Source organism: Odocoileus virginianus, chromosome 23, assembly GCF_023699985.2.
Source record: "Odocoileus virginianus isolate 20LAN1187 ecotype Illinois chromosome 23, Ovbor_1.2, whole genome shotgun sequence".
Lineage (NCBI taxonomy): Eukaryota > Metazoa > Chordata > Mammalia > Artiodactyla > Cervidae > Odocoileus > Odocoileus virginianus.
Genome location: NC_069696.1, coordinates 1782531 through 1926709, shown reverse-complemented (window position 1 = coordinate 1926709; position 144179 = coordinate 1782531). Strand labels below are relative to the sequence as shown.

The 144179-nt window shown below is 47.2% G+C and overlaps 1 protein-coding gene and 1 non-coding gene across 2 annotated transcripts; one reads left to right on the top strand and one right to left on the bottom strand.

Annotated features, from left to right (window-relative positions):
- Positions 1 to 64049: 64049 nt before the first annotated feature.
- On the top strand, positions 64050 to 138153 carry NTF3 (neurotrophin 3). The gene is made up of 2 exons (XM_020882662.2): positions 64050 to 64328; positions 137055 to 138153. The coding sequence occupies exons 1-2, from the start codon at positions 64311 to 64313 to the stop codon at positions 137832 to 137834; spliced, it is 798 nt and encodes a 265-aa protein (XP_020738321.1). The 5' UTR covers positions 64050 to 64310; the 3' UTR covers positions 137835 to 138153.
- Positions 135446 to 135518, bottom strand: TRNAR-CCU (transfer RNA arginine (anticodon CCU)). Its single transcript has one exon. It is a non-coding gene; the product is annotated as a tRNA-Arg (tRNA).
- Positions 138154 to 144179: the final 6026 nt, after the last annotated feature.

Sequence of the window (144179 nt, the reverse complement as noted above, 5' to 3'; positions counted from 1 at the left end):
TGAAAGCCACAACTACTGAAGTCTGAATGCCCTAGAGCCAGTGCTCCACAACAAGAGAAGCCATAACACGGCAGCTAGAGGATAGACCTTGCTCACCCCAGCTAGGAAAAAGCCACATAGCAACGAAGGAGCAGCATAGCCAAAAATAAATACACACAATTATATTTAAAAAGAAGATAATGATTGCTTTTGACTTAAGGAATCACCCCACTCCCAGAGAGGTATTTGTAGCCTTACAAAGCTATCATGCCAAACGAGGGTTCTAGGCGGGTAGAACTTCTGCCTCTAGAATAGGTGAATGACATGATGGTTTGGATAAGGCTTGTGGTGCTCTTGGGCTTCCCTGGTGTTTCAGACAGTAAAGAATTCACCTGCAATGTAGGAGACCCAGGTTTGATCCCTGGGTTGGGAAGATCTGTTGGAGAAGGGAATGGCTACCCACTCCAGTATTCTTGCCTGGGAAATCCCATGGACAGAGGAGCCTGGCAGACTACAGTCCATGGGGTCACAAAGAGTTGGACATGACTGGGCGACTAACACTTTGTGGTGCTCTTACAGGTCAGACCCGATGGGTGAACACAGAGCATTCTGTGTTATTCTAACCCTGATCCACCTAACAAGGAATGGCATCTGGTCATTTACCAGTAGGGCCAAGTAGGTGTGTCAAGCATAGGTTATGCTTATCTCTTTGAAGTGATAAAGTGAGGTCCCTGAAGTGGTTCCAGCTCTTCCACTGAGCCCATAGATAGAGAAGAGACTGAGAGAAAGAGAGATGTAGGAAATTAATGGTATGTGGCTGCTAAATCCTTAGCTGTGGGAACAGTCCAGTAGGGAGAATTGGGAAACAGGCTTTGCCCGGGACCTGAGCATCTCACGTGGCTCAGACTCAAAGACACGTGATGTGTCTTTGTCAGAGATGCTCCAACCTGAATTGGTCTGAGACACACCCATGATATTGTCATGATCTTGGGACACACCTATGCCTCTTGACCAAAACACAAACCAGCTACACTCAGACCCATTGCTTCTCCTCTGCTCTACCCAGTCCCAAGCAGAACTGAGCAGGGGAGGATGTCTTGAGCGATGCACTGAGGGATAATAACTATAATAGCTATCACTTAGCAAGTCCTTGGGCTCCCCAGGTGACTCTGCGGTAAAGAATCTGTCTGTCAATGAAAGAGACACAGGTTGATCCCTGGGTCAGGATGATCCCCTGGAGAAGGCAATGGTAACCCACTCCAGTATTCTTGCCTGGAAAATCCCATGGACAGAGGAGCCTGGTGAGTTACAGTTCATGGGATGGCAAAGAATTGGACATGACTTAATGACTAAACAGCAAGCAACCAAGTCCTGACTCTTCCCAGCTGTTGTGCACAAGGCTTCATGTATATGTGGTCTCATCTCATCCTTGCAACCACCCATTCAGATTAGCTTTTGTTATTATTCTCATTTTAAAGATGAGGAAAACTGAGACTCAGACTAACTGATTTGCCCAAGGGCACACACCTGACAAATGGCCCAGTGAGGGCAGAACCCAATACGCTGTACATCTAAAGCAGCCTGGTTTTCCCTTAAACTCCACTCCCTGGGAGCTCCTGCTTCTCCATCTTGGCTGAGCTGGGCCACCACTAATGCTCCCAGGTGCTCCCACCAGTGCTCCCGGGGTCTACATGTCCACAGGGATCTGCAACCAGGTTCACAGTGGCGTCAAAGAGTTCTCAAATCCAGAAGAGCAATAAAGACCAGCAGATAATATTGATCGGTTTTATCATAAGGTTCCAGATGTTTTCAATTCTAGAGGCAAATGCATTTAATTTCTGGGTGGCTTCTCACCAAGACGTTTGATTTGCAAAGGAGAGAATACCATCAGGATAGATGTGATGGGGGCAATCTCAGTACTTTCTACATGGCTTCAAAGGGGAGGTCCTTCTGGATACTAATGTTCTATACTAATTCTCTTAAGAGTTCCTTGGACTGCCAGATCAAACCAGTCAATCCTAAAATAAATCAACCCTGAATATTCATTGGAAGGACTGGCGGAGCTGAAGCTCCAATACTTTTGCCACCTGATGCGAAGAGCCAACTCACTGGAGAAGACCCTGATGCTGGGAAAGATTGAAGTCAAAAGGAGAAGAGGGCAGCAGAGGATGAGATGTTTAGATGGCATCACCAACTCAATGGACATGAAGTTGAGCAAACTCCAGGAGATAGTGGAGAACAGGAGCCTGGCGTGCTGCAGTCCATGGAGTGTCAAAGAGTCGGACACGACTTAGTGACTGAATAACAACAACAGTTCTGTACCACTTGCCCTACTCATTCAAGACTTGGTATCTTCATGAGGCGATGTCAATAGGCAGTGGGAGAAACAGGGGTCCTTCCTTCCAATTTTCATGTAAATGTTCACTTTCTTCCTGACTTCTTATTGAGTGCACCTAATTTGTACTCAAGGTCTGGATTCTAGAACTGGGATTAGTTACTACCTAGAGCAGAGCTGAGATGGGTGTCACCACCACAGAAAGAGAAGCACAGTCCAGGGGGCCTGTGTCTCCAACTCCTCTTTCACCTACCTACCACCTAATGTCAATACTCAGCAAAGCCTTGGTATGAAGAATTAAGAATGCAAGAAACAGCAGCTCTCATAAGGCTAGAGCCAGAAATGATACTCAGATTCCACCTGATCCATTTATTTATTCTAAGAACTTAAAATTTGACTTTCTGCATTGAGTCCTGGGTGAATGCCAAAGCATTCTGGACATAAGCCTTATTCTCAAGGCACTACTCTCCTCTTGCAAAGATAAAAATGTTAAATGACCTAGACATTGTTAAGACCAGGCTATTAAAACATACAAGAGGGATGAGAGTATTGCAGGAATTCAGAGTTCTAGTGTTAGGAGGGGTTTAGTGGAAGAGCAGAGATAGAACATGACCAAAGAGGAGGGAGATGAGAAAGGTGGTCTTCAACCAAGTTTACTTCCTCATGCCAAGGGGGCTACTTTCATCGTTTTGGGCTTACACTGAAGCCTCTCCTAACGTACTTTCTCCGTCCTGCCTTCCTTCCCTCTTTTCTATCTCTTTTTATCTTCCTATCATGAGAGGTAATGAAATCTTTTTCATACTTCCATACATCATCTCAGGTTCAAACTTGTTCTTGAAGCCTTTCCCAGCAATTCCAGACTGTGCTGACTTTTCCTTCACTGATTTCTTGTAATGGGTAGATCCATACCACGCCTTGGGAAAATTAATCCTTAATTGTTTGCTTCTTATGGGCAGGATTGTGTATGGTGTTTCTTGTTGCTAGATGTGTAACAGGTGTTCAAAAGAGGTGTTGAGTGTCTCACCATCCAGGGTCATGGGTTTCTCGTCTCATTTGAAGTTCCCAGGGGGAGTAGCTGCAGACTGTTCAGCTATTTGATGACCTAAGGAGTAACATTCATGTCCTCCTTCCAGAATTCCTTCTGTTTCAGTTAAAGCAACTGCTCCATAAAATCATTCTTGTCTTCACAAATACCACTAGCCCTCACGTCTCTCTGCTTAACCAATTTGGATTCCCTTGCCCATTCTTTATGGCCCTGGGGCAACTTAAAACCTCATTGTTGTTGTATGTCAGAAACCAAAACAACATTGCAAAAATATTTAAATTTTTAAAAAAAAGGAAAAAAAGAGAAAAGGATAAAGTTTTACAAAAGGAAAATAAATGAAAAACACTTTAAAAAGCTCATTGTTTCTTCAATGACCTAGTATAGCTTCAGATAAATGATTGAACCTCTGCTGGCCTCAGTATCCAATTTTATTCAGCTCATTAGCATCAGTTTGGCTCTGGTTTTAGATTACCTAGGATTGGAAGGACTGTTGCATGGGAAAAAACCAAACACATAGATCTGCATAAGCAAAAAATAAATTAAAAAGAAAAAAGAACAAAGAAACAAAATAGAGCTACAATCAGTGCTCCGTATCCACTGATTCCCCATCCACAGAGTCAACCAACTGAGAATCAAAAATACCAAAAAAAAAATCCAAAAAGCAAAATTGAATTTGTTGCATGCTGCCAACTAGGGAGACCCGTGTTTGATCCCTGGGTTGGAAATATCCCCTGAAGAAGGGAATGGATACCCACTCCAGTATTCTTGCCTGGAGATTTCCATGGACAGAGGAACCTAGCAGGTTACATGGGGTTGCAAAGAGTCAGTCATGACTGAGAGATTAACACTTTCACTTTGCATTGTATTTACAACTATTTACATAACATTTATGTATTAGGAGTTCTTAGTAATCTAGAGATGATTTAAAGTACAAGGAAGGATATGCAGCTTTACTGAGATAATAACTCACACACCATAAGATGCACATGAAAGTGTAGCATTCAGTGACTTAGTACATCCAGAGTCCTGCAGTCATCACCTTTGCTAATTCCAGAACATCTTTATCACCTCAAAAGGAAACCCGTATCCATGAGCAGTCACTTCCCTTTGCCCTATTCCTCCCAGCCAGGGGCAACCACTAATCTACTTTGGTCTTTGGATTTGCCTATTCTGGACATTTCATACAAATGGAAATATTTATACAAGATATGGGGCTTTCCAGGTGGCGCTAGTTGTAAAGAATCTGCCAGTCAATGCAGAAGACACAAGAGATTCAGATTCAATTGCTGGGTCAGGAAGATCTCCTGGAGTAGGAAATGGCAACCCACTCCAGTATTCTTGCCTAGAAAATCCCCTGGACAGAGGAGCCTGGAGAGTTGCCGTCCATGAGGTTGCAAAGAGTTGGACATGACTGAGCATGCGTGAGCGCGCGCACGCGCGCACACACACACACACACACATTCAAGATAGTCTTTTGTGACAAGCTCACCTAGATGAATGCTTTTACGTTTCACCTATGTTATAGCATGTGTTAGTACTGAATTCCTTTTTATGACCAAATAATATTCCATTGTATGCTTATATGATGCTATGCTTGATTTATCCATTCATCGATAGATGGACATTTGAGTCATGCCCACTTTATGTTTATTATGCATGATAAATGGCATACACCATTTAAAATACTCTCAGTCATGTGTGAAAGTTCACATCCTCGCCAAGGCTTGTTATTTTCTTTTTGACTATAGCCATCTTAGTGGGTGTGAAGTGGTTCTCTTTGTGGTTTTGATTACATTTCCCTGCAGGCTAAGGATATTGAGCCTCTTCTCATGTGCTATTGACCATTTGTATATCTCCTTTGGAGAGCCGTTTAATCAAATCCTTTGCTCACTTCTTAACTGGGTTGTCTTTTTATTCAGTGTTTTTAAAATCAAACTCCATTGACCAAAAGCCTTTAGGGGGACGGATTCATTGGGACAACACCAGTCTCAGATCCAGGCACGTCTGGATTGTGAAAAGGATGATGCTTAGGGACACTTTAGTCTTGCCTGGAGATGGGAGAATAGACTGTAGGTAAGATCATTACTATCTTTTCAGTCCAAGGGGACAAAAATATTTATTTGGCTTTGGAGACAAGAAAGTGTTTATGGTGGCTCAGACAGTAAATAATCTTCCTGCAATGCAGGAGACCCAGGTTCGACCCCTGGGTGGGGAAGATCCCCTGGAGAAGGGAATGGCTACCCACTTCAGTATTCTTGCGTGAAGAATTCCATGGACAGAGGAGACTGGCGGGCTACAAGTCCATGGGGCCACAAAGAGTCAGACAGGACTGAGTGATTAATACACATGTTGAAAGCATTAGAACACCTGAGAACACTGTCTAGATGGTAGGACACTGAGGTGGGAGTGGGCATGGCTTATAATAGGCTCTAAGATACTATAATCCTACAGCAGTTCCCCAGACAGCCATGGGACCATAATGCATTCATGCTCAATCACTAAGTCCCATCCGACTCTTTGTGACCCCATGGACTATACCCTGCCAGGCTCCTCTGTCCATGGGATTTTCCAGGCAAGAATACTGGAATGGGTTGCCATTTCCTCCTCCAGGGGATCTTCCCGACCCAGGGATTGAACCCACACCTCCTGTGTCTTCTGCATTGGCAGGTGGTTTCTTTACCACTGGGCCACATGGGGACCAGCAGTCCATTAGCAGAAGAAGGAATGAGACCTTGTAGCCACAGATGCCAATACACTTCCCTGGCCACCCTCTCACAGGGCCACCCAGCTCTCGTTTACTCATTCATTCATTCCTTTAACAAATATTTAGGAAGCACTAACATACTGCGAGGCATTGGAGGGCTTTTCTTACTAACTTCACTCTCTCCTAGGATTAAATATCAATCCCTTTCTCTTCTCAGGGTCAGAATATAGAGAGCGTGCTAGGAAAATACAACAAAAGCAGAGTGGAACGGGCCCTTTGTGCATGCCTTAAGGAGTTCACCTGTCACTTGTCCTCAGCTTTTAATTTGGAGAATGTTTGGGGAGCAAATGCTGTACCAGTTTCTAGCTTTGGTTTCACCACCAATGACCTTTACTAGAATCCAGCATGCCATTTTATAAAAGGCAGACTTCACTGTCAACTCCATGGTGTCTAATGATAAGGGTGCTGAGGCATTTGAAAATGAGGAATAAAGTGCAACCAGCAATAAATGAATCAACACATGGATTCTATGGGAGGATAGGGTCCTTTCCTTAGGTAGGAAGACATGCAGAGAGCACGTCTGTTAATTAAAACATGGTGAAGGGGCTGCAAAAACATAAGGAAGGAATTGAGAAGAAGGAAATTACTGTGGTCAGAGGTGATTAGAAAAATATTCATAAAACCTGGGCTTGAGGGTGAGCAGGATTTTTCCAAAGTGAGTGGAGAAGATGAAAGGATGGGAATAACATGTGTGGATGAGAAAGCCCACGACAAGTGCAAAGGACTAGAGAGGGAATACGGACTCAGAGAACAAGAGAGGGTTGGAGAAGAGCACTGGGGCCAGAGTTCCACTTTTAGACGTTTGAGTATTAGCATTAGACCCAGGAAAATGCTACGTATCATATCTGAGGTTTCTCTTAGGCAAAGTTGGGCCACCGCCTTCTGCTCTTTCATTGTCAACCCCATCAGGCTCCACTCAAGGGCTTTTCATTCCAGCATCTCCTGTGCTAACAAAAGCAACAGCAACCCTTGTAATTGTAGGTTAGTGTTGTTGTTAGGTCACTACATCATGCCGAACTCTTTGGAACTCCATGGGCTGTAGCCCACCAGGCTTCTCTGTCCTTGGGATTTCCCAGACAAGAATGCTGGAGTGGGTTGTCATTTCCTTTTCCAGGGGATTTTCCCAACCCAAGGATGGAACCCGCATGTCTTGCATTGGCAGGTAGATTCTTTACCACTGAGACACCAGGAAAGCCTTTGTAATTGTTTGTTTCATTTTAGTTACTGAGTCGTGTCTGACTCTTTGTGACCCCATGGACTATAGCCTGCCAGAATCCTCTGTCCATGGAACTCTCCAGGCAAGAATACTGGAGAGTGTTGCTGAGTCCTTCACCAGGGGATCTTCCGACCCAGGAATCGAACCTCGATCTCTTGCACTGGCATGTGGACTATCTGCTTCTGGGTCATGAGGGAAGCCCTTGTAATTGTACAGACCTCGGCAAAGTGCTATAGTTGAAAATTCACAAAGGTAGGGGCTTTTGCTGTCTCCATTCATCTCCTCGAACCTGACACAGTGCTCACCACATAGGAGACACTCAGTAAACTTTAGCCAATTGATGAAAAAAGAAGAGAAGCAACTATACTATCTAATTTGAGCCTCTTAATAACTTTCTGGGGCAGGGAAACCCAGTATTCTCACCCTGATTTCACAGGTGAGAGAACTGAAGCCCAGAGTACTATATGGTTTGCCCCAGTTCCCTTAAATGCTTTGTTACAGACTTTGTATTCAATACTGCAGTGAGCTGATAAGACCAGGAGCCAATGAGCTAGAAGCCTGGCTTTGTCATTTAATTTCTCTGGACCCTAGTTTTCTTGCCTGTTAAATAGGTGTGGAACTAAATTTCAGTGATTCTGATAGCACATGGAACACTGCTCAATGTTATGTGGCAGCCTGGATGAGAGGGGAGTTTGGGGGAGAATCAATACATGTATATGCATGGCTGAGTCCCTTTGCTGGTCACCCGAAACTATTGCAACATTGTCAATTGGCTATACCCCAATACAAAATGTTTTTGGTGCTAAAAAATAAAAGTTAAATTAAAAATAATAAATTTAAATGATTCTGGGACAGCGGTCCCCAACCCTTTTGGCACCAGGGACCAGTTTTGTGGAAGACAATTTTTTATTGGGCTGGAGGGTGTAGAAGGACGGTTTTGGAATGATTCAAGGGCATCACATTTATTGTGCACTTTATTCTTATTCTTATTACATCAGCTCCACCTCAGATCATCAGGCATTAGATCCCAGAAGTTGGGGACTCCTGTTCTAAGATATACACGTACACACATAAACACACACATATTTATTTAATCACATTTAAATGTCTCTGAGGTTGGAATATATCTTATCAACCATAATGTGCCATAGCATTTTTCTTCCTTGGTTTCTAGGAAATTTGGTAACCTCTGACCTGTCCTCCTGCTGAAATGTGAATATAAAAAAGCCTGCAAACTGGGAGCATGTACAAAAGAAGCAGCCACCAGTAAAATAGAGGTTGCCGCTGGCCTCCCTCAGTCCCTGGTCCCAGGGCATCTGAACTGCTCTGGAGAAGCCAGACCCCTGGTGGGTTCTACTTGGGCGGCGGTGGGGTGGGGTGGGGTGGTGGTTCTACTTGGGGTCCCCAAGCAGGCTCTGCAAGACAGGGGATTAAGTGGCATTAAGCCGACAAGTGAATGTCGGCATCTCTAAGACACCTGGTTCAAATCTTCACTATTGGTTAAAGGAATTAGTGGTCTGAGAGTCTATGAATAGACAAAAGGAAAGGAAATGCAATCGTTTTCCACAAGCCCAAACACAGACCAGGCATTCATTGATTTCTTTTTTTCCCTGTTTGTGCATACCTGTGGTTCCATAGTGCTGAATTCCCAGAAGAGCCCCTTTGATGCAGGGACTCTGCTCCAACAGAACCCCCTCCCAGCATAACCTCCTCCCCCTGTCACTCCACACCCTCCTTTGTTTGCGGTAGCCACTAGCCAGGCAGGTGGGCAGGCAATGCAGTAGGGATGGTTAGAGGGTAGGCGATGTTTCCTCAGAACCGCAGCAGGTATTGAGAGCCACTGAACAGCTTCAGTTATTTACATTTGGCCACCATCACCCACATTCGTGAAAAACAAAGAAAAATTTTAAATGTTGGCATTTGAAGATGGGGTGGGGGAGAATGAACTCTGGTTCGATCCCTAGGTTGGGAAGATCCCCTGGAGGAGGGTATGGCAACCTACTCCAGTATGCTTGTCTGGAGAATCCCATGGACAGAGGAGCCTGATGTGCTACGGTCCGTGGACTGCAAAGAATCGGATATGTCTAAGTGACTTAGAACACCCGCACGCACGGGGGAGGATGAAATGAGCTCAGAGTTGAGACTAGGGTAAGTTAAGTGAGATGCTTTGGGAGCAAAATCTCAGGAGGAACTCACTCTCACTGTTGAGCTTGTGAGTAGCCATCTATAAAGGCATTTTATTATTATTATTTATAACTTTTCTTCTCTTACCTGATTTAAAAGACAATTGCAAAAACAATAATTATTAATCTGTGTTGATGGACACCCACTGCATAAAGATGTCATGCCATCATGTCAACATATAAGGAGAGGATGGAAAAAAGAAGCAAAGTCTTTGTGTAATATTAAAATTAGGTTGGGATGTCCCTCGTGGTCCAGTGTTTAGGAATCTGTCTTCCAAAGCAGGGGGTATAAGTTTGATCCCTGGTTGGGAAATTAAGAGCCCACACACCCCAGACCATCCAATTGAGGTGCCCCTTGAGCTCAGGAGTTGTGAAAATAAGCCTTCATGCCAAAACTATATGGGGAACCACATCTAGAGAAGCCCATGCCTCAGCTAAGACCCAGGGCAGCCAAAAATAATTTTTAATTAAAAAGAAATAAAATTAGATTGGCTGAAAAATGCAAAAACATTGCTGAAAGAAACTAAAGAAAACTGAGATAAATAGGAAGACATCTGATGTCCACAGACCAGAAAACTTAATATTGTTAAGATGGCAATATTCCCTCAAGGTGATCTACAATCCCAATCAAAATACCACTGCTTTCTTTTTGCAGAAATTAACAAGCGGATCCTAAAATTCCTATAAAATTCAAGGGAGCTTGAGTAACCAAAACAATCTTAAAACAGAAGAAAATCGAAAAGACTCAGGGTGCTCAATTTAAACACTTACTTCAAAGCAATGGTACTGGTACCAACATAAGAACAGACATATATGTCAATGGAATAGAATTGAAATCCTCAAAATAAACTCACGTATCTATGGTCAACTGATATTCAACAAAAGTGCCAAGATGACTCAATGGGGAAATAAGAGTCTTTTTGACACATGGTGCTAGGATATCTAGCACATGCAAAATAATGTATTTGGATCCCTTCCTTGCATCGTATACAAAAATTAACTTGAAGTGGATCATTGGTATAAATGTAAGAACTGCAACATTAAAACTCTAGAAAGAAAACAATGCAATATATCTTTATGACCTTGAATTAGTCCTTGAATGATATCTTAGTTGTTGCACCAAAAGTACAAGCAACAAAAGGAAAAATAGATATATTAGTCTTCTTCAAAATGAAAAAATTGCCCTTTAAAGGACACTATAAAAAAATGAAAAGATAACCACAGACTGAAAGAAAATATTCTCAAATCATATGTATCCTGGCGACAGACAGATAGATATATAGGTCTTGCAAATCAATAATAAAAGGACAAATAACCTACGTTTTAAACTGACAAAGGATTTGAATACAAAAGAAATACAAATGACCAAAAAGAACATGCAAAAATCAACATCTTTAACCATTACAGAAATGCAAATAACAAGTGCAGTGAGATAGCATTTCACACTCTCTAGAATGGCTATAACAAAAAAGATGTACAATAGCAAGTGTTGATGAGGATGTAAAACTGGAAACCTCATACATTTATGGCACAATGGTAATATGGTACAGCCAGCTTTAAAAATTGTTTGTCAGTTCCTCAAAAAGATAAACACAAATTTACCATATGATCCAAAAATTCCACTCCTGGAGAAATGAAAACATATGCCCACACAAAAACTTGTATACAAATGTTCAAAGCAGTATTACTCATAATCGACAAAAAGTGGAAATGGAGACACTCAAATGTCAATCAATCAAAGAATGGATAAACAAAATGTAATATATCCATACAGTGGAATATTTTTCAGCTAGGAACAGGAATGCAGTACTGATACACAATACATAGCGGAACTTTGAAAGTATGATTCTGAGTGAAAGAGCTAGACACACTACATATTGTATGATTCTGTTTGTCCACAGTGTCTAAAATAGACAGCTTTATAGAACAGAAAGTAGATAATTGATCACCAGGGTCTGGGAGGGGAGGCGAGTGAGGAGTAACTGATAGTGAGCACAGGATTTTGCTTTGGGTTGATGAAAACAGACTAGAACCAGATAGTGGTGATGGTTGCACAACTGTGTACACTCAAAACCCCTTCATTGTACAAATTCACTCTTGAAATATCCTATGTATTTAAAATACCTTCTTTCTATTTTGAAAGAATGTTGTATCAATGAAGTAAGACTCTTGATTACAAGTAACAAAAAAGCCATTAACTTACTTAACCAATAAAAGGTCCATAATTTGTCAGCTCATAGAACAAAGGGCTAGAGCTTCAAGAGTGACTTATCTCGAGTGACTCTGGCAGGCCTTCTGCTCCCGTTGTGCTGGTTTCATTCTTAATCTTTGATAGCAGCAGCCTTGGGTTCAGGTCTCTAGGGAAAATTTCCTTGCCTCTCTCAAAAATCTTAGAAAAGGAACTCCCCTGGCTGTCCAGTGGTCAAGAATTTGCTTTCCAATGCAGAGGACCAATCCCTGGTGGGGTAACCAAGATCCCACATGCCTCAGGGCAAATATGCCTGCATGTCACATTGAAAGATCCCTCATGCCACAACTAAAAACTGACGCAGGCAAAAATAAATAAATAAGATTTTTTAAAAATCCTAGCAAAAATCTCGTATGACTGATTGAGTCACATGTTCATCTCTAATCCAGTCACTTTGGCCAATGAAACATGTGATTGGCCAGTCTGTGTCATGCATGTCACCTGGGTACCAAGGAGGGGGCCCCACTAGGAGTTTCCCAACTGAGGGAGGAAATTCCCAATACCATTAGCAAATGGAAGAAAAGAGATGAAATGGATACCGAAGAGCCACACAATAAGGATCTACTATGAACAGTTAGAAAAAAAGTGCCAAAATAGGAAATCGGTCTGAGGGCAGCTCATAATCTCAGTGGGAAAGATCCCCTGGAGGAGGAAATGGGAACCCACTCCAGTATTCTTGGCTGGGAAAGCTCATGGACAGAGGAGTCTGGCGGGCTATAGTCCATGGGGTCACAAAGAGTATGACATGATTTAGTGACTGAACAACAACAGCAACTATAATTTTCGTAGAGCAAGTACTCCAAAACACATAGCCTCTCTCAGTTTTAGCTCTTTATCCTTAGAATCCAAATCCTGTTTGAGTTACCATCTACATTCAATACTTATATTCACCATTCAAAATCTGAAGATTAATCTTTTACCATAACATTTTATTCGCTCACCCTCGGTGCTGTGGATATTAAATTAAATAAAAACAATAGTCCTATAAATTCTTATTTTAAAATTTTTAAGGTAGAGCACCTGAGTTAAATTTCCTTTGGGTGATTTTAGTTTCTGACAATCCGATTCCCAAACATGTATAGAGTAGATCATAAAAGTATACGATTTTAGCTTTGGAATAAGAATCCTATGTGCTAAGGCTTCAAGTATTTTCTCTCTTTTTTTTTTTTTTTAAAAAAAAAGCTCTCCTTTTTGAAAAAAAGAAAAAAATCAGAGTAATTCCAAGTGACAATGAGATTCAGGATGAGGTCTGGACCTGCAAGGCTGAAGCAGAGTGGACCCAGCGGGTCACGGTTTCTCAGCCCACGTAGTATCTTTAGAAGTCACTGAAGGGCCAAAGAGCGTGTAGCTGCTGCAGAACAAAATTCCTGGGGTCCCAGATCAGGGGCTCCGGGGTCCCGCAGGGAGAAGGGCAGACCAAAGCTGAGGGTTCTTCCAGGAGAGGTATGGGAGACCGTGTCCCAGGACTCTCACCTGGGACTCACCTAGCGCCTCCCTACTCTGCAGTCAAACTGTGGATTCCATCAGAGGAAATCCTCCCCTCTGATCACAAGGCAACAGAAGCATTTTATCTCAACCCACCCCTGTTGAAGGAAAAACATGTTCATTTCCTGAACACTCCCCCCAGAACCATTTCAAGGACTTCTGTGTCCCATTCCAGCAACTGATAGAGCCAGGATTTCAACTCAGATCTCTTTGACTCAAAGATGACTTCCAAGCAGCTGAAAAGATGGGTAACAAGGAAGCATACAACGAGATAGCTTAGGATCCTTCTGGGGATAGGTTCAAAAGCTGGGAGGAGGCTTGTAAGAAAGGACAAACACTGCTTCCAGGAAAATCTCAGAGTTGAAGGCTTGTACAGACAGGCTGAGTGGCCAAGTAATCACCACTTTCTGAGAACTTTCCTTAGGAAACCCAGTGGGGGGAGGGGCCACAATTTCCAAGGTTACAGAATGAATTTGTTAACAAGTCCAAGCTTGCTCTGCTCGCCACTCATCGAGTGACAGGCCAATGATTCCGATAGACCAGGTGTTGAGGCAAGCAATACAACTTTATTCAGAAAGTTGAATGAAAAAACCATTTTGTTGGGGTCTGGATGCCAGGAGCTGTTTTGGATCAGAGATGGGGCTGGGGAGGTGAGGAAACAAAGTAAAAAGACTATTTGCTCTTGCAAGTATCTCCTAGAATGGCAAGCCTCAGGGAGCAGGATGTGTTAATTTCATCCTTCCTGCCATCCTCAGGTGGACAGGGTTCTGAAGGAAGGCACTTGAGCAGTCAGGCAGAGGGGCAGGATTCTCTGAGGCAGGCCATCAAGTGTGATTCCCTGATGGCTCAGCAGTGAAGAAGACACCGGCAACGCTGGAGATGCAGGAGATGCAAGTTCAATCCCTGGCTCAGGAAGATCCCTTAGAGTAGGAAGTGGCAACCCACTCCAGCATGCTTGCCTGGGAAATGCCATGGACAGAGGAGCCTGGCTGGCTACGATCCATGGGGCTGCAAAGAGTCGGACACGACTGAGCACAAGCAGGCAATAATAACAAAAGCAAAGTCAAAGAAACACTTTTAACATGGAGTCAGAATTGACTTTACCATGCAACAATTTCAGTGAAAGAAACAGAAAACTCCTTCTAAAGTAACTATAGTCGGTCAGTCCTGTCTGACCGGAAGGTAACTGGCTAAACATGGGAAGTTTTACCTGTGATCAAGAAAATCGAGAAGACACAGAACCTAGATGGCTCTATCCCACCCAATAGTTGCTCCCAGAGCCCCCCTCTCACTCATCTGTACACAAAAGCACCTGCAAGCGATTGCCTATAGAGCCAAGAGTCCACAGAGACCCAGGCAGAGTTCCTGCCAATGACTTGCAAACCTGTTCTCTTAGGCAGGATCATTTTCAGGAGCCAGAATAAATCCTTCCCATGACAATGAGTAATTTTTATGGTCTTTCTACAGCCATCTAACTAATTGCATATCTCACATTTCATCATTTTGCCTCCCCCATTGGTACAAGAGTAGTAGTTAGCAATGACCTTGGCCCCTTCTTCCTCAGAACCTATTCAAAATTGTTAGAAGGGGGGAAAATGTAGCTGAAGGCTAGAGAGTGCTTTCTCCTGCTTTTTCCCCCTCCTGTGTGGTTTAATCAGCCAGTGTGGGTTAAGACTATGTGCATTCTCTGAGATGGAGAAGGGAACGGCTACCCACTTCACTATTCTTGCTTGGAGAATCCCCACGGACCGAAGAGCCTGGTGGGCTACAGTCCATAAGGTCACAAAGAGGTGGACATAACTGAGATGCCTGGGCTCTATTGGAGGCACAGTTAGCCTTTCCCCACCCTCAACTCTGAGGTTGCCCTTTTCAAAATTCATTTCAGCAAAATTTCATAAGCAGACCAGATTTTTTTAACTTTTTATTTTATAGTGGAGTATAACTGATTAACAATGTTGTGATAGTTTCAGGTGGACAATGATGGGACTCAGCCATACATATACAAGTATCCATTCTCCCCCAAATTCTACTGCCCTCCACATGGCCAAATAAAAGTGAGCAGAGTTCCCTGAGCTATACCGTAGGTCTTTGATGGTTATCCACTGAAATATAGGAGTGTATAAATGTCCATCCCAAGCTCCCTAACTATCCCTTCCACCTGGTGACCATAAGTTCCTTCTCTAAGTCTGTGAGTCTGTTTCTGTTTTGTAAATAAGTTATTTTGTATTCTTTCCTTTTAGATTCTGCATATAAGGGATGTCACACTAAGTGGTCCAGGTTTGAAGGATGTAGAAATTCACAGACTTGGAAGTGAGATGGGAAGACACACTCATAAATAAATGCCTATTGGTGAGATGAATATAACTCAGAGACCATGGAGGCCAGTGGGGACCAAAAAGAGAAGGACGTCTCTACTCTCCAAGTGGTCAAGGGAAATGATTTTGAGTTGAGTAGTGAAATTGAGTAGAAATTCTACAGGGAGAAAAAGCCATGGAAGAGAGTATTTAAAGGTTTCGATGGTTCTGTGAGTTTAGGGGACCACAAACACTGAAAATGGTACTGCTAGTTGACAGGGAGCTGGAATGGGCAGTTAGCAGAGCACAGTTCCTGAAGACCTTATAGTCCATTCAGGGTAGTTAGGAGTTTAACCTGAAGTCAATGGGAAAATTTCAAGGTTTGTTTGCTGGTTTTTGTTTGTTTGTTTGTTTGTTTTTTAATGAGGAAGCTACATGGTATTTTGGAAGACAACTGCCTACAATGTGGAGGAGGGGCAAACCAGAAGGAGGTTGTTTCACAGATAAATGTTGAAAGGATAAAGAAGAGGAACAAATCTCAGAGAAATGCAAGTGTGAGAGTCAACCGAATATAGTGGTTAATTCATTTTCGTGAAGGAGAGAAGAGGATGTGGCATGAGTGCCCGGGTGAAGAGTGGGACCATTCATCAAGAAAAGGAGATCTGAAGGAGATATTAAAAATAAGTTCAGGAAATGTGAAGTGGGAAGTGTTGATAAGACAACCTGCTTATTAAAAAAGTAATTAATTAAAAGAGTTCACCTTCATTCATTGCTTGTAGGAATGGAAAATGGTAGAACTGCTTGGAAGTTTGGCGGTTTCTTACAAAGCTTAACATACTCTTAAGAATGTGCTTCAGTTCATTTGGTGTTTACCCAAATGAGATGAGAACTTAGGTCCACACCGAAAACCACTACTGCTACTGAAACCATCTGCAACTTCCCATGTCCTCATCTTTCAAAGTAAAATGCTGACCCAAGAGGTAATGATCGGGAAAGGTGAAGAGGTAGAAACAAAGAATAGATGTTGGGCTGTGAAACTGGTAACAATTTAGCCTGTAATTCTGCCACCAAGCAGAATCACTGATTGCCCAGTTCCCTGAAAGATATAGATAAAAGCCTGATACACCCCTCCAGATTAAAACTGCTGATTGTAAGAAGGTAGACCCTAGGCTGGCTGAAACCAGATGGCTGATGATGCTTGCAACTTCACCGTGATGTCAACCAATTCGAGAACTGTCCATGAGCAGATACACCCTGTTCCTTGAAAGCTATAAAACTCCTCACTGCCCACTCCAGGGTGGGTCACAAAGTCTTGAGGGCATTAGCCCACTGTGGCCCATTTGCCTGGCAGTGTAATAAAAGCCACTCTTCCACTTCACCCAAAACCCTGTCTCCACATTTCTATTCAGCACTGGTGAACAAAGGCTGAGTTTTGGCAACACTACTAATCAGGGCTTGGTTTATCATATTATTGACTATCTAGACTTAACAAAGTGATGGAGAAAATGTTATTAATGAAAGCTAAATTAGGAGTGTATGGTGTGTATAACCATTATCTTGTGACTCACACACACAGAGATACAAACCCTGAGCATTTGAAAACTGTTTTCCAACTCAGCAAAGAAGCTTCTCATGTCATGGATGAACACGTGAGACTGTGGTGTGTCTTTGTTATTTCACTTTCATTTTATTCATTTAAAGATCAACCAGCATTTGTATCAGAACAGCATGTTCATCAGCTGCAATCATAGGTTGTCTACAGATACAAGAGTCTGGCAAACATCAATGAAAGCATTTCATGATCATCAGCTATGTAGAACTTACAGTAAAGAGTATTATATATTTTATTATTACATGTAAATTGTGTACTACCCACTCTTCATATCAGTAAAAAGTATAATAAGCTCGTGTATGTGGTGAGCATCCTTAGTTCTCACCCTTGGAGATCTTGTTCTAAATGTCTACCATCCTATCACTGGATTCAGAGGAGGGAGACTTTAGAAGAACTGGAATGGGGACTTTCCTGGAGGTCCAGTGGTTAAGAATCTGCCTTGAACTACAGGAAATGCAGGTTCAATCCCTGGTCAGGGAACTAAGAACTCACATGCCGTGGGGCAGCTAAGCCTACACACCATGTACCACACTAGAGAGTCTGTGCACCCCAATGAAAGATCCCACATGTGGCAACTAAGACTCGACGCAGCCAACAAAACAAATAGTTTTATATAAAGAAAGGAAGGACCAGAGTGGTCAGGAAGGGCACATTTATGGAGGAGGTGGGACTTTGATGGGAGGGGAAACAGCATCATATTCCTGTTTTCAGTTAAGACTCTACCCCTGGGCTGCACCTCGTCCCCCCACAATGTAACAGCAGGAGCAGAGGCACAGAAGTAGGGAAGGCTGGGTCTGTGCAGGAAGCAGTGAGGAGGCTGGGCTGCTGGCAGGAGCAAGATGATGCTGGAGCGGCTAGGAAGGACTCAGTTCTGAGAGTCGATGCAAGTGCGGCAGAGAAACCGGCTTTGATTTAGCAGGCAAGAGGGAATCCCCTCCGACTCCTTAGAAGGGGAGGGATGAGAAGGGAGCCGTGATTTAGGAGGACGGATGGGACTGTGGTGCTCAGGACGGATGGGAAGAGGGAAAACCTGGCCCTGTCCCTCTGGAAAGCAGAACAGAGACTGTAAAGGAATTCAGGACCTCAGGGATGAGGTAACGTAGCCCTCAGTCTCCTTCTCCACCTACTTTCTCTCCTCCTTTCTCCCTTGCCGAGCTCAGCCATGTCTCCCTCCCCTGGGCTTCCCCTGCAGACTCCTGTTTTCTCTGGGGCCTATGATTAATTCTGTCTTAAAAGTATCTGGGGGCATTACATAAATTCTACTTCATTATGTGAAGCCTAGTTTAAAAACTTCCTTTTGTCTGGATCAATTATGAAATCATAAAGTCTGACCTGAACCTAAGCCTGCATCTTTTCTTTCTCAGAGAAAAGGGGTCAGCAATGATCAGAAAATCCAAAGGAGAAAATTTGCTCCTGTAGTTACTAGAGCCCAAGAAGTTAAGTAGCTAGATCACAGTGTTGAACGTTCTTCAAGATCAATTGTATGGATTTCTTCTCTATTCCATGTTTGTGTGTTCCACGCTCACGCACATACATAAGATGACACATGCACACAGACTCCTGGTATTTTATCAACATGTCAATTGGCTGTCTAGAGCATTACCATTTCTATAAGCTTGGACTACTGAGAAGAGTGCTCTAAAGTGGTGATAAAACAAAAAAATCAAACATCTACCATATGTAGTCTTCTGCAGGATGTTATTGTTATTGTTCATTCAGTAAGTCATGTCTGACTGTTTGTGAACCATGAACTGCAGCCCACCAGGCTCCCCTGTCTTTCACTATCTCCTGGAATTTGCTCAAATTCACATCCACTGAGTTGGTGATATTGTCTAACCATCTTATTCTCTGCCACCCCCTTCTCCTTTTGCCGTCAGTCTTTCCCAATATCAGGGTCTTTTCCAGTGAGTCAGCTCTTCACATCAGGTGGCCAAAGTATTGGAGCTTCAGTTTCAACATCAGTCTTTCCTATGAAAGATGCTAGTTGGTTTTAAGAACTTGGTGTGATGTCTACAGCATAATCTTGTTCAGAAATCTTATTTGCTCTGCTTGCTTAGATGATCCAATACCATCCATTGTGCCATCTGAGGTAAGAGAAACATTTGGCTAGTAATTCCATGGTGCCATATTGGGCCAAGCTTTAACTGAATGGTCTTTGGATCTTGAGGTTGGAGTGCTGGTGGTGTCAGTGAAGTACCCAAGTCTACTTGGTGGCCTCCTCTCTGAATGCCTGTTGCCTAAGGACGTGGTTAGGCAGGCGCAGAAAAGAAGCTCTGACCACTGAAAAAGAAAAACTGTCCAAAGTGAGTAGAATTCTCATATCTTTTTCCTTTAAAAATATGACTTATTGCAAAAAAAATTATATGCTCCAAGATTTTATTTTCCTTACACATTTTCTTGTCTGGAAGTCACCAGCATAGGCCCTTAAACACATTTTTTTCTGATGCCTACATGTACACACAATATTTCTATCCTCTCTTCAAAATACCAACCCTACAAAGATGTCTACCCAAATTCCTCCAACACTTATAACTTCTGCTTTCATGTCCCATTCCTGCTAGCTCCTGTTGACAACCCAATGGGCTTGTTTCCATAGCATTTCTCCTTACCAAGGACAAAAATAAAAAGTCATAAATGCCAGAAATTTCTAGGGGCTAAGTCAACTCCTTCTCACAAGTGATATTTATGCTGAGTCCTGCCTGCATCTAATAATTGCATGGTACAACATCTAGTGAGTGAAAAATCTGTGAATCCATGGGAGTTGGTAAACCCTTCTCTTTTGCACTGAGCTAGGCACTTGAGAGATTCAAAAGTATGAGGTGTGTTTCTTGCTTTCAAAGGGAAAGGAACTAATGTGCAAAGGCATTCGAGAATCATCCAGTGCTAAACTGGGTGGCCCTGACTGGAGGAGACAGTGCAGTACTGTCAACAAGTGCTAAATTCAGGGTCAGGAATTGGGCTCTTTCCACCATCTCCCTTGTCCCTTCAACACACAGAACCCCAGACACTCTTTCAGAACTCCAGTGCAGCTCACTCCTTGGACCACACTAGAATTTCCTGAATTGGGAATTCAGTAAGATTCAATATTTGGGTGGGAACAAAAGAACGAGGGGCTGATGGCTTGATGGTGGGCATCTTGTTCCCATCCTGAGTTCAATCAGGGCTCACCATCGGGTCAGCTGAAATGTGATGGCTTAACGGATGCCACACCCTTTGTTTACTGACATGGCAGCAGCATTCCTCACTCACAGAGCTCATGTGAGAATGGTCATTCCTAGAATCTTGGTATTTTGGTTTATTCTGTCTATATATTCACGTTGCACTTACTGAGTGCTAGGTGTCACTTCATGACCAGGGGACATAGTCCTACCCCTAGGGAGCCACAGGTCAATTTCTTCAAAACTACACATTACAAAGGAAGAAACTAAAGGCTAGAGGGGATGAGTATTATAACATAACCAAGGCCATGATACTAATTGCTGGCAGAGTTAGAACCAGAGTGACTGTCAACATCTATACTCTGGGGCCCTGAATAGACCATGAACTTGGGTTCATTAGATCTGGGTCCCCCTCCTGGGTGCCCACACACCTCCACCTTCTCAGATCTTGTGCTTTGCGTCTGCCTCCAGGACTGAACCAGGTGAGCCTGCTGCCCCTGTGGACATCTGCTTCATGAGCGCGAGAATATTTCACGGAGATGTTTCCCCTGACAGGTTTATAGTGGGTGTTGGCTCAGTGCCTTGAAAACACTCATCATGTGATGAAACAAGAATGTCATCTTGCCGACTATCGATAAACCCCACCACGCTTCCCCTCCCCCTACCCCACTCCCCCTGCCACATCCCCTCACATCCCCAGATCATCTTGTTAGGAAGTGACGCCCAGCAGGATTCATTGCTCCTGATCAGAAACGTGGCCAGAGCTTGTCTTACTCACGCTGAGGCTTTGTGTTAAAAGCTGGAATTTGCAAATGGTAGGATACATGTCTAAAGGGAAATCTGGGAGCATGTTTGAGTTCAGGCTAGAAAACCCACAGAACGGCCACCAGAGAATTGTAACAGGCCCTAGAACAACAGATCTCCTGTCTTGCCTGAAAACGTATATCATCGACTTGAAAGAGGCCTGGTCTCTGTATTCCAACGTAGGTGACTCATCCTGGGACTTCCCTCTGTGGTGGCAGAGTAGGTTTCCCTGAAGAAACTGCCTGTGGGCTTGAGTTCCTGGGATGCAGAGTGAAGTGGCTGCCCCTGGGCTGAATTCTCACCATAATCCCAAGAGATACTGGACAGGAGCTAAAGATTCCACAGAGGCATCCAGGAGTACTGTTCCAGCCCCTGTATAAACGTGACGTCCACCCCTTCCCACCCACTCACCTATTCCCCTTGTCCAGGACACTGGCCCTTCTAGAGAGGGAGAGAAGTGTAATTCTTGAGGAAGCAGGAAAAGGATAAAGCAGGAAAGTATTAAAATACAGGAAGGATAAAGTACAAAGTGGGAGAAGGGAGTTGAAACAAATTTCCAGTTTAAGTAAGTGATAGGGATGTATGCACAGTATGGTGACTGTATTAACAATACTGTATTATACATTTTTACCTTGTTAAGAGAATAGATTCTAACAGTCCCCAACACAGGAAAAAAAATTTGAGGGAACTACATATGGTGATAGATGTTAACTAGACCTATTGTGGTGATCACTTTGTACATAAAAGCAGTTATTGAATCATTATTGTACATCTGAAACTAATACAATGTTATGTTATATGTCAGTGAAAGTGTTCTTTGCTCAGTCGTGTCCGACTCTTTGTCACCCCATAGACTATAACCCACCAGGCTCCTCTGTCCATTGGATTCTCCAGGCAAGACTACTGGAGGGGGTAGCCTTTACCTCCACCAGGGAATCTTCCCAATCCAGGGACTGAATCCCCGTCTCCTGCACTGCAGGCAGATTCTTTACCATCTGAGCCACCAGCGAAGCCCCATTATGTCAATCGTATCTCAGTAGGGACTTCCCCAGTGGTCCAGTGGTTAAGACTGTGCTCCCAATGCAGGGGACGCAGGTTCCATCCCTGGTCAGGGAACTAGATCCCACATGCCATGACTAAGAGTTCCCATGCCATGACTAAGACCTGGCAAAACAAATACATAAATTAAAATATTTTAAAAATCATACCTCAATAAAAAATGAGACAAAAATTTTAAAAATTAAAAAAATATAAGCATGGAGACCTCTCGGAAAATCATTGTATACAAATATTGCTGTTAAACCACATGCTGTTACATGTGATAATCACTGTGCTTTTATTTTCTCATTATTGGGTAGTTGTAGTAAGAAAGGATACTACTATATACCTACATTTGTCTCTTACCTGTCTGCATTAGAGTTACTAAGTAATCAAATGTATTCCCACCTTCACCTTTTTATCAGCAGAGATGATGTATGATATAAAAGCAAAAAAATTATATTTCTTACAAATAAGAGGATATATAGCACAGGAACCATATTTTATATCTTGTAATAACCTATAATGGAAAAGAATCTTAATATATATAATATATGATATATATTATATAAACAATATATTATATTATTACATTGGGGCTTCCACAATGACTCAGCGAATAAAGAATCCACCTTCAATGCAGAAGATACAGGAGATGTAAGTTTGACCCCTAGGTTGGGAAGATCCCCTGGAGAAGGAAATGACAACTCACCCCAGTATTCTTGCCTGGGAAATCCCATGGATAGAGAAGCTTGGTGAGCTATAGTCCAAAAGGTCACAAAGAGTTGGACATGACTAAGCAACTAAGCACATTATTATATTAATAAGGTATTATTTATGATTACAAATAACTATATTATTTGTAATATAAATATATAACATGTCATAAACTATATAAATATAATAAGATCATATTAATATGCACAATATATACTATATATAATATATATAACTGAACCACTTTGCTGTACATCTGAAATATTGTAAATCAACTCTACTTCAATAAAATAAAAAGACAGTAAAGCAATTCACACCCAGGAGAGAAAAAAAAACAGTATCTGTCAGGAAGGGAGCAGTGAATGTCGTCGAGTGGGTGACAGAGGCTGAAAGAACAATAAAGCCAGGAGACATCGAGATCATGAAACTGCCAATACTGTTCTGAGCTAGTACTCAAGCCACACTCCCTCCTCACGGAGTGAATGAGCATCCCATTCCAAAAAGCCTGACCTAACAGCCACAACAGCAATGGCAGAGTGATATGAAAAAGACTCTGAACTGGAAAATAAAGGAGGAGGTCTGGACGCCCAGCTCCCCACTCTGCTTCCTTGGGCAACTTGCTTGACTTCTCAGGGTGTTAATCTAACACTTGGGGATAACAGTACAACTCCCATGATGAGTATGAAGCAAATGAAATGATAGATTTGGGAGGAGCATCATTCCCTGTAGAACACAGTCCAAGTTGCCATCACTGGTTATTTTCTGCCCTTTTCCATCTATTTGATGCCGTTGCTACAACTGTGGTTATGATCCATCTTCTGTTTAGATTCCACACTCTTTGGTGGAGGGGGCGCTTGCATTTCCCTTTCTCTACTGGGTACTCACTGAAAGTTTCTGAATGAAGGAGTAGCGAATGAGCGATGGGCAGTCACTGATTCCTGTCCCCTGCCTGCCATCACCAGGACCCAGGAGCCTGTGTCAGCTCAGATCTGGCTGACCGATCAGATGGGGTCATGCTGGGCTACAGTCCAGCAGAATGTCTTTGCTCTGACTGTCCATCTGTTCTGTCACCGGAGCCAGCACTAAACTTAGCCGAAGTGACTCATGAACACAGAGCCGTCCCAGGCCCCACAAGTATCTCAACAAGCCACATGACTGCAGTCAGTATCTCTCCCCACCCCCTTATCCCTTCAGCAAGCTTGCTGGGCCAGTCCCTGGGATGCACAGCTGAGAGACAGAGAGCCTGCAGGGGTGGCCCTCCAGGTGGACACTGCCCCCTCCCAATCTATGGTGCCCAAAGCAGGGGCTATTTCAAAACTCATTAAGCAAATGTTCAGTGGCTCCCTTGGAGAGCCATTCCTTAGGCGAATGGCATCCTTAGGGGGATCGCGGTGCTGATTCAGCCACAATGAGATGGAGGAGGCGGGGGAATCTGAAGTACAGTGGAAACCGTTTAATACACATCATCCATTTGTCCGTTCAGTGGTTCAGTCCTGTGATCAGCACATCTTCTCAACGCTCCTCAGTGCCTGTGGGGCTTCAGGGCAAAATCTCAAATAAAGCAAGGCTGTGACTGCTTAAGTGGGCAACCAGAGACGTCCGGGCACATTCATTCTGACTCGATTCATTGTGCAGTGAATCAGAGCTTCAGCACTTCGTATGTTTGCATGAAGCATGCAGAAAGGGCTGGAGGTCGTGGTCTGTCCTGGGTGCAGGCAGTAAGGGGACACACTGCAGGCAGAGGATTTAAAATTAATCATAAAATGGATCAAAAGTCAATCTGCTTTTTATTATCGCCATGAACTAAGCAAACGAAAAAGCTCAGTGATGCACTGTGCTATGTTTAAAATGGGTAACCAGCAAGGACCTACTGCATAGAACAGGGTACTCTGCTCAATATTATGTAACAACCTAAACGGGGAAAGAATTTGAAATAAAATAGATACGAGTATATGCATAACTGAATCACGTTGCTGTTCACCTGAAACCAACACGTCATTAATCAACTATACTCCAGGATAAAATAAAATCAGTAAAAAGAAAAAAGGGGGGTTTCCCTGGCAGTCCAGTGGGTAAGACTCCAGGTTTCCATTGCAGGGAGCACGGGTTCAATTCCTAGTCTGGGAACTAAGATCCCGCATGCTGCGAGGGAGGCCCAGTCAAAAGAGCAAAATAAATGAATAAAAGGAGATTTTAAAAAAAATTCAGTGATAAGACAATCCTTCTTCCTGGAGTGGGTGTCTTCCTCCACACCCCACCTCTCCTCAAGACGTCTCTGAACCACATTCTTCAAGAATTCATCCTTTCATCAGTGCACTCAGCCAGTCAGTGATTAAGACAAACACTTTAGGAGCATCTATAGGAGAAAGACATTGTTGGTTGATGCTGGGGACACAGAAAAGGCTGGGACACAGCGCTGGTTCCTGGTGGGCTCACAGGATGGGCGAGATGGTCAAGGCTATCAATGGCTGTGACAGGAAACATCCACATCCCTGGACCTACCAGCCTTGGAGGGGAGAGTCACTCTTCAGTTCAACATTGAAGTACTGTATTCCATCAATTCTGAGTGACACATTTATTCACACGTTTAAGATGTCTGAAATCAGAATCCACCATACAGTTGAGGTCTCATCACTGTAATCGGTAGCATTTTTCCTTGCTAGCGGTGCACAGAGCTGTGGTCCTCCTGCATTCATTCGGCTTTTTACAATCAAGGTAGGATGGTAACAGGCTTCCCAGGTGGCACAGAGGTAAACAATCTGCCAGTCAGTGCAAGAGATGCAGGTTCAGTTAAACAATCCACCTGTCAATGCAAGAGATGCAGATTTGCTCCTTGGGTTGGGAAGATCCCCTGGAGAAGGAAATGGCAATCCACTCCAGTATTCTTGCCTGGAGAATCCCATGGCCAGAGAAGCCTGCAGAGTTACAGTCCATGGGGTCACAGGACAGAGCATGCATGCACTAGGATGAAAACACAGCCCAGCCCCAGGCTATGTGTCTGTGGGAATCCAGGCTTTGTCAGGTCCTCTTCCTGAGGGTTTCTGGGACGCCCCAGGGATCAGGTGACCAGCTTGCCACCTCTGTCTGGGTTCTCTCTGTTCGTTCCATCCATCAGGGGGCTCAGTGTCGCTTCTCAGGCTGCTCCTCCTCCCTCCCAGCTTTGCCCTCTGTTCCAAGTGAGATCTGACTCGGGGGTTTAACAGACGTGTCCAGAGGGCGGAGCAGAAATGGACAGCCTGACATGGGTAGCAGTGACCACACCCGCTCAAGTGTATCCACCATCCCCTCCAGACCTAGGCTGTGACTTCCCACCTTGGTCACCCCTTCTCTGCCCTCACTCCCCAGCCCAGGACCCCAAACTCCCAGAGAAGCAACATTTCAACAGTATGATCATGTCTGGTCCTCTGGACAATCCATGCTGAACAGTTCAGCTCACGGACATCATTTTTCCATTCCTGAATAGGATCTGACCTATAACCGGAGACGTGTTAAGGAGTTTTTCTTAACACAATCACAGTCTTCCAGGACTTCCCTGGACCACTGTCCCAGGAGCTCTGTTATGGCCTAGAGAGTTGTTGTTGCTGTCTAGTCGCTAAGTTGTGTCCAACTCCCAGGTTCCTCTGTCCATGGGGATTCTCCAGGCAAGAATACTGGACTGGATTTCCACACCCTCCTCCAGGGGATCTTCCTGACCCTGGGATCGAACCTGTGTCTCCTGCATTGGCAGGTGGGTTCTTTACCATTAGTGCCACCCGGGAAGCCTCTTATGACTTCATTTAACTTTAATTGCCTCCTAAATGCCATGTCTCCAAGTACAGCCCCATTGATGATTAAGACTAGGGATTCCTAAAACTTATCCATGACACAGACCCCTCTGGGAGTTTGATGAACCTCTGAACTCAGAAAAAAAACTTTAAACACGTACACTACAGGGGATTTAACATTTTTAAGCTCATGCAACACATGGGTTTTATTGAGATACAGTTGTCAAAATAATTTTTAAAAACCAAATGTGTGATACAATAATAGATGTGCTTTTTTTTTTTTTTAAATAACACATTAAATAACATGATCTACAGCCAGGTCTAAAAATTACTACAATTTTGAAGTAGTGAAGAATATAAAGCATCTTTCCAGATATCTGCAAAATCTGTAATATATATAAAAATATCTTATGGATGGCAATGTCACAGTTACTGCTAATTCTACCTTGGCTTTTTGCCTATTTCATAATTGAAGGAAACGCTAAATTTCAATTAGAGTTTAGTGAAAGCAAAGAATGTCATTTTTTACCAACTCAAGTTCACTGATCCCCTGAATTCCATCAGGGAAGATTATGAACTTCTACCCTAGAGGAGCAGGCACTAAATACTGGAAGCTGGACTTCCCTGGTGACGCAGTGGATAAGAATCTGCCTGCCAATACAGGGTAAACAGGTTTGATCCCTAGTCCAGGAAGACTTCACGTGCAATTAAGCCCATGTGCCACAACTACTGAGCCCCCGCTCTAGAGCCTATGCTCCGCAACAAAAGAAGCCCCTGCTCACCACAACTAGAGAAAGCCTGCGCACAGCAATGAAGACCCAGCACAGCCAAAAGTTGATTAATTAATTTAAAAAAAAAACTGGCAGCTTGAGGATGCCATTTCTCAATGCAAACTGCTACATGTATACGTGCAATGATGGAAGTAAGCATGAGCTGCCTGGCGTGCGAAGGAGCCTCTCTGCCCCTCCAGATCCACTCTCTGCCCTTCGTTGTAGCATCACCTCTACAGCTTCCCGGATGGCGCTAGTGGTAAAGAATCCACCTGCCAATGCAGAAGATGTGGGTTCCCCCTGGGTCGGGAAGATTCCCTGGAGAAGAAAATGGCAATCCATTCCAGTATCCGTGCCAGGAGAATCCCAAGGACAGAGGAGCTGGGTGGATGACAGTCCACGGGGTCGCAAAGAGTCAGACATGACTGAGCGACTAAACCACCACCGTCAGTGGGTACAGATGGCAACTCAGGGGAGGCTGCAGGCCCTTGTGCAGGAGAGGAGCCGAGAGGCCCAGAGAGGGCAGAGCTGTCCGCTCTCCCCTCCTGATCTCTTGAAGCTGCCTGTGTGATTGAGAAACTGAGCCTAGGGATGAACTGTGGTCCCTTCTTCTTGCTGATGGCAGCGACTTGCTTCTGCCCAGTGCTTTAACTGGCTGTTGGAGAACCAGAGGGAAAGCTAGCAGACTGACCCTACTACCTCTGAAACCCTGTCCTGCAGTTGTCCAGGCGAAGTTCCGCTAAACTGTGTGGGGGACCAAGGGAAAACTCCACTGGCTAGCCGCCTTACCGTTGACTTGAAATTCTTGGCAGTGCAGGGAGGGGACAGAGAGATAAGGATGGAGAGACAACATCTCTTGCTACAGGCCCAGGGGTCGGTACCAAACAGAAGCAGCCTGGCCTCCTGAAATAACTTCTAGGTGATTCCCTGCATCTTACACTTCCTCTGGGTCATCCATTCTACCAGTTCAGATGAATCTTCCCTAAAAACCCTTCCAACACACCACTGAATGGTTTAGATGCCTCCTCTTCATCATCCGTGAGAGGAGGCTTCTAATCCAACCTCTTTCCTTTTACAGAGGAAACTGAGGTTGAGAGATGGACAACATTGGTTCAAGGTCGTGTGGTGGTTAGGACAGAGGAAGTCCAGACTCTTCGGCCTAAGATACCAAATCTTTGAACTATTTCTGGCTTTCCATCCACCTCTCACTGTGTTCCAGCACCCTAGGTTCTTTACTGTCCCGCTCACAACACGACATTGTCATCCTATATATCTTCTTTTTTTCGTGTCTTATAGGCTGGTTAGCTAGATTAAAGTACAACTCCCTGGGTAGATATTTCTACAATGGGAACAGAAGAAGCAGTAGAAATTGCCACCCCTGGAAATGGTCTGCACAGGCCCTCAGCAACATGGGACCATCTCACCACATTTTGAATGTGTATGAACGGTGTCTTGGAGGAGTTCAGGATGGCCTCAGGGACGAAAATGTCAAAATATAGGAGCAGAAAATGCATTTGACCAAAGACCATAGGAAGTTGCTTGGTAACAGCCAGCAACAGGTGTAGGAACAAATATTTCCCTTCTAAGTCAAAGAAAAATTTTATGGGGCAACTGGGTTTAATAACAATGGTGTGTTTCAGCCTCCTGATGGGATTTGGGTTTTAGACTTTTTTAATGATCTCCAATTGTTTTACACACACACACATACAGAAGACCAAAACAATAGTTACGATTCAGGGTTAACTCTTGGATAAGGGTCTGCATATCTAGAGTAAGCACAAAATGGAATGTTTTGAATATTGAGCAAATATTCAATATTCTGAATACTCAAGACACTGCTATCTGTGCATTCATTGGCTGCAGCAGGACGGTCAGCAATTGAGGCTTATCAGGCTTCTGTGCAAGCTCAGTCACTCCAGTTGTGTCTGACTCTTTGCCACCCCATGGACTGCAGCCTGCAGGCTCCTTTGTCTATGGGATTCTCCAGGCAAGAATACTGGAATGGGTTGCCATGCCCTCCTCCAGGGGGTCTTCCCGATCCAGGGATCGAACCCACGTCTCCTACATTGGCAGGCGGATTCTTCACAGACTGAGCCACTTGGGAAGCCCTTATAGGGCTTATTGATTGGCAATAGAAGAGAGGAAAATTTTCTGTAGTATAGAGATAAATTCATGCCTACCCTTGAAAAAGTTCATACCTAGGACAGAAGTCAATTGACAGAGTGAATCCTGGATCCTATCTCTCCGGGAAGAATTGGCCTTTGTGCCCCCAAGGAAGCTTGCATCCATGTCATCCTTGCAGCTCTCGACCATGTGTGTTTCTCTGCCCCATCTTCCCCCTTTACAGAGCACACAGGCACTCCTGGAGAGTGGACACTGGTCTCCTGGGCCTTGACCCCATCCTCGATGCTGTGCTTGATATAGTAGAAACTTAGAAACTCCTGAAATATATGAATGAATGAATGGGAATAAACCTCAGTAACTCTTCTGATAAGATGATTATCTGGAATTGTAGTCTTTCTTATCTCAATTTTCTAATCATCTTTGAGATCATTTGCTTATTTATCTGTCTCTTTGTAAGAGGAATAGGAACTGAGAATAACTGTAACCAGTCTGCTTCTATCTGTTCACAGCTCATTGAAGCTACAGGGAGAGGTAAGTGCCCATGGTCATATTGTCTTACAGTGATGAAATTACTGGTGAGTTTTAGGTTTACAACATGCTTCTTCCCTTCCTCCATTTATTTATTATTATTATTATTGGCCTTGCTGTATAGCTTGTGGAATCTTAGTTCCTTGACCGGGGACTGTACCCACGCCACTGCAGGAGAAGCACAGAGTCAACCATTAGACCAACAAGGAAGTCCCCTCTTCCTTTAGTAACAAATAATTATGTTTTCTATTGGGAACTGTCTCACACTGTACACATGACCAGATATTCAAGTAGGTTCATTTTGGTCAAAATTCCATCTAAAATTTCAGATACACAGAATGGTCACAGCCAGGTTTTTGCTTAGTCCTGTGAAATAAGAAGCGACATTCAGAAGAATATCTTTACGGTTATAATAAGGCCTTTAACACTCATTAAATAAACTTTTAACTCTTTTAGTATAATTTTAAGTTTTATTATTTGCTCTCATGGTCCATTAAATAATATAATCTAACTAAAGGAATCCAACACTGTGCCTGACACATGATAATTGCTCAAACAATGATTGTTGAAGCAAATAATGTGGGGTAAATGGCAGCATTTAAAGCTATAGATTAACGGATTTCAAATTAATGAGCATCAGAATCACCTGGAGGGATTATTAAGAAGCCAACTGCTTGTTAATTAATTACAAAGCACTGACGCTGAAGCTGAAGCTCCAATACTTTGGCCACCTGATGGGAAGAGCCAACTCATTGGAAAAGACCTTGATGATGGGAAAGATTGAAGGCAAAAGGAGAAGAGGGTAGCAGAGGATGAGATAGTTATATAGCATCAACGGACCTGAACATGGGCAAACCCTGGGAGATAGTGAAGGGTAGTCAAGGGGAGCTGCAGTCCATGGGTCAAAAAGAGCCGGACACAATTGAGTGACTGAACAACAAAACTATCACCAGGTTTCTGATTTAGTAGGTGGAAGGCAGAGCCCAAGAGCTTGCATTTCCAACAAATTCACAAGTGATGTTGAAGCTACTGGTTTGGTGACCACACTTTTAAATCCACTGCTATTGACTCTTTTGGACTATGTGAAAGACTGTCTACATTTGGCTTCTATGGTAGACACTCCTGCTGATTGCTTATCCAATATCCATTTCCTCTTTGACTTACAAACAGACTCAGATTTTATTCCAGGCAGCAATGCAAATGCTACCTTTCCCAGGTTCACTGCTGCTAAATGCAACCAATAATACGGAAGCAGAAATTGTCTGAATAGACTTGTAGGAGTATATCTAAAAGCACTGCAATGTCTAAAAGCAGTGTCACCTAAAAGATGACACAAGCACTTTTGCCCTTCCCTCTTTAATGCAATGTGGACATGAGAGATGGAGCTCCAGCAGCCATCTTGGACCATGAGGCAAACTTTAACAGGGAAGCCGTGTAATGCAAACATTCATGGAACAGATAATATAAACATTATGGAACAGGGCTTTCCTGATAGCTCAGTTGGTAACAAAATCCACCTGCAATGCAGGAGACCTGGATTTGATCCCTAGGTTGGGAAGATCCCCTGGAGAAGGGAAAGGCTACCCACTCCAGTATTTTGGCCTGGAGAATTCCATGGACTCTATAGTCCATGGGGGATGCAAAGGAGTTGGACACAACTGAGCGACTTTTACTTAAAGCACAGAATGAGCCAGAGTCTTAATGAAAACACAGAGCAGCCACGTCAGCCGATTATTTGTTTAGCTCAGATTTCTCCTCGCTGAAAGAAAAACATCTCTAAAATTTTAAACCATTGTTATTCTGGTTTTCCATTTTATCCAGCAACCTAATCATATCACGTCTGACTCAACTTCCAATGAACTGTAGTGCTCTTTGTCCTCAAGCTTCTCAAATTACCGCCTTTTGTTCCCGCCTCCTCCTCCTTCTCCTCCTCCTTATCTTCTCCAATTTCTCTTCTCTTTAACTTCCTTTTTTTTTTGCCTTTAAACCATAGCTTATCTAAAGATCTGACCTCCCCACTCCTTTCTTTTCTACTCCATTCTTCTCCTCTTCTTTCCCTAGACTTGTTTTTGACAAACTAGCCAGGTTGATTGCTCTAATTAGAATCTCTTCTGAAGACTCTTGGATCTGAAACATCAACCTTGCAATTACAGAAAAAAGAGCTGCTATACATCCCCACTTCCATAGCTCAGTGGGCTGACACAGTCACTATTTCCAAGACTGAACATCTGATCTTCCCTCCAAAATCACTGCTCCATTGCAACCCAGCTGTCCTTCAGGGAGGCACTTGCCTGCTCTGAAATGATCGATGTCTTTCAAAGACTTCAGGATGCTTACTGGAGAGCACACCCCCTCTCAGTTTCACGCAACAGGGAAGGGAGAAGTTAAGCTAGGGTGCAGGAACTGTATGGTCCACAGAGTGGGAGGTCACATCCTCTTCTTCGGCTTCATGGACCAGCGGGCTCCCTAGGCGGCGCAGTGGTAGAGAATTCGCCTGCCAGTGCAGGAGATGCAACAGACGTGGGTACAATCCCTGGGTCGGAAGATCCCCTGGAGGAGGAAATGGCAACCCACTCCAGTATTCTTGCTGGAGAATGCCATGGACAGAGGAGCCCGGTGGGCTACAGCCCATGGAGTCACAAAGAGTTAGCTAGGATTGAGAGACTGAGTACACATTGTTTGGCACCTACTGCCAACCCCCAGAGAACATACAGGTGGATTTCCTCTCTCCTCCCAGGAGCACAGAGACAGTCCTGTATAGGCAGGAACACACACTTACTGTTCTGGATCTAAAATTCTATTTTACCATGTTGCTATTAGTAGAACTTTTGGGTCTCAGTTTCCTTTTCTGAATATAATCTGCATGGAAGACCCTAGTTTACTTTCTCACAGAGAGTGATGCTACCTAAGGACTATTTTATTTATGTTTCTTCCGGTTGGTTCACAGTCTGAGGCAAATACTTCTTGCCACCCAATAATCTGTAAAGAGGGTGTGGTTTATACCTGTTAGATGACCAGAGGATGGGGGTGGGGAGGGGAGGGAGTTCTGGACAATGCTTAAGGCAGAGGGAGAAAAATGAGGGTAAAAGGTGGTTCTCTGCATTCTGACGATTTTTCCCTAGAAACAATTTGAAACTAGTGTGCCGTCCCTTGATGAGAATTAATGTTATTTGCAAGACTCTTGTCCGGTCTCGGTGAGAAATCTGTTTGTTTCATGTTGCTAGCAAGATACCAGTCTTCACCTTCTTTTGAGGAGCCCCTTCCTCAACCTGTGTTTTACTATGTGACTTCAGCATATTCAGTGACAAGGAAGACTGTCTTGCCCAGATCACTTCTCTTGAATGCTCCAGCTCCATCTGTGATCATGGTAGGGGAAGGGGAGACCCTCTTCATCCATCCACATATATACACAGCTCTGGGCTTTAGGTGGTGGATTACAAACCTGTGAAGTAGCCTCCTGCATTGTTAATGAGCTTCCATGTGACATGGAAGAGGCCCACCTCTGGTCGGTGCTCAGAGAGCATGGAGAGAATGAGTTCCTCCACCATCTGATGGGGACCAGAGGCTGGAGGTTCTGCCTGGGCCATTCCAAGTTTCAATAAGCATGTATTTTCCCATGGTTACTATTACAGACTAGACTCTGTTCATACCCAGGGTAGTTTACAGAAAGCTCTTAAGCTGATTGAGCTTCCCTGTGGCTCAGATGGTAAAGAATCTGCCTGCAAAGCAGGAGACCCAGGTTCAATCCCTGGGTCAGAACGATCCCCTGGAAAAAGGAATGGCAACCCACTCCAGTATTCTTGCCTAGAGAAGGTCACAGACAGAGGAACCTGGGGCCTGGTGGGCTACAGTCCATGTGGTCACAAAATTCAGACATGACTGAGTGACTAATACACACACACATTAAACTGATCATCATTCAGACAATTTCCAAGCATCTCCTAAGGACCTGCCATGTGCCAGAATATTTAAAGTGATTTCTAGAGCAGTGTAGGCAGTGAGGGGCGTTCACAATGAGATGGGCAGTGTAGACTAGAGTGTTCAGGAAAGTCTTCCTAACACAGTGGGAATTAAGAGTTTGTCCAGAAGAGAGGTAAACTCCATTTCCCCAAAGTCATCAAGAGCCTGAACACTGAAGGCCCGGGCATATTTATCTTTTGTCACTTTCAGTCCTGAAACACCCTGTTGGATGTTTCTCTGGCTTCAGACTATGAAGGAGAGGCAGCTGGACTATGACGATGACAGTCTGTCCTAGCTGTGGACTCGGCTCTGTCCTGGCCAGCACGTCACTGCTGGGCAGGTGCTTACACTCCTCCAACACACGTGAAGTGTCAAGCCCAGGGCTCCCCTGGTGGCTCACTGGTAAAGGATCTACCTGCCACTGCAGGAGACACGGGTTCCATCCCTGATCCGGGAAGAACCCACATGCTGCGGGGCAACAGCCTGTGTGCCATGACTACTGAGCCTGTGCTCTAGATCCTGGGAGCTGCAACTCCTGAAGCCCAAGTGCCTAGAGAGAAGCCACCGCAAGGAGAAGCCCGCACACAGTAACTAGAGATTAGCCCCTGCTCACCACAACTAGAGAAAGACTAAGCATAGCAATGACAACCCACACAGCCAAAAATGGAATAAATAAATAAATTTTTTTAAAAAGCCAAACCCAAGGACCTATTGATTCCATCCCAAGATTTTATCCTAAGGCGTTTTTCCAGTCACATCACTTTTGACATTTTGGACCAGAAAGCATTAGCTGTGGAAAGATGCCTCATAAGTAGGAAGTTTAGCAGCATCCCTAGCCTCTAGCTGACAGTAACACGCCTCCCAATAACTGATTGTTAAAGTCTTCAGACCTTGCCGAATATCTCACCCCCAGCTGAGAATTACTGTTACTGCAGTGAAAAGGAAAAAAGAGGAATGAGGGATTTTATTTTTCTTTCCTGAGAACAAAGAAAATAACAGTGAGAAAGGCTGATCACTCCTAGCTTTTATGGAAGCCTGGCATGCTGCAGTCCATAGGACTGCAAAGAGTCGGACGAGACTGAACAACTAAACAACACTCAATGAAAGCGTTAGTCGCTCAGTCATGTCCAACTCTTTGCAACCCCATGGACCATAGCCTGACAGGCTCCTCTGTCCCTGGGATTCTCCGGGCAAGAGTACTGGAGTGGGTTGCCATTCCCTTCTCCAGGGGATCTTTCCGACTCAGGGATCCATGGAATCCAGATCTCCTGCACTTCGGGCAGATTCTTTACCATCTGAGCCACCAGGTAAAACATCTTGTAGCCTGTAACTAAGTTTGCTTTTCTGCCCCTAACTCTGCAGGAGCTACATTCTGCGCCTATGATCCTTTGACTCTGTGTTAAGCACCTCCTGTGTCTGGTGCTCACCTTTAATGCACTCTCTTTGCACACCAGCCCTTGTAGCTTTATTCTCTTTTTGCATTACAGAAAGAAGGCCACAGTACAATTCATGGAAGACAGCGGCCCCAACTATGGGCTACCGGACTGCCAGACCCAGTTTACCCGGCTACCTGATGCCAACCTATGACTGTTTTTGAAACAATGTAAGAGGAAGAAGAATACAAGATCCTGACACCTTTGTCCCTCATCACTGACCCCTGATTGAGAGCCTTCATCTTATAGAAGCCCTTAGACTCCTCATGGGAGGGGTCACAGTTCTGGAGGCATTAGCCTACTTTGTTTCTCCCCTCCGTCAGCTGAGGATTAAAGCCACCTTCTATTTCCTCCAAACTGTCTTTGTATTTTTTTATTCAGCTTCAGTGGGCAGAGAAAGCCAAGGTTTTGGCCACAACACTGTCAAAGGACATCAAGTGAAAAACAGTCGCTTGACTAGGGAGGTCTGCAGTGGCATTATTTATAATAGTAAAAAATATTTAAGCCATTTGCATCATCAGTATGAAAATGTTAGGAAATGGTGATACTTTCATTTGATGGCATATTAAGTAGTCATTACAGACAAATAAGTGAAATGGTATGTGTAGCCTATAAAATTACATTAAATATAAAAGCAGAATGTTAAATTATAAGCACATATTGCAGTTGAGTAAAAACCCTCTGAGTTATAAAATCTGAGGATTAGAAAGAACTCTGAACACAGCCAAATGACCCGCTTATGCATTTTTTTTTTTTTGCCCATGGCACTCGACATGTGGGATATTAGTTCCCAGACCAGGGATCGAACCCTTGCCCCCTGCATTGGAAACCTGGAGTCCTAACCACTGGACTACCAGAGAAGTCCATGACCTCCTTTTCTGGTTCTCAGATTCCTTTGGAGACATCCTTACCAGTGCAGCACAACGCACTACTTGAACACCCTGTGTTAGTTTCCTACAGCTGCTGCAAGAAGTCACCACACTCTCAGAAATTTTAAACAGCAGAGATGTATACGCTCACAGCCTGGTGCTAGAAGTCTGAAGTCAAGGTGTTGGCCAGCAGATCCTCTCTCCCTCCGAGGGTATGTCTGTGTGAAGACAGAGGCAGAGATCCCAGGGATGCTGCATGAGCCATGGAATTTCTAGAGCCACAGGAAGCCAGGAGAGGCAAGGAAGATCTCCCCTAGAATCTGCAGAGAGAAAGTGTACTTCTAGCCTCCAGAGCTTCAGTAAGAGAATCTACTGAGTCTGTGGTCATACATATAATGGCCCTTAGGTTCCCTGATGGCTCAGATTGTAAAGAATCTGCCTGCAATGTGGGAAACCTGGGTTCTGTCCATGGGCCGGCAAGATCCCCTGGAAGAAAATGGAAACCTACTGCAGTATTTTTTCTTGGAGAATTAAATGGACAGAGGAGCCTGGAGGGCTACAGTCCCTAGAGTTGCAAAGAGTCAACACCACTGGGACTGACACTCTCACTTTTACTTTCAAGATGCTCACTTAGAAAATCTGGCATGTTGGAGAATTTAAGTCTCACTAAAACCCATCAACATGTTGTCATAGAAAGGCACAGATTTGGGTTTCAGATAGACCCGGATTCGAATCTCACCCCTCCTGCTTTGCACCTGAATGTCTTGGGCAGGTATACAGTCTCTGAAGTCACAAGGTCCTCAGCGGCAGAAAGCAGATGGTAAGACCTCCCCTCGGAGGTGTACATGCATGCATGTTCAGTCACGTCTGACTCCTTGCAACCCTCTGGACTGTAGCCCGCCAGGCTCCTCTGTCCATGGGATTCTCCAGGCATGAATACTGGAATGGGCTGTCATGCCCTCCTCCAAGGAATCTTCCAGGAGCAGCAAGTGAGATCAGGCCCTCGGGCTAGTTTTCTTCACCCTCCCCTTCAGCCACTTTTCTTCCCCTGCTCAGAAAGTACTGGTGGTTCTTTCCGGTGATCGGTAGAATCAAGCCCAAACTCCATGGTGTATGTTGAAGATCCTTCCTATTTTGGCCACTTCTCACCCATCTGCCAAATCAACTTCTCCCTAAAAACTACACTCTTGGCATTAACTTGTCCCTAAACAAGTCATCTTGTAACCAGGCAGGACCCTATGAAGGCTTCTTGGGACAGAACTTCCCCCACATCCTCTGTTTTAACTCCTCTCTGAAGTGTTTGTTGCAAATTTCCTGAGTTGTTCAGCAGATGTGAAAACCCCCCAGCAAATGGATGATGTTAACTACTTGATGACCTAGAGCACACAGCTCCAGGCCTCCTGGAGCCTAAGGACCGATAATGTTTATCCCTGTGACACCACCCGGCTCACTCACCATCAGCCCATCAGAGAACTGTGCAGCAGCTGATCACAGACCCTGCAGACTGCACCCCCTTCACCTGGCTTTTAAAAATGCTTTGCCAAAGCCGTTGGGAAACTTTGAGGCTTTTTGGGGTGTGAACCACCTGTCTCTCTGCACGTTGTTCTTGTCTGGTCACTCAGTCGTGTCCAAACTCTTTTGCAACCCCATGGACTGTAGCCCACCAGGCTCCTCTGTCCATGGGATTTCTCAGGCAAGATTACGGGACTCAGTTGACATTTTCTTCTCCAGGGGATCTTCCCGACCCAGAGAGCGAACCCTCAATCTCCTGTATTACAGGTGGGTTCTTTACCTTTGAGTCACTGGGTAAGGACAGGGAAGCCTGGCTTGCTGCAGTTCATGGGGTCGCAAAGAGTCAGACATGACTTAGCGGCTAAACAACAACACTGGGTAAAACCTCTCTCTGCTCCAAACTCCGAAGTTTTGTTTGCTTGGCCTCGCTGTGTGTCAGGCACACAAACTTTCGTTACCATTTGCCTAGCCCCCCAAATCCTCACATGATCTCCACCATGCCCCCTCAGCTCCACCCACACTCTGTCTTCCTTAAGCATCCTTCCTGCACCCCTTCCTGTGTTTCTAGGGCAGGACACTGAACCCCCCAGATTCAGCCACAGAGCACTAAGCTAGAAGTGATAGAGAAGAGCACAATGGTATTTTTCTGGGTCCTCAATCCTAATTCACTCCTTCTCAGCCTCCTCTCATAGCCCCTACCTTGCTTTCTCCAGGTATGAGTTTCCCCCCTCCCCAACACACCATCTCACAGCTCATTCACACTGAGGTGTCAAACAGTGACCACAGCTTAAATTATTGCCTCCCATGGAGGGACTCAAAATCCTAAACCTAAGTAACGAATTTCATGCATCATCAAACACGGAGATGCAAGATCCAAGGGGAGAGAGGAAGGCCTTTCTTAAATCACACTGCTTGCCTCCGCCCTGGGCCGGACCTGGTGCTGGGGTGTTCCGGCTGCCGCGATGCCCCCCAATCCCACCCCACCTCCATCTCTGCTGCTCCTTGTATTTGCCTTATTCTGAGATCTGAACATCATCAGGGCTTTCTCTCCACGACTCCCTTTCTCCGTCCCCACCCAGGCTTTTCCTTCCTCTTTCTTCCTGCTACTTCAGGTTCTAATTGCTCCCTGGGTGGAGGCGGGAGTAGGGGGGTGGACCATCCATCTTGTTCACAAGGTATTCAATTAGAGCAGACCTCAGCCGCCCATCTCCCTCCCCCATTCCCCACCCCCTCCCTCCCACCCTGCCCGCCCCCAGTGTCACCCTGCAGGAAGCAATATATAACACGCTCCATCCACTACTGGCTCTCCGCCATCTCAGCCTGCGTCCCCATTAACTCCGCCAAGGCAAATGAATAAATAAATCTCTAAGGGGGAAAGGGAGAGGAGGAAGAGCTTGGTTCAGAGCTAATGAAGGTCGTTCCCAGCCAAGTCTCCCACTCCCACTTCTGTGAAAGGAGCCCTGGACTGGGGACGGCCGGGAGCTGCCTGCTCAGACGAGAAGCCGGCGTGTGTGTCTGTCCGTGGTGTACGTTCCCTGGCTCTATTCCAGGAGCTCAGGGTACCATCAGAGCTCTGCTTGTCCCCGTGCACCTTACTCGTGGGCTTCAGACACCTCAAGAGCTTGGGGACAGAAAGGAGCAGTGCCTCCCGTCCAGCTCAGCCGATGAGTGAAACGACCCATGTGTACTTGACACAAAGTTGGCCTCTAAAAATGGGCAGATAGACAGTATTATCATCGTGTGAGGGATGGGAATTGTCTCGCCCAAGACCGGAGATGACAGAGAAGCCAGATCCACTGGTTCCTATTCTGATTTTTATTCATGGACAGTCATATTTCTCAGAATGGGAGACACATACCTCTGAAACTGCCTGGCTGTGTGCCGGGAGGCCCATGAAACCAACTATAAATGACACTTTTTCCTGGATGGTCAATTTCACTTGATTGTGGGTTATTTGAGACATCATTTAATATTAATAATATTAATCTCATTACATATATACATACATGTATATTATACATAAATACAAGTACATATTAATATTATGGAATAAAATAAATGCTCACATTAGCTTTCCTGAGACAACAAAAGACAAAGTAATTTCAAGACTGTTTTCCCTATCGCATCGGCCCCCTGGGATAACCCTATCAATCTCCCGGGACTTAGGGTCGATCCTGACCAGCATAGCTTGAGCAGCTCTGCCCACATCAACTCTGGATTGATCTGGTGAACTGACTTTCATCCCAAAGAGCCCCTCACTGAGGAATTCGCAAGTTGCATGTGTAACCTGCATGCAGCATGCTCACTCAGAGTGGGTCTGACCTCATTTTGTTGCCTTGCACCCACTACCCTTGTTTCAGAATCTTTGCAAAGCCCACTCCGCTAATCACCTTAATTCATCATCTTCACTTGGTCCTTCTCTCTGTCTCAGCAGCATGTACCATCATCCTCCAAATCCTTCAACCAGAAACCTGGGAGAGCCGTTCTTTCTTAAATCAGGACCCCATCCACCCTGCCATCTGCAATCCAGTCTGTCACTCAACCCCAAATGGGTCCCAGTCCACACCTTCCACCCACACTCCCCACTCCCTCATCTAAACCACCATCCTTTCCCACCGGAACCACTGCAAACAGTTTCCTTAAGATTTGTTTTTGGCTGTGCTGAGTCTTGTTGCTGGGTGGACTTTTCTCTAGTTGCTGCGAGTGAAAGGTACTCTTCATTGCTGTGCATGAGCTTCTCATCATAGTGGCTTTTCCTATTGAGGAGGACGGGCTACAGATGCACGGGCTTCAGTAGTTGTGGCTCCTGGGCTCTAGAGCACGGGTTTAGTGGTTTTGCAGCATGTGGGATCTTCCTGGACCAGGAACCAAACCTGTGTCTCCTGCATTGGCAGGTGGATTCTTTACCACTGAGCTACCAGGGAAGGCGTGCAATAACTTTGAAACCTTCTTTCCTTTTTCTCTCTTATCATCCCCCCTCTCTTTTCCAGACACCAGCAATGAGGTCTTAGTAATATATAAGTAGATCATTTCTCTCCTGCCAGTATTATGGGTGAGCAAGGCAAAGCTCCAATCTCCTTAACACAGCCTCCAAGGCTCTCTCTGGCCTGACCTGGGCCATCTAGAACATCCTCATCTCCTATGGGTTTTCCCTACTCGTCAAGCTCCAGCTAAGCTGGTCCCCTCCCCAAGCCTTGAACATGCCAAGTTTCCTCCTGCCTCAAGCCTTTGCCAAGCTGATCCCTCTCCCTGGAGACTGCACAATCTCATCATGTTCCTGCTCATGTTTCATAATGCAGCTAAGATGATGCTTCTTCAGAGAAGTCTTCCCAGAGCACTCAGTCTAAAGTAAGTGCCTCTTACCAATGTTTTGTCTTGTGGCATTTTCTTGATAGTATATACATGTGTGCATGCCTGTTAAGTCACTTCAGTCATGTCCAACTCTTTGGGATGCCTGCCAGACTCCTCTGTCCATGGAGTTCTCCAGGCAAGAATATTGGAATGGGTTGCCATGCCCTCCTCCAGGGAATCTTCCCAACCCAGGGATTGAACTTGTGTCTCTTATGTCTCTTGCATGGGCAGGCAGGTTCTTTACCACTAGTGCCACCTAGGAAGCCTGGCGCTGACAATACACGGTAACATCTCTGTGGCTCTAGCATTCAGGATTTCCTTGATTTTCTAAGCTCTCTGTTGACTGCTGAGTCTTGAAGTTACACATTCAAGCAAGTCAGTTCCCTTTAGCCGCAGGCAAGAGCCAATCAACCAACAGAATCTGCATGTGTGTATATGTGTGTGTATAGGCATAAGATTGAAGTAGGAAAAACTAGGTCATCTCATTCATTCATCCATACAAGCATTTGCGGAACATCTGCAAGCATCAGATGCTAAGTCAGACAGTTCCACCTTGAAACAAAAGCTTTGTGAACTTGGTCAAAATGTATATATACCAACATGTATAAGTTGAAGGCCCTCACAAGACTATGCAAGTGAATGCATTGTGAGGATACAACCACCTCACCAGAGGTGGGAAAGACTGAAGGCAAAAAGAGAAAGGGGCAGCAGAGGATGAGATAGATAGCATCATCAACTCTATGGACATGAAGTTGAGCAAACTCCAGGAGATAGTTGAGAACAGAGGAGCCTGGCATGCTGCAGTCCATGGGGTCGCAAAGAGTCAGCCACCACTTAGTGACTGAATAACGGCGGCAACAACAAAAGGGTGAAACAGGAATATTAACCCCAGAAGACAGTCTGGAAAAGTTGTCATTTGAGGAGGAAGAGAAGGAAAAGGTCAGGCTGGGTATAACTTGGCTCCAGCATCAATTTTCCCTCAAGTAGAAAAGCAGTTGGCTCAGTAAGAAGCAGAGTCCGAAGTCTTCCCCTATAAATGGGCTACGATCTTTCGCCAAAGTGCAATTATGCATCGGACATTCTCTTACTATATTTATATGGGAAAGAAAGAAAGCAGTTCACAGCCTCCCGGGTTCTTTTTCTTGCTGTTCTCCATTTGTCTTTGTTGCTGGCATGTTATTTCACTGAAGAGGAATGTCCTATTTTTAAGAGGTGGAAGGCAATATGTGGGGTGGAGGTTATACTAATAAATTTTGACATGGAGGAAAGAAAGGAGACCTTCTCTTGTTATCTTATGATAAAGGGAAAACCAAGCCAAGAATCTGGCCACTCACCGTCATCCCCAAGGGACAGGAAGGACTTCAGGAGGGAAGTGATGTCTTCAGAGGGTCCCTGAGCACGTGCCTGGCTGGTGATGTGAAGTGATCAGCAGTGCCCTGAACCCATCTCACGTTCCTTATGGCCCTGTGCTCCTGGGAACGCCCCAGTCTCTCTGCAGTTGAATATGCCATCTCCCCTAGAATGTGGGGCTTCCATCCAAGCCCTGCCGGACGATGACAATCGCAGATGCTTTCTGCCCTTTGATATACCTTTACTGATTACCTGCTATGTTCCAAGAAGCTCTGAGTACTCAGAATTTAAAGCATTCCTAGATGAAGAAGAACAATTTGCTTGTTATACGTGTATATTTTTGCTAGGACTCACACTACAAAATGCTACAAACTGGGGGTTTCAAACAACAGACATTTGTTTTCTCACTGTTCTGGAGACTACAAGTCTAAGATCAGGGTGTCAGCAAAGTTGTTTTATGTTTTTTTGGGTTTTTTTTTTACTGAGTCAAGTCTCCTCAGCTTGCAGACTGCTGTCTTTTCGTTGTGTCCTCACGTGGCCTCTCCTCCACATGCATGCTCTCCCAGTATCTGTCTGTGTGTCCAAATTTCCTCTTCTTGTAAGGACACTTGCCTCATTTTTAACTTAACTGTCACTTTAAAGGTCCTATCTTTAAATATAGTCACATTCTGAAGTCTTGGGATTTGGGGCTTCAGTGTATGAATCTGGCTCATAATAGCAATTGTTGTTGTTTAGTTGCTAACTCATGTCCAACTCTTTGCAATCCTGTGGACTGCAGCACTCCAGGCTTTCCTGTCCTACACTATCTCCCAGTTTGTGCAAACTCATGTCCACTGAGTCAGTGATGCCATCCAACCATCTCATCCTCTGCCACCCCCTTCTCCTTTAGTGCCCTTAGTCTTTCCCAGCATCAGGGTCTTTTCCAATGAGTCAGCTCTTCAGATCAAGTGACCAAAGTATTGGAGCTTCAGCTTCAGCATCAGTCTTTCCAATGAATATTCAGGGTTGACCTCCCTTAAGGTTGACTGGTTGGATCTCCTTGCAGTCCAAGAGACTCTCAAGAGTCTTCTCCAGTACCACAGTTCAAATATATATAATGTATATATATATACCTTATCTGAACTGTGAGCTAAGGGGACCACAGAAGAAGAGCCACACCCAAATGATGGCCACCCTCAGGAAGAGCATCCCAAGTTGTTCATGGTGTGATGAGTTACCAGGATGCTGGGGCCAGATATATGGTTCATTGGCCCATATGGGTACTAGGAATTCCTGCATTAATTAATTAATTATTTGGATTAAGGCCTATTTACATCTTAGAATGTTTTTACTCTAATGATATCCTCATATTTCAGCTCAGTCACTTGAAATAACTGTTCATGCAAATGAGATGGAAAGACCTATAACTGAGAGTCCATTAGTCATTCAGACATTTACCAGCCATCACTTACCTCACATATGCTAGATTTGGGTACCACAGGGGGATGCAGAAGCACAGAAGGTGGAGAGAGGGAAGCAAGTAGGGGAGTTCACCTCTGTTGACTGCCAGGCCTTACCCTGGTAATTTGGTGTGTACTCCATTATTTATTTTTGAAACAAAGATGTTATTATTATCTCTGTAGGTCAAAGTATGGGTGACATGAGTTGCTCAAGTTGACACAGACTGCAATGGGCATTGTCATTGTCACTGTCATTCCGAACCAGGAGGGAATTGGGCAGGACACAATCTTTAAAAAAAAAAAATGACAGCCCAAGGACACAGCATAAACTGGTTAGAACCATCTAGGCCCAAGGTGGCGCAGTGTTTGACTTCCAGTGGGCCTTGAGCCTCATCATATGCTCTCATCAGCATAAGCTCAGGGACACATTCACAAGCACCATCACAATTCCAAATGTGTGCGTGCTTAGTCGCTCAGTTGTGGCCAACTTTTTGTGACTCCGTGGACTGTAGCCCACCGGGCTCCTCTGCCCACGGGGGTTCTCCAGGCAAGAATACTGGAGTAGGTTGCCATTTCCTCCTCCAGGGGATCTTCCCAACCCACAGATTGAACCCAGGTCTCCCGCACTGAGGCAGGTTCTTTACCATCTGACCCACCAGGGAAGCCCAAATACAAAGCCAACCATCATATGCCAAAAAGAAGGCAGTGGCCCAGTTCTTGGAAATCTTGGCCTTTACCCCAAAATAGTTGGAATAGTCCTCCCACTGATTAGCCTATGAAACTACCCAGCCCATAAAAATTAACTTCACCATATTTTGAGGCCACTCTAACCTTCTGAGTTGGCCCCCGCTCTGTCTGTGGGGTGTGTATCTCTCTGAATAAATCCACTTCTTAGCTATCACTTTCTCTCTCACTGAATTCTTTCTGTGATGAGCCATCAAGAACCTGAGGTTCATTAAGTCCTGAGACCAGGTGTGATCTCAGTTAAAAGACCATGGATTTTGAGTTCCAATCTGGCTTTTGCTTTTTTTCTTGAGTTCCAACTGCATGGATTCAAGTCTTGATCAGAGGTGCAGTTTCAATTCTAAAGCCCGTGTCCAGTGCATCACTCCTAGGTATTCTAGCAACAGTGCCAGGGGAATATTTCATAAGAAGAGGAAAGGCGAGAGGGAAAAACCCTGGCGTGAAATGAAGCAGCAGCCCGGGTATCCGAGTGGGAGTGGACACTCATTGCAAATCTCATCATGGCCTGATTTTTCCAGTGCAGAGCTCCAAGCACACACAGAAATATGCCTGAACACTGCTGCCTCTGTGGTCTTCCTAGGTCAGTATTACCGGCTGCTGCACACACATATATTTTGCACATGTCTGCCACTCTTTTTCAGAGGGATGTGCATGTTAAGATTATCAGAAATAAACATCCCTTTGAAAGAATGGTGGAATTTATGTCTTTCTGTCATCATGAATATTCTCAGTTAATGGATCCTAGATGAGCAGGCACTGTTCTGTGTAGGGTACGATGACATTTGTGTTTCTTGGCATCAAACCAGGGTCCTCATTTTAGAACAGGTTACGTGCCAAAGAACTAGAGAAATTGTACATTTCCCTCTGGTGAAGATCTATCAGAGTCAGAGATCCTACAAGCTGCCAGACACTATGATAGGAACTCTGTACATTGTCTTACTTGAGCGTCACGGCAGCTCTGTGCCTATGTGCTCAGTCGTGCAGTCATGCCCGACTCTCTGTGATCCCATGGACTGCACCTCAGCAGGCTCCTCTGTCCATGGGATTCTCCAGGCAAGAATATTGGAGTAGGTTGCCATTGCCTGCCTCCAGGGGATCTTTCTGACCCAAGGATTGAAACTGTATCTCCTGTGGCTCCTGCATTGCAGGCAGATTCTTTACCCAGGAGTCATTAGTATTGTCATCCTTGTTTAACATATGAGAATATTAAAGCTTGGAGATTTCCAGGTCACAAATCTGTTAAGTTCTTTTTTAAAGCTTTAACAAAAATTACCTACTTATTTTTGGCTGCACTGAATTTTTTTGCTGCGTGCAGGTGGGCTCTAGAGTGCAGGCTGAGTTGTGCATGGATTTAGTTGCCCCACAGCATGTAGAAGCTCCTCAAATCACGGATCAAACCTGTGTCCCCTGCGTTGGCAGGCAGATTGTTAACCAGTGGACCACCAGAAAGGCCACAGCTGTTAAATTCTTGAACTGTGGTTTGGCTGTTATTGAACTTGACTAGCAGAGCCCAGCCCTTACCCACTGGCCTCTCACTCATATTTGATAAGCCTTCTTTCTTGATGCCATCTCAGTTTCCAGACCAGGACTGCCTGCCGGAATTCAGTGTCATCTCCTAGGTGTGAAATAGACCCTCGAGCATATTCCCTGAGTGATAAAGCACTTTGCCTCTAAAAGCTCTTTTGAGCTGCTGCTAGAATGCTTTTAAACGGAACTATTCAATAAATTGGGAAATTTCAGGGGAGTTTATTTGTCATCCTAATGGGCTGGTGCTCTGGACATAATCATGTACAAGATAAACTATCCAGTGGAGAGAAAAGGAAATTCCTTGCACTCAGAGCCAGAAGGCACTGAGATGAAATGCTGCACAGAGACTCACAGGATGCTTTGCTATCAGCTGTGAGGGACTTTGGGCCCTGAGCATGTCTGCCAATTCCATCTCCTCTCTACCTCCAACTTGTCTGACCAGTTTCCCTGGGACTGTTGTTGTTTAGTCACTAAGTCATGTCCGATTCTTTTGCCCCATGAACTGTAACCAGGCTTCTATGTCCATGGGATTTCCCAGGCAAAAATTCTGGAGTGGGTTTTCATTTTCTTCTCTAAGGGATCTGCCTGACCCAGGGATGGAACCTGTGTCTCCTGTATTGCCAGGTAGATTCTTTACACACTTAGCCACCAGGGAAGCCCTTTCCCTGGGCTTAGCTCCCTTGAAATGGAGCTAAATTCATTTGCTGCAACCCGTGGTTGCATCACCATCTTGGTTCTGTGTTCTGCTGAACTCTTGTCATCTGTGCTCTTATCATCATGAACCACTCACTGTCAAGCCCATCACTAAACTCCTATGCCTTTGCATCAAAATGCAGGACTTAATACTTTGTCCTTTCCCTTCCTTTTAAATTTGATATTGCTAGTTTTCACTCAGCATTAGAGGTCTCAATTTTTTTTAAAATATTATTTCTGCCATTGAAACCATTAACAAATATTTCCAAGACTGGAGTAACCCATAAATTTGGAAAGCTTGAACACTTATCTTCTTCCCAGTCTTTGATGGAAAGTATGAAACAAGGACACAGTCTTCTGTTTATGTCTCATGGGACTTAACTGCAGGTTGATCTCAAGGATTTCCCTAGTGGCTCAGCGGTAAAGAATCTGCCTGCCAATGCCGGAGACATGGGTTTGAACCCCAGGTTGGGAAGATCCCCTGGAGAAGAAAATGGCAACCCACTCCAGTATTCTTGCTGGGAAACCCCTAGGCAGAGGAGCCTGACGTTACAGTCCATGGGGTTGCAAAGAGTCAGACATGACTTTGAGACTAAACAACAACAGCTCAACCCATGGAGAGAGCCTACTTCCTTGACGACCAGCCCAGCTTCCGTGCCACTCTTTCAGTGAATCTTTCTTAGATCCTAGAGACTGTCCCCTTCCAGTCTAAGAACTGGGAGTCATCAATTTAATAATCTTTTCTAGAATGTTCAATTGCATCTATAGAGTCCTGAATCCTCTTTCTCACCTATTTTGAAAATAAAGACATTTGTCCATTTCAGTATCTATGAATACTGAACCTGAAATGTTATAAACAACTAAGATCATAAATGCTCATTCACTTCAAATGTTAATATGTAGTTTAGTGAAGCCAGATTTGAATTCAAAGTGACTGAGTGTCCTCTTTGTGTCCCTTTGTCTCCTCCCCCATGGAGGCTGCAAATAGATTTGGAATATATTTGTTTCCCCTGTACACACACATGAACACCTCTCCTATTATCTGTTTATCAAGGAGAACACAAAACGCTAGTTATTCACCCAAGACCCAAGATGAAAAATGGGAAAGATGTCCCATGAGGTCAGCTGGCCACACCATCAGGTCATGACATGTTCCAAACACATCCATCAACTCAGAGCCTGAATCTGATCAGTAAATTGAAAGGGAAGCTCAGGTCGCTAAGTGGTAAAGAACTTGCCTGCCAATGCAGGAGATGAGGGAGACTTGGGTTTAATTCCTGGGTTGGGAAGATTCCCTGGGGAAGGAAATGGAAACCCGCTCCAGTATTCTTGCGTGGAGAATCCCATGCACAGCGGAACCTGTTGGGCTACAGTCCATGAGGTTGCAAAAAGGGTGGTAAAACTTCAGAACCCAGAGGAAATTTAAGGACTGTCTAACACAGTCCCTCATCTTTCGATAAAAGTGACCTTCACAGTGAGTGGTGTAGATGAGGGAATGGCCTATTGAGTATGTTCCTGGTGAAGATAAGCTTAAAAGTTCTGTCTTCTGACCTCTAATCTGAAGCTCTTTCCATGACATAGGATTACTTGTCTAAATTCTAAGCGGCTTTTCAGAGGAGACAGTTATTAATGGGACAACTGATTTTGGCAAAACAGAAGCGGAACTTTAAGCAAGTTTATGAAAGGACTCTGTGAGTAGGGTACCAGAAATAGAGACAGACACGACTCTTGCAGAAATTCCTTAGAATGGTCTTTACACCTCCTCCCATCATCCTTTAAAACCCCGCCCCCCATCTCCCTTTCATGAAACAGAGGCACAGGAAAAGTTCAAAATTTTTTCTAAACCTGTGAAACAGCTAAGGGATTTGAATATAAGCAGAGCGGCTCTAGAATTAGTGTTCTTAACCATTAGGGAAAGCTCTCTCTCCTACTCACTGATGGTTCTTAGAGGTACACCAACCATGCTGTCCCCCTAAGAGGAGTAAATGTTCCTTTCAGGCAGAAAGTTACCTTCCTTACCAGACCCAGCTCATCTGATGCCCCAATAAGTGCCAATTGCCCAGATGAGCACAAATGGTCCCTCTCAATTTGTACTTTGTAATGGAGATCTCTTGGAGATGATGTCTTTGCATGAACTTGACTCAGCAAATAGTTTTCGAGTATGGGCCCCAGAAGGGAATCTATGAAAGATTTTCTTAGGAGAGTTCAACCTTGCCCTTGCCCTCATCAGCTGGGCATGTGGTGAATAATAATGCCCCATGCCTGAGATGTACAACACAAGATCACTTCCTCCAGCTTCATCCCTGACTGATGCATTGGATGCTGATCGAGGCAGAACCCCTTAATTCTGTGATGACTGCATCCTAGGCTCTGCGCCAGGGGCCTCACATACGTTATCCTGCTTAATTGTCATCACAGATGAGGAAACGCTGGCTTGGAGAAGCAATTACATGTTAATGATCCTGCCCAGGTTCTCCAGCTAGAAAGTGGCAAAAAAAAGCTGGGATTCAAAATAAGTTTGGTTCTAAAATTCTCGCTTTCCTTTTCCTTTTCTTTCCTCTTTTCTTTTTTCCTCTTCCTTCCTTCCTCCCTCTCTTTCTCTTTCCATCCTTTATTCTTTCTTTTCTTCCTCTCTTCCTTCCTTTCTTTCTCCCTTGAATTATCCTATGGTCTCTCACATATATTAGCCCTTTTAGGATGGAGATCATCCAGGATGGACTGATGAAGGGATATCACAGAAGCAGGATGGAGGCACATGTCAAATTCACCAAGCGTTATTGAAATTTGAGCAGAATGAAGGCTGGACTAGCAAGTGGAAATGTTACACAGTTTAAAACATCCCCTGTTGCTTAATACCTCTGTTCATAAAATTAGGGGAATCAGACAAGGTAACCTCTCAAGTGTGATGTGGCCATGAGGGTAGCAAAAGAGTGAGGGGTTAGAGTCAGGACAGTCTGTCTTTTCGTCCTTGGTCTAATCAGGTACCAAAAAAAAAAAAAGGATGAGAAATGCAGACTGTAAGTTGCCATAAGTTCAATATTTCCCAAATGTCTGTCTTCTGCAAGCCACGTAATGATTTTCCCATATATGCATATCACTAAAGCTAATAGAAACTTATTTTTTCTTTAAATAATTAGTGTGTTTTACTTAAAGAGAGGGATTCCCTGATAGTTCAGCTGGTAAAAAGCCTGCCTGCAATGCAGGAAACCCTGGTTTGATTCCTGGGTCAGGAAGATTCGCTGGAGAAGGGATAGGCTACCCACTCCAGTATTCTTGGGTTTCCCTGGTGGCTCAGCTGGTAAAGAAAGCGAAAGTGAAAGTTGCCCAGTTGTGTCTGACTCTTTGCGACCCCATGCACTTTACAGTCCATGGAATTCTCCAGACCAGAATGCTGGAGTGGGTACCTTTCCCTTCTCCAGGGATCTTCCCAACCCAGGGATCGAACCCAGGTCTCCCGAATTGCAAGCGATTCTTTAGAGAAGCTATTAGAGAAGCCAGCTGGTAAAGGGTAAAGGGTCACAAAGAGTCAGACATGACTGAGCAACTTTCACTTCACTTAAACAGAATTTTTTTTTCTTCAAAATAGTACTGAACTATAATGGTCATGCAGGGAGCACCTCGATGATAAATACATGACTTGATAAATTTTTGAAAAGCTCTTCCCTCGTAGTTCAGTAGGTAAAGAATCTGCCTGCAGTGCAGGAGACCCCAGTTTGATTCCTGGGTCAGGAAGATCCCCTAAAGAAGGAAATGGCAACCTACTCAGTATTCTTGCCTGAGAATCCCACGGACAGAGGAGCCTGGCAGGTTACAGTCCATGGGGTCTCAAGAGTCCGATACAATTTAGTGACTATACCACCTAAACCACCACCAAACAGTCATGTAATTTATCATCCAAAGCAAGAGATGATCAGCAATACTCCAGAAACCATCATTCTGCCTCTTTCTAAGCACTGCATTTTTTTTTTCTTCTTAAAGGCAATCACTAACTGCAAAATCCACAAATTAGTCTGGCTTCTTTCAGAAACTTATTGAAGATGAAATTAGATACTATGCAATCTTACAGATATTTTGCTTGTCTGTTTAGCATTTTGGCAGTCAGATTTATCTGTTTGTTGCATGCAGAAGTAATTCATCCAATTTCATTTTCTATAGAGTATTTCATTGTACAAGTACACTACCGTTGGTTTATTCCTACATTTGAGGGGCATTTAGATTGTTTCAAAATACTGCTGCCACATTTTCGCGCATGTATTGGGGGCCATATTGCAACAAGTTTCTGAGGAGTTTATATTTTAGAGTAAAATTGCTGGGCCAAAGATAATTATGTGTTCAACTTCTGTAAATATTTAGATGATAGTTTTCTAAAATGATTATACCTACTTATGTTGCATAGATTTTACTAGTTTTATTTTTGGATATAAATGTTTTTATTCTATTGAAATGGTATTTTTTTAGATTTTATTTTCTAATCATTTGCTGCTAATAAATAAATGGATTTTTTTGTGTGTGTGGCATCCTTGTAACTTCTGATCTTAATAAACCTACTTTTGAATATAAATTATCTAGAGTTTCTTCTGAAATTTATACATGCACAATAATGTGGCCCATGAATAATGACAAGTTTATTTCTTCCTTTTCAACCCTTATATTTTATTTATTTGTTTGTTTACCATCCTGAGTAGGATTTCCAACTAAGCAGACAATGTTGTCCTGTTTCAAAGTAAAAATCTTTCCATTTTTCACCATTAAATATGTTGTTCGCTGTAAGTTTGTAGGGGTGTGTATGTATGTATGTATGTATAGATGCCTTTTTATCTTAGTCAAGAGATTTCCTACTATTCTTAGATTTCCGGACTGTAGTCAGAGAAAATACTCTTGGGTAATTTTAAACCTCACAAACTTTTTGAGACTTACTTTATGAATCAGCATGTTGTTAATGCTGTGTGCTGTGTACACATGTGCTATGCTTGGGAAAAATTGTGGGGTGCAGAGTTTTAATTATTTGTTGTCAATAAGTTTGAGTTTATTTAACATGTTACACAAATCTTTTATAACCTTATTGATTTGTCTATTTGATCTACCAACTATGGAGATAGATGTATTAAAATCTCTCACTATGATTGTGGTTATGTCTATTTCTCCATTGTGTGTTTGCATGTGTGTATGTGTGTGTGTGTGTTATATTGTATATATAATATATCCACGTTACTAAGTGCATGGAAATTTAGATTTTAGTGTATGGAAACTTAATGTTATAAAATGTCCCTCTTTACTTTCAATAGTGAGTCTTGACTTAGTCTTTTTTACCTTGTATTAATACAGTCACATCATTTCATTTTGAAAATATTTTCATGGTCTTACTTTCCCTGTGGCTCAGACAGTAAAGAACCTGCCTGCAATGCCAGAGACCCGAGTTCAACACCTGCCTGGGTCAGGAAGATTCCCCTGCAAACATGAATTGGCTACCCACTTCAATATTCCTGTCTGGAGAATTCCATGGACAGAGGAGTCTAGTGGGCTCCAATCCATGGGGTCACAAAGAGTTGGACACAACTGAACAACTAACACGTTCATGTAATTGCCATGTGATGTTTTTTTTGTTTTTTTTAATATAAAAATTCAGTTGTTCTCCTTTAATAGTGGTAGTTGCTTTATTACAATATATTCATCCATAAATATATAAATATACATATTTGGGTTTAATTCCCTATTGTTGTTTAGTCGCTAAGTCATGTCTGACTCTTTGTGACCCCTTGGGCTGTAGCCCACCAGGCTCCTCTGTACATGGAATTTTCCAGACAAGAATACTGGAATGGGTTACCATTTCATTCTCCAGGGGATTGTCCCCACCCAGAGATCGAACTTGTGTCTCCTGCTTGGCAGGAAAATTCTTTACCACTGAGCCACCTGGGCAGCCCATTGAAAGATAGAATTGGTCTAATTAATCCTGTACGTTCAGAAAGAATTGATCTTAATGTCATCCAAATAGGAAAGTATCCACTTCACTTTTTTTAAGGACTTTTTTTAATGTGAACCATTTTTAAAGTCTTCATTGAATTTGCTACAGTACTGCTTCTGCTTTACGCGTTCATTCCTTGGTCCCAGGGCATGTGGGATCTTAGTTCCCTGACCAGGAAACGAACCTGCACCAACCCCACACCCCCCCCCCCCCTCTGCCCCCCGCCCCAACTCCGCCACCGCTGCATAGGAAATGCGAAGACTTAACCACTGGATCAACAGGGAAGTTCCCTCCATTTCACTTTTGAAGCTGTCCTTTAACCTCTCCATGATTAAAACTCTTTTCCACGTCCTTCTGAAAATTTGCCTTCTGCATGTTAAGTTAATTTTCTCTTGTCTTGCCAATAGTGCACAATGGGAACAAAATTAAGGTAATGAAATATTAGAATAAGTTGAAGTAAATAAAAAAGAAAAGGTTGGGAATTAAAGGGGGAAAATGGGGGGCATTTCCAGAAGGAAAGCAGAAATTGTATCTATTTCCTGGGTGCTGTACAGACAGAGCCGGCAAAGAGCCATGTCCTAGGAGTCAGGAGTGTGGGGTCTACACGCTCACTAACAAGTCTCATTTTCTGTGTGCTGCTTGGCTGGTCCCTTCATTATCCTGAGTCTTAATAACTTTCTCTGTAAAACCAGTGATTTCACTAGAGGAATCTCAGACACCTTCCAACTCTGAAAGAATTTAAGTCAGTCATGCATTGATTCCACATTACAGCCAGTCTGTTTTCCAGTTTGAGATATACAGTGTGGACCAGTGATTTTAAACGTATCAATAAACCTCCTACCAGTAATAGTTCCATTTCCATCTTGACCCTGGACTCCCTGCTAAGCCCTGGGAAGATATACAGGGTTTGGGGTTTATCAATATCCATGTATTGGTTATTTCCAACTTTGTTGTGTATCTCTTTTATTAACCTTATTTTGAAGATGTTCATAAAGTCAGCAGGGTGAGATGGATACAGGTGGAAAGATAATCACTGTCATCATTTGCAAAGTTATTCTTTCTCTCTGCGCCACAGGGGCTAATGTCTAACTTTGGGACTCATTGTTGAAAACTGTTGGCAAGAGACCTTGGAAGCAGTGGGAGAAGGACCGGTGGAATTCTCTTATCCTTGTTTGGAGGCAGAGAGGCTGGACGTGGTGGAACAGTAAAATAGAAATCTGAAGCCTTATGGTGACTATCTTGGCAGCAGCTCCGGATTTGAAAGCTCATTCAAAGGCAGGTTTGGACTGCTGGCTGGCCTGCCGTGTCTGAGTGCTCACTGGCGTTCAAGTCTCAGTCGAAGCTAAAGGAGGAGACATTTGCATGAGTGTACATTTGTGACTGGATGGGATTCAAAAGAAAAGGTAACAATACATCAGTTGTCCACAATGTTCTAAACCAGTGTTCCATGGTTTTGGAGTATGCATTTTACAGACCTAAGACAGTAGAGATTCAAGGCTCAGCTTTTTTCTCTGTATGTCTCGATGCTACCAACACTAGTAGTTTGGATTAGAGGCCATTTTTAAATCTTTGGAGCAAAGCCAATGGCCTGCCCCCTTGGAAGAATTTCTTAGCAACCCAGCACTGCATGGTTTTGTCCTGCCTGCTTGTGGGACTTCTCTTAACCAGGACTGGCATGTTGTTATCTAAGCTGTGTCCTGGCAAAGAGACCTGCTGAGGAGCTGGGAGGGTGCTGAAATCAGTCTTCCTTCCATGTACCATGTCCTTGCTCTGGAAGGAGGGTCCACCATCTACAAAGGCTCTACAGAAGACTTGACCCTACTCTACCCCATCATCCATCTTCTTTCTTCTCTCGTTGCCCTAGAATGACCTTGAGGCCAGGAGAATTGACGCTACGAATATTACAACCCGCTACTGCTGGTCTTAGCCCTGAACCAGAGGCAGGAGACCTCACTCCTGTCTGAGCTCCTCTGGGTGATCTTGAACAATTTGCTTGTCCCCTTCTAGGCCTGCTTCCTCACCTGTAAAAACAGCACCCTCTCAAGGTTGGATGGAGTAGAGCTAATACGTGGTGAGGGTCCAGATCTCTATTTTGCATCTCTTTCACTGCCTAGGTATCCTTGGGAAAGTTATTCTCTACACCTGAACACTTGAAATCAATAAAATGGAGATGATAACCATACCTACCTATACATTATTTAATAGTCAGAAAATCCTACAAGTTGGTGTTATTATCTCTACTTACCAGATTTTTTAAAAAATGAAGACTAGGAACGGATAAATAACTTGCCTAAGGTCACACAGGAGCTCAGACATGAGCCAGGCTTTCTGCATCCAGTTCTGGGAGACGGAGATATATATACATATATATACACACACACACTATAACATATGAATATATGGTAGAACATGTGCACATATGTATATGTACATATATATGTATGTGTGTATGTATCTATCTATGTATACTGATATATACACACATACAAATACACACCCATGGTGCTTAAAAAAGTACCTGGCATATAATGCTAATATTATTAATAATACCTGGCACCCATTAAGCACTCAATAAATGTTATCTATTATTAATATGGGCTTCTGAGGTGGCACTAGTGGTAAAAATTTCACCTGACAATGCAGGAGATGTAAGAGCCACAGGTTCTATGCCTGGGTGGGGAAGGTCCCCTGGAGGAGGAAATAGCAACCCACTCCAATATTCTTGCCTGGGGAATCCCATGGACAAAGGAGCCTGGTGGGCTACAGTCCACAGGGTTGCAGAGAGTCAGATACGACTGGGCGAATAACACACACACACACACACACACACACACACACATTGTTAATATGATTAAGATGAAAATCTGTAAAGAAGTTTCCCACTTGTTGCATTTAGGGTTCTCCAGGACCCCAGTTGGGGTACTCTTTGTGGCTGGAGCATTACTTGCATTCTGAATGGGGTCCTGAGGACAGCTTGCTCTCAGGGTGGGGACAGGGACAGATCTGCCCACGAATGGACTGTAAATATAGCCAAGCTTCAGAGGGCGACCTCAGGAATGCGTCTGTATATATTTGCGTGCTTGGGGAGAGAGGTGGTACCTACCTTAACTTGAACTCAGCTTTCCTTGGCCCCCAGGAACTGCTAACATCTCTTCTGAGTGCTTTGTGGGGAGTTCAAGCACAAGATCTTTAAAGGAAAGAACTTAGTGATTAATTCCCTGTCCTTAGTGTTTTTAGACTGCTGGTGGCCTTCCCAGGTGGCTCAGTGGGTAAAGAATCTGCCGGCAATGCGCGAGACACAGGAGACGCAGGTTCAATCCCTGGGTCAGGAAGATCCCCTGGAGAAGGAGACAGCAACGCACTCCAGTATTCTTGCCTGGAGACTCTCCATGGACAGAGGAGCTTGCTAGGCTACGGTCCATAGGGTTGCAAAGAGTCGGACATGACCCAAGCAACTGAGCATGCACACATGGAGGAAAGAAAATTTTTAAGGAGATGTGGACAATGGGAGGAAACTTCTTGGCTCCGCACCCTACACATTCTGCACAATTAAAGCAGGTCTTTTGGGTGGTGAGTAAGATTGATATTGGGGGCAGAAGAACAAATTAGGTGGTCTTTGTCAGTGCCCTTAGCCTGGAATTCTGAGGAGGACTGTACCAAAGGAGAGTGCTCATGAGACATTTCATTGTGTGTTGCTGTCATACTCACGGCTGGACCGGATGAGGCTCTTCATTAAGAGTAAGGAGACCTGAGATCCTGCCCTATTTTGCCTTAAGTCCCTGGGAAAGCTGCACCTTTGGATTGCTACAGATTCACCTCCTAGGCTTTCCCCGCCCCTGACTACTCAGTAAGGGCAGTGAATGAAGGGAAGGGTGTAGTCAGAGACTTGTCTAATCCTGAATCCATCCCAAGTCCCTAGCCAGAGGTAAATCCCCAAATGACTTCAACAACCCAGTGGAAGGGATTGTGCGATGGAAAAGTTTCTGGTTTTCTAGTTGACTTTTTCGCCAAGAACTTGCATTTTGGGATTTCCCTGGTGGTCCAGCAGTTAAGACTGCAAGCTCCCAGTTCAGTCCCTGGTGGGGGAACTAAGATCCCCATGGTGCAGCCAAAAATGAAAAAAAAAAAAAAAAAAGAAGAATGAAATTGCATCTTGTGCCCTTTCGCCAGCAAGCCACAGAAAGTGCAAGTCAAGCTTCATCCTAAACTATAGCAATGGGTAGGAACTCTCCAGCCATGGGGAGTCAACAACTCACTGAGTTGCACAGAGAAGTCACGTGGCTGTGGCTTGGAAACAGCCTCAGTCTCGCTGTCACTCGAATTCCTGAAGATGGAGGAGAGCAGATGATATAAAACTCCCAAGTGTACCCCAATCAGCGTGTTTCTTTATTTTCTTATTTATATTCCCCAGGATACAAGAAAATGAGGCCAAGTCCCTTTTATATGAGGTAAAACTAAGGAGCTGAAAAGTTCAGTAAATTCTCTGGGCTCACAAAGCCAGTGATGAGGCTGTTTTCTCTCCAGCGTTCCTGTTCTCTGAATCTTCTTCTCACTGGGTTCCTGGATTGCACTGCCTTTTAGGATGACCCAACATTCTTCCAGTAGTCATATACGGATGGTTTTTCCAGTAGTCACGTATGGATGTGAGAGTTGGGCCATAAAGAAGGCTGAGCGCTGAAGAAATGATGCTTTCGAGCTGTGGTGCTAGAGAACTCTTGAAAGTCCCTTGGACTGCAAGGAGATCAAACCAATCAATCCTAAAGGAAATCAGCCCTGAATATTCATTGGAAGAACTGATGCTGAAGCTGAAGCTCCAATACTTTGGCCACCTGAGGCAAAGAGTCAACTCATTGGAAAAGACCCTGATGCTGGGAAAGAGTGAAGGCAAAAGGAGAAGCGGGCAGCAGAGGATGAGATGGTTGGACAGCATCATTGACTCAATGGACATGAGTTTGAACCAACTCTGGGAGACAGTGAGAGACAGAGAGGCCTGGCCTGCTGCAGTCCCTGGGGTCACAAAGAGTTGGACATGACTGAGCGACTGAACAACAATATTCTCAAAGCATAAGTGGAAACCTAAGCTCCTCCTACAACCTTCCATGTCCTCCTAAGCATCTATTGGCTCTTTAGCATCCAGACCCTTCCCCAGATGAAGAAAGCCACAGTGAAAAGACCACTGGACTGGAGATTTGGAAATTGGACACGGACCCTGTCTATTCAACCCCAACCCAGGGAACGTTCCCCTGAGCCTCACAGCCTTGCTCCAACAAGCTCAGTGTCTATACGATTGCATGCATCTGCACCTCTTGAACCACCCAGATGGACAGTTTTCACTCTCAGCATTTGGTGATATCTAAATATCCCTTGGAGGCCTCAAGAAACAGCTGGTTGGTGAGTGGACACAGCTCAGCACATGAACAGTGACTCTCAACATCTGTAACTCTGAGCCTGGACCAAGAGATGCTGGCACACATGATTGGAGACGTGGAGGGTGAGGGGAGCCTAGCAAGTCTTTTATTGTCCAAAGATGGAATTAATGGCGGTGCCACAGCTATGTCGAACCCAGCTAATAAAACTTTATGAGTTCTTACCCATGAAATATTTTGTTTATGTCACATGGGTCTAATCGAATGTTTTTTTTTTCCTCTTTCTTCACTTCCTCACCCCCACCCCCTTCCTTACCCCCTTTGTCTCCTGAGGCCTATGCCCTCTGGAAATGCATTAGTTACCTAGGAAACCTTAATGTCATTTTTTTTTATGAGTGGAGTTTGGTGCAATGTAAAGCTAATTTATAGAGTGGTGAGGAATTCATGTCATGACTGGTGAAATAGGAGACTTTATTATGATTTCTATATCCACCTGTGTGGTAGGAATACATACCTTCCCTCTATTATTCTGGGTATTTTCTTGAAACCTATGCTATTTCACTAAATGAGTTGATTCATCATTGTTCAGTGTAAGTCTATATTGTTCAATGTAAGCTCTAAAACATAATTAGCAACAACAACAAACGGAAAATATACTAGGCAAGTTGCTAAGAGTTAAAGGACACGATGGAATTTCCTTTAAAACAATGAGGTGGTTCTGCCTTAGAGAACAAATGAAAGAATGAATAAGATGAGATTTTGAAATCCTTCAACTATGTCTTCCAGGCTCATCGAGGTCCATATTAGGAAGCTCTAAAGATTCTAAATATGTCCACTACTTCATCCTGCTGATTTCTTTCTGTCTTTGTCCAAAGGGGAAAATAAACCCATGGAGTTACATTAATGAAATGTTTAAGACTGCTTACAAAGAACTGACAGGACAGTCTTTCTAAAAGCTGATCCCCTACCAGTAGGATGGCAGGATTTCACTACAAGTGCCTTTAGATTGGGAGTCAAGGCTTCCATGGTGCCAGGCACTGTGCTCAGTGTTTTAAATAAATAAATTCATTTGATCCTCATAACACTCCTATGGACTTCTTTGGTGGTGCAGTTGGTAAAGAACCCTCCTGCAATGCAGGAAATTGCCTGTAATGCAGGAGACTCAGGTTTGATCCTTGGGTCAGGAACATCCTCTAGAGAGGGGAATGGCAATCCACTCCAGCTTTCTTGCCTGGGAAAGTGTATGGAGTGAGAAGCCTGGTGGGCTACAGTCCATGGGTTCGCAAAGACTCAGACATGAGTGAGCGACTAAACAATCACCACCAACACTCCTATGAGGCTGGCCTTGAGAAGCTCAGAGTCTGTCCAAAGACACATAGCTTCGAAGTGATGAAGGTCGCATGAAACCTGGATTGGGATGACTCCAGAAGTCTCTCTTTCAAAGAGCCCTACCTTCTGATCTGTTACCAGGCTTTTACTGTTTCCCTGGGGAAAGTCACTATCCAGTTGGAACCTCAGTTTCATCAACTATTCAATGCAGAGTGAGGACACAGAGGCTCAGAGAACTTGACCTCTGGGATCCCTGCTCAGTCAGAGACCATTGCTGATAGATGACAGAAATTTTAGGGAAGACTTGGGGATGCAGTCTCTGTTGACATTGCACTCATCTTGAAAAAAAAAAAGAGTAATGCGTCACACAGGAGTCTCTAGGGCTTTTGGGCGGGGCTACTAATGAGCGTGATATTCGAGTGACTGTTAATAACTCTGGTTAGTGGGTAGGATCTGTGCAGTGATAGGTGGGCAGTCAGGAATCTCTTGAGCACCAGGAGCCACGGGAGTACATGGTCTTCCTGTGACCCCTAAATTCCCAGTCCCCGGGCAAACACCTTTTGCCTTCACTTCATTGTGTCAGAAACACAGGCTTTCAGGCTCCACTGGCAGAGCAGCAGTCTGAATGAGTGGGGGTGGGGAGAGACAGGCTAGGGCCCAAAAAAGGAACTGTGGCCACTGCCAAACTTCTCCACCATTCTCTCCAGTCACGGAAGATGCAAAGTGCAAATATTTGAAGATCAGCTACGATGTACAGGCGCAACCTCTGAGCAGAAGGAAAAGCAAACAAACAAAACAAAACAAAAAAATGAGAGAAGGCAAATGTTCAAGACTAGCTAACTTTTCACGGGGAAAATCACCTCACTTGTCTTTGCCACATTTGGTCACAGAGGAAAGAGTCCTCAGACACCACTCTCATTTCCTGGGTCAATATGTCACAATGAATTAACCTAGCCGCAGGCAGCTAGGGCACAGGACCACACGATGAGCATCAATTTCCACGCCCCCCCCCCACCCCCGACCCACAGTTCACTGAACTCAAACATCAACCCCAGAAATGCTGCTTTTTACAAGGGAAAGGCATGCTTCAGGCCAACCTTTCCATTCTGTTTCTGTTCAGTGTTTCAACCACAGCGTGGTGCTGTTGCAAAAGACAAGGGTGGGCGGCAGGCTAGCTCCAGAAATTTGCTTTAGGAACTGAGTTTTCAAACAGGTCTCCAAACAGATCCAGTCCCCTGCTCACACAAACCTACAAGCCACTTTCAGGAGGAGGGTCTTCCAAATGCAGTCAGGAGAAAAAGAAAGCTCAGCAACCTAAAAATACAGCTAACAGATGGACACCAAAGTCAAGACTGCGACAGGGGCTCCACTTCGAGAAAGAGATCCAAAAAGACCTAGTCTGAATGGACTCCGGCTAGACCCAGTGCTGCATGGGGACAGGAACTGCCCAGCTTACCTCCCAGCTCTGTTCTTTGCTTTAACAGTCTGCAACCACTCAGATCAGTCTCTACTCCGAAAAATGGATTTGCTCAGAAGTCACAATGTACCACAGTTCTGAGTCCGTAAGATATGCGACAGTCTTTTAGTTTATCTTTAAAGAAATATACCTTTGTACTTCTTTTTCTGGCCACTCTGTTTCCTGGTTACCTTGTCCCTCTCTTGGGAGTCAGAGGGAGGACTCCATCACCGGTATTTGGAGCGGAAAAGAGAACAAATAGCTCTCAAGTGGAAAGTACAGCAGTCAAGGAAAAGGCAGCTTGCTGGCTCAGGGGAGATTGTCTGAAAGGGGCCTTCTGCAAAGTAAAGGGCCAGGGGTCCTGCATCTGAGAGACAGTAAGCAATGGCTCAGTGGTAAAGAATCCCGCCTGCCAATGCAGGAGAGGTAGTTTGGATACCTGGATGGGGGAAGATGCCCTGGAGAAGGAAATGACAACCCATTCCACTACTCTTGCCTGGAGAGTCCCATGGACAGAGCAGCCTGGTGGGCTCCATACAGTCCATGGGGTCGCAAAGGGAGTGAGACCCGACTTAGCGACTGAAGAACAGCAGCAAAGTGCATCCTTCTTACCCAGCCTCTGCCTGCTTCCGTCCTCTTCCTCTCTCCTCCCTCGGTCCCTCCCTCCCTTCCTGCCCCCTCCTCCCCAAGGCACCACGCATATTTGGCAAGATTAAGGTGTCACCTCTCATATTACAAGGCGTGTTGATTGCAGGCAAAGACAGACCCACCAGCTCAGGACAAAACCCCCCTCGAGTTGGGAAAAGACACAAACTTTTCCCGAGGTCGCCTAGGTCCTGGCAAAACGAGGCAGTCAGCCAGCGCCGGGCATCTGCAGAACAAATCGGTTTTAAACTCACGCTGCCTAGTCTTTTTCTTTTTTTTTCCTTCTAATTTTTTTTTTTTTTTTTTCAAATTTAAGTTTGCCCCCTTCTCCCTTCCCCTCCTCCCTCCAGACTGCGGGTGACCGAGGAGCTGCAAGCAGAACAGCCAGGACTTGTTTTTAACCCATTCCTCGCTGCAGCGGGAGCCAATCACCTCTCTTCTGGCCATCTTCGGGGTCACGGACGACCTGGAGCTCCAGGAAAGAGCCCAGAGAACTTGGCCAGTGGAACTGGATCTGGGACCCGAATCCCGCCTTTGACTGCTCGGCAGCCGGGGTGGGGGTGGGGGTGGGGGTTGCAAGTGCGGGAAGTGGGGGAGGGCAGGGGGGCGGGCCAGAGCCGAGCGAGAAAACCGGGACCCGGCAGCGCACGCCCAGTGCAAACCTTCATGGTGCCGCGCGCCGGCTGGAGGGGACAGCTCGCCAGCCTAGTCTGCCCCGGAGGAGGACCCGAACCTACTGGCGCGAGGGAGGCACTGAAGCGAGACCCTCCCCTCCCCAGAGACCGCTCGAGGTGACGCCCCTGGGCCTCAGTGGGCGCTTCCGGCCGTTTTCGATGTGGCAGCCTCCAGCAGCCAGCAAAATGATGAGGCAGGTACAATCTATCTAGTACGCAGACCCCAGGCTCCCCATCCCTTCCCACCTCCCCTCGGACCGGCGGCCTCATTCCGCGGCGGGTTCGGCCTGATTTGGTAGGTGCAGTGCACTTCATACTTCTTGCTGTCTGACCAAATGCTCCAAGAAGTCAAAGGAATTCGGATATATATATATATAAACCTGGACCCCAGCGGAAACATAGCATGTGCTGCTTAAGGCAGGGCGCGGGGAGAAGTGATGCCTACTGACTCCCCTCCCCCAATGTCGCGCGAGTCCAGAGGTCCTGGCAAGAGATGGGGTGAGGGGTCGCGGAGATGGCACAGAGGACGAAGTAGGGGGACATGGAGATAAGGATCCCCACGCCACGACCCGGGGACTGGAGGGCAAAACACTGAGACTCTGGGTTAACTCATTGACCCTTAAGTGACATTTTCCAGGGCCCCACCACTTCTCTTGATGGCAAATGGGCCGAAGCAAGATGACTTAAGTCGGTAAATTTAGAGACCGAGCTCGCCGCAAGCGGGGTCTAATGGACAGCTAAAATTATCTCGAAATAAGAGATTTTTGCCCCCTGTCCTTCCATTCCTCGAATAATCGCCGGGTGGGGAAGTGGACGTCACTGCTTTCGGAGCGCTTAGAAAAGTCGGTCTGGCGCTGGCCTTCCCGCGCGGTCCCCGCCTGCAGACCGGTGGGTGCTGAAAGGGCGCAAGGCTGCAGGGGCAGACCCTCGTTTGGATGGAAGGGGCTTGGGAGGAGCTGAAGGCTTCGTGGAGTCGGAGCCTCCGATTCATCACCCCACCCTTCCAAGCTCAGGCTCGCACAAACACACACAGGCGCACACACAACCGCCCGTCCCTAGGTCCCCTGACTCCCACCCCACACCTCTCTGGCTTGATCCCCTTGCACCGACGGCTGCGCCCTAGGAGCTGGTCCCGGAGCGGCGAGCACCCTGGGGAGCGGTACCCGGGGCACGCTCTGGTGGCGGGGAGGGTGTACGACCCGCCGGTGGACTTGGTAGCGGGTGGGAAGAGGTCTGGAACCGGAAGGTTCTGAGGGGTTTGCACATTAGACCCCCCAGCCGCCTTGGGGAAAGGGGCAAGAAAGAACCTTCCGCTTTGTAAAGAAAAACCTTAAATAAAAAGCAAAAAAGATCGAAAAGAATTTTTTCAAGAAAAGGAACAAATAAGACAGGCTGACGGCATGAACGTGTAAAGTGCAGTGAAAAGTTGAATATCTCGTTTTTGTTTTTTTCCTGGATCTCTAAAAGGGAGATCGAGGGGGCAAACCGAAGCATACATTCCTTGGAAGTCGGGGGTATTTTTCTTTAAGAGCGGCTATGGGAAATGACCCGGTCCCCTCACTGGCCCCCGACCCCAGCCGGAGGGGCGCTGGGGCGCAGGCGTGCGCGGCGGGCGGCGCGCGGGGGCGGGCGGCGCGGCGCCGAAGGGGTTAAGGCGCTGAGCGCGGAGCCATCTGGCCGGGTTGGCTGGTTATAACCGCGCAGATTATGTTCGCGGGACTCAGAGTTGAAGGCTCCTCTCCCTACCGAGCAGCTCCGCGCGCGGCCCCCGAGAGAGCCCGGCGCAACTACTTTCTTCCCTCGCTTTTCTTTCTCCTGCTCTTTTTGTCCCCTGCTGGGGGGTGGCGGCGGCGGAGTGGGGGAGACTTTGGATGACCGAGCTCGCGTCCACCTTTCTCTTCATGTCGACGTCCCTGGAAACAGTCACACGGATGCCATGGTTACTTCTGCCACGGTAAGGGGAGGCGGGCGCGCTGGGTGGGCAGGTTCCGGGGCCCGGGGGCCCGGTAGGGGGATGGACTGGGGGACCCGCGCGGGGCCCCGGCTCCGCACCCCGCCCCCACCCCATCGCGCTGCGCACCCGCACTTTTCCTGGCTCTTGTCTTCCCGAAGTTTACGCCGGGATCTGCCCAGGCCATGGAGAGATCACAGCTACTCCTGCGCGCACACAGATACACACACACTCACACACACACACTCTCACTCACCCTTCCCCACCTCGTCTCTCCCGTCCCTCGGCTGCCGCGGGAGAAACCGCCCTATATCTGGGAAAGTGATCAGGTTTAAGGGACCAGGATTGGAAATGGGGGGCGGAGGCGAGGGGAAAGGGAGACGACGGAAGGGCAAGGAAGGGCTTCGGCAGAACCGCCAGCCCCTCATCATCACACCCGTCTGTTCGCGCAGAGGAGCTCCCCGCGCACCCCGTAACAAAGAGGGCTGCAGGCGGATCCGGGGAGGCAAGGGAGCCGCCGCCGCTCCCCGCACGAGCCCCCGGCGCCGGGTTCGCCGCGGCGCAGGGCTCTCGACTCTCCTCCCCCTCTGGGGCCCGGCAGGACTGGGGGAGGGGATGTGGAGCTCCAGACCTGGAGAGACGCTTCCCAGTTTGGGGAGTCGAGAGTCCTCGCGGCGCGGCTACCTGCCGGAGTCCCCCTACCTCCGCTCAGAGCTTCCTGAGAAAGCTCAGAGCACACCGGGGTTCGTGCAGGCCGGTGGCCACCCCACCCTGGGTCTCTGCGCCGCCGATGTCGGAGCTGCGTGCGCGGCCCGCGCCTCTGAGTCCCCGGCGGGGAGCGGCGGGCACGGGGGGCCTGGCGATCACCGGGGAGTCCCTCCGGTTCCTCCGGGCCAGCTCTAGGAATCGGAGGTGCGGGGAGGCTGGGAGGCCCGGGGCGCGACTCATATAGGTCGGACTTCAGAGCCCCTCCACCCCCCACCCCGCCAAGGACCAAAGTGCTCCGTGGTCCGAGAGCTCCAGGTCACACTCCGAAGGAAATTTGGGAAGTTTGGGAGTTGAAGGTTCGGGAAAGGAGGGGCTGGGTGGGGGAGGGGACTGTCCTGGTGGCTTTCGGGCGCGAGAGGGTGCGCGGAGGAGACCCTGCTTCTTTGGGGGAGTGGGGCTGCTGCGTTCCTCAAAGGCACCGAGACCGGCGCGCCGAACCGGGTGGCGGCTGCTGACTAGTTAGGATCCCTCTCGCAGGATCCCTGGTTGGGAGCTTCCAGGTGCAGGAAACTCCGAACTAGGCCGCCTGGTCTAGACCTCTGGCGGCAGGTTCAGAGGTCTGAGTGCAGGCGGCTGCCCGAAAGCAGCCAGAGCGCAGGGCTCCGAGCTGGAGAGCTGGCGACTGAGCGCTTTGGACTTGTTTATGTGCGTGATGAGCAGGGGGCGGGAGCTCGACGGTGGGGTGGGGTGGGGGCGGGCTAAAAGGGGTGGGTGTCACCCCAGGACTCAGCCGCTTACCGACTGTGCTGGGAGACCTGCTTTTTACTGAAGAGATACCCCCTCCCACCCTGCAGAACCTAGAGCCGAGTCTCAACCCACCTTTCCAAACGTCAGGATGGAGAAAGTTGTAACGCGAGGGAACTTTGCGGTCGGTTCTGTTTTCCCAGCGCTCAAAAATCATCCGACGTCCTCCGCCTGCCCCCACTTAACGCCCCCCCACACACACACACAAAAGAAGGTGGGAGGGGGTGTAGGATTCAGGGGAGAAAATCCAAAGGCCTCTGCATTGGCCTTTAACGCTCAGACCTGGGTATGGAGTTAGAAGAGGGGGAGATGGTAGGAAAGGGGGCTCTGAATAGTGTTGGGGGACAGGAGGAAGTCTGCTTGGCTGCAGTAGGAGCGCGCGCGGGTTTGTGCAGCTGTGGACTGTTTTGTAGCTCTTAAGTGGAGGGTTTGGCTCTGGGCTAACAGGATCTGTGTCCTGTGGAGGGCCATCGGGGACCCCTGGGCGCTGTTTGGTCAGGGAAGGAGGTTGTTTGGAAAATCAGAGTGCTGGCGCTCCCTCTGCTGAGTGTGCAGGTGGAGATATTTGTTTCTGAGGGTCTCTTTCACGGGCGCACGGCTGCCAAGCAGCAGGTGAGAGCATGTGGGCACATAGGTGTACTAATGAGAAATCTGTGCCCGCTAAGAGTGTCAGAGCAGGAGAGGTACGGTGTATTACAGCAGATGGCTTGTGCGTGCCTGCGCAGACACACGGAGTGGGTGTGGCGTGGGAGGGCGGCCGTGGGAGGTGGGACGTGTGTGGAAGGTTGGGCTAGGCGCTTTCCGATTACCAAAGGGACGGGGGCGGTTATTATCTGCAAAGATCAGAGTGTGAACTTTGTGAATGAGTCCTGGGGAATTTGGCTGGAATGGCACTGGGGTCTGTGGGGAACAGGAAAGTGTGGGTTCAGACACTTATTCTAGAGAGATGGGGCATCTGCAGAAAAAGATGCTGGAGTGGTTTTCGCTTTCTCCTCCTCTGCATCCCCTACCCCAGAGAGGAGGGGACCGGAGAAGGCTTAAGGTGAGGGATGCACATTTAAGGGGAAAAGTCTTCTGTGTGTTGGCACTGGTGGGGATGTGCGTGCAAGATTGGAGTGAGCGGAGAAATGTGCTTTGCATGCCTAGTGGTGGGGATGCATGTGCAAGATTGGAGTGAGCAGAGAAATGTGCTTTGCATGCCTAGTGGTGGGGATGCATGTTGTATGATGGTTATAATGGGTTTTTCAATTTAATAAAGGAATTCACCATCACCAATTATTATTGATCATCAATTAAAATGTGTGAAATGCCTGCTGGAGGCTCAGCCCATTCCTGGGCTCTAGGGTATGGCATGGTGCTCTAGAAAAATTCTTCCCAGGGCTCAGCCAAATCCTGCAGTTTTGCCAGGAGGAACCAGGAGAGCTCGGTGCTAGAGGTTTCTTTAAGAACTGTGATTCAGTTTCAAGAGATGTTTATGGATCTTGGAGGCCAAAGGGAAGCTGACTTGAAATATATCTGTGGTTTTGTAGAAAGATAGGGATGATGGATAGTTTTGTGTGTTAAGGAGGGAGCTGAGGGCTGTTACTGTTTCTTGCAGTGAGTGTAGGCTGGGAATGGGAGGGGGCAGCAAGCTGGGTCAGAATGCTGGTCCTGACACACCTGAGGGTGGAGTTTCTGAGAGCACAGCAGGGATGAAGCTTCCTGTGTAGGGCTGCATAAGGGTGAGGCAGTGATCAGGAGGAAGATGCAAGGAAGATGCAGCTTGGGAGTGTTAGTCTTTGATGACTTCTGAGCTGAGTGGAAAGCTGATGTGTGTGCACGTGTTTGTGCACACATACACTGCAGAGTTGGAGTGAAGAACCTGGGAGGAGGCTAGCCTAAAGGAGCAGAGGGGTGTATGTTCTGGCTCTGGTTGGGGTGGTGGGATGTATGTTTTTGCAGGAATTCTCTGGGGCCGAGGAAGGACGCAAATTGTCTTGGACGCTCAGATGTGTATCGTGTGGGTCAAAGTTTGAAAGGTACAGTTAAAAGAAGGGTTGTAGGCTTTTGGAAGCATTTAGGGAGGGAGGGAAGTGTGATGTTGGTTGGGTTCATATCAGCAGAAGCTGGGGAGGTAACTGGGATGGAGCACAGGGAGGGGTGTGCTCTGGCTGCATACCTGCTGACCTAGAACCTCCTTTTTAAGGCCTGTTGCTGAAAGAGCATAAACAAACCTCTTGTATTTGACTCAAGACATTTTTGAATTCCTGAAATGACAGGTGTGCCATTTTGAGGTTCTACCTTATCTGTAGAGGAAATTCCTCTTTGGAAGAGGGTTGATACAGGGTCTGAGCCTTGGGCAAAGGCTCTCGCAGGGGTGAGAGGATGGTGTGGTGGAGATGGAAGGCTTCCCATTGGGAATGCCTCGGTTCCAATCCAGTTCTGCCACTTTGGAGCAGGGTGATTTCAGGAAACTTCTCTAATCTCTCTGATCCTTTCTTATTTCTCTTTGTGTAAAATGATATTGCCTGCTATGACTCAATGAGAGGAAAGTTCACTCTGCTCCAACCCGCCCCCCAGTCAAACCTTGGTGTGTTTAGCAGTACAGAGCCTTACTTGGAGATGACATGAGTTTGAATACAGGTGCTAGCATGGATGTGAACCATTGCAAAGATGGGTCCTGAACCTCTTTCTCTTTACAGTACATGTTATGTCCACTGATTATCTGCTGCTCATCCACTGTGCAAACAGAACTTTTGTGGCTGCCTCAGCTTACTCATCCGTAAAATGGAGATAGCCAAGCCTACAAGATTATTGATGGAGGGCTGTATTCCTGAAAGGTCTTTGGAGGATTCAGAAGAAAGGTGGTCCACAAATCAACGTTACTAATGATCTGAGACAGACGTTTTCCTTTGCTGCGGACCATGACGCCAAAAGAAATGCGATTTTGAGAACAGAGAAAGTAGTTATTGTTTTTTGGCATGTTAGAATTAAAGAGGAGCAAAGTCCAGGCATCCTGGGTTGCCATGAAGGGCTGTTTTTCTCTGGGCTGTGGATCCTGGGGGGCACAGGCTGTGGATCTGTGATATGGCAGATACCCAGTGCAGCAAGTTGGTGTGGCCCACTTTCCCCAGAGACAAAAATGGAGACCAAAGAGGGGCCAGAAAACCCACTCAAGCCTCCGAGTCCTCCCAGAAGTCAGCACACGCTGTCAACTGCTGGCGCAGAGTCAGGCTCCCATCCTTGAGTTCAGTGGCCATAAATAGTCAGGAGCTAAGCTATTTCCATGAGGCACTAAACCAATTCCGTTGCTTTTCTTGGCGAGATTGGGCCAATTAAGTTGATTGGAAGAGGTCACTGCTGATGGCGCTCACATTCCCCAGGCGGGACAGGCCAGCAGAGTTTAATTACATAACATTTCCCATCTCTGCAGCCCCCCTCCCCAGTGGATCAGATGTGCAGGCCTCCCCCTCGGCCCCTCCATCCAGGAGGGCTAATGGAGCAGGCAGTTTCTGCTCCAGGCTTCTCCAGACCCTTCCCCAAGCAGTTAACAGTGCTCCCTCCCTAACTGCAAGGAATGTAAATCCACGTGTTGGCTGGAATGAACCCACCACCCTGCTTCCCAACCTTCCCCAGCTGCTGTTTTACTCTTTAATGAGGCAGGCAGTTTCTGGCGGTGGGGACGTTGAGCTAGTGATTGTTGCAAGGGTTTTTGATTTAGCGTTCTTTAAAACTGGGTCTGTTGGAGAAGGACCAGATCAACTGGAGACCAGCTTAAGACCCGAGGCGGGCTGATGATAAGGGCTGTGGATGCACTTTGTGCGTGGATAGGCATAAGCAGAAAGAGAGGAGGATGGGGCTGTGTGTGGGGTGGGGGCATGGGGGCATAGGAGGGGCCCTGGGTGGGCAGGAGGCCTTCCTAGAGCTTGTGATGTGGGTGGTAGGTGTATGGTGCCTGGCTCAGATTGAATGGGCATCGTATTGTGTCTTACAGAAGAGCCAGGTTGTGGAAGAAGCTGCAAACAGCTTTTTTTCCCCCCCCAGATTATTTGTATCTGGGGATGGCGGATGTGTGAGCTTTTAGGAAGTATGAGGTCAGTGCAGATGGAGCCTCATTCTTGCCTGAACAGATTTCTATTAAGATCGAGGCTGGACAATGGAAGTCTTCCAGAAAACTCACTTTAGAACCTATACAAGCGCATGTAGATGGACCAAGATCTTAAAAGTCTTTTCTTATTGTCCTGATAGTTTTCCACACATCAGCCTTTCCTTCTCCCTAAAAACACCAAGGGACTAAGTGTGCACCCACCCCTGGGTGGTGAGAATGCATGGGCTGTTTTGTGTCCACATCTGTGTCATGGTCCTTCTCAAGCAGTCTTAACTGGAAACCCTCAGAGGCTGTTTGTCTCTGGGCGTCCTCCCAGGACTAACCTCTGGCTGGCTGTATGGTTTCCCTGAAGAAGGATCTTGAAGTGAAATTTGGTGTGGTCTGTTGTGATGGCTCACTTTTCAGCAGCATCTCCAGAAAAGGTGTCTGTTGAGTCCCAGACCTCCTGTGGGTTTGTTTAGTCAGGGATTTTTGAAAGGATTGAGGTTCTTGCTCATCCAAGACCATACTGAGCTCAAAAGACTCTCAGGCCAAGGTCATCTTAAGCAGCCCAGGGCAGCAGAAAGCCTGCTGACTTGGAAGTAGGGGACCAGTTTGCCGCCAGTCACTAGTCAGCTGTTGCTTTGTGACCCAGGCCTGGATGTACCCATCTGTCAATGGAGAACTTGAACTAGAGGATCTCAAAGTCCATCCCAGCTGCACCATCAGAGGATTTTACAGTAGCTTCAATCTCTTCCTTCATCGGTGCTAATATGCTTTGGTTAGAGTGCATCTTGGCATATCCTCAATGAGCTCCCGTTTTTTTTTTTTTTTAAATCTTTGGGGAATGACTGAGTCAAAGGCAGAACGGCACGCAGAGAAGTTGCCATAGCGTTTTGTTTCAGCCAAGAACGTTCTCAAAGTTGGCTCTGCCTGCACAGTGTGGACAGAGCTGGAAGGGGTGGGGTTTGGCTTTCTGGTAGACCATTGGAAAAGTCCCTGATGCTGGGAGAGATTGGGGGCAGGAGGAGAAGGGGATGACAGAGGATGAGACGGCTGGATGGCATCACCGACTCAATGGACATGAGTTTGAGTAAGCTCTGGGAGTTGGTGGTGGACAGGAAGGCCTGGCATGCTGCAATTCATGGGGTCACAAAGAGTCAGACATGAATGAGCGACTGAAATGAACTGAACTGAGACCTGATGCTACTCATCCAACATCCATGTGAATGCCTGTTAGAATCAGTGTTTCTGACTATGAGAAGTACACACTTTGAAAATGATTGATGAGGGCGATAGTTAATGTTTGAGTACTTGCTGGACACCAGGGGTTACTGCAAATATCACATGGTATTATCTCAGAGCCTAGAATAATCTCTTTTGCAGGTGGGGAGACTGAGGTTATGTGAGGTTAAGGGGTCCGCTTAAGATTTCCATGTGCTGACTTTGTAGCCTGAAACCCGTGGCCATTCCAAGTCTGTCACCTGCCATTCAGATTCTGTTTCTGCATTCCATGATGTCATCCAGGTGGGGGTTGCTTGATCCCCCTGCAAAGCCTGTCACCCCACAGGGTAGCCTGCTCCACGGGAGGGTTCATTTTCACCTGCAAGACAAATGTTGAGGCTTTCTGGCCACCTGCTGAGCTCCTTTCGCTCAGGTCTGAGCTCCTTTCGCCCTCCCCCTGCACTTCCCATCCTGCTGACAAGGGAATCTGCCCTTCCAGAATGGGGGTATTGATTTAAGCCACAATTGCCTCCTTGTAAACTCCATGAGATTGGAGTCAGACATCTGGTTTTGATCCGCTCACCCACGAGAGGTGCTGGGTCCCAGCCTCCTTGAGACCTGTGATGAGGGTTACACAAAGTCAGAGTGAAAGAGGATAACGTGAGGGCTCTTCAGAATTTGGAGACCCCTAGTCCTTGAAAGGCTTGGGAACCCGCTCCATGTATACTGGGAACAAACACAGATTTCTTGCTGAGAGTTTGAAGGCAGGAGTTGCTACGAAAGACTGGGGTCCCCAGCCTCTGCTTGATGCAAAGCAGAGCAGTTGTAGGGTCCCCCATCCCGGGCACTTGCTTGCTGCATGCCCTTCTCTGGGCAGTCACAAAAGTAGGGGAGCCAAAGAGGTTCTCAGGGTGCATATTGCCATCCCTGGAGGGTGTGACTTCAGGCTCTTGTCTTTTCTCACTCCACTGACTTTCCCATTTCCATCACCACACACACGTTTTCAAAGTGATGAATGGGAATGACTTTGTTCTGTTGCTGAAAGGTATTTGCAATGTGCTTGTAAATATACAACAATCACCTAATGCCTGTGCAATTGTGGGTGCTCAAAAGGTTTGTGCTCACTCTGTTTAAGATGACGTTCCATGTGTAGGGGGATGCTTTCTTCTTTGTAATAGCCCTATTATTATCATTTTTATGATAGAGAGCTGGGTCTTGCACCCCCTCCCCCACTCCATGTTCTCTCTGTTTTTAGGTCTGAACCCCTGGCATTTAAAAATATCCTCCCCCTCTGGCTCCAGATCGTGCCTTAGGGAATAAAGTTCAAGTTCCTAGTCTGGGATTATTTCCATTCTGTGTCTTGTGGACCTCCTCCTGATGGGGCTCGTCCACCCGATGCTTTCACTGGGTCCAAGAGGGAAAAATCAGCTCTGGGAACCACTTGTTTCCCAACATATGTGTCCTGGGGTAGGAAGAACCCCAGCCCTCCTGACACCCACCTTGTTCCTCCTTGAACAGCTCATCTCACCTCTTACTGTGCGAAGCTTCATCACATCCGACTCTCACATCTGACTCTTTGCGACTGCATGGACTGTAGCCCACCAGGCTCCTCTATCTGTTGAATTTCCCAGGCTAGAATACTCAAGTAGGGTGCCATTTCCTCCTCCAGGGCACCTCTCCTTGAGAAGGACTCAAACTAGCCATGCGACCTTGAGCAAACCATGCTCCCTCCATGGGCCTCTGTTTCCTCTTGCGGAAAAAGGAGTTGGATTCACTGGAAGGTCAAAAGGCCCCTGCCCATCATGACAGTTCACAGGTTCCACATCTCTGCCGCTCCCCAAGCCTCCCCGTGGCCCCTGCCTGGGGATTTCCGGGTATCCCTGGTGCTCTTGGAGGACTTAACGTGCAGTGATGCGGAGGGGGTGGAGGAGGAAATGAAGTTATGTGATGCTAGATAAGTTCTTGAACATATGGAGGAGTGCATGTTTATAAAGTGCTGAAGAAGCAAGCTTGCCAGATTTGTGGCAGGTCTTGGATTGGGAGTTAGAAGCATTGGGAGAGGTTTATGTGGGATAAAATATCTCCTTGGGCAGCTGATTTTGGTGAGTGAAATCGGAAAGACCCTGAACCATGAGCAGAGACCCCAGACTTTGCCTCTGACAGTTTGGGGAGTCTCTGCTCTACATCAGGTCCCACCTTCCTCCTGTGCTCCATGGAGACTGAAGGGCTCCCGGAGGCTTAGACGATCTTCTAAACCTTTCCTGGCACATCACTAATTATGGGAACTGAGGTTTAGTAGAAGGGCCTGGATGGATGGATTAATGCGGAGTATGGCTTCAATGTAGAAGGAAACATCCTCAGATCACAAGAAGATATGGGTGGCAGAAATATACCTCTGTTCTTGAATTTGCGATGGCCGTGGAGGGTGATTCTGTTTGTATGCTGGACTTAGAAGGCTCTCCCTTCCACACCAGGGATATTGAAAGCATCCTTTAACCTTTCATTTTTCGAGCGACTAATACTTTCACTCTGGGACATCCCTCGTGGCTCAGACCTTGTAAAGAATCTGCCTGCAATGCTGGAGACCTGGGTTCAATCCCTGGGTTGGGAAGATCCCCTGGAGAAGGGAATGGCAACCGTCTCCAGTATTCTTGCCTGGAGAATACTATGGAGCCTGGTGGGCTACAGTCCATGGGGTCGCAAAGAGTCAGACATGACTGAGCGACTAACACGAACACTTTTCACATCTTCGATTCACCATTCCTTTCTTCTGGCATCCTTCCTACACCCCTGTCTTCTCACTGGAAGATGAGCACTGCCATGAAAGGGATCTCATCTTTTCATCTCTGTGTCCCCAACCCCTTGACATGTGTTGGGTGAGTGAATTCATGATGAGTCAGCAGGGAGTCCAGTGGAGAGGCCGGGCTCAGAGAGGTGACGTGCCCTTCCACGGGTCCAGAGTCCTCTGTGTCCCATTTTGGCCTGTCCCGAGGCTCACTCCCTGCCCACCAGGAAAGGCTGTTCCTGCTCTCTTCAGAGAAGGCCTTCTGCAAATATGAGTTTTCATGACAGAAGAGTTGGGTATCACCGCCCATGAGTTCAGGGTTTTCCCAGGTGGCCCAGCCATAAAGAACCAGCCTGCCAGTGCAGGAGACTCAGGTTTAGTCCCTAGGTTGAGAAGATCCCCTGGAGAAAGAAATTGCAACCTACTGCAGTATTCTTTCCTGGAGAATTCCATGGACAGAGGAGCCTGGTGGGCTACAGTCCCTGGGATCACAAAGAGAATTTGCGACTAAACAACAACAACGTCTCTAGACTTAACTAAAACACGTGTTCAAAGATCATTCATGGCAGAAACCAACGCAGTATTGTAAAGCAATTATCCTCCAATTAAAAGTAAACTTTTTAAAAAAAGTTACTCATTGAACAGCCTGTTGTTGGCTGACAAGTGTCAGGACGTGTGCTCGATGCTGGAGAAGCTGCAGAGATGAACACTGCAGCTCTGAGCTCCAAAGTCTGGGAGCTGCTGAGGGCAATGGACCACGTACCATATACTAAACATATTTTGGCTTATATCACTGGGCTCCAGGGAGGGGCAGGCTGAGCATGGACGTTCAAATGCAGGGCTCCTGCCTGGAGTGTTGTCTGCAGATGCGAATAATGATAGGGAATCCTCTTGAGCAGCAGTAAGCTGGAGGATCCGTGAGGGTCTTCTCTTCTGCTGCAGGACAGTGGTCTTCTCTTCCCTGAGTTCCCCAGGCCAGACCAGCCCTCAGGTGAGGGATGCTCAGAGCTGGCTGTGATGGGAGCTCTTGGTTCTTCCCGGGGAGAGCTTGCGGAAGGTGCGTGTTGTATGGGCGTTGGGTCTGGGTGGATGAATAGGTGTGTGTGCTCATGAGTGTGCCTTCCAGCAGTCGCCCTGCTCTTGGCTGTCATTGGCTCAGGCAGGGGAAGTGCGTCGGCCTGAAGCTCTTCAGAGCCTCTTCTCAAGGCTGTGCTGGCTCCTGTCGGTGACCACTGTTGACACAGGGACAGACTGCCACCTACTGTCCACTCCTGTCCTCTAGGAGTCCCTCCTGCTCACTGAGTGCCTCAGCACTTTTTTTTTTCACATCCTGTTTTTAATCGGTCCAGATACCAGGAAAAAGAGAACAGACATCAGGTCCTTATTAAGTGACTTCTTTTGGAATTTAGAAGGGGGTTTTTAAAAAACATAACGCATCTGTTGGATATTTTTCTTATCTGCTTAACAGAAATATTATTTGAAGGGGGCCTCATGCCTCTTCTTAATGACCCTGTTGAGTACCTGGGTGCCCTGTAGATTCCCAAGAGGAGAAAGGCTAGGTCCTGCCTTCAAGAGCCTTGCAGTCTAGTTGGGAATCGGGACAGACCTGCAAAGAAATAAGCCACCGGGTGGGGCAAGATATGTTTGGTACTTGACACATGAGTGGCCGGGACCTCGGAGGCTTTGGGGGTTTGGGTGAATGAGGAGTCCTTGTAGGCAGGGTGATGGGGGAAAACAAATGTAGACAGCTAGAGCAGGTCTGCTTTTAGCAAGCCCAGGGTTTGGTGAGTGACTCCTGAGATTGCTGCCAACAGGCTCTGAGCTGGGATCGGGGATCTGGCAGCTTCCTGTGACTCCAGGTTGTCAGTTTGGATGACACCCGGCATCGCATCCCATGTTTGCACACAGTGGGAGATGGCTCCTTGTCTCCACCTTGTCAAGGACCAGGAGAGCCAGAGTCCCTCTTGCATCCGCTGCAGGGAGGATGTCTCAAGGTGTGGTCCTGTTCTGACAGCCCCCCACACACGGCGGGAGGGTGAGAACCCCCCCAGAGTCACGGCGGGTGCTGTATAGTACGAGGAGGTGATCGGCTTTCAGGAGGTTTCTGCCCGCTGCTTCTCTCCTGGACCGTCCTTCCAAAAACACATCTGCATAGTGCTTGAGTCGAGGCGATTTTCCAAAAGAAACTACATTAGTTTTCTCGTGTAGGTCATAGCTCAGATCTAAGATTCTTTCATGTTAGAATTCATTCTACCATTGCCTTTATGGAGTTGTTTTTAAAGTATCTAAGACCTTTTTTTCCCTTCTTTTTTCTATTTTCAATTTTATTTATTTACATATTCTATCACATAAAAGGATACAGAAATCCATTAGTTTTTAGCCAAATCAGAATTACCATTTTTCAGATTTTAGAAGGTCACCCATTTGTATAGATTTATAGAGAAAAAAAAATTGTGACTTTCTTTGAATTACTCAGCTGACTATTTATATAGTCATATCACATTTTAGCAAATTGAAAATATTCAGACTTGGCAGTAATTTCAAAAATTTCTAACAAGATTAACTATTTTTTTGCTCAGTAAAATACCAAGTGCTATTTCTAGTTGGGGACAGTCCAGTGGAAAAAAACACTGGAGCAATATAAAGTATCTAAGACTTTTGGTGGCTATCGATTAAAATGGGGAGAAAGTTGCTTTTCATAACTCACTCTCCCATCCTTTCTTTTTTTCCTTTTTTCTCAGCATGCCAGTGATCATCCAGGAAACCTTCAGTGTATTTATTCCATGTTCTTGTCTCCCGGTGAGTCTGTGTGTGTGAGAGAGAGAGAAGAGAGAGAAAGATATTTTAGATTGTGGTCTATTAGCAAGTCTAGGAAATCAAGTTGGATTGGGGTTGAGTTACTAGTAGGGAGACCTCAGCTTGTCACTCTAATCCTCTGGCGTTTCCCGCTAATGTTTTGGCTCTCTGTGAATCGGGACTCTCTCTTCCCAGCCCCCCAGCAGTGTTACATCTGCTTTTGGGACTCCTGTATTACGTTACCGTCTGTCTGCAGAAAGTCTTCTGAGTTCTTGGGGAACCTCTCGAAAGAGGCAGAGTCAAGGATGGAGCCTTAGCGTAGGTCTGAGTTTTGACTGTGAAGGGAAAAGGGGGGGGGCTTTAGCAGTTGGAGGAGAATTCCCGTTGTTTATCATGTGTTTTCCATGGCACAGCCGTGTCTGTGACTCTTACTTGAAGAGAGAGAGTGAGCAGAGGCTGAGATAGAAGTTGAAAGGGAGATTCTTCCAAGGGCAGCCAATAAGGCGGGAGAAGCTTGCTCGGTTCCCAGCCGTGAACGTGGGAGGTTTTCTGACGGTCTGTGGTGTGGTTTGTAATTGTGGGTGAAAGTAGGAGCAGAGGGGAGAGTTCCAGGTGAGGAGGCAGGTGGAAAGAGGCCCCAGGTGAGGGTAAAGGATGGAAGTGAAAGTGCTCAGTCATGTCCAACTCTTTGCAACCCATGGACTGTAGCCCGCCAGGGTCCTCAGTCCATGGGATTCTCCAGGCAAGAATACTGGAATGGATTACCATTCCCTTCTCTAGGGGATCTTCCCATCCCAGGGATTGAGCCTGGGTCTCCTGCATTGCAAGTGGATTCTTTACCATCTGAGCCACAGGTGAGGGAAACCAGGCACTAAAAGAGCTGAAAGCGGTCCAGGTCCTAGGGCACACCGGAGCACATGGGGCGATGTGTCAAGAGAGGGAGGGGGTAGGAGGGAGTGCCAGCACTGAGCTTCCTCCCGACCCCAAGGGCGATGGAGCCAGTGGAGGTGACCCACGGGAGGGTAGAGTTAGCCTTTTGTTTAAAAAAAAAGATCGCTCTGGTGCAATATGGGAGATGGCTCTTCACAAAGAGTTGTTCAGTGGAAGAAGACTGTTGGTTGGATTGATGGAAGAATGAATGAATGAGTGAATACATGAATGAAAGGCAGAGGGAGCTTCGAGCCAGACTTGACCTCTGGTCACTCTGACCACTGCTGGCTCCTGGGGAGATGAAGGGCTGGGGGTAAAGGGGACAGGTCATGGATCAGCATGGCTCTGACTCTGGGGAAATGGGGACCAGTACGATAACAATGCTGGGAGGTCAGTGGGCCATGGGAGGTTCTCCCGACCTTTTCTGGTTTTCTTACATTTCTGTCCTAATTGATTTCATTCCAGACCAGGAAAGAAAGTGATTTTTTGAGTGATACCCCAGAAAATCTGAAACTGTAATAGCAACTTTCTCTGGAGGAGGTTACTGGCCCTGCAGAACTTTTCATAGACTTGGAGGAGCTGGTGGACATATGATGCAATTTCTGGGGTGTCTAGAGAGTCCTAGATTCTGGACATCAGATCCATCTATTGGTGTTTCCTATGGATTTGTGTGTGTGTGTGTATTTCAATCTCCTAAATACCCAATTCCACAGAGCCTCTTTTGCTTACAGTGGATCCATATAGAGAATCACTTGAGATCACATTGGTTAGCACAGAGAAGGAAAGTATTTATGACAGTGACCGAGACAGACACTCGGCATGCCATCCAGTGACTTGGCCTGCGATAATGCAGGAGTACTCCTTGGTGAAGGCGAGGGAACCAAAGAGACTCTCCTGTGTTACCGTGAAAGACTTTGCTCATAAAGACTCTCCCTTGTGCTTACTGTCCTGTTCTTACCTCACACTTTGCTATTTTGTAACTTTGGCCAACTCAAGTTGAATGTCTAGGAACAGAACAGAGGCATCTGTAGTTTTAAAAGCTCATCAAGAGAACTGACTCATTGGAAAAGACCCTGATGCTGGGAAGGATTGAAGGCAGGAGGAGAAGGGGATGACAGAGGGCGAGATGGTTGGATGGCGTCACCAACTCGATGGACAGAAGTTTGAGCAAGCTCCGGGAGTTGGTGATGGGCAGGAAAGCCTGGTGTGCTGTAATCTATGGGGTTGCAAAGAGTCAGACGTGAGTGAGTGACTGAGCTGAACTGAACTGGGAGGTTTCAGTGAGCACCCAAGGTTGAGAACCACTAGCTCAGAGCAGGACTCCTTCTGCCCCGTCCTTTCCCCTCTGAGGCTTCACTGTGGCATCTGTCCCATTCAGTGAGGTCCGCATTAATCCATTACAAGTTGAAAATATAGTAGTTTGAAAATGCACTGAATAATACACCTCAACTATCAAATATCACAGCTTAGTCCCGTCTACCTGAAGTGTGCTCAAAACACCCATCAGCTTGCATGCATGCATGTATGTTCAGTCACCCAGCCATATCGAACTGTGACCCCACAGACTGTAAGCTTCTCTGTCTATGGGATTTTCTAGGCAAGAATACTGGAGTGGGTTGCCATGCCCTTCTCCAGGGGATCTTCCCCAACCCATGGATTGAACCTGGGTCTTCTGTCTTGCAGGCGGATCCTTTATCACGGAGCCACCAGGGAAACCCCATTGAATACTGCACTGCAAGTGAAAAGTTGGATAGATGGCTGGGTAGAGAATGGCTGAAAGTATATCGTGATCGAGGGGTAGCATCATGAGAGGGGATCTATGCATACTACCAGCCTGGGAAAAAGAGATCAAAATTCAAAAGTATGGTTTCTACTGAATGTATATCACTTTCACGTCCTCTTAAAGTCCAAAAATTCTAAGTTGAACTGTCCTAAGTCAGGAGTTGTCTGTTGTCTCATTGAGGGATGATCAGCTCATTTGAACTGAGTTCTCCTGCTCCCTGCTTATCCGACATCCACCTCAGAATGTGAAGCTCAGAAGGGCAGATCACAGGGGCTCAGCCGATTCCAAAGTGCCCCCAACCCTATCTTCTGAAGGGGATGTTGAGGGTGAGGTGGGGAAGCAGAGAGAGAGAGGAGAAGAGTCTGGCATTCCTAGCGCCCAAGAGTTGTCCAGATACCTCTGTGCTCGTCATCTGGTTAATTCCCGCAACTGCCCCCTCAGAGGCAGCTCTCACCCCACGCTGGAGGGCGTGCGGTGTCCACAGTGCTTCCAGAGTGCAGAATGGTTTGTGGTCACTCAATGATCAGATTTCCTGCCCTGCTTCTCCCTGGGAACTTGCACACCAGTCAGAGGCCCCACTCTTGGTATAATTACGGAGCAGGACTGGCGATTCCAGCATCAGTGGCTCAACGAGAAAGTTAGCACCTCTCTCTCCTCTTGTGTCTGTGGGATCCACCCACATGCCAGGCTTAGGATGATGGTGCTTCCATTAGGTCCACCCTGAGGACCAGCTTTAACCTGGTCAGAAGGCAATAGTTCTCTTGCCATTTTCCCATGAAGAAAGATGTGAGGAGGGCAAGGGAGTGGAGGGTCAGAGAAGGAAGCTGAAATTCAAGATCTGAAATGCCAAATGAGGTTACAGTTCCAAAGACATGTTCCTGAATTGTAAGGTGGACCATGTGGAGTGGTAGCCATCCTGAAGTTTCTCATTTGCAAGAAGCGCTACCTGTGTCTCCTGGCAGGCAAGCTGGGGTTGGATGTCCAGCACCCACAACTAAGTGCATGCTTCTCTAAGCCTCTGGCTTTGGGGTTCTCCAGTCCAGACCACTGAGCTCTGGGTGTAAAATCATTGTGGATGGTGACTGCAGCCATGAAATTTGAAAGCTATGACAAACCTAGACAGCGTGTTGAAAAGCAGAGGCATCATCACTTTGCCGGCACAGGTCTGTCTAGTCAAAGCTTTGGTTTTTCCAGTAGTCATGTGCAGATGTGAGAGTTGGACCATAAAAAGGCTGAGTGCTGAAGGATTGATGCTTTTGAACTGTGGTGCTGGAGAAGACTGTTGAGAATCTCTTGGACAGCAAGGAGGTCCAACCAGTCAGTCCTAAAGGAAATCAGTCCTAAATATTCATTGAAGGACTGATGCTCAAGCTGAAGCTCCAATACGTTGGCCACGTGATGCAAAGAGCCGACTTACTGGAAAAGACCCTGATGCTGGGAAAGACAGAAGGCAGAAGGAGAATAGAGTGGCAGAGATGAGACGGTTGGATGGTATCACCAGTTCAGTGGACATGAAGTTGGGCAAACTCTGGGAGATAGTGGAGGACAGAGGAGCCTGGCGTGCTGCAGTCCATGAGGTCACAGAGTCAGACACAACTTAGTGAGTGAGCCTGAGTGTAGTTGGGACCTTTGATGGAGTGAGCTGCACCAACCAGATGTTGGGCCTGGGGAGGTGGTTCCTGGGAGGTTGCTAAATGGCAGTGGTGGGGTTGGGATCTGCAGCAGAGGGTGAAGAAGGTGTAGCAGGTGGGGGATCTCAGTCTACATGAGGCACTGCTAGGGAATTGCTTATCAGAGACAGAGACAAGCCCTGCAAAAAGAAAGAAAAAAAAAAAACTAACAATGGAAGCAGAAACCCAAAGGGCTCTCTATGTCTATCCTGCGGGTGGAACTGAAGTCATTCTTGGCAATGGGTAGCTTCCACTGCCACCACCCCCCACACCCACCCCCCAACACACACACCCCACCCCGAACCATACAGTCATCACCCTCGGCAATGGCTTTCTGTTTTTAAATCCAGGGACAGTAATGTTTCAAAGATGAGGCAAGATATGAGCTGAAACATTTATATCTAGGTTCTTTTTAAGAAATTTTATCGAAATACAGTTGACTAATAATGCTGTTAGTTTCAGGTGTACGGCAAAGTGATTCAGTTGTGCATATGGTACCTTGTTGTTATAGTCAATAAGTTGTGTCTGACTCTGCGACCCCATGAACTGTAGCCCACCAGGCTCCTCTGTCCATGGAATTCTTCAGACAAGAATACTGGAGTGGGTTGTCATTTCCTTCTTCAGGGAATCTCCCCAACCCAGGGATCGAACCCATGTCTCCTGCATTGGCAGGCGGATTTGTTCTTTACCACTGAGCCACCTGGGAAGGCCCAGAGATCATGGTGAAGGAATGCAAACTTCATGACACTGAACTATAAGGAGAACTGATACTTAAGCAAGAGAATCCAGGTTCTAGTCACTAATAGTCACAACCTCTTGGAGCCTTAGTATCCTCTTTTGTAAACTAGAATTATAAACCCTAGGGATTTAGCATATTAGGGTAAAGTTTCAGATGAGATAATGCATAGGAAAGTGCTTTGCAAGCTGTAAATTCCCTTACAAATACATGTTGTGGTTGAAACTGGTGTATTCTGATGTTAATAACATATTGTTCTTTTTGGTAGGCAGCTTTCCTCCAAGTCAGCCTGAGAAAATATTCCTTAAAAGAGATGCTGCAGCACTGAAAGTTGGGGAGAGAGCCTTCAAGGGGCACCATAAGAAATGGGAAGAAACGTTACCGCTGTGTCTTGGAAGCATCAATGTTATTCCTTGACAACTTTCTGATGATGTCATCTGGGGTGTAAGTTCAGCGAAAGTGAATGTGTTAGTCACAGTTGTGTCTGACTCTGCGATCCCATGGACTGTAGCCCACCAGCCTCCTCTGTCCATGGAATTCTCCAGGCAAGAATACTGGAGCGGGTTGCCATTCCGTTCTCCAGGGAATCTTCCCGACCCAGGGATTGAACCCAGGTCTCCTGCCTTGTGGGCAGATTCTTTACCATCTGAGCCACCAGGGAAGCCTATCATCTCAGCATGCTGACATTCGGGAGGGGCGGATGGAACTGCCCATTGGAAGCGGGCAAGCATTAGGCAGTCGAGATGTGGTCCAGGAAACTTGAGTTCACATCAGTGTGGGTTCTTCATCCCTTCTGCAAGGCCATTCCCTGAGTCTGTCCCCAGCTGCTTCGTCTCATCATCCTCTCTCCACACCATTATCTCTGCTTCCTTGAGACAGAACTTCCCTTCCATCAGCATCATGGGTCTATTCTCAGAGCTTATTGATGACTTGCCTTACCTTTTTGTGTCTTATTTCCTCATTATGAAAACTCCCTTGAGACATCCCTGTTCTCCCTGTGTTCACCTGGACCACACCTCAACTGCCCCATGCTTGTCCGCTTCCAACAGGCAGTTCCATCTGCCCCTCCCAAATGGCAGAATGCTGAGATTACAGGCTTCTTTGGTGGCTCAGATGGTAAAGAATCTGCCCGCAAGACAGGAGGATTGCAGTGGGTATGCAGTCTGCCGTCTCGAAATAGGAATCCCTTCAAAGTTCTTAAGAATCTTACGTGGAATGTTTAAGCCAAGATGGAGATAACGGTGATAAAACTTCGACTGCTTTGCACAGACCTTATTGTAGATAGACAAAGCTGTTGTGTTAGCTGTGCATTATTATAATTAAAATACAGCATCAGCTGGAACTTCCCTGGTGGTCCATTGGTTAAGAATCCCACCTTCTAGTGCAGGGGATATGGGTTTGATCACACAGGTTCGATCCCTGATTGGGGAACTAAGATCCCACATCCTGCAGGGCAACTGAGTCAGTGCGCCCTAATCAGAGAGAAGCCTGTAAGCTACAACTAAGACCCAATACAGCCAAAAATAAGTAAATGAATAAATTTTTTTAAATAAAATAAGATAGAGCATCAGCCTAGTTTTAAAACCCATCTCCAATTCTTAGCTATGAGTTCTTGACAATATTGCTAATATTGTCAGTTTCCTTAAGTGTAAAAGGATATTACTTTCTTGAAAAGACTAAATAAGTTATAGTAGGTAGACTCAGAAAGTCTGGAACATAGTCAAGTTTCAATACATGTTAGCTGTTTTTATCATGATGTTATTAATTAACCCAAAGGGGGAAATGACCAAATACAGTGCTATCTTAGGGAATCCATGGACAGGAAACTACAGACCTTTCTGCAAGAAACACAGTTTCATTGGTGAAATTCTTCTCTTACTGTCCTTTCATCTAATTGTTAGATTCATTTTTGAGTTAACTTTACCTATTTAACTCCTTTTCATGAACAACACTGATTTTTGAGAATATTTTCTTCATTATCACACAAAATGAAAGTTGGAAGTTCCAAAGCAATGTAGAAACTGGGTTGCCTCTTACTCTTGTCTTTGTCTCCTACATTATATGGGATTTTTGTGGATGAGCAATTTTGTGGCTCATAGGAATAGGGTGAAGAAATAGGGTGAATGCACCCACACTACCCAACAGGTGTATGATTGAATAAGGTTTGTGGGAGACTCTCCATCCCCCATCAAGTACAGTCCATGATACATTTGACCCCATTACCCACTCTCCCTTCCCCCCATGTTAGGCTTGAGTGTCCTGCCTCCATTCATCTTATCCTCAAAGCTCAGGGCCTCTCTCCTGACTCTGTCTGCTTGGTTGACCGTTACAACTGCTCACTCAGGAAACCTTCCTGAAGGCCAGAAACACACCTCTGGTACATCATTTGCTACATTATAGATGCTCTTGGGTCTGTCTCCATGAGTCTGTCCACCCTTTGTAGGTTAGGGCCTTATTATAATTATGTGTGCGTGCTTGCTAAGTCACTTCAGTCGTGTCTGACCCTTTCTGACGCTATGGACTGTAGCCTGCCAGGCTCCTCTGTCCATGGGATTCTCCAGGAGTGGGTTTCCATGCCCTCCTCCAGGGAAAGTTCCTGACCCAGGGAATGAACACATATCTCTGTGTCTCCTGCATTGGCAGGCAGCTTCTTTACCACTGACACCACCTGGGAAGCCCGCTATAATTATATCCACCAACAATTAATACAACTCATAAGAAATGTTGGTTACACTGAACTGAACTACAGCAGCACCAGGGGGTCCCAGAAATTGGCAAGACTTCTCTGGCACTGATGAATCTGTCTTGGTTGAGGGTATCTTTGTGGTTGTTTTTTTTTGTGTGTGGTTGTTTTTAAAAGCTTTCTTTTTTCCATGGGAAATTTAAACTGGATAACTTAGAAAAAGCAACCGCTTCATTCCTGACCAGAGCTATAAAGTCTTGACTCTGGTGGCAGGTGATTCCTCCATTAGTGTCCAAAAAAAAGAGTGTTCTATCCAGAAATATTTAGTAACCTCCTGCTATGTGCTGGAACATGGTTCTAGGTGCAGGAGACAGAGCTCAGAGTGAGAAAGGCCAATCTTCTGTTCTCAAAGAGCTTAGATTCCATGCAAACAATCTTTGAATGCAGAAATGGATAAGCAGATAGATGAAAAGGAAGGAAGGAGGAAAGAAAGAAAGGCAGAAAGAATTTCCCTATGGGGATTCATGTCAGGATGGATAATAAAACCAAGCGATGTGATACACAGTGGGAGAGGGTATTTTATTTTATTTTACTTTCCAGGCTGTGAGCCATGCAGGATCTTAGTTTCCTGACCAGGAATTGAACCTATGCCCTTTGCTGTGGAAGCATGGAGTCCTAACCACTGGACCACTGGAGAATTCACAGAAGATATTTTATATCTCTATGTTCAAGACACAGCAGGAGGCTTGAGAGGCTGGGACAGAGAGTGAGAGAAGCCTGCTGGATCTTGTAGGGTTTCCTGGACCAGTACAGAGTTTATTTGCATCATGAGCTGAGGTGTGTAGTTAGAAACCACGCCCCCTCCAAATATGGTGGGAAGCCAGAGTCTTTTCCCCTGCAAGAATGTTGGGAAGTCACTGGAGGCTTTGGAGCAGGAAATAATGTCATCTGCTTATTGCTTGGCCTGCTTTGTGGGGGACAGGCCTCAGAAGCAGTGCGATGGTGGGCGATTGAGGATGGCGGCCTGACTTGGGTGGTCTCGAGAGGCACGTTCAGGAACCAGAAGATTTGGGATCTGATTTGGAAGTAAGGCTGGAAGGACCCGATGGCCGAGTGAGAGAAGAAAATGTGAGAGAAAGAAAGCTGTCAATGGTAGAAGGAAAAAGTCCAAATCTGGGCATGGAGACGCACCATCAAATGTTTTCGGTCCCTAAGACGCCCAGAAAAGCTGACTTTCCAGCCTGTGCATTGTGTGTGTGTTGTGGCAAGGTTCACGAGAGAGAAAAACAGAACATTCACTATGCTTCATTTATTTAATCCGAAAGATGAACTCTGCTGGGTTATCTGTTGGGCATAAACTCTTGTGCTGAGAAGCCCATTCATCTAGACGCTAGCTCCTGAGTGCCTGGTGTGGTGAGACCTGTTGTGTCCTTGCTGGTGGGAAGTAACAAAAAATGCCTGGTTCCTCACCTCTGTGAACTCACAGTGTAGTTGGGGAGGTGAGACATCCTTGGATAAACATATCTCATGCTAGAAATGATTAAGGTCATGGGACTGTTTCCCACAGAAGGCAGTTGGAGTTCCAAAGACTGCTGGTGGGTGATGAGGAGACCTGTGGATCAGGCAAGAGAACTAGGTGGGTAGTTCTGGATGGGGTTTCCCAGGTGGCTCAGTGGTGAAGAATATGCCTGCTGATGCAGGAGATGCCAGAGATGCAGGTTTGATCCCTGGGTTGGGAAGATCCTCTGGAATAGGACTTTACAACCCACTCCAGTATTCTTGCCTGGAAAACCCTATGGACAGAAGAGCCTGGTGGGCTACAGTCCATGAAGTGGCAAAGAGTCGGACATGACTGAGCATGCGCTCACACTGGATGGTGCAGATGGAGGCAAAGAGGTGGGAAAGGCATGGAGTGTTTGGGGCTTGACTGATGCCTGGAAGGGAGGATATCTATGCAATACTAGAATCTGCACCTCAGAGCAGCATCCTCCTTCCCTTTCCCCACTGCCCAGGGCATTGTGGTTTGGGGGAAAGGCCCTGTTAGGTCCCCACATGGCTCTCTTCCCCTTTGCCATTTTTGGTTTGCATTATTTCCCCCTTGGAGTGTTCTTTGAACTTTCTGGAAGCCCCTCTTGGGGGTCTCCACATCTGTTCCTGGTTTAACCCTTTGCTCCATCTCCTGAGCTCTGCTCTGGAGGTTGTAGCATTTGAGATGCTGCCTTCCAGAAGTGTTTCTGTGACTCTGCATCGGGTACCTGTTTCGGTGTTTTGTTGAGTTCCCATTACCGGGGAAAGGAAGGACTCCTTTGGGTGTAGGAGTGGAGCTTAGGAGGAAAACCTAACACTTCCAGCTCCTGAACATACCGGACTCTGCCAAACCTGGCTTTACACGGACGAGGAAAAGCCTCACAAGTGATCTTCTCTGGTGTCAAGCGCAGACAAACCCTTGAGCCCCTCTGCGGGGTGCCCAGAAATAAACCACTGGTTTGTGAAACCGCAGGATAATCCATCTGATTAAAGCCCTGAAATCTGTTACATCGAACATGCTTGCGTATGCACTGGCAGGCATGTGCTCATACAAACTCTGAAGTCTATCTCTTCACACCCTTTTCTAGCCTCCGAGGACGTCTCTCCTCCCCAGGGGGCTGGAGTCCAAGGCTTATAAAGTGTGATTTCTGGAAAGCTATTCTTTTTTGCCTAGCCGAGATGTCATCTCTTTCCATCTTCCCCTGGGGGCTCACTGGCCATTGGACAATGGTTGGGGCATGGATAGGACATACCCTTGATTGGTAGGGTTTTATCCCAAAAGCCTGGGTGGGAGGTTGTGCTGTAGTCTGTCACCTGGCTTTGGGAGAACCATACTTTACTTGAGTCTTTCATTATCCCACGGCTCCCAAATGGCCCTGGGGATTGTGGGCTCAGAGGAGCAGCCAAGCACCTTTCAAGGACAATTTGATATGGCAATACTTTGGCCACCTGATGCAAAGAGCTGACTCATTGGAAAAGGCCCTGATGCTGGAAAAGATTGAAGGCAAAAGTAGAAGAGGGCATTAGAGGATGAGATGGTTAGATAGCATCACCGACTCAATGGACATGAATTTGAGCAAACTCCTGGAGATAGTGGAGGACAGAAGAGCCTGACCTGCTGCAGTCTGTGGGGTCACAAAGAGTCAGACATGACTTAGCTACTGAACCACAGCAACAACAATCCTTAGGAAATATGAGAGCAGGGGAAACTGCCCAGTTCTTATGTCTTTCTTAAACTCCATCCTAAAGTAAGAGAAAATCAAAGAGCAGATGATAACCATACCAAAAGAAACGAGCAGGGATTCTTCTCATTTCTAAATGAGGCTGGACACACCCCAAGATGAGGAAGATTTTGCTCTTTGTTTTTAGCCACTAGGAAACCCAAGACCACGGTGTTACTGGTTTAATTTTCCCTCATCACATGGAGTTGAACCCTCTTCAACTCTGCAATTTCTGAATGGTCGCAACCCCGTCTCATAATATCCTTGTGTCATCACTCAGAGCAGTAGAGTAGCCCTGACTCTTTTAATCTCAAAAGAATGCTGACTGTTAATATTTATTGAAGTGGGAACCATGCTCAGTAGTATATGTGTAATCTCAGGAAGTCTCCCAACTCTTTGAGGAAATAGCTTATTCCCATTTTGCAGACAAGGCAACTGTGTCTTGGATGGGTTTTTCTACATTGCTTCCAAGATCAATTGAGAAAGTGTATATTTCAGGCGTTTTTCTATTGTATGTTCTTATTCTCCTTATAAACAAATTCTCTTGGCGGGGAGTGGGAGGCTTTTTTGTATCCTGGCTGTGATACAGTAACTCTGGCACCTGAGATGCCCCTGCCACGGGGTACTTGCCCAAGTTAGCATCTGGAGAATGACCCCGTAAGTTATTATGTAAGGTTGAAGGGTTAAGGAAGTGTGGTGGCCAAGCTTGGAATCACTCTTTGCTGATTACAGAGGCTGTGTTCCTCACCACTGCCCCACACTGCCCCCTTGTTTATTTATAAATGATTCCCCTTCTCCCACTCTATGCCTCTTTTCAGTGCTTCTCACCCTTCTTGCTGGAATTGAAGGGCATGGTTGTTATTTATGGCACATTGCCTGGTGTCCTCCCACGCCTCCCCTGAACATGGTCCTGCTTCATCCCCTCTTAGTTCAGCAGACTTGGTCACTTATCTGGTCATTTTGTCTAACCCGAAATGCAGAACGTTTGCCCCCTTACTCCAAGGGTTTGGGCTTTTTCTAGGTTAAGATCAGCGCTAAGGAAGCACCATGTGACTGGCTGGGATTACTCAAAGGCTCCCCTTTCCTGGTCACTGGGAAATGGAAAAGATGACAGCTGAAATTTTGGGGGTCCTTTCAGAAGTAGTTGTAACATACAGCATGACTGTACAGTCATGAAATAAATAGCTGTTCTAAGTGTGTCCATCATGGAGAATTAGCAAAATACCAGAATCACCAAGACAGTTACCGGAAATCCCATCAATATTTTTGGAGAATCCCATGGACCGAGGAGCCTGGTAGGCTACAATCCACGGGGTTGCAAAGAGTCGGACACGACAGAGTGACTTCACTTTTTCAGGCTACTTCATAGCTCCTGATGTTCTTTCTGTGTGTGTGTGTGTTTGCACATGTACCTGTGTGTCTCTATGTGTGTGCTTCCGTCTTTATTTTATTTATTTTGTCTGTGCTGCGTCTTTGTTGCGGTACATGGACTGTCTGGTTGTGTCACGGGCATTCAGTAGTTGCAGCATGTGGGCTTGGTTGCCCCTTGGCATGTGGGATCTTACTTCCCCTACCAGGGATTGAACTAGCATACCCTGGATTGCAAGGCAGATTCTTATCCACTGGACCACCAGGGAAGTCTCTTTCCCATTTTAAAATAAGGGAACTAAGCCCAGCACATCATATGGATGAATAATTTTTAACTGAAATTTTCCACATAGTATTGCTTCATATGTCTGGCTCCATGTCTTTAAGTTTTCTTGCATAAGATCCCTTTCACTGCATAATATTCCATCATGTACCACCCTTTAACTGTGTCTTGATTGTGGAGCACTTGCATTGTGGCCACTGTCTTTATACTGCAGTTAACCATCCTTTTACATAAATGTTAATGCACAGATGTGGTTACTTTCTTAGAGGAGATTTCTAGAAGGTGGCTTTCAGCAAAGTGCATGTCTAGCATGTTCAGTGGGAAAGCTCTTGGGTGTGGGAGCCAGGCCAGCGTGGCCTTGAATCCCTGTTCCTCCACTTACTAGTGGGGTGACCTTGAGTCGGTTATCTGGGATCCTCAGACCCCTGTGCTAGCGCTGGTGCCTAGTCGTGTCTGACTCTTTGTGACCCCCTGGATTGTAGCCCGCCAGGCTCTCCTGTCCATGGGATTCTCCAGGCAAGAATACTGGAGTGGGTTGCCATTTCCTACTCCAGGGGATCTTCCCAACCCAGGGATCAAACGAACCTGCATCAGCAGATGGATTCTTTACTGCCAAGTCACTGGGAAGCCCAGATTCCTGTGACATGGGAATAAAATCTAACTCGTAAACTGTATGGGAATGAAATGATCAAACCATGCGGAATGCTTTAAACAGTGCGTGGCACATGGGAAACTTTTAATAAAAGGCAGCTTTAAGGAAATACATTTTCAAGTGGATAAATCAATAACAGATTACTACGATTCTTATCTGTATTCATGTTGTTTTGACATCTAAGGTCTGCTACACGGGTTGCAGCACTCTGGTGTGTGTCGACTTTCTGGCCGTATGTTTCCTCCAGTCCAGACCAGCTTTCTCCCCCTTTCCTGTCCTCCTGATCCTCCCCTCTCCCCTTCCCTGAGACATTGCTGTTTTACAGAGCGTGGCTTTTTCTCAGGCTCTGTGCTCTTGCCATGGCCGCTTGCTTTGCTCTCATCGCGGTTGAGATGAGCAGGGCCGAGAGCCCTGAGTGATGTCTCCACCCAAGGAGGATGGTGTCCTGCCCACTTGCCTCAGCCCTGCCTGCCTCTCTCCCAGCACAGTGGGAGTTTCTGGGATCCTGGGATCCAGAGAGAAAGCAGCCCAGCTGGAGGTCAGCTGATTGGGAAGGGATGGAAGGGGTGGCCGTCTGGGAGGGCGGAGTGTGGAAGGGGTGGCGGGATGAGGAAGGGACGTGATGGACCCCCAAGGTGGCAGGAGGCTGCAGAGTGCTCCTCAACCCACCCTGGCCCTGGCTGTGCACCGGTGGCTGGGTGCTTAGCATTTCCAAACCTCAGCTCCTCCGTGCCTGAGGCTGGGAGGCTGATGATTGCTCTCTAGGACCCCTTTCCCACCAGAACAGAATTAAGCAAGCTCCCGATGTGTGGAGCACAGAGGAGCTCGGGGGCCCGGCCCCTTGCAGGGAGCACAGCCCCTCTTCCTGTGGAAACATCTTCCTCGGGGCCACCCTGCCCAGGGTCACCCAGCACACATCTGGCGCCCCACCTGCCCAGCTTTAAATGGCTCCCGCCTCCACCTCCCGACTCCCATCTCTTCCCACATGGAAGCCGGCTACTCCTTTTCACGATCCCCATTATTCTAGCTGCACACATCTGTCTTCCATCATTGTCAGCCCAGGAAGCTATGCCAAGCTTCTTGAACACAGCCCGAGCCTGCCTGGGCTGGACCCGTGGTGGAGCCAGGCTCGGACACACAGGGTGCTTCCCTCGCAGTGATATGACCTTTGGGTCTTGATCACCCACAATCACCTTAACACCATACACACACAGAGAGAGACTCACAAAATGCACACGTACACACTCCCCCATATTTAAAGGAGCCCCGAGCCTTGTTCATGCCATCTGGTTTAGCCTGCTTGCCTGCTTGCGGCCTGAACAGTGGAGGCCCAAGTCTACATCCTGTTTAAGGGGATGATGAGGAAGGGGAGGGTGGGCATGGCTCAAGAGGGGAAGTCTCCCTCAGAGCTCGCCCCAGCTAATTTGGGAGCACTCTGCTGACAGATGCTGACAGGCAGGAGATTGGAGATCAGTGACCCACCCCAGGCCACAGAAGGCTCATTGTTGTGGAGGTCAGTGGAGGAAAAGAGGGTGGCCTAGGGCAGGCAAGCTATTTGCTTATCAATGACCAATGATAACTTCCTTCAAGCATTCTGGGAATTCCACAGTCACTGGGTGGGCTCAGGTCTTTAGGTAGCGCTGCCTTTTTCTTAGCAGGGTAGCCGTGATCATTTGCACAGAATGGTTCTCAAGAGGGTGAGATGCACTGCAGGCATTATAACTGCCAATCGCTTCTTCCAGGTCAGTCACCGTGACAACCAGGAATACCTGCCCCCCTTTCACAACTGGCTTTTATAGGGGCAGAGCATGTGGGTGTGCATGCTGTCGCTTCAGTCGTGTCAGACTCTTTGCCACCCCATGGACTGTAGCCCACCATGCTCCTCTGTCCATGGGGTTCTCCAGGCAAGAATACTGGAGTGGGTTGCCATGCCCTCCTCCAGGGGATCTTCCCGACACAGGGATCAAACCTGCGTCTCTTAAGTCTCCTGCATTGGCAGGTGGGTTCTTTACCACCACTTGCGAAGCCCTTTAGAGGGGCAGTACCAGCCCTTTTTGAGAATCCCCTAGACCCACATTGGTTAAGCAAGTCAAGAACGAATGAAGGTATTCTTTTGTGATTTGGCAACAAACTCATTCTAGAGATGTACAGCGAGCCTTGACCTCTCCAGCCCCGGGTGGAGCCTGGCCAGCATCATTGAATCCACATCTCCCTGGTGCAGGGATGAAGGGCACCCAGCTGCCCCAGGCGGGGCTGTGCATGCTGTTCAGAGAGCTCACGCGCTGAGCAGAGCTGGTCCTTCTGCTTCGTCGTTGGTCTGGGAGCTCTGGGAGCCCATCCCCACCCTTCCCTCTTGGAGTGGTGATTCAGGGTCCGGGCCCCAGCATTGTTGTGCTAATTAACCGTCTGGTTGTAGGAAGAGAGGATTGTGTGCGATTCCCTTTCAGCAGCTCCTCACAGATGGGTTGATGGGGACCAGACTCAGTTTCTGACATTCACCAGGAGTTTTACCAGGCTGCCTGGAACAGACCAGGAAACAGAGTGAGTTCCTTTAGGTCAAGTGATTTGAGCCCAAGTTCCTCCCCCGAGTCCTCAAATGACTCTGTTAGTAGCTGAATGTTTTGGGCATCCCTGAGGCTGCTGATCTGAGGGATGGGTGCAGGGGGAAAACTGGGGGACGGGGGTGGCAGAACCGAGCTGCCTTCCAGCCCTGCCACCCACAGATCTCCACTGCCTGGGCTTGTTGCTGTTTAATCGCTAAGTGGTGTCCAATTCTTTTGCTACCCACGGGCTGCCCATAGGATTTCCTGAGCAAGAATACTGGAGTGGGTTAGCCATTTCCTTCTCCAGGGGATCTTCCCGACCCAGGAATCGAACCCACCGCTCCTGCCACATCTCTTGCATTGCAGGCTGGTTCTTTACCACTGAAGCCCAGAAAGTTGTTTGTTGTTTAGTTGCTGAGTGTTGTCCAGCTCTGCCTGGGTTTGCTCACCTGCAAAATGAGAAGAGTGATCATTTTGCTGCCTTAGCTCCACCGGCATGGAATGGGAGCCAGGAGGCAGTATTAGTAATAAGAACATGTTCTGAACTCCAGCGAGAAAAGGCACTGCGCACATCCGTGGTTTAATAGGATTTGATGTAGGTACATTCAGAAGGTGGAAACTGACCTAATCCAGCCGTTGAGTGTCATTGTCAGGAAGACCCAGCGGTCTGCGAACCAGAGGCTAAGTGATGTCCCTCTCGCCATCCTGGGAGGCCTCCCTTCCTTGATTGACCCTCTGTCTTCTCACAACCAAACTTCTCTCATGAGACACCATCTCTGCAGTGTCCCTGCAAGGCTCAGGCGCCTTGCAGCCCAGCCCCCACCACCTACACGCCCCAGAGCCTCCTCCGTCCACGGCCTCATCACTGAAGCATTTGAGGCCAGCCTCCTTCTGCTGAGCTTCTGAGCACGCTTACCTCATTGTCATCTTCCTGAAATTCTCTCTTGTCTGGCTCTCCCACGCGGTCCTGCTCTCTGCCCTGCCTCTGACAATCTCTTCCCACTGTTGAGTGGCTGGCTTCTCCTCTGCCTTGGACTCTGCCATCTCCACGCTCTCCTTTCCAATGTCAGGTATTCCAGTGGTGTCATATCCCAAGCATACAGGGGACTGTGTCATGAGCTGCAGACCCGGCTTCCCCGCCGCCCGCTAGATACCCTACCCAGATGTCTTGTGGGCACCAAAAGTGCTGTGTGTCCCGACTCCACACAGGGCTCGCTCTGGGCCACAGACTGCTCTGCTGCCAGAGAGGGTGCCCCGTGGTCCCCCACCTTGGACGGGGAAACCACCTGCTGCCCCGTTTGGCTGCACAGAACCTGGGCACTCTCCTCAATTCACCCCACTGCTGGTCCCCACAATCAGGCAACCTCCATGTCATCGGAATTCTAACCTCAGAGGTGGCTCTTGAGTTCATTTAAGCCTTTCATCTCTACCACCACCACCCTGATCAAAACCACCCTCATCTCTCACCCTCACTCAGGTCATTTTTCCCACCTGAAATATTATCACATTTTCCCTTGACATGATCTGCATCCTCTCTGTGTTTCCTTCTCTCCTGCTCCAGTCCTCTCCCCTCTCCCCTCCCTCCCACCTCTCTCTCCTCCAGCCTTCCTGGATTGTGCAGTCGTTTCTGAGGACATGCCACGTACTGTCTTGCCTCTGAGCCTTGGGACTTGAGCTTTGGTTCCTACCACCTGGAACAGTCTCTCCACCTGCCGCCCCATTGCTCTTGCTCTGGTGTCAACTTCAGCATCCCTTCCTCTGGGAGGTTGTCCCTAATCGCCGATTTTTCACAAGGGCTCCCTGCTCCCAAAGCACCCTTGACTTTCCCTAACACCCCAGGTTTCTTATTCTGATTCCTGGTTCCACACTTTTTTTCCTAGACTACAGACTCCCCGAGGGCAGGAGATCTTCATAGCATCATTTCCATCCATGCCAAACCCAGAGCCTGACTTCAAATGAACAGTCAATACGCAGTTGTCAAAAGAAGGATGAGTGAGTGAAGGGTGTTTGCCCAGCAGAAACCTGGAAGGGGATCAGAGAGCAGGCCTGGGATTTAAGGCACCAATTTCCTCAAGCTGGCATTAGGAATTCCCAGCATAGGGGACTAACCCCATTCACTCTGGGAACAGTACCTGCATGCACACAGTCAGGTAAAAAACCGAATGAGGCTTAATCCCGTCCCACAAGGAGCTTATTCCTTTTTGTGAAAGACTTAAGCTCTGAAATGACTTTGGCAGTAGTCGGACGGGTTCCTTCTTTCTCTGTGGCCAATGATGTAGCAAAGGGAACGTACAGTACACACACACACACACACAGATACATACGGGTGTTGTGCCTGCACACGTGGACATGCCCAAACCCTTCCTCTCTTTGATGAAACGGTGCTCATTTTTCTGATTGGGCTCTTGGCATTCTCAGGAGCATCCCATCAGCCTGAGAGCTGGGAAGCAGGTGTGGCCTGTGAGGCTCTTGCCTGGGTTTTCTGGTTCGATTTATGCCCCCCGACTCCTCATCTGGTGAGCACTGCTCTTACACTGTCTTTCTCCCTGAAATTAGCACTTGATTTAGTGCCTCCCAGGTAGCACACTGGTAAAGAATCCACCTGCCAATGCAGGAGACGCAGGTTCGATTCCCGAGTCAGGAAGATCCCCTGGAGAAGGAAATGGCAACCCACTCCAGTATTCTTGCCTGGGAAATCCCATGGACAGAGGAGCCCGGAGGGCTATAGGCCAGGGGTCCCAAAGAGTTGGACATGACTGAGCACATAATCACATTTGCTCCCCTCAAGACTGGCTTTATCCTTTATGTGCTTAGAATTCGTCTTCGCTTCCTCTTCTGGATTCTCAGTTGGGATGAAGTCAGAGGATGGAAACTGATCGCGCCCTTCCTCCTTGACCCCTGTAAAATTTCTTGGAGACTCCCCAGAGGCAGCCGGTTCCTGCTGGTGGAGAAGCATCTGACAAGAGACCCTGGGAAGCCCCCAGGCCTGTTTAGGATGCGCCGGTTCTTCACTCTCCAAGACTGTTGCTGCTATCCCCTGGCTCGAGTGACACAAGGCGCTGGTTCCTGCCTTTCATACCCCAGCAAGCGGCTATTTCCCAGAGGTCTTAGAAGTGATTCCATCCTCTTTGGGGCTGTTTCGTATTTCAATTATCTTCAGAGAGGAGCATATGTCTGGGATCTTTGCCGGGCTGTGAAAGTTCATTTCCATTTCTTTACACCTGCACTTGCAACATGAGTGGAAAACAGAGCCCTGCTGATGTCCCAGACCCAGGCTATCAAGATGCTCTAGCTGTTATTTCCCAGAAGGGGCTGGGGCCCTAGAGCAGATTTCATCAGCTAGGGCTTTGTGGGGCCATCTTTTTTTTTCCTTTCTCTTTTTTGTGTGTGTATGGTAAGTTGCTCAGTCATGTCTATCTCTTTGCAATCCTGTGAACTATAGCCCACCAGGCTCCTCTGTCCAAGGGATTTTCCGGCAAGAATACTGGAATGGGTTGCCGTGCCCTCCTCCAGGGGCTCTTCCTGACCCAAGGATGGAACTGGAGTCTTGACGTCTCCTGCTTTGGCCAGCAGATTCTTTACCACTAGCGCCACCTGGGAAGCCCCTCTCTCTTTTATTTCTCAGCCTCTAGTCTAGTTCTTTCTCCTTTGCAGGCATGAGCTCTTAGTTTCCATCTTTAAGGCTGACACTGAAAGATATTTGTTGTTCCAGATGCTCATTTCAATTTGCAGTTTGTCCTGAGGGGCCGGCTTATCCTCTGACTTTTTCCCTTTTCCTGATCCCACCTGTCACTCCCCTCTTGGGACCTCCCAAAAGCAAGAGCTTGTCTCCGTTGTGTACTTCTGTCCCCACACAGCCAATGATCCAAGGGATTTCTCCAGCCTTGTGTGTTCCTTTCTCCCTCCCCTGGGCCAGGGCCTGGCACAAAGCAGATGCACATTTAGTGGTCACAACCTGGGCCCCCTTCACAGGGGCGACAAGAGAGGGCAAGGTGGATTCTAGTGCCCCAATTCGGGTTTAACCTTGTTCTCCCCTCTTTCTCCAGTAAACTGGATCAGAACCAAGAGCCCTGTAGGGGTACATTTCTTTGCCTCAAAACCAGGCCCCGGAGACCGTTTGATTCTTTGGCAGAGAGGCATAGGCTTAATTAATTTTTCTCTTTCTCCCTTTGAACCTCTTGGAAAACACACACATACTCTCATTCATGCACAATTGGGTGTAGAAGAATTTTAATGGCAGGTGCTGTTAGCAGTTCTTTTCCTCCTGATGCAGACCAGGGTTTTTCCATCTGGACTTTTTAGCAGGACCTAAGAATATTGACTTTCTAACCACTTGGATTCGGGTGGAGTGAGCAGAAGGGAAAGGGGGGAGAAAGTTCAAGGGGGAAATACGCTTATATATAAATCACATGTGAAGGCAGTTTTGAAGTCATTATTGCTTCAGGATGTGTGAACCGTAATTATTTTTTAAGGTCTTGATTTGCCCAATGAGCATTTCCCAGGGTTGCCGCTCCAAGCATGACGTCTTTGCTGTCAGGGGGTCCGGCCGGGTCTGATAGGAGTTTAATCGCTTTAAAAGGGGCCCCTGGTGGGATCTGGTTTCTCCTGGTTCTCAGCTGCGTTCAGGTCTGCCCGCGGCGTGATATCCACATGACTTCAGCGATTAAGACAATGGCGTTAAAATGAAGAAGAGACGTTTCCCCTTCTCTTTTCCTCCCGATGTTTTTTAACAGTTAGCTGCACAAGGCAGTAAATCATCCTAGGCTGTATGACTATTGGTGGTTAAACTTGCCCTCTGCCCTCATCATCTCCGTGCTCAAAACAGACCCTGCTGTTTTGCCTAAACTCTGAAAGCCACTTTTCCATGCCCACATTCAGCCTTTTGGCCCCCGAGGCTGATCCTGCCTTCTCACCACCCCTCCCCCTTCTCCATCTGCACACCCACTTTCCAGCCTCCATCCCTCTCCTGGCCGCTGCAGCCCTGCATCAGTAACAGTCGTCCTGGGGAATAGTTGTCAAGGGTCATGTAAAACATCCCCCCTCTGTGTGTTGAGAATGTTTTCCATCCCCAAAGGGCCTTTCTGGATAATGAGGAAGGTCGAACTGGGGCAGCATACAGGAAGAAGCCCAGGAAAGGGAAATCTGTGTCCATAAGCCATGCTGATCCAAGACTTATCTGGGGGGTTGGCCATGTAAAGAGAAATGTGGAGAGTTGGGAAAAGAATATTGAGAGAATAGTGGAAATATTTGAGGGGTATGTGTGCAGAAACATTTTAAAGGCTGTGGTGGAGAATTAGATTTGTGACAAAACTTTGTAACAGGGTAACCTGTTCTTTCACTGAAGTGTGCTTTAGTGCCATGGTAACAAATTCAGCACATGTGCTACCATTCTATGCTTTGCCCATAGCAGGCATCACTAGTCAACCACAGCACTCCTTCCCACTGTCACTTCTTTGTATGTAGTAGATATTATTACTCAATCATAACACTCCTCCCCACTGTCACTTCTTTGCTCACAGCAGACATCACTAATCAAGACATCACTAATCAATCACCGCACTCCTTCCCACTGTCGCTTCTTTGCACATAGTAGACATCATTATCAATCATAACACTCATTCTCATTGTCACTTCTTTGCTCACAGCAGACAACACTAATCAATCACAGCACTCCTTTCCACTGTCACATCTTGGCACATAGTAGACATCCCTAATCAATCATAACACTCATTCCCACTGAGCTTCACAAGGCCCTTTAATCCTCAGCAGAGTCTTCAGGGAGCCATATATCAATCCGATGGATATGGAACTTAGATTGAAACCCATTTGGCCTCTCTATTTTGTTGGAAAGAATAGTAGGCTTAGAGTCAGAATACCTGAATTCTAGTCTCCAACCTACTAGTCATTGATACCTAATTATTTATAATGATTATCTAATTTCAATTTCTCCCTCTCTGGTAAGAGAACAATGGTTATCACAGAGGTTTGAAGTAAGGGTTAAGTAAAGTGAAAGTGTTAGTCGCTCAGTCGCGTCTGACTCTTTGCAATACCATGGCCTATAACCTATCTGTTATAGTCCATGGAATTTTCCAGGCAGGAACACTGGAGAGGGTAGCCATTCCCTTCTCCAGGGGATCGTCCCCACCCAGGGATCGAATCTGTGTCTCCTGCATTACAGACAGATTCTTTACCATCTGAGCCACCAGGGAAACCATGAGTTATGAGTAAGGTAACATGTAACAGCATTTGTGGTTGTCTAGGACAGAGCCTGGTGCATTGTAACAGCTTGGCAAGGGATGACCAAATACACATTTGCAGTGGCACACCCCGCCCACGTGTATAACAGTAGATAGTTCTTCTCTCACCCTTGCTGCTACTTTTAATGTCCTCAGTGAAGGCAGATGGAGACCAGCTGGGGCTGTGTCTGCCTCATTTTAACTTCATGGTGTTAAGACTCTTGTTAAATCTCCCTTTCACAAACTAAAAAAAATGATCCCTTGCTACCCTGAGAAGACACAGAGTTCACACCCACATGTCGGGACCTGACACCCTGCCTGTGTAGCCATGTGCAGATACCAGGCCTGCATTAGACCTTAGCTGGGCAGGGCAATTTCACCATGACTAAGGAAAGCGCCACAAGAGATCTTGGTTGAGATGTTTGTATAGCTCCTTGTCCTAGAGGTCCAGCTGGTGGTGATAACAGAGAACTGGGGACCCATGGAGGCGGTGGGAAAGGCTTTTTTGGAAGAGGTTTCACTGTACTTCACCCATTCCAAGATCAGGAGACTGAGGAGGGGTGTGTGGGGTGTCCCAAGAGCCACCTTCTCCAGCGTGTCATCACATTGGCATTGGACGCTACCTTCAGACTAGGGAGGCGTCCTTTTCAGAGCAGCAGACTCAGGGGACATTCTTTGAGCAAACCGAACCCCTGGGGTCATAAATTCACACATCCTGAGATGTCAATGACTTCCAAATGCCTTTCTCATTATATATATATATTACACATAGTGCATTTTACTTCCTGTTCTACTGATCTGCAGTGAAAATAGATCTCTTCCATGTGGCTTCAAATTCTCTTCGGACTTTTCCTTGTTTATCTTTCCACTCAAATGTGGGCAGTTCATACCAAAGATTAATCAAGATTAGGTCCTTATGTCCTTTCTTTTTTTCCTGGAATGAAAGGGGCAGAACCCAGATCAATGCCTCAGGGAAAGATTCACTGTAATTCAACAAATAGGCATTGACTACCTGCTTGTGTGCTAGACAATATGGGAGGCATTGAAAAGGGTAAAACATAGTCCTTGCCTTTATACAGCTTAAAAACTCATGAGGGCTGAAGAAATACACAAAGGATAAGGCAAAACAGAAGATCATGAAAATGCCCTGGGAGTGCGAAGGAGGTAGATCCCCAAAGACTTCTTGGAGGAGGTGGCAAATTACTCATTGTTGGAGAGAAATAAGACGGTTATTTACTAGACGATTTGATGTTGGGAATAGCAGGCTAGGAAAAATAACGATAAGGGTGGCGAGTGGAAGGCCTAGAATTATTGGGGTAATAAAAGAGGCAAATAAATTTTCGTTCATTTTGTTTCTCAAGCCCCTCAAGATCAGTCCTGCATCAGCTGTAGATGGATGGGCTGGGATGGGGCAAGGGTGGGGCAGTAGAAGTGACAGTAGAACTGAGGAGCCACCAGAGTGAGGATGTGGAGATAAGAGCCCTGAAGGGTGCAGGCTGTAGTGAGGATAGCTTTATGTAAGAAGCATGGCCTGAGAAACAGGACTCTTTATCTTCCAGAGGTTGGGTTTCAGAAGCAGAAGTCTTCTGTGTTTGTAAGGCTCTAGGACAAGTCCCATGTGGGACCTTGGCAGGTCTGCAGATACTTGAATAATCGCAGTCCTGGCTCAGTCCACTTTCCATTATGCCACACTGCTGCCAAAGCTGAAGCTCCAATCCTTTGGCCACCTGATACGAAGAGCCGACTCATTGGAAAAGACTCTGATGCTGGGAAAGACTGAAGGCAGGAGAAGAGGACGACAGAGGAGGAGATGGTTAGATAGCATCACCAACTCAATGGACTTGAATTTGAGCAAACTCTAGGAGACAGCAGAAGACAGAGGAGCCTGGCATGCTACTAGTCCATGGGGTTGCAAAGAGTCGGACACGACTGAGTGACTGAATAACAACAGTCACAACAACATCTGCTGGGAGGACTTATCAGGCCACTGCCTTTCTCTGGGCTTCAGTTTCTACTCTCAAAATCAGGAAGGTTTTTGTTTGTGTTGTTGTTTGCCTACAGAAAACTTTTTCAATTTGATGTAAGTTTGAATGAGAAGATATGTCCAGTGGATTTCGTTAAGGAAAAACAGAAGATTGCAATGAATTCCTGAGAGACATGGAACATTGATTTTTTTTGGGTCATCCGCTTTTCAGGGGGAAGAGGAAATTTTATACGTAAGTGACCAGATTTCATATCCAAAAAATATTATTATATTATTTCTTCATTACTATTTTAAGCATTTTTATTGGAGTAAAGTGGTTTACAATGTTGTGTTAGTTTCTACTGTATAACAAAGTGAGTCAGCTGTGTGTATGTGTGTTAGTTGCTCAATCATGTCCAAGTCTTTGCAACCCCATGGACTATAACCTGCCAGGCTCCTCTGTGCATGGAATATTCCAGGTAAGAATACTGGAGTGAGTTGCTGTTTCCTTCTCCAGGGAATGTTCCCAACCCAGGGATCGAACCCAGGTCTCTTGCATTGCAGGCAGATTCTTTACCATTTGAGCTATACGTATACATGTATTCCCTCTTTTTTAGATTCCCTTCCGATTTAGGTCACTACAGAGCACTGAGCAGAGTTCCCTGTGCTTTGCAGTAAGTTTTCATTAGTCATCTGTTTTATAAATTAACCAATTCTAGGTCTGACATCTATGATTTTGTGATGATAATGGAAAGGTGCTGGGAGTATCTTTCCTTCCTTCCTTCTTTCCTTCACTCCTTCATCTATCTCTCCTCTTTTAGATGGGAGTGGAAACAAAGTGACATCCATTTCTGCAAGGAAGTCAGGAGTCCAGTTCTGTTCTTGGTCTGTTTCCTGCTCTGATAACAGGTAGTCAGCATGGATGCTTCTTCCCAACATGAGATCCCACAGGCTCCTTATTTCAGACCCATCAACTTGGAACTTCCGCTTCGTTCAGCAGACTCTTTCTGATCACTTCCCTGGTTCAGCGTTGTGTGGGGTTGAGTAGGGTAGAGACTCTTGCCGCTCTCGAGGCAGATGCGTCAGCCTGGAGGGAACAGTGGGCCCCAGACCTCGTGCTTCTCAGAGCCATCGTGGAGGAGTTTTTTTTAAGTGGGAATTCTTGAATACATTCGTTAATGATGTTGCCACAGCAAGCCTGGAGTAGATTAACTGCTCCCAGATGACCTTGACCCTGGCCCATGTTTAGGGAACTCCAATCAGAGGAAGATGCTCAGCCGTCACTACTCAGAATGTTGTTGTTGTTGGTCAGTTGCCTTGTGTCTGACTGTGTGACTGCATGGACTGCAACGCGCCAGGCCTCCCTGTCCCTTACCATCGCCCAGAATTTGCCGAAGTTCATGTCCTTTGAATCGGTGGTGCCATCCAGCCATCTCATCTCCTGTCACCCTCTTCTCCTTCTGCCTTCAATCTTTCTCATCATCAGGATCTTTTCTAATGAGTTGACTTTTCGCATCAGGTGGCCAGAGAATTGGAGCTTCAGCATCAGTCCTTTCAATGAATATTCAGGGTTGATTTTCTTTAGGATTGACTGGTTTGATCTCCTTGCTATCCAAAGGACTCTCAGGAGTCTTCTCCAGTGCTACATTTAGAAAGCATCAATTCTTCAGCGCTCAGCCTTCTTTATGGTCCAACTCTCACATCCATACATGACTACTGGAAAGACCATAGCTTTGACTAGACAGACCTTTATTGGCAAAGTGATATCTTTGCTTTTTAATACACTGTCTAGGTTTGTCATAGCTTTCCTTTCAAGAAGCAATTGTCTTCTAATTTCATGGCTGCAGTCACCATCTGCAGTGATTTTGGAGCCTAAGAAGAGGACATTTGTCATTACTGTAATTGTATTTATTTGGATGTATTGAGTATTTGTTGTTTTTTTCCTCTATGTGCTTGATATAGACCTCTATATCCCAGAGGTGGGAGATAAAGGGGGACCCCCTAAGCTGTAATATTATGAGACTTCCACTTCTGAGCATGTGCACAGTGGATGACCTCATTAGCAGGTAGGTCATCCACATGAAGTGATGCCTTCATTCATGATTCCTACCCACACCATTCTCTTTAGTTTTCATTTAAAACTCGCATTGTATCAGCTGAGATTGAAAAGAGCTTCCTAAGATGGACAGATCAGGTGTTTAGCTCTCTTTTCTTTTGGATATGGAGATCAAGGCTCTGAGAGAGGAGTCCATATTTTCAAGTTCACAGAAGTAGCAAGTGGAAGACCCAAGATGCAAAGCTCAACTCTGCCGTGAGTTCATTGCCACTCCCCCGTCCCCACTGAGAAGCATCCTCGTCCCCCGGAGCCCTGGGACCTTGGAGCTGGGAGAGGCCAGCGTGGGCTGGGAAGGTGGGAGAGCTTCATGGAGAGCTGATTCAAGGTGGCAGAGGACTGCAGCTGGAGCCCGTCCCAGGAGCAGGACGGCTGCCACCGCTTTGATCTGGGATAATCCTGTCTGCTGAGAATGGCAGCTCCTTACATCTGCCTTGTAAGGCAGTAATGCCGTGACAACGTATGTTTATGTTATTTCATCTGCACGGAATTCACGTGAGGAAGAAAGAAGGCAGAGCTGATCACTCCGTTTACCAGTGGGAGAATTTAAGTTGAAGGTAGGAATTTTCCTCGGTGAACGGAAAGACTCTATCCCACGCCTGCCATGTGCCAGGCACCGTGCCCTCTCTAAGTATGTCATGCGATGCCTCATTGATTCCCCTAACTGCTCTGTGGAGTAGGCATCGTCAGCCTGATTTTACGGTTGGAAAAACTGAGGCTTACAGAAAGTGTGTGATTTACTCACAGACAGACGGGGGAAACAGCAGAGCTAGACTCTGAGTGTGGGTCTGTCTGAACTCCCAGACCACTCTCTTGCCCTAAAGCCCACTCTGCGCTGATCACCGAGTGGAACTGCTCCGAGTCCTCAGTCAGTGGCCCCAGTAAGCTGCTCCGTCAAGGGAACCCTCAAAAGAGCAGCTCCATCAAACACCTGCTGTGTCGTTTACACCGGCGTCTCTGCTTACCTATACATTAGGAACTGTGCATTAGGTGGGGCTACTCAAGAAGCCTTGCCCCAAGAAACTTCCCTGTCAAGATGACTCAAGTTGCTCAAGACCATCTAACTTGTAAGTGGCAGGGCTGGGACTAAAAGGCAGGTCCCTGACTCAACGGTCCATCCTCCGAATGTGGCTCAGTCTCCCTGAAGGATGTTGAGCATCCCAGGCTGTCTTCTGGCCAGGATAGCCAGAAGCAGGGTCTGGCAGGGGTCTGTGGGTATTATCCTGGGTCATGCTCCAGTCTCCAGACTGAGCTGCTCTAGCCCACTCTGGAGAGGGGTTGATGCTAGAGCTTTTAAGCATGTTCTTCTGACTGTCTAGCCTAGCTCTGTCCTGCTAGGGTCAGAGGTGAGATGCATATGGTGAGGCCAGCTCCAGGTATTCTTCCCCGCAGCCCCTTCTGTGTCTCAGAACACACCCTGCAAGGATGACAGCCGAAGAATGCACTGCCAGCCCCAGGGGCGTCTTTGCAACAACTTCTGGTTCCCTCGTAATTCTTCTGACAAATTCTCCTTTTGAGCAAGACTTTCTTAGCCATCCATTCATTCCAGAAGTGATGTGTGTGCACACATACATGCTCAAGGGGAATCTGGGAGAAGGGATGAGAGGAGAAACAGGAGCTCTAAGTCCACTCAGATGCGGTAGAGAGACCTATCCAGAGAGTGCTGACTGCTCACCGGAATGTTATTTGCCTTTTTTTGGTTTCCTTTGTAGAATCTCTTGTTCAAACTTGTACGTGGAAATTCCTCCACTTCAAAATGAGCAGAGGAGAATGGATGCAGGTTGGATTTCCTCGGAGGACTGGCAGCCTTCTCTCTGCCCTGGGACAAAACGGGAACTTGAATTCTTTGTACTTGTTCACGTCCATGGGGAGAGTGGGGGCAGGGAAGGAGCAGCAGGACCAGACCACCCCTGCACTTTTCCTCTGTGTCCTTGAGCGGGGCTGCAGGAGCAGGGGAAACCAGGCTCCTCTCTATGGAGCATTGGGAAGGGCTAGCCTGGATTTGGGTTCTGTGACCTGCATCAGATCTTGTCTTCTGTCCTTCCTCGTGATGGGAATGGCAGCATCACAGCCAAAGAGAAGACTGTTGTTCTACAAATGTCAGCGTCCTAATGCCTTGGAAGAAGCAGCCTTTCATGTGCTGGTGGGTCTCCTCCGCATGTAACTCATCTATTACGCTGTATTCCGTTGAGTGTCTTTTATGATTTAATCGATCTATAGAGGGTTGCAAGGTTGCAAAGTTGTCACAAGAGCAGCACAAAATTTGGGGGAAAAACAAACAAAAAAAAAGATAGAAAGATCTAATTGGGGTCATAGGCCCCAGCTTATACTCCACCATAAACTTGGGCAGCTGGCCACACCTTGACCTTGTTTTTTTTACCTGTAAAATGGTCGGGTTTTTTTTCCCCCATCTGTAAAATGAAGTCTGGGGGCTCAAATGATTTCCAAGTTTCTCTGAGAGCTGAAATCTTCCTCTTAAGGATTTTTTCTTAAATGTCACCATCCCATTTTTAAAGCATGTGTTTGAGGTGATTCCCCAGGTGAGCATGGCCCTGTGTTGTATCCAAGGGAGTTTGTCCTTCGGTCTGACTGTGGTCACCTGTCATGACTGACTAGGGCCTTGGCTCCTTTGGAAGGTAGAATTTTGAATTCTCCGAGGGGCTGGCCCGATGCCAGACCCTTACCCCCTCCTGCCTCTTACCCCCCTCCCCCAAATGTTCTGTCGAAAGATTCTTTTGAAGCTTCCTGCTAGACCTGTCCATTAATCTTGCTTCTTTCAAACCTCCACGTGATGAATGTCCATCCTTGAATTCCGACAGTTCGAAATGAGGTATGTTTCACTGTTCAATCACCAAATTGGAGTGAATTTATTTCCCAGCACACGAGGCCACGGAGGGACAGTCGGTTGGTCCTTATTGGCTGTTTCCAGCCCCCACCTCGCTCACCGCCCAGATTTCCTTTGTCCAGCACCCTCTCTGCAGCCTCCATCGTGCCAGGTACCACATACCCCATGAAAGTGGAGAAAATGCCTCTTCCCTTCCCACTCTTCCAAATTCTGCCAGCTTCATCCACCCCTGCCCACCTCCCCGACCACCCCCCCGCCCCCACCACGATTTTCCTCTGATGAGATTTCCTCTCAGAGGGAATATTTTGGTCCTGTTCTCTGTTCCCAAACAAATTCCCCTGGTTCTTTCAATCTGGTTTCAATCAACATAATCACAGTCTGTTCGGTGATATCAACTCTGCCTTGATTTGTTCATCTAATTCACGCTCTGGCCTCCACCCCTTGGGCTGTTTTATATACACACACTCAAATGCCTATATGTGTGTATATATTACATGTAATGTATGGATATCATGTATTGAAAGAAGGATACGCTTTCCATCATGCCTGTAATTTCTTTTCATCTTCCTCCAAGTCAGTATCTTAATGCACGTCACCTCCACTGGGCTCATTGTGAGAACCCTTGGGGCTCTCTTTATTTTTTTAAGAACAGCTATGTAAATCTGGGTCACAAAGGAGTTGTAAACTGCGGGCAGACTTCTTTTATCTCCTAGTGTAAATCCCATGCACCTAATGGAGTTGTGCAGAGTGAGGTGGGCGATTTGTCTGTTTGACACACGCCTTACCCATGCCGTGGAGCATTTTCTCCTTGGTCTTTGTTCATTTTCTAAGTCCTTTGTTTTATCTGGAGGAAGAGAGATGAGGCAGCCCTGGGAAGCCCACAGGTAGGAGGTCAAGGTTGGCAGATAGTGATAGAATCTCAGTAACCCCACCACACGGACGACTGTTGTTGTTTAATTGCTCAGTGCTGTCTTGACTCTTTGCAACTCCACGGACTGTAGCCGGCCAGGCTCCGCTGTTCATGGAATTCTCCAGCCAAGAATATTGGAGTGGGTTGCCATTTCCTATTCCAGGGGATCTGCCCGACTCAGGGATCGAACCTGCTTCTCCTGCATTGGTAGGTGGATTCTTTACGCCTGAGCCACCAGGGAAGCCCACACTGAATTTTGCTAGCCAGTAATTACACTAACCTGTTTGTGCCAGGATACAACAAAGCAGGACACTTGTCCAGGTCATGGTAAAGCCCTTCCCCTCACCCAAAACAAAACCTACTGAGTCATTAATCTTAGAGAAGAAGGTGGAGGTCCCCTAGAAAAGAGAAGTCAGCCGAAGTACTGAATTGATGTTGTAAATCCATAATAGACAGTTCTGGCAAGTTGTAGATTTCCTGGCCAGAGCAGGCACTTAAGAGAGAAATGTTTTCCTGAATTCTGAAAATTTCACGTTACCCTTTTAGAGCCACAGTTCAGAGGACTCAGAGTTGCCTTCTCAGACAGCAGGCTGGGAGGGGAGGGACCCAATTTAGGAGGGGAGGGGCTGGAATGGACAGAGTCTTGGGGAGAGAGGAAGGACTCACCATGGTGGGGTCAGCAATGTTCCCGGGTGCAGTGGTTCTCTTACAGCGTGCAGGGCAAGGAGAATCTCATGCCTCTTCACCGGGTTATGCAAGAACCTAGAATTAGATGGGATTTTACAACTAGTCAAGAACTAACCCTGACCACCAAGGCAAAATACAGAAACACTGGTCGCCCTGCCTTGATGGTCACAAATCTTATTGAATGCGTGCCTCTTTCACATTCCAGAATAATATAAAAATAATTTTGGCACCTTGCATTTAATTTTTTTCTCAATTTTGAGATAATTTTAGACCCGTGTCATCTATTATGTTTTTAATTATCCCTGTCTTTGATTTAGTGAGCTCCTCGGCAGTTAAAGGGCTTCCCAGATGGTGCTAGTGGTAAAGAACCTGCCTGCCAATGCAGAAGATGCAAGAGATGCCTGTTCAATCCCTGAGTTGGAAAGATCCACTGGGGAAGGACATGGCAACCCACTCCAGTATTCTTGCCTGAAAAATCCCGTGGACAGAGGAGCTTGGCAGGCTGTGATCCATAGGGTTGCAGAGAGTCAGACACAACTGAAGTGACTTAGCACCCATGCATGCCAGTATTTAAAAACCAGAATGAGAAGAACCTCATTTCCCTTTGACATTGTCAATGATTCACAAGTTCATTTTAAGGGAGACTCGAGTCATAGAGTTTTCACAGGAAGAATCTTAGGGTTGGGATGGTGCCCCTCCTCTGAATCAGGGATAGGTCAGTGCAGTTCAGTTCGGTCACTCAGTCATGTCTGACTCTGCGACCCCATGGACTGCAGCACACCAGACCTCTCTGTCCAGCACCAACTCCCAGGGTTTATTCAAACTCATGTCCATTGAGTCGGTGATGCCATCCAACCATCTCATCCTCTGACGTCCCCTTCTCCTCCCGCCTTCAATCTTTCCCAGCATCAGGGTCTTTTCACATGAGCCAGTTCTTCACATCAAGTGACCAAAGTATCGGAGTTTCAGCTTCAGCATCAGTCCTTCAATGAATATTCAGGGTTGATTTCCTTTAGGATGAATGGTTGGATCTCCTTGCTGTCCAAGCGATCCTCAAGAGTTTTCTCCAACACCACAGTTCAAAAGCATCAATTCTTGGGCACTCAGCTTTCTTTATAGTCCAACTCTCATATCCATACATAATTACTGATTGGGGACAGGACTTCTTTCTTACTTCTGCTGAGAGTGGGGAGCTGGATGAAGGACCATAGGTTCCAAGCCGGTGTGACAGCATGCCCAGCTTCTAAGTCTAGTGCATCCTAGTTTTGTGGCAGGAAAGCATACCCTCAGCCTGAAGTTTAATTCCTGAATCCTCTGCCACAGTCTGGATGCTGAGGTGGAAGTGAGGACATCCGTGTTTCTCGGGCATTCTTCTCGGTGCCCGAGTGACCACGTGTGCAGGTGGTAAACCTACATCACCCACCCACCCTCCCTTGGCTGCAGGGCAGGGGCTATGCCCTCCTCTTTCCTTCCCTCCCTTGAGAGCATGCCTTGCCTTCTCCAGGGTCCCCGATATGATGGCTGGAGAAGGGGGACCCAGGACCAGAGATGCCATTTCAACACCATCCTTCCTTCCCCTGCCTCTGCCCACCCCAACTGATCCAGCAGGGCTGCGAGATCAGAAGCCTTGTCTTCCCTTCCTGTGCAAAGTCCCGAGCACCCTGTGGGCATGCCACTCAGCCCGGAGGCTTCTTCCCCAGCAGGTCTGGCTGTGAGATGAGCTTGTCGCCCAGATGACTTCTGATAACGGCTATTATTTTGAAATGCACAGTGCCTGTCTCCCGCCGCTGGTGTTCACAGAAGCTGGGCATGTTGTCAACACCTGCTCGGAGCCGCTTCCCGTCCCCACCCTTCCTTCTGGCAGCGCAGACTGCAGTTCATTTCCTCTATCATGGGCTCCTCTCTTCCCCGTGACTACGCATTGGATATTTAAATAGTTTATTCATCCACCAGTGTAGTCTGTGTGAAGACTTACGGACTTGAAAGCACTAAAACTCCCTCTGGTTTTTATAGACTGTTTCACGGGCTATTAATGTGGAGCAGACGGCCTCTGCAAACAGCCATTTGCAAGGGTTCCGGACACCTGGATTCATCCACCAGGGAGTGAACTTAAATGAGTCGCCTTTCTCTTTGGGCCTCCTCATCCATCACACTATGTGAGTTTGGGAAACTTGTGCAATAGTGTATGGAAATTAGTTGGTCATCCTGAAACACAGAGGTGTGATCTTGTGGGCACTCTGTACCCACCAAGAACATGCCCAGGCTCTTCCCTGGTGCTCCAGTGGTTAAGAATCCGCCTCTCAATTCAGGGGACAAGAGTTCAATCCCTTATCAGGGAACTAAGATCCCACATGCCAGGGGTCAACTATATCCGCTCACTTCAACTCAAGAAAGCCCACATACTCCAACAAAGACCCAGCACAGCCAAAAAAAAAAAAAAAACCACCAAAAAAAAAAAGACCCAACAAAACAAAAATCTATACCCAAAAGAAGATTTGGGGAAGACAGCAGGGGCTGGGTATGGTGTATGGAGTGGAGACAGCTAATGAGAGCTGTCGCCCTTCCCAGACGCCTTTCAGATGTCAGCTTTGGTGTCAGCTGCTTATTACATGATCTCCTTGTGTGGCTGGACTGCTCAGGAGCTCTTCCTGGGGACATGGAAGGGGGTCTGATGGGGGCCAGTGAAGAAGAGCAGGAAGTCTGCATGAAGAGGCATTGGAGAGAAGGGGAGAGCTTTGCACGAGACTTGCATTTGTTCCCCTAGAGCAGGGGTCCCAGGCCTCTCGGATCTGGTGCCTGATGATCTGAGGTGCGTGCAGGCGTGCCCAGTCGCTTACGTCATGTCCGACTCTTTACGACCCCATGGACTGTAGCCCACCAGGCTCCTCTGTCCATGGGATTCTCCAGGCAAGAATACCGGAGTCGGTTGCCATTCCCTTCTCCAACAGACTTTCCCAACCCAGGGATCCAACTCAGGTCTCCTGCACTGCAGGCAGATTCTTTACCATCTGAGCCATCAGGGAAGCCATCGATTTGAGGTGGAGCTGATGAAATAATAGAAATAAAGTGAACAGTAAAGGTAATGTGCTTGAATCATCCTGAAACCATCCCTTCTGTGGAAACATTGTCTTCCATGAAACCAGCGCCTGGTGCCAAAAACCTTGGGGACTGCTGTTCCATAGAATTAAAAATTGGACCTCTTGATGGGAAAGTCTCTGCTTTCTAGGGATAGGAAAAAGTGGGTGTTAGCATCCTGTAGGTTGTGTCTTGGTTAATGGTAGGAAGCTCAAGAGAGATGAGGGACCCCACTCCCCAATGTGATGCATGGATCCTGCAAATCTGGTGCAGGAAAGCGTTGTGTACAAGACAGAAAACCGAGTTGGGGGCCTGGACTTCTGTCTGCATATTGTCAGTGTTCACCTGGTTTCATTTTGATAAATGTGATCTCTGAGATCTGGTCCAGAAAGCATCACCTGGCAAGAGGGATGTGTTTACCTAAGAGTCAGGTTGCCATCTATGTGGAATCAGGCACTAAAGAGGGAATAACTCGAAATTAGTTTTTAATATCATGTAACAGGTTAGAATCCCGGGACTATGTGGATGAAAAGAGGGCTCGGGGTTGGTGTGGTGGGGAAATACGACCAGGCATGGCGTGTGTGTAAGTATTGTTGTCGTTCAGTCACTAAGTTGTGTCTGACTCTTTGCAACCCCATGGGCCATAGCCCTCCAGGCTCCTCCGTCCATGGGGTTTTCCAGGCAAGAATACTGGAGTGAGTTGCCATTTCCTTCTCTAGGAGATCTTCCTGACCCAGGGATCGAACCCACGTCTCCTGCATTGGCAGGCGGGTTCCGTACCGTTGAGCCACCAGGGAAGCCCAGGCGTGAGTATTGAGTTGGCCAAAAAGTTCATTCAGGTTTTTTCCATAACATCTTACAGAAAAATCCAAAGGAACTTTTTGGCCAACGGAATATTTAGGAAAAAGATTAAGTGTCGGTGGGTGGAGATGGAGGTCTGGCTCGGTCACTGAGTGGCTTTTTGCCACTGGACAAATCATTTCATCTTCCCAAGATTCAGTTTTCTTAAACATAAAGTAAATATTGGTCCTTATATCTCATGGAGCTACCATAATGATCAATTCAAAAATACACCAAACAATGTACATGTTAGGAATTTCTACAGTGACACTGGGAGCCACAACTGCCACCACCCTCACTTTTCCACTTCAGTGGTTACTTATTTTCTGTCCTTTCTGGTCAGTTCATCTGCCCCTATCGTTTGAACCTGCCTGGGATAGGGGAGGGGAAGTGCTGATCTTCCACGATGCCCGGCGACTGGACAGGTTTTCAAGGCTTCACCCTCATCGCTGATCTGTTTTCTCATCTGCACCTGTCTTTTCCCTGCTGGTCCCCAGTTCCTGGGATGCTGAGGGGGGAAGCCATGGCAGTAGGAAGTGGCAGGATCAGAGACCAGGAGCTGGTCTCAGAAGGAGGCTTTTTGTTATGTGGAGTAAAGTCAGAAAGAGAAAAACAAGCATCATATATTAATGCATAGATATATATATATAGAGAGAGAGAGAGAATCTAGAAAAATGGTACTGATGAAGCTATTTTCAGGGAAGGAAGGGAGATGCAGACATAGAGAACAGACTGGTGAACACAGCGGGGGAAGGGAGAGGGTGGGAGAAATTGAGAAAATAGCATTGATGTACATACACTATCACGAGTGAAATAGATAGCTGGTGGGAAGTTGCTATATAACACAGGGAGTGCAGCCTGGTGCTCTGTGATGACCTACAGGGGTGGGATGGTGGAAGGGGAGGGAGGCTCAAAAGGGAGGTGCCATGTGTTTAATTATGGCTGATTTGCGTTGTACAGCCGAAGCCAACACGACAGCGTAAAGCAATTTTCCTCCAATTAAAAAATAAAAATATATTAAGTGGGAGAAAAAGAAGTAGGCTTTTGCTTTCTGTTCTAGAAGATCAGGGATCAGTGACCTCAGATTTCCATGCTGACGCCTGTGTTAATTTTCCCCCAGATCTGTTATTCAGTGAATTTTGTAAGGGTTAAAAACAAAATTCTCCAGTGTTATTTGTCTTTGGGTGGGGAGAATGCTGTGTCTGAGGTCCACTTGTCAGCTCTGTATATTCCTGGGAGGATCCAGCAGAGATCCTGGCCTATTTGGTTCAAATACAGCCTCCCCTCGCCCTCAAAGCTCTTGCTGAAGACATAACCCCAAACCTTCTTTCTGTCACCCAGTCAAGCCTTCTTCCTCTTTACCTTTTACCTGCTCAGCTCTTCCCAGATGCTTGTCCGTCTCCTGGGAGTAAGTTCTTTCTGATCCACACACGGCACCCTGCAGGCCACGTTGTTCCAGACTCTATGTTAGGCACTGAGGCTGCAGGGCTGAGGGAGATGGGCCTTGCTCTCTGGCACATGCAAGCCAGTGGTCATCTAGAGCCACTCAGGACACCTGGCCTGGCGGGAGGGTTCCATGCCTGGCCTGGGAAGATCCCACATGCTGCGTGGCAACTAAGCTTGTATTCCACGACGACTGAGCCCACAAGCCTAGAGCCTGTGCTCAGCACAAGGAGAAGCCACTGCAATGAGAAGCCCGCACACCACAACTAGAGAAAGCCCGTGCATAGCAGTGAAGACCCAGCGCATTCAAAAATAATAAACAAATAAATTATTTTAAAAAAAAAGAGAATGTGCTGAAGGGTAGTGTAAAGAGGTGCTTTACGATCAAGGTCAGAGGACCAGCTAGTTAAAGGGCAGGGGCGGGATACTGCACCAGGGAGACATCAGGGACCTTTGAAGAGATGAGAGCACTTGGTGGGTTTGTAGAATCTCAGCTCCTCCTGTTGAGAGTGGTACCCAAGGCTGGACCAGGAAGGGGCCCGTGCCAGGTGGAGGAGGTTGGGCTTCACTGTGAAGGCTTTTGTGATAGAAGAGAACAGACACTTCTCCATCTCGGGAGTGACCCAGTCAGGCTCCACTTTAGAAAGACTTTTCAGTTTCAGTGTGGAAAGGAAATGAGAAGGAGTCTGGGAAAAGGTGGAAGCAGGGTCTCAGAAACCAACTAAGAGCCCACAGGAGTAACTCCGGCAAGAGAGAGAGCGTGGACTGCAGGGAAAAGAGGTGTGGATTGTCATGAGGCAGAATCAACTGAAATGGAAGATTAGTGTGTTATGAGTCAGGAAGCTCCCCCGGAGGAGGGCATGGCAACTCACTCCAGGATTCTTACCTCAAGAATCCCATGACAGAAGAGCCTGATGGGTTACAGTCCGTGAGGTCGCAGAGTCAAGACACAGCTGAAATGACTTTGCTTTCACGTGCTATGGGGGTGGTGTAAGGAAGACAAGCATCATCTCCGGTAAATGCTGATACCCTTACTTACCTTAGAGCACGCAGAGGCGCTGGAGGAGGAAGAGCAGGGTTGGACGTGGGGTGATGGTGACTTCGCTTGGGATACATTGCCCTTCAGATGCCCTTGAAACAGTCAAGCAAGGATGTCCAAGAGGAGGTTGGATCTATGGGTTTGGAGTTTAGGAGGGAGGTCTGTGCTGGAGCTGTGAACGTGGACGTGACCCCCACACAAACAGGTGCACAGCCCGAAGTACATAGGAGAGCCAGAGACAGGATTTGGGGAAACGACACTGGCAGAGTGCAAAGGTGAACACCAGTAACTATTGGAAACTCTGGGAGATTCACAGAGGCTGGAGGAGGCAGGTCGGGAGGCTACAGAAGGAGGAGCTGCAAGACTTCTGCCTGATTTTCAAGTGAGGGGCCCAGGGCTGTTCTGGGAGGGCGCTGGAGGTGAGGATGGATGGAGGGGACCCTGCCCAAGGTCGTGGCAGGTGGAGGGGGTGGAGGTAACTGGTACAGGTGCTTCTAAATGCATCTGGGCTGGAGCCAGCTTAGGGGAGAACTATGTTCGTTTCCTTGTTTAAGTTGGCAACGTGAGCATTATGGACACACCTCGTTTTATGGTGCTGTACTTTATCGCCCTTCCCAGACCTTTTTTTTTTTTTTTTTAAACAAATGAAAGGTTTGTGGCAACCCTACTTCAAGCAAGTCCATCAGTGCCGTTTTTTTCAATTGCATTTGCTCACTTCATGTCATTGTGTCACGTTTGGGTCATTCTGTCTTCTTATTTGTGATGGTGATCTGTGAAGAGTGATCTTTGATGTGACTGAAGGCTCGGATGATAGCATTTTTTAGCAAAAAGGTATTTTCTAATTAAAGCATGTACACTTTTTGTTGTTTGGATTTTTTTTAATTAGGATATAGTTAGTTGCTTTACAGTGTTGTAAAACAAAGTGAATTGGCTGCATGGATACATATATCCCCTCCCTCTTGAGCTGCCCTGCCCATCCCCCCATCCCACCCCTCTAGGTCATTTCAGAGCATCAAGCTCAGCACCCTGTGCTGGCAGCTTCCCGCTAGCTTTCTAATTAATTCATGGTAGCGTGTATACGTCAATTCTGCTCTCTCAGTCCATCCCACTCTCCCCTTCCACCTCTGTGTCCACAAGTCTCTTCTCTATGTCTGCATCTCTATTCCTGCCCTGCAAATGGGTTCATCTGTACCATTTTTTAGATTGTATATAAGTCTACTTCATCTAGATTTTCTAGATGAAATAGGCAGTAGCATTGTGTCTAGAATGTGTTTTTTTTTTTTTTTTCCATAGACACAATACTACTGCCTACTACATGGACTTAACAGTATAGTGTAAACATAACTTTTATATGCACTGGGTAGACAAAAAATTCGTGTGACTTTCTTTACTGTGATACATGTTTTGTTGCAAGTGATCTAGAACTGAACAGACAGTGTCTCTGTGCTCGGCCTGTGTCTTCTGAGGAGAGGAAATCTGCAGAGAGAGGCTGGCTGAAGATAAGGCTGGGAAGGAGGCCCTGATGGAAGGAGGATTCTGAGGGAAACGGAGAGAGTGGGACCAGTGATGTCACTGAAGAGGCCGTTAGAGAGGACCACTCAGACCCTCAGAGGAAATTGTGGCTGGACTTAGGGTGAGCATGGGTCCTGGTTGACCCAGGGAAGGCCTGCAGTGCCACGATTACCCCAAGCAAATGATGAATAGTGTCCCTTTTCACTTGAGAAAGTTGACTGGTTGAGTAAAGCATCTGGTCACTTCAGCTGTGTGCATTCAGGGAGACGAAAAGTGAAAGTGAAAGTCGCTCAGTCGTGTCCGACTCTTTGCGACCCCGGTGGACCGTACAGTCCCTGGAATTCTCCAGGCCAGAATACAGGGAGACATGGGGGTGCAAAGTGAGGGGTTCCTATCTGGGGGACCCTTTTTTTAAAATTTCTCTCAAATAGGAGACAAGCTTTTCTGTGCTCAAGGCTTCAAAATATAAATTCACTTTTTTAAATTAATTTTTTGGGGTATAATTGCTTTGCAATGTTTTGTTAGTGTCTGCTGTGCAGCAAAGTGAATCAGTTCTATGTGTGCACATATCCCCTCTTTTTTGGATTTCCTTTCCATCTAGGTCACCACAGAGCACCGAGGAGGATTCCCTGAGCTACACAGCAGGTTCTCATTAGTTATCTGTTTTATACACGGTGTCAGCAGTGTATCTCTGTCAGTCCAGATCTCCCGATTCGTCCTAGCCCACCTTCCCCCCTTGGTATCCATGTGTGCATTCTCTATGTCTGTGTCTCTTTCTGCTCTGCAGATAAGTCCATCTGTACATTCTTCCAGATTCCACATGTAAACGATACTATACAATATTTGTCTTTCTCATTCTGACTTTCTTCACTCTGTGTAATAGACTGTAGGTTCATCTACCTCTTTAGAACTGACTCAAATGTGTTCCTTTTCATGGCTGAGTAATACTCCGTTGTATGTATGAACCGCATCCTCTTGATCCATTTCTCTGCCGACGGACATTCAGGTTGTTTCCATGTCCTGACTGTTGTCAGTAGTGCTGCATTGAGCATTGGGACACATGCATCTTTCAAATTCTGGTATATCTGGATAAATGCAGTTTTGAAAGAGCTGTTGTGAGGAACAGAAGAAAGACCTGATATAGGAAGAACAGCAACAAACCTGATCTATAGCAAGGGCTAAGCTGAACCTGAGAAAGTAAATTTGCTCAGCACCAAAGACTGCCCAAGCCGCCCTTCCCCTTTCCCCGCAGCCTAAATGACGGCTGGAGAAATAGATGCTTGACTGAACTGAGGTTGAGGATGTGCAGGGCAGATGTGACCAGGGAGGGAGTAGGAGAGGGACTGAAGCAGAGGAACATGGGGAAAACTCAGACCCATGGTCAGCTCTGTGCAGGAAGACGTGTATTGAAGCATTATTTATGAGAAGGCATGTGTGTGTGCTAAGTTGCTTCAGTCGTGTCCAACTCTTTGTGACCCCATAGACTGTAGCCCTCCAGGCTCCTTTGTCCATGGGATTCTCTGGGCAAGAATACTGGGGTGGGTTGCCATGCCCTCCTCCAGGGGATCTTTCCAACACAGAGATTGAACCCAAGTCTCTTGTATCTAGCCTGCATGGCAGGCAGGTTCTTCACCACTAACACCACCTGGGAAGTCCCATTTATGAGAATGCATGCATCCTTAGTTGCTTCAGTCATGTCCAACCCTTTGCAACCCCATAGACTGTAGCCCACCAGACTCCACTGCCCATGGAATTTCCCAGGCAAGAATACCGGAGTGGGTTACCATTTCCTTCTCCATGGATTTATGAGAATGGAGACTTGGAGATTATAAACCTTCTACGAAGAGGATATAATATAGTGAATGGTGTCACATCCCTTGAATGGAATATTATGCAGCCATCAAAACTTTGTTTAGTTAGAATTTTAATATGATGATAGAATGCTTAGATTATAAAATTAAGTAAGAAAGCCAAAGAACAATGTACGTTCAATAGTCTCAACTTTGTGATGTGTAGAAAAACTTTGCATGTGTTTAGAAAAGAGTGGTTTGAATATTCTATCATGATATTTGTGGGAAACGATAGTTTTCTGTATGTATTTTTGTGTTTTTAGAATGTTCTCCAATAGGCTCTTATGACTTTTATAACATGGGAAAAGAATCTCTCTAGGCAAATTTATTCAAGGAAAAAATTCTTTAAACATAGAAAGAGTGTATGCAATCATGGATTAATTTGGTCTCTGCTTTCTCTTGTTCTCTTTGATGGGAAACATCACCCAGAAAATGGTGTGGTGTTTGAGAAGCAGGTTGTGGTGTCAGACACACCTGGCTTTAAGTCCCAGCTCTAGTATGTCTATGGTGTGATCTCAGGCAAGTGGTTTTCTCTGGGGCCCTGTTTCTTTATTTAGGGCTTCCCAGGTGGCTCAGTGGTTAGGGAATCTGCCTTCCAGTGAAGGAGAGACGTAAGAGATACAGGTTCGATCCCTGGGTCAGGAAGATCCCCTGGAGGAGGGCATGGCAACAAACCCACTCCAGTATTTTTGCCTGGAAAATTCCACGGACTAGGAGCCTGGTGGGCTACAGTCCATGGGGTCACAAAGAGTCAGACACGAATGAGCCCAGCACAGTTTCTTTATTTACCAAATAGAGAGAATAATGCATGCCCTCAGTCTCTTTACAATTCCTAAACCCATCAAGCTCTAAAAACCCAGAGTCCTTTCTTAAGGTTTCAGCAGATTCATTTGGCTGCAAAATATGACCTGAATTGACATCATCTTTATTTCCTTTAAGTGAGTATTTATAATTTTGCAACAGAAATACCACCTTGTTTAATCACAGGTGCTGTCACAGACCCATTGAGAGTGTTAGGTAATATACAGTAATATACAAGGTTCCAGATAAGACACTGTTGACTATGGGACCTGCCTCAGGGTTATCGCAGAGTTAAATCAGATTGTACAGAATTCAGTCTTAGTGCAGTTTGAGGCAGGTCTAATGCTCAGTGAGGCTAGCTATCATATTTATTGATATAATTATTCTTGAGCCTTCACTTTGTACATAACGTGTGATTTCTGCTTGCTTTCTTTTCCTTGCATTCCTTTCATTATTGGGATCTTTGAGAAGACAGACGTGTCATTTATTTGGGGCAATTGTTCAGTCACTAAGTTGTGTCCAACTCTTTGCAACCCGATAGACTGCAGCACGTCAGGCTTCTCTGTCCTTCATTATCTCCCAGAGTTTGCTCAAACTCACACCCATTAAGTCAGTGATGCCATCCAACCATCTCATCCTCTGTCACCCCCTTTTCCTCCTGCCCCCAATCTTTTCCACCATTGGGTCTTTTCCAGTGTGTCAGCTCTTCACATCAGGTGGCCAAAGTATTGGGGCTTCAGCTTCAGCATCAGTCCTTCCAGTGAGTATTCAGGGTTGATTTTCTTTAGGATTGACTGGTTTGATCTCCTTGTTGTCCAAGGGATTCTCAGGGGTCTTCTCCAACACCACAGTTCGAAAGCATCAGTTCTTCGGCACTCAGCCTTCTTTGTGGTCCAACTCTCACATCCATATGTGACTACTGGAAAAACCATGACTTTGACTAGACAGACCTTTGTCAGCAAAGTGATGGCTCTGCTTTTTAATACACTGTCTAGGTTTGTCATAGTTTTTCTTTGGGGCACTTAGGTTGACACTGTTTAAGCACAGGAGTGGAAAATATGGGAACTTACAGCAGAAAATTCTCCTGCCTCTTTTCTTCCCAGTTTCTAATTTCCTAAAGAGTAAGCCATGGGGAATCATGCATGTTAACAGGGCACCCAGATAGTTGAAGATCTAATCAAAGAATAAGTCTTATTCCCTTGGTGAAGAATTATATTTCAAAGCACACGTGTTCATTGTGGAATTGTAGCATATTTACAGCATACTTGCTTTACATTTAAAGATGCACTTTGCTTCAAGCTAAAAGTAGTGAAATATATATGTTTGTGTGTGTGTGTGTGTATACATATTTGATGAGAAAGTAGTTATTTACTGCTTTCCATAGGAATTCACAATATGATTTTTTTTTGTTGCAAACCCTCCTAGTATCTTTAACATATAATTCAATTCACAGAAATGTGATTTGCACTCAACCTTTTCCGAGGCGCAAGTAGGGTACAAACTGAGGTCATTCCTTCCTGTTCTTGGATGAGTCCTTGCTTCATAAATTCTGTCAATGTGGCACTAGCCAACTGTGTTATTAACATCACCAAGGGGAATTCAAACGTATCATGTTTTAGGATCAAAAGTTCCACGTTCTGAATCAGCGCCAGTATGTTTCCAGACCCTTCAGTTTGACCAGAGTCTACTGCCATTTCCCTCTCCTCACCGTATGACTCACCCACTTCAGGGTAGAGGTCACTCTCGGCTCCCACCCATCGCCGTGACCCCATCAGTGTCCCAAACAGTTGTGGAGTGTTTTGCCTTCATGTTTTGCCTTCCAGAGCCTCGGGTCTGGAAAGAAGTGTTTTGCAATCCTGTCTATTAAATCCAGTTAAGCTGGTCATTTCGACTGCATGCCTGGAAACTCACTAGAACATTCTTTCTAGTAAACCAAAATAGATCTTCCCAAAGTAGAAGGCCTGTAATGCTTTGCAGATTGGTCCAGAGGCAGAAGAGCTGATGCCTTGGCCAGGAGTGACCTCCTGTCATAAAGCCCTAACCTTCTCCCACTTCAGCACATCAGGTCCTCTGTGGCCCTTATACTGTGTGCCCAGCACAGGGTTAGAACTCACATTCCTGCACATTCTTGGATTCCAACTTCCCCTCTCTGTTAATCCGTTCATTAGCACCAAATAGCAGGGCTCCTTGCCAAGCCCATCAAGCATAATTGGAACTTCGGAAGTCAGATCCCCCAATTACATTCGTTCGGGTGTCTCATTAGCCTTGTGTGTCATCCCAGCCCATCCTCAGACATGTTTTCCTTCACGATTGTTGTCATTTTCTTAATGCAGGTATTGTTGAGAAAGATTGTTTTTAACAAACACTTTTGCTTAGCCAGTTGTTTGATCTCCAGAGTACAATAAATCCTCAGTGAAACAGCCGGGAATAGGGGAAGAGGGAGACTAAGGGAGGCTTAGAGAAACGTAGGTGGAGAACTTGAGCCAAGGACCAGCCCCATCCATCTCCCCCACACAATGATGCTCCTGCGCTTAGAGATGGCCCGACTTGGGAAATGATCCACTTTGCGTAAATGGGTGCATCCAAGACGCAGTGAGCCTAGAGCAAAGTACAGTATGCATTTTGTAGCTCCAGGGATTCTCTTAAAGTTAACTGAGAAATGGAGGACCTCGGGCTTGCCTGGTGGTCCAGTGGTTAAGAATCCTCCTTGCCAATGCAGGGTACACGAGCTCGGTCCCTGATCTGGGAAGATTCCACGTGCCACAGGGCAGCTAAGCCCATGTGCCGCAGCCACTGAGCCTGCCCTCTAGAGCCTGTGCCCTGATACCAGAGAAGCCTGCACACTGCAACTAGAGTTTAACCCCTGCTGGCTGCAACCAGAGAGCCTGGTGTGCGGCAACAAGGACCCGGCATAGCCAAAAATAAGTTAGTTTTTAAAAAAAAAACATGGAGGTTTTCTACTTCCTGGACAACTATAGGCATGTGCTCTGTCTTCTAGATTCTTCAAGACTTTGAGACTAGAGAGGGTTATCTGTTCAAGAGTGTAGGATCAGGAGTCAGAGAACAGGTTTCTGGTTCTGGCTCTGACAGCTTTGAACTCATTGCTTACCTCCTCTTAGGCCCTAAATTTCTCAGCTTTAAAATAGCAATGTGTGCTAAGTCACTTCAGTCGTGTCTGATTCTCTGCAACCACAGGGACTGTAACCCACCAGGCTCCTCTGTCCTTGGGATTCTCCAGGAGAATCGGCTTTCATGCCCTCTTCCAGGGGATCTTCCCCACCCAGAAATCGAATCCTCCTCTCTCATGTCTCCTGCCTCGGCAGGGGAGTTCTTTACCACTGGCATCACTAGGAAATCACATTAAAATAGCAATACCCTCTCTTAATAATTTTCCTAACTTCACCTCTACCCAAAAAGCTATACACAGTGCGATGTAAGTTCTGAACTGCAGTCCTTGGCATATATAGTCCTTACTCCATGTAGCATCCTTTCTTCTTTAAGAGAACAGGTGGCTCTGCCATGTCCCCAGTTTCTCTGGATGCCCCCTTTGTCTGTTTTGGAACACCTTCAGCTTCTTGATGGACGCTTTGCCCACTTCTCCTGGCTGTGTTGGTTAGATGAAGGGGTTGCCTCGCTGCCTGCCTCACGGCAGCCTCTGCTTGCTCTCCTGAGCACCCATGGAGACCTGGAGCCTTTAACTGTAATTGTGCTTTTGAGGAAGAGGCACTCCACACAGTTCTGTCCCTGGACCTATTCAAGGTCATCTTCAGCCCTTCCAACTCAACCTCTCCAGAGCAGCAGAAACCTATCTTCTTGGGTCTTTTGGGAAATCCAGCAAAACTAATGTGAAGCTGTGCATTGCATTTTTCAAGAGTCAAGCTTAGTCCACATAAGATGCAGAGGAGGGGGGCAGGGGCGTGTGGTAGAGGTCAAGGGAGGAGAGAGGGAAGGTCTGCGAGTGTCTCCCCCACCAAAGCATTGGAAGTTGTGTTAGAAAAATCATCAGCCTTTATTTACTACGGTGGGTAGCCACAGGAGGAGGGGCGGGTGGGAGAGAGAGGAGAACAATAGGGCCTGTGTGCCTTGTCTCAGCCAGCAACGTGTTGAGCTGGGTCAGCGCAGCTCAGTTAGCCCTGGCCCTTTAAAGGAGGGTCTCCTGCAGCTGTCGGTGGTGGTGGGCTGGGGCCAAGGCAGGCGCCCCCGGGGCACCGGGAGGCAAAGTGGCAAGAACGCCCTGGTTCCACGGGCTCCAATTTGATGGAAACCCTCACTGCTGCTTGTGCTATCGAGGGAGAGGCTTGAGGGGGGACCACAGAGGAGGTGACCGGGAAAGGGAGCGTGCGTCTCCTGCGGAGAGTGACCGACATATGGAACATGTTATCCAGAAGGGTTACAGGCTGGGGGAAAGCTCCTAGGCTTTTCCAGGGTGGGATGGGGGAGGGGCCGCCTTCCAAAACTCAAGGAGGTTTCTAAACAAAAGGAATTTGAGAAGGGTTGGAGGAATAATGAGAAATGCAAACTTGACCCAGAGTTTCTCTTTTCTGTCTCTCAGACTTCTCCCCGGCCTGTCCTTACTTGTTTCTAATTCCTGGGGAACCCCAGAGAGCCCCTGGGGCCATGTGCCTTCCTCTCTACATGCAGAGGGTCAGTAGGACCCAAGAGCCATCTCCCACCCTCTGTGTCCACGGGGACCAGACAGAGAACAGGGAGCCCAGAGCCTTGTCTCAGCCCCCAAGGGTGGGCAGAGCACAGGCCCTGCAAAGATTTATCCTGATTCCCTCACTTTATGGAAGAGCCCCCTGGCTCTGCATCACCCCTTTGCAGTCAGAGCCTCAGCTGCCTGACCGTTCGCCTGTTCGGTGGGGATTGCCCTGTTCTTCGTGGTTTAGGTTATGATCCTAGAGCTCTGGTTTAGATCCTTCCTCCAGGAATGTTCTCAGACACTTCTGAGCAAACAATGAAGTGTCATCAGTGACACTTAAAAGGTGACACCTCTTGCCCGCTGTACTTTTTCCATCATCTTTCACTGTGTAACAAACCACCCTAAGCTTGACAGCATAAAAAAAAAACAACTCACCATTTCTTATGATGTCATGGGTCAGGGATTTGATTAGAGCTGGGTTGGGAGAATCTTCTGTGTCAGGTGGGCTTGACAGGTTGGCTGATGGCTTGGCGTGGACCACCAAGGCCAGTCCACCTGCACGATGATTGAGTGCCTTGACGAGACTAGCTGGAAGACCACCGTAGAGGAGGGTGGGTCTCTAGCATGGGTGGTCTCCTTAACTGTCAGTGACCCCCATGGTGACTTGGGGCCCCAATAACAGACAGAAGCCACTTGGCCACTTACAGCCTAGCCTTGGAAGTCAGGAAACCAGAAACGGATGGAAGAGCCATCAGGTTGGAGGTGAAGTCATCCAGAGTGCTGGCAGGGCCAGAGATGGAAGGGAAACAGCATGAAATTCCAAATCTCTTGAGCCATGTGGATGTCACTAGACGATGGTGCTGATGCTACATAGATCTATGTAGAAAAAGGGGAAGAGTTCTAGGTTATAGGCTACCTCTTGGGCTGCGTCAGGCTGCAAGGGCTCCAGCCATCTCACAGTGTAGCATTTCTTATGCTGCACTGATCCCAATTCCCCTGTGCCTCCCAAAGTAAGTTTGTTGGCAAACGCCTTGTCGGCAGTTTTCCCTCTGAGTGTCCTTATATTTACTTTTCTGGTTTGTTCCAGATGGGCAGCACAGCTCTGGGCCTCTGGAGAGCTGCTTCTGACTCCTTCACTAATTTGTCACCGCATATGGGGCAGGTTGTTTTTCTGCTGTAACCTTCACATTGTGTGAGATGCTGGTAGATGCCAGAGCTTGGCTCGGTCGCTTTAAAAGGACACAGAGAAGCAGGGAGGACCAGAAAATGAGGCCAGTACTGAGGATGATTTGACTGGGAAGAAATGGCTCAGGGTTGGCAGAAGGTCCTAGAAACACAGGTTATTAGAAGCTTTGAAAAACTCTTTAGTTCAAGAATTCTTCACCTAGGATCTGTGGGTCTCTGCATTAGCTTTGGGGAGCCTGTCAACTGCCTGGAATTTTTTATGCAAGCTGTCTCCTGTGTGTGCACATGTATTTTTTTAGGGGACAGTTTCTTTCATTTTTTATCACATTCTAAAAAGGTCAAAAATGGCTGAGGACCACTTTAGTCCACCAGCATTCTGTTATGTGATTCTTAACCAGGAGGGATAAGGCCTCCCCAGATGGTATTTGGGAAAGTGTGAGAGCTTTTTTTTGGGGTTGTCACCACGTCTGAGGGACATGATTGACATTTAGTAGGTGGGGGGCAGAGCTTCATGGGTGAGAGACAGAACCGAACAATGAAGAACTAACTGTCCTGCCCAAAATACCAGCATCAGCCCTGTGGAAAAAGCTTGTTAGGAATTGAGACCCTGGGATGAGCCATGACTCTGGGTTCCTCAGTAGCCACAAAGCAGGTCAGTGGCAGAGTTGTTTTTTATTCACAAAGAATGCCAAGCAAGGGTCCATTTTTTTTTTTTTTTTAGATTTTTTTTTATGTGGTCCATTTTTAAAGTCTTGATTGAATTTGTTACAATATTGCTTCTGCTTTATGGTTTGGTTTTCCTGCCTCGAAGCATGTGGGATCTCAGCTTCCCAGCCAGGGGTTGAACCCACACCCCCTGGACTGGAAGGTGACGTCCTCACCGCTGGGCCAGCAGGGATGTCCTGAGTCCACAGTATTTCACTTCTCCTTGTCAATATGCTAAAATCTATGAAAACCAAATAATCAGAAATCTGTGTTATCTTCCAAAACCCAGCAATTAAAAAAAAAACAAAACCCTGGGTTCCTGGTTTTCTTTACCATCCAGTAAGGATGGAGGAAAGGAATGGGTAATATTTGGGGAAACTAAAAGCACAAATAAGTGAGCCCACCTGCCTGGCATTGCACAGATATGCTTCTCAATCACTATGAATTGGTGATGCCCAGCCTTAGACAGGGTAATGACCCCTTGCATTTCAGAGGACCTGTCTTGGAGGTCTCTTTCTCTGAATAAGGAAAGAAGTATTAGGGTACCGGCATGGGGCTCCCCACCTTGCTCCCTGAAAGCAGGTGGCAGGTGCCTTAGCCTCTGTGGAATGAGTTGGGAGGTGGTCTGCGGTATTGGCTGAAAACACAGCCTGAGGGTCACCCAGGGCTCTGCATCCTGGCTCCGCCTCTCGGTTGATGTGTGATCTCAGAAACAACTTAATCTGTCTGTACCTCAGTTTCCTGACCTGACAAGTGAGGTTGATCATTGTATCTGTGAAGATGAATTAAGATAATCCATGTAGTGTCTCTCAAAGTCCCCAGCATATGGTGGGGCTCAGTAAATATTAGCTATTATTATCAGCGATTATGAGGACTATGTCCATTCTGAAGGACAGCTTTGGGTCCATAGTGTTGGTGCCAAAATTGCTTTCAGAGGGCAAGCTCTGGATTGGTTTCTGGTTTTGCCCAGCTGCCCAGAACCTGAGTCGGTCAACAGTTTGGGTCTGGATTATAATGTTTACGGAGAAGGCAATGGCACCCCCAACTCCAGTATTCTTGCCTGGAAAATCCCATGGACGGAGGTGCCTGGTAGGTTGCTGTCCATGGGGTCGCTAGGAGTCGGACACGACTGAGTGACCTCACTTTTATTTTTCACTTTCATGCATTGGAGAAGGAAATGGCAACCCGCTCCAGTGTTCTTGCCTGGAGAATCCCAGGGATGGGGGAGCCTGGTGGGCTGCCGTCTATGGGGTCTCACAGAGTCGGACACGACTGAAGCGATTTAGCAGCAGCAGCAGCATAACATTTATGAAGTGCCTGCCACACACCTGGGTTTGGGTGGAAGACGGATTTTCTTCCTGCGTGTTCATCCCAGCCTCCCTTAACAAGTGGGCATAGAGAGCCTCAGGAAACCTCCATGCAGGCGCCTCCCCTGTCCTGGTTTCTGAACCTGGCAGGGAGTTCAGGTGAATGATGGTGGCCGGGCAAGCCGTGGAAGGGACGCCCAGCAGCGTGGAAGGAGGCCTTGGCCCTCCGAGTCCCCAGACAGCACGGTTTCCTAGAACAGACATCCAGACCAAAGGCAGACGAGGACCACGTGCCAGTCCTTCATCCTCCTGAATGGAGGGTGGCTGTGGGCCGGAGTTTATATTTGACAAAAGCCCCATCGCCAAGCCTGGAGGAGACTGTCTACCCTCTGACCACACTCACTGCAGCCAAGTCCTCGTGGGGCCAAACCATCATGGTTTGGGTTGACCCAGCCTTGCCGCCTCTGCTCTGGCGGTGAGGTCATAGGTCTGGGCCTTCCAAGCCAGCTGTGGTCTTGGTTCGGAAGAGGCATCCTGAGGGCGAAGGGGAGTCCTGCCTTGCCATTTCCTTTCGCTCCCCGCTCTCAGGATGAAGTCAACTTCCTTAATCCTGCCATTTTGAGACCCACCCTTGGCTGGTTAGACAAAATAGATAATTGATCATCATCATGATTATAATGATTAAAGACTGATAGTCAGAAGCTTTCCAATACAGTTAACTTACAGCTGGGTGTGTTATGCGTATGCTTGACACAGAAACCCAGCTCAGATGCAAGGCAAACATCTAGAACAGGAAGTTTCACTTGCTTGGGGTGATTACTCTCTGATGCTAAGAGTTTCACACCAGCCGTACCCCCAGCTGTCTGTGTAACGGAAGCAATCTCCCCTTGTGTGTTTCCTCACTTGGAAAAATGGAGTTAACCCAGATGCAGAAAATGAAACTGAAATCAAGATGTCTCAGCGTATGAAAGGATACAGGAATTTGGAAATAACTCAACTATAACCTATCCTATCTTGGGAAGCTACAGTGTGTGTGCACACACAGGCCCATGCACGCACATTTCTGAGCACAGTGGCAGATGAGTATTAGTGCCCAGAGCAAAGAAAACAGAATTTACTACAATCACCATTATGACCAGTAGCTGGATTGATTCAGACGTTCAATGTGCACGCTCTGTGTGTTCACGCTCTGGCCATTGAAATGAGAGTTGGTAGGACATAGAGGATAAAGTGAATCTAGGCTTCCTGGGGCTTGTGTCGGCATCCCAGGCTCCTTTCAGATCTCTCTGCCAAGACAGGGCCAAGCCAGAGGGTTCCCCGCCGGGGGAGTAACCATGCTACCTTCCTTTCAGCGCGGCAGTGCACTTTGTTTTGACATGTGCCATACCTTCCGTCTCTCACAGCCTTGGGGCCCAAGGAGGGGGTGCTTTGAATGATGTAAAATTCCTCTTCCAGTAGCTGTGCCAAAGCAATTCCCAGCTCTCGACTGACTTCCAGCTCAGGGCGTTTCGCTTGCTTTTGGGGGAGGTTGGTTCCTTGTCCCATTCAGGGGTCTCCAGTCTTCACTTACGGGCTTCCCTGGTGGTTTAGTGGGTAAAGAATCCGCCTGCAATGCAGGAGACCCAGGTTCAGTCCCTGGGTGTGGAAGATCTCTTGGAGAAGGAAACGGAAACCCACTCCAGTATTCTTGCCTGCAAAATCCCATAGATAGAGGAGCCTGGCAGGCTACAGTCCATGGGGGTGCAAAGAGTCAGACAGGACTTAGCAACTAAACCACTACAAGTCCTCACTTTCTGGCCTCCAGGAGGGGCCAGTTTCAGCAATTCCTTTCTGAGGGAGGTGTCAGCCTTCTCAGGTCTCTATTTCATCCTCCCTCATCCCAGAACACTCCTTCCCTGTTGACCGCATGTCTCATTTCCACCGGGAAGCCAGTATCCCCTGAAAGCCAAGGAGCTTGTCTTCCTTTAGATACTGGCCAAGGGTTGTCTGTGTCAGTGGGTTTCAGAACCTGGGTTCAGAAGGTTTCAGTAAGAGGAGCTATGCAGAGTGCATGCTCAAAGTCGCTCAGTGACCCCACAGACTGTAGCCCACCAGGTTCCTCTGTCCATGGGATTCTCCAGGCAAGAATACTGGAGCAGGTTGCCATTTCTGCCCCCCACGTGTGCAGAATAAGGCGCTTTTAAGGAACAGGGTGGGAATCCATCTCCCTGCCTCTGTTGTTGCCCTGTATTGAGGCTGTGTGATGCACACCTACCCAGGTATCAGGGGTCTCACATGTAGTCTCACCAAATACAGCAGAGAGGTGAGTCTTTTTGGGGGGAATTTAGACCATGCTCGCCAGCATCTTCGCTGAGAGTCGTGAACTGTTCTCTGGCCTCAGCTCCATTTCTTACCTTCTCTAGAGCTCAATTTATGTATTTTTGCCTGATGGCTCAGCAGGCAAAGAATCTGCCTGCAATGGAGACACAGGATATGCGGGTTCGATCCCTGGGTCAGGAAGATCCCCTGGAGGAGGGCACAGAGACCCACTCCAACATTCTTGCCTAGAGAATCCCATGGACAGAGGAGCCTGGCGGGCTGCAGTCCATAGAGTCGCCAAGAGTCGGACACGACTGAAAACGCACACGCGTGCTTCCTAAGACAGGGAGTGGTCAGAGTGGCCACCCTTGGAGATGTGCTAAGAGTGAGCGAGGTGGGTCTGAGGGACGCACATGGAGCCACCGGGGACATGGGGCCCCGGACACCCACCCGGCCTGTACTTGTGAGTTCATTTCTCATCCGATCCTTCCAGCTACCCCAAGTCACTCCTTCCCTCCATCCTTCCACAAGTGTTTCCCTCTCTGTTGGTTTTGGATTCATCTCGCCCCCAGCGAGTTAACCTAAGTGTTTCCAGGCTAATCTCATCCTGCTCCTTCCAGGTCGCCGGCCCCTCGGGGGGCCGGGGAGTAATTGGTTTGTCCTCACCTGTGTTTGTAGCGCCTTTCCCCTACACGTCATCTGTGCATTTTAATTAATCTGCCACTTTTTCCTCTCTCTTGCTTCCGGATCATTAATAAAGAGATTAAGCCAAACCAGACTGATCCCCAGCGGAGGCTCCGCTGGGACCCCTCTCTCCCAGCTCCCAGCCTCGTCAGGGGTCAGAACACCTTCATGTGGTCCCAGCCGACTCATTTTAAGGCCTTGGGACCCGTGTTCAGAACAAAGCCAATTTGAATTAATTTTGCAATTAAAATGGGGGAACGAACCTAGCCGGTCCTTTTATATAAAGGCCTTAGTTTAATATTTCCACCACATTCCTTTCCCTTTTGTCATTCGGCTTTAAATCTCTCGCCTTCCCACCTCTCTCCTCTTCCACTCGCTGAACAAGATATGAGGATTATCTGGCAGGATGTGGTCTTTGGGGCCCTTGGCATTCGTCAGAGACCAGGTCATCGCTGCAGCAAGTCTCCAGGGAATGAGGTCCTTCTGGCCGCAGCTGGCCAGTGTGCTGGTTCACCCCAGCCAGAAAGCACTCTCATCACAGACAGATGTGGCTGCCCTGGATGTAATGAAACCTCTTGAACTCGCGTATTCAACACTTGGCACATTAAAAAGCATTTCCACCTTTGATCTCATGCCTCCTGCCCAAGGAAAGCCAGAACAGAGCCTCTGGGCCTTCTGTGTAAGTCACACCCGGAGTTCCAGCACTGGGACCAAACCCAGGGTCTGAGGTGGTACATTCATGCCCCACGATGCAAAGCATGCGACAGCCACCTGCAAGAGAGACCAGAGGAGACCCAGTTTTATTTCATTCCCTGGGGAACACTTTGCTAGGGAGTCTGGCAGGAGGAAACAGGAGTGGTGGCCTCAAACCCCTGAAAACTGCAGAGAGCTGCCTGGGAGCTCCTTGGAGAGGTGATCAGCTTGCCAGGTTGAGTTGTCCTGACTCCAGGCTTGGAACTTGAGCATCCTCTGAAAGGTATGAGAGCCAGGACAGACAGACAGACAACAGACAGCACAGGGCCTCTGCTGCAGAGCCAGACGGCCATCCCATCTGGGCTATGCTGCCTGTTAGCTTATTATTAAACGTCCGCATGCCTTGGTTTTTCCCCATCATTAGTACCTACCTCCGAGGGGTTATTACCAAGATGAAAGATGCGGTATCAGTACCCCACCTGGAGCGTTTTTGTGTTTGGTGTTCCCAACGTCCAGGCTACAGATTCACTCACCACCGCTGCAACAGGTGCACTAGTGTTAAAGAACCCGCCTGCCAGTGCAGGAGTTCGTAAGAGACACGGGTTCAGTCCCTGGGTCGGGAAGATCCCTTGCAGGAAGGCATGGCAACCCACTCCAGTATTCTTGCCTGGAAAATCCCACGGACAGAGGAGTCTGGTGAGCTACAGTCTATGGGATGACGAAGAGTCGGACATGACTGAGCGACAGCACGCACACACAGGTGCAAAAAGCAAGGTCTCCAGGTTTGTGACCAGGAGGGGGCGCGCCTTGCCAGGGGGGCTAGTCGTGGAGCGGTGACACGCAGCCCAGCAGCGACGGCCACCGTCTGCCTCGTGTGGCCTGACAGACCCGGGTTTCTGTGGCCCCGGACCCTGTAGCTCTGTCCTCACCAGCTTCTCTTCCATCTCAGCTGCTTCTTGCAGACCCCAAGCCCCTCTCTGTGTGTTGTACACCGAGCCAGAAAGGAGGAATCAGAAATTGCTCTCTTTTGAGTATTTTGAGGGATGGTGAAACCTTGTAGGAATGTTGCTCCGGGGACTGGGAAAACACCATATGTGGGAAAGCATTTCTGAGCGAGGAAAATAGCATCTGCGAGTTGGTCGGGATCTTGGAAAAGTCTGAGCGGGGGAAAGGGGCATTGGGGAGAGTGCAGGAAGGGGGCTTGCCGGGGTCTTTAACAGGTCTTTTTCCAATTATAGCCGAGAAGAGCCTGGGGACCCTGGCCTGCTGCAGAGCCAGGCCTGTATTTTCTTTGGGAGAAGAAGGCAGAGTTGATTGGCTTCCAAACCAGGCTTGGCAGAAGCCCAAACAGCATCCCAGGCCAGGAAGCCGTGTCTTGGTAGGTCTTGCCTGCTGTCGATGCTCATTCAGTAAACAGACCTGGAGACTCCATGACAGAGCAGCCCTGGGCCGGACAACAAGGACTGGGGTGTGAGAAGGGTGTGGCCGTGTCATCCAAGAGGTGACATGCAGACGAGGATAACACAGTAGGATCATTGCTTGGACGGGGGTCTCTGTACCCTGCAGTCACCACTCGCAAAGGAGCATAGAAGTCTCTCTGAATCGAAACCTTCACTGATGCACCTTGCCGGGCACTGTCTTTTCTTCTCCACTCCCCACGCCAGGGAGCTAGACCTGTGTGTGCGCGTGGAGGGCAAGGATGCAGCATCTCTGCTGCCACCGATAACTCAGGTTCACATTGATCCAGCACGTCCAGTGGGTCACTCTGTGCCGGGCACGGTGCTGAGAGCTTTCCTAGCAATGTCGTGATCCACCCCGACAGTGACCTTGATCATGCTTGAGCCTTGTGACCTCTGTTGCACTTAAGAACCAAATCTTGAGCTTCCCTAGTGGTCCAGTGGTTAAGAATCTGCCTGCCAACGCAGGGAACACGGGTTCAATCCCTGGTCCGGGAAGATCCCACAAGCTTTGGGGCAGCTAAGCCCATGTGCTACAACTACCGAGCCTGTGCCCTAGAGCCCAGGAGCCACAACTGCTGAACCCTTGTGTCCTAGAGCCAGTGCTCCACACCAAGAGAAGCCACTGCAATGAGAAGCTGGAGCATTTTAACAAAGAGTAGCCTCAGCTGACTGCAACTAGGGAAAGCCTGAGCAGCAATGAAGGCCCAGCGTAGCCAAAAATAAATTAATTAAATTAAAATTTAAAATAATTTTTTTAAAAAGAGCCAAATCTCCCCTGTCCATCTCTGCGTCATGTAGCTCTGTGACCCTTACGCAGCTCACTTTACACCACACCGGGTCTCAGCATCCTTAATGATAAACGTGAGATGGTTATCTTCCACCCCTTCCGGCTTCAACATCTGTGTTAGGGTGTGTTTTACTAGCAACATTCTTGGGCTTGCTCTGTGCGAAAAAGCTGAAAGCAGATTATCAAAGTGAAGTCTGCAGGAAGCCTGCTGGATTTTAATGCAGCCTTGCAAATAATCTAGAAACACCAACCTGCAGCTGATTCCAAAGTATCATGACAAGGTTTTTGGACTTGATGGCAGGAGACAGTCTAGACCCAGAAGTGGAACCATGCCTTGGACCTATGCCGAGGGGCATTTGGAAGTTTTTATATCATTCATTTTGTTCATCTGTCCTCCCCCCATCTACCTCCACCAATGCTGGCCAGATGTTTCTGCAGAATTTGTGTGTTTGGAACCCAAGGGGGTGGCAGGGTTTGCCTTGGGGCTCCCAGAGGTAGATGGGATGGTAGAAACAAAGCAGCCTCCATAAGTCTCTGTAGAAAATCGAAAAGCAATAAGTCAACTGCACGTCAGCCTGCTTTGTATGATCTGATCACGGGGTTGGGCAGTTTGCAGTGCTGGTGATGAAATCTTCCTCCCTGACAACTCTGACCTCTCTCCCCAGCCCTGTTGCCAAGGAGAGCAAAGAAGATGATCTCAGGGGCCTTTCTCATGGTCCACAACCCCAGGCCCTCCCAGCCAGGTTGCACTAAAGTCGCAGCTCCTGTCCACAGCCCTGCTCACATCACCCTGACTCATGGTACTCTGTGGCCTTTGCGCATCTCTCTTGACAAACAATGACTTTCCACTCCTTTGTTGTTGGTGGTGGTGTTGTTCAGTCATTAAGTCTTGTCCGACTCTTTGTGACCCTATTGACTGCAGCACACCAAGCTTCCCTGTCCATTGTCTCCCGGAGTCTGCTCAAACTCATGTCCATTGAGTCGGTGATGCCATCCAACTATCTCATCCTCTGTCGTCCCCTTCTCCTCCTGTCTTCGATCTTTCCCAGCATCAAGGTCTTTTCCAGTGGGTCAGCTCTTCACATCAGGTGGCCAAAGTATTGGAGCTTCAGCATCAGTCCTTCCAATGAATATTCAGGGTTGATTTCCTTTAGGATTGACTGGTTTGATCTCCTTGCAGTCCAAAGGACTCTCAAGAGTCTTCTCCAACCTCACTGTTCGGAAGCATCAGTTCTCCAGCGCTCAGCATTCTTTATGATCCACCTCTCACATCTGTACATGACTACTGGAAAAACCATAGCTTTGACTATACGGACCTTTGGCGGCAAAGTGATGTCTCTGCTTTTTAATACACTGTCTGGTTTTGCCCTAGTTTTTCTTCCGAGGAGCAAGCACCTTTTAATTTCATGGCTGCTGTCACCGTCCACAGTGATTTTGGAGCCCAAGAAAATAAGTCTGTCACTGTTTCCATTTTCTCCCCATCTATTACGTTAACACACTTTCATCAAGACAAACCATCTTAGTTCCTACAGCCAGGGTGTTGCACAGGGACCCACACCCAGAAAGGGGACCTTGAACTCAAAGTGTAACACTCTGTGGTTACCATCTTGGAATTCTGCAGAATTTTATCTTTGTGGGTTTTGTAAGTGAAGCCGCATGGAACCGTGGAACATGCGCCTGGGGATTCGAAGCGTGGCTTCTAACGTGCTCACACCTCCTGCCACCACTCTGCCTCTGAGAAATGTTTGCTCTTGGCCCTGCAGCCTCGGGAGCTGGTTCTGCCTTCAGCCACCCTCGGTCCATCTCTGATCCACTGCACCCACTTTGTATGCACTGTGGTGTGGACTCAGGGGAGAGGCGGACACAGACAGGAAGGAGGGGGCCCCTGGCCTTGGAGGACAGAGTCTAGTGAGTAAACCGCGTCGTGCCCAGAGGGCTGTGCGCGTGCCACCACGCCATGGGCATGCAGAGGGGGTTGGGGCTGCTGTTAGCAGGGGAGCCTGATGGAAAAGGTAGCTTCTGAACTGGGTGCTGAAGAGTGAGCAACATTTCAGCAGAAGAGGAGGCAATGAGAGTGTGCAAGGGGAAGGGCCACATGGGTCGTAAAGCTTATTTAAGTGGCTGCTGAACAGTGAGCCCGGCTGGGGGTGGGGCATGGGGGCCCAATCATGATGTGATGAAAAGGAAGCTGGTCTCCGACTGCGGAGACCCCCGCCCCCGACCCCCACTTCCTGTGTCTCTCCTCTTCTTTAAACTGCAGTTTGGGGTTTCCTCATCTATAAAATGAAGTGAAAAGTGAAAGTGTTATTCGCTCAGTCATGTCTGACTCTTTGCAACCCCATGGACTGTTGCCGCCAGGCTCCTGAGTCCATGGGATTCTGCAGGCAAGAATGCTAGGATAGGTTGCCATACCCTTCTCCAGAGGATCTTCCTGATCCAGGGATCGACCCCGCTTTCATGCTTTACAGGTAGATTCTTTACCAACTGAGCCACCAGAGAAGCCCATATAAAATAAAGGAGTTGGAGTAAATGCCTTTCTGCTTCTAACACCCTTTGGTTCCACACACAGGCCACTCTCCATAAAGCAGCCCAATCCATCAAGGCTCTTCCTTGCAGCTCACCCTTGCAGTGACCTTACCAATGGACTCTTATTCCACCTGGGACCTCCCTCCACTCACCTCACTTGTTCAATATCTGTATGAGCAGGTAGCCTGCATATTCTTAGTTGATGAAGATGGTGCTTGGGCAAGTGGGTGCGGGGCGGGGTGCGGTTCATAAATTGTTTCTTTTTTTTCCCCCAGTTATTTTTATTAGTTGGAGGCTAATTACTTTACAATATTGTAGTGGTTTTTTGCCATACATTGACATGAATCAGCCATGGATTTACATGTGTTCCCCATCCTGAACCCCCCTCCCACCTCCCTCCCTATCCTATCCCTCTGGGTCATCCCAGTGCACCAGCCCCGAGCACTTGTCTCATGCATCCAACCTGGACTGGCAATCTGTTTCACACTTAATAATATACATGTTTTGATGCTGTTCTCTCAGATCATCCCACCCTCGCCTTCTCCCATAGAGTCCAAAAAGTCTGTTCTATACATTAAATTGTTTCTTGATAGCCTCTCCATCCCAAATTATTTCATGGCATCTGTCTTTTTTGGAAGGGAGAAGGCGGTATAATTCTAGTTGCATGGATGCCATATTTTTTGTGTTGTTCAAGTTTCATTCTGTTGGGCCTGCAAGATTAAAGGGGAAAATCACTTTTATCTGGAGTTGGGGTGGGGAGATTAGCTATTCCATGGGAACCATTTTCCCAGGATCATGCCGTTCCTGGGGGGCCATCTCTAGGTAGGGGCAGCAAAGCTAAAATCCTTTGCTCAGCCTTGACCTTGAAAGAATCAGTTGTCCAGAGATTGGTTCCCATGGAAGGAAGATGCTCCCCTTATCAGAGAAACAGGCTGGGAGCCAGGAGGAGGAAGCTGGAGGAAAGTGACAGCAGCGTTGCTGGCCTTTGGGGACACCAGAGCAGCTCTTCAGGCAAAATGGGGAAAGAGGTCACATCTGTGAGTCCTGGGAGCGAGTTAGCTTGGGCGGGCTCAGACGCAGATTCTGAGCCATGGTTTTTCTCCTCTTTTTTAGAATTGGTATTTATTTTTATTTATTTATTTGGCTGGTCAGGTTTACAGCACACAGGGTCTTCTAGTTATGGCATGCAGAATCTTTAGTTGTGATATGTAAACTTTTAGTTGTGGCATGTGGGATCTAGTTCCCTGCCCAGGGATTGAACCCAGGCCCCCTGCATCAGGAGTGCAGAATCTTAGCCACTGGACCAGCAGGGAAGTCCCAGGACTGATTTTCTGTGTCTTGTGCCACGTTTGTTTATTTCCCTTCTCTTCTTCCCCTGGGTTTTGTAGTCTTTCTGGAAATACCCAAGGTGAGCCAAGGGAAGGATTTGATTTTCCATGCTTAGAGCTTTAAAGAGGAAACGACAGAGCCCCGGGGACAGTGAGGCGGCTGCAATGGTGGTGACAGAACGAGCACCCGTGGCGGGTGGGGCGAGGCGCAGGGCGCTGGGGAGGGTCTGAGGAGCGGCCACCCCTCCCGTACCAGAACCCGCTCCTTCCAGGGCTGTGCTTCCAGGGCTGTGCTCTAGGGAGGGAGTGACCAGCATGAAGGTATGTGGAGATCAGCCCTCTAATTCCACACGGACTCGGCAGAAACCCCAAGTGGAGGCTCCACTATGGCAACAGAACGAAAGCGTTGATGGGTTAAGATGCCACTGAGCCAAGGAGACGGCAGAGTTAGAAACAGAACCGTTGAAAGAGGAGCGTTTCATAGTGGGAAACTTAAAACATTAGACAAGAGAAATCGACAGGGACTCTCGCTCTTCAGGGCAAGTGCAGCCCATTCATTTGAGCTGAGACTCCACCTTCTGCAGGCTGTGGTTCGGGGGGTCTGCTGTCTTGGGAAGGGGGCATCTGGGGATCAGGTGGGCACGTTGGCAAGCATGTCCATCAGAGAGCTCAGCAGAGAACCCTGACACTCAGGCCATCTCACAGAGTGAGACATTACAGGGGCAGGAGGACTGCTCTGCCGGGCTGGCCAACGATGACCCCTCTCTGATGCTGCAGATTGAGGGCAGCTGGCCCAACCCCAGCCTCAGGGTATTCACTCCTTCCAGAGACCCCAGGGGCCGCAGCGAAGTGGGCAAAAGAACTCTGACTCTTGACACAACTGCAAGGCTGCTGCTGCTGATATTTTTAAATTAGAAACATAGTGTATGCATCTTTAGAATTTTCAGGTTCCGTTTCTTCATGAGATGGAGTGAGATGTGGTCTTTCCAGGCTCAAGGGACATTTGCAGAAATGGCAGGATGTCACTCTTATCCAGCAGAAGGCTGCAGATGGTAGACCTCAGGTGCATAGGTGACAGGTACTGTCCATCTGAGAAAGATCCAGGCTGAATGCCCAGAGATGACCTCCTGTGCCGCTTTAGGTCCTCGGGAGAGACCTGACTCTTCCAGGCTGTAGCCCTTCAGTGATTTTCTTTGTCTTCGTGAGACAGGTTATTTTGCCCTCTCTCTCTTACACACAACACACACACACACCCCTGTTTCCCTCTCACCCAGCCACACTGCTGGAAGAAGGATTGTTGGGGTGAAGGCACTTGGACATCTAGGAGAATAAGAGGGGAAGGGGAGCGGAATAGACAGCCTCTGTCTCTGGCCATCACAGAGGCTTTTTGATGCTCTCCTTGTATGGTGGTACTCAACTCTGTCCTGCCTCACAGGGATCCCCAGGCTCAGGTATCTGGTCCAGAAATGACACAGATGCAGCCGCCACCACCTGCTATTAACACCTGTCTTTCCTTTTCAGATCTTACAGGTGAACAAGGTGATGTCCATCTTGTTTTATGTGATGTTTCTCGCTTATCTCCGTGGCGTCCAAGGGAACAGCATGGATCAAAGGAGTCTGCCGGAAGACTCCCTCAACTCCCTGATTATCAAGCTGATCCAGGCAGATATTTTAAAAAACAAGCTCTCCAAGCAGATGGTGGACGTTAAGAACTACCAGAGCACCCTGCCCAAAGCGGAGGCCCCGCCCCGGGAGCCCGCCAAGTCGGAATTCCAGCCGGTGACGGCCGCGGGCCCCGAACTGCTGCGGCAGCAGAGACGCTACAACTCGCCCCGGGTCCTGCTGAGTGACGGCATCCCCCTGGAGCCCCCTCCCCTGTACCTCATGGAGGACTACGTGGGCAACCCCGTGGTGGCCAACAGAACGGCGCGGAGGAAGAGGTACGCGGAGCACAAGAGCCACCGGGGCGAGTACTCGGTGTGCGACAGCGAGAGCCTGTGGGTCACCGACAAGTCGTCGGCCATTGACATTCGGGGACACCAGGTCACGGTGCTGGGGGAGATCAAGACCGGCAACTCCCCCGTCAAACAATATTTCTATGAGACGAGATGTAAGGAGGCCAGGCCTGTCAAGAACGGTTGCAGAGGAATTGATGATAAACACTGGAACTCACAGTGCAAAACCTCTCAGACCTACGTCCGCGCGCTGACGTCTGAAAACAACAAACTGGTCGGCTGGCGGTGGATACGGATAGACACATCCTGTGTGTGTGCCTTGTCGAGAAAGATCGGCAGAACATAACTTGGCATCTCTCCCCATATATAAATTATTACTTTAAATTATATGATATGCATGTAGCATATAAATGTTTATATTGTTTTTATATATTATAAGTTGACCTTTATTTATTAAACTTCGGCAACCCTTACAGTATATAAGCTTTTTTCTCAATAAAATCCGTGTGCTTGGCTTCCCTCAGGCCTTCTCCCATCTGTTAAACCTGATTCTGTAACCCGGCTCCCGAGAGCTGCCCTGTAAAGTCTGTGTACACCACTGTTTTGCATTCAGTATTGTCAAAGGCCGTGACTGTCGTTTTAGTAAACTTGTTGAAATCGGCTGATGTCAGAGTTGTGTGTAGACACAGTTCCACGCCCCCTTTCCGGATACATCATAATTGATTCATTAATTAGAAGAACTGGTACCACTTCCGCCGCAGGGATGCTCAGCGGCTCTTAATTCTGGCGGGCCAGCTCACTGTCCAAGAACCTCCTCGCCTTCTTCTGCTGTCAGTTTTTGCCAATTAGAATTATGATCTACTCCTATGTTATGGTCCCAGAACAATAACAACAAATCTGGCAGTTTTCGTTTTGGAAGTTTCTTTTCAGCACATTTGTTGTTAGGGGGTTTGAGATTGTTAAGGGTTGAATTTCTTTTTTTTTTTTTTTCCTTGGCTTCGGTTTTTGTTTTACTCTGTGTAAAAGTGGTTTGCATCTTCCGAGGCACATAGGAAAATGTTTTTTTAACTATTTGTAACAGAAATAATTGTAGAGTTACCGAGGAGCAGAAGTGGAACGTGAGTCATCTGCACACAGAAGAGCAATGTGGTCCTGATAGATTCCCCAGGAGTTTCTTCTGCCTCCCCATCCTCTGCTGACTCCTCCTGCAGCCCCAAGGGGAACTGATGGTAAAGGCTGGTACCACAGGAGGGAGTCAGACCTGGGTTCAAATTCCAGCTCCTCCCCATGACTGCAGGGCTTTAAAGGCACCCTGAGCCCAGGTTTCCTGGAGTCAGAGTCAGATGTGGGGCTTGCCTACCCCACAGGCTGCCATAGGTAGGCCCCATAACCACGGTAGGCACCCCAGAGTCCCAGCATGGTGTAGATATTCAAGAACAGAAGTTCCTTACCCTTCCCTCCTCTCCTTCTCCTTACTTAGGTATTGTGCTCCTCTGTATGGTTTTGGTTTTAGGGTTTCATTTTGTTCTCCCCACCCCTAGCTTGATTGAGATATAATTGACATGTAATACTGTGTAAGTTCAAGGCGTGCAATGTGATGATTTGACACATGTACATATTGTGAAATGTTTACCACTGTACAGTTACTTAGCACACCTTTCACCTCATGTAATTGCCATTGTTGTTACTATGGAAACATTTAAAATCTACTGATCACTCCTTTCAGGTGTATAGTACAGTATTGTCATCGTGGTCACCAAGCTGTACATTCGATCCCCCAAATCTTCTTCCTCTTAAAATTTGAAATTTGTACTCTCCTCTTCCCCATCCCCAAACCCTGGCAACCGAAATTCTGCTCTTTGCTTCTGTGAGTTCAGCTTTGTTGTTGTTGGTTAGTTCAGTCGTGTCTAACTCATTTTTGACTCCATGGATTGTAGCCCACCAGGCGTCTCTGTTCATGGGATTCCCCAGGCCACAATACCAGAATGGGTTGCCTTTCCCTTCTCCAGGGGATCTTGCCTACCTAGGGATGGAACCCAGGTCCTCTGCACTGCAGGTGGATTCTTTACCACTGAGCCACCAGCTTTTTTAGTCTACTGTACTTGAGCTCTGTATCATTTTTGGTTGACTCATCACTTTGGATGTAAAAACCCCAACTGGAGGGAACCTTCCAGGTGCCTACTAATCCCAGGAGTGTCCACAATAGCCCAAGGGGTCATTTGGTGATGGTCACACCTGTCCTGCCAAGGCAGACACTAGTGGTAACCTTCAGGCACTTTTCCCCTGGGAAAACTGGGACACTCACCACGCCACCCCCCCCCCCGCCCCCCCGCCACTTCCCCCAGAGGATGAACTGGGCAGCAGTTCATCCCTTGGGATCTGGAGCCTAAGGACTCCAGTCTCCCATCTGGGTAGAGTTGCAAGGTACCCACCAACCCACTATGGACCCTGCATTCCTGTTCTGAAACCCTGTCTGGTCACTTCCCTGGTTTGGCCTGCCTTCCACTAAGGCCTATGTGTACCCTCTACCTGAAGCAGCCTGCACCCCGAGATCTGGCTATTACACATACCAAACTGAGTCTGTGTCCTTTATGGAACATGAAACTCTTGCAACAGTCTCAGCAAACAGCAGTGACTTTGATGTAGAGCATCATCAGCCCAAACTTGATTCTGGATGCTCAAAACCTGAGGGCAGAAAGTGAAGAACTGACTACATGCCCACCATGGGCTGAGCACTGTCAGACTCTGCCACCCCCATGAGTTGTCACAGACATGTGGAGGTGGCAGTTGTCGTCTTGTGTTTACAGGTGATGAAACCAAGGCCTGAGGATTTAATCTGCCTGAGGATTTAACTTGAGCAGGTAAGTGGCAGAGGGAAGACGGAAGTCCCTGTTTGAGAGATGACACAGAGCTGTTTCCTTGTCACTGGTCCCCCTGCCCAATGCAGCCTTGCATTTCTGAATGAAGAGCACAGTCCTAAGGAAATGGAAAGCTTGTTCTCTGCTTGGAAACCTGTGGAAGCTCTTGCTCCAGGAGCCTATGTCAAGAACACAGTAAGCCTACCCATAGAATTATTATAGTTGCTGTTTAGAGGCTGTCATGTCCAACTCTTTTTGACTCCATGGACTGTAGCCCACCAGGCTCCTTTGTCCATGAGATTTCGCATGCAAGAACACCAGAGTGGGTTGCCATTTCCTTCTCCAGGAGATCTTCCTGACCCAGGGATCGAACCTGCATCTCTTGCATTTCCTGCATTGGCAGTTGGAGTCTTCACCAGGGAATCCCACCAACAGGATCCTGCCAAACTTGGAATTGGCCCATCTCGGTTCTCAGGTTGGAGTTAAGGAGCCCTTAGGTTCCTATTCTGGAATATCTACTACATGGGTTTAGGGCCTGTCTGGCTGCCTGAGAAGACGGGCTTGGGTGATGGAGACCCTGGAGTCATCTGGGAAGGCATGGTCCCTAAATAGCAGGGCTGAGTTCCCTTGGCCCTGCCATGAAGGGAAGGAGCTTGCCTCAATGTCAAGAGCGTGTCTGGAGCAGCCTGCTTCCAGGTTGAGCACACTCAGGGACGAGAGTGAAGCTGAGGGTGATGAAAGCCAGCCTCAGAGAAACTCTAGCTTCAGGCCGTGTGGGGCTCTGCCCTCCTCATTCTGGGGGACACAGTTCCCTCTCGGCAACTGTCCCAGCATCAGAGGACATCCAAGGTCAGCCAAGGCCAATGTGTTAGTTTCACAGGCAGATTCCTCCATAAGGTCTGCAGGAGACCTTGTGCATCCAACGCAGACCTCTGCCATTGTGATGGCTCATGGCTGAACTCACCTCTGAGACAGGAGGGCCATGGAGGGCAGGGGTCTGGCTCCTGGAGATGCCCTTGGTGTCCGTCATCCTCCCCTGGCACCTGATTTCTGGCTGGAACTTTGTTAAGCAGAGAGGTGTGTTGCAGGGTGAGCAGCCTGGCTGGGTGACAGATCCTAGCCTGGCTTTGTTGTCAGTGACTGGCTGCGTGACCTTGGCTAACTCACCCATCCCAAGGGCATTTCAGCATCTTGAGCTCCTACTGCAGAGAGGGCCAGCGTCCAGGCTGTCAGTCCTCTCTTCCTTGACAGATGCTCAAAAACTCTGTTGGCCACTGGTGGAGGCTTCTCTGTACACTTGCATAAGGTCCCCCCCACCCCACTTCATGCTGTGTGAACTTGACTAAGTTACTTAACCTCTCTGAGCCTTTGTTCCTTTGTCTTGAAAATGAGGGGAGTGCCTATATCATTAGATCGTTTTGCAACATCATGGAAGCAGCCAGTTCCTGGCCTGTCAGAAGCCCCCTAAGAGTGACCCCCTGGTGATTAGGCTTGGGGAGACTTTTAGGAGCCCTCACTCTGGAATTCTAGGAGGAATTTCCCAACTTCATGGTGGACGATTGGTCTTAATGGCTAATTCATTTCAATGTATGACAAAAACCACTGCAATGATGTAAAGTAATTAACCTCCAACTAATAAAAATAAATGGAAAAAAAAAAAGAGTCTAAATCACCCACCCGCCTCGGAGGCACTCCCCAGGTTCGTGCTCACCTGCTCCCCTTCCACGGGTCTCTTGTACTCTTTTCAGCAGAAATACAAGAAGCACAAGTGATTTTCTGAAGAGTCGGTGGGGGGCGGGGTGGGGGGGGAGGTTAGGGAGGGTGTTCCTTCTTGAAAATTTATGGGACAGCTTTGTTTCCATCTTGTGTGTCTGTCTGTCTGCCTCATGTCCAACAATGCCTTCTCCACGTTGGTGATCAGGGTTTGGCGTTTTTTAAGAACTTGGTTGTTTTTCTCTCCCCCATCCATGCGTGAGCCTGTGTGTTTCTTTACATCTGCTTTTTAGTTCATTGAGTCTGTGTGGAAACCCTCCACTGAGGCTCAGAGAAACCATCTGCATGATATGTTTATCACCTCCCAACACGTGTGTGGGAATGAGTCCGTGTCCTCAGCTCCCGGCTACCTGGAGACTTGTCCGACTTCACCAGGAAGACGCCTCCCCTGGCCTTCCAGCTCAGATGGCTCTGGCCACACAGAGCCTCCCGGGTTGCCCTACCAATAGCCTCAGCAGGCATCCTCGGAGGCCTGATGGGCAGCCAACTGTCTGGACCCCCCAGCCCACCCCCACGATGCTGCTCAAGGGTCCTGAAAGTGCTGTTTGCGCAAACCCAGATGGAGCTGCAACCCCAAAGACTGGTTCTCTCCCCAAGAAGCTTCTTCAGCCTAAGCCCCTACCTCCAAGTCCCCACCCCCAGATCTAAGGAGACCCAAACCCTTTACACCTGTCTTCTCAAGTTACTCCTCCACGGGCTGCTCTTGCGGCACCCGTGTTTTCATGACAGGCTGAAAGGCAAGCGCCTCTGGGTTGACCAGAAACCCCGGGCTTTTGTCTAGTTCAGATGGAGGGTGGCCTGGCTTGGACAAGCAGAACCACAGGGAGGTCACAGGCGCTCTCAAGGGTCACGGGTTTGTTTCTTCCTGCCCTGAGCCTTGTATACATGGTACAAAATGTCAACCGACCAAGCACGGATGGTCTGAGGTGTGGGCCAGGGGCAGGGAGGGCCCAGGAGATGGAGAGGCCAAGGCGCACACGTATCAAGAGAATTTTCTAGAAGCTGGCTACCGCTGAGGCGTCTGGCTGAGTTGGATTGGTGCAGGACTCAGTAATGACATTGAGTGTACCATTATAGAAACCTCGGTGGCAAGAAAACATAAAAGTTCATTAGGAAATGGTGAAGCACAGTTTAATGGGTTAGATGGCTTTTCACATGGAGATACAGGGAGGTGGGTGGACGTGCACTTGTGTGTTTACATGTATCCGTGTTTGTGTGTATGTGTGTAGCTGCTCTGATTTCTCAACCATTGATGTATTGCATTTTTTTAAGGAAAGGTAATGCTTGAAAAGAATGTTCCGGAACATGAGTTTAACCTTTAGGAGACTGAGCTGGTAGCCAGCTGGGGAGCATATGGAACAAACATTCTTGGGACTAGGAAACAGGCGGGTTGGGATTGAGGATTTACAGGCAGAAAAGGCATCAGGCAGTTTCCAGCAGCCTAAACAGAAGGGGCTGAAGCTGTGTGCTTTCTGATTGGACAGGGAAGTGCCAGAGACTGGTGCTGGGGTGAAGGGCTGAAAGGGAAGGTCAGCCTGAAGAATAAATAATCACAGTAGTGGTGATCACAAACCGGCTGCTTCTTCCCTGTAAGGCTCTATGTGTACACTCCAGGAGTTTTAACTCTTTTGTGCCGTTGAGGACACAGGTTAAGGAAATTTAGATAACTTAACCAGAGATGGTACGGCTGGTAAGGGGCCATGCCCAGAGGGGAACCTGAGAGGTCTGGAAGCACTTGCTCTGAAGACCGCGATGGGGAGGGCACTGAGTGCCTTAGGAGACCTTGACCTGAATTTCAATGTGAGTGAGATGAGTGGCAGGCGTGTGGCACAAGGAACAATTAACAGGTCAACACAACAGGGATTTCCAGCAATTGTTCTACCTGAGGGAGATGCCAGACTCACCAGCACTGTGGCTCACAGCAGAGGGGACTTGAACTGGATCTAGAATCTTCATGCCCAACCCCCACAAACCATCCATCCCCGACCTGGTAACTTATCAATCACCATACTAGCTGGAAAGTGATTGTACCTTTTCCCTGAAGGATAAAAAGCAGCATG